The following is a 113,742-nucleotide window of genomic DNA, read 5'->3' as shown; positions in this document are numbered from 1 at the left end:
TGTACAGCTTTTGGTTATACCGGGCCGGGGGGACCATTTTCATCACAGGAAAGAGAATCATTGGCAATAATAGACGATTTGCACAACTTTTAAAAGCCTATATATATGATGCAGGCCGCCCCTGGGAGTGACATAGGCAAATTAAGCTATAGACAAATTAGTGTAGACAAATGTGCACTTGAGGCTTAATTTTCTACTGTTGCAAAACCTTTTGTCTCTCATGTTTCCGAGGGCTGCTGCTGCATGAGATCAGCTCGGAGGTTTGGTTGAGGATGGGGATGCTTGGAAACTCGGAAAGTAAGTTGGAAAAATGCTCAAAGTTATACGAGAAACCACGTTAAATTCTCACATGAAAATGGAGACTTGATTCTGCCTTTGAATCACTTTTTTGACTTCTTGCTTTTCTCTATACAAACCGCTCCAGTCCAGACCAGACCAGAGTCATGCAAATATTTCTAGGAAGATGTTCGGTTAAAGCAAAGGCCCATTTCTTGATAGATGGGGAAAGATAAATCCATAGCCCACTTCTTCAATGGGCTGGGAACCCAAATTCCTTTATTTAAAATTTAAATTACCAAAGGGATTTTTAAATGGTTAAAAGACCTATGTAGTTTCTGTACTCTTTAATTTTATTCAATTTAATCTCTATACTCAAAATCGAAGTAATTTAATTTTTTGATTGTGAGAATTGCGTCAATTTAGTCCTTCCTCTTAACGGCATCCAATTTTATTTTAAAAAGATAACATAATCATTGACATCAGCATTGACGTGTCACTTTTTAATTACGTGGTGTTGAGATAATGACGTGACATGTCACGTGACAGATCAAAATTTTTTTTAAAAAAAAATTCTGTCACATCATAGGGACTAAAGTGAACAAAAATATATAGTACAGGGACTAAATTGAATAAAATTGAAATGTTAAAAGACTAAATTAAAAAAATATTTAAAAAATACAAATATTCAAGTAGATTATTAATATGTTTATTAATAAGTCAAATATTTAAGTGCAAAAGATTTATGGCATTAATATATATATATATATATATTTTTTTCTTACTTGATTATTTGATTTTAGAATATGTAAATTAATTTATCATTTTTACAAAAATTAAGTTTGAATTCTCCTTCTATAAAAAAAATTTAAAAAAATTTCATACTTGAACTCAAATTTAGATGAATAACTTGTATTATGTTAAAATAAAATAATATAAAATGACTAAATATGTTGATTTGGTTACAACTTTCACAATTTACAAATACACATTCTTTTAAAATTATTCAACTCTTACCCAATTTATCTTTTATTTAAATTTGTTCAAATTAGCAAAATATATTGATTTAGTTACAACTTTCACAATTTACAAATACACATTCTTTTGAAATTATTCAACTCTTACCCAATTTACCTAATGATAAAATATTTTTTGCTGAATTTAGTTGTACCATATATGAATCGTAAGGATAGCTTTCATGTTGTATTTACATTAACCTACTACATAGATTTTCCAAGACTTTAGTTGTTTTAAATAAAAATATTAGTTTAGTTTGAGATTTTTTGAGATATGCTAAGGGTTTTAAATTTAGCAGATTGAGGTTTTAGAATTTGTTGGTAATGCATACGTTTCTTTTACATTTTTGGGAATACAATTTAAATTTATGTATAGAATGATAAACCATCTTCTTGATACTTATATGAGGGTGGTTTGGAGCAGAATAAGCTGTGTCACTAGGATGGAAGTTTTGGTTGGTCTGCACTGGTATTTGAAGTAATATGTGAAAATCACTACATTACTCACCCATTGTTTGGTTAGAAGTTAAATTACTTGTAAAAGACAAAGAAATCAATTCTCATTAAGGATGCACAAGTATTTGATGCATTTAATATTGCTTAAAAAAAATTTAATGCTGCTTTAAGATTTGTTCAAGTCAAACAAGCTCAAGTAAATTGGGACACAAGGAGCAGTTTAGTAAGGCCATAGTGGTGCCATATTGACCCTTTTTAGTTTAAGACGTTGGAGATTCCACATATCATGTTATGGTTTAGAATTGTGAGTAGTAATTTATTTTTTCCATTGTTATTATGTTTTTGTTAGCTCAATGGTTTATTTTCATACAAATCTTGTTTCCACTTATTTATTCAATTGTTTATTCCTCACTACCTTTTATAATATTTAAACAATTTATCATTCTATTTACCACATTATTTCTATGTTGTTCTGATGTGTGCTTAACCATGCAGTGATACATTTGATGTGAATACTCCTCTGATGGATGATCTAGAGTACATCTCCTCATTGGGTGCAACAATCTTTAGTGGAATGCAGAGTGGTGATGTCTATGCCATGTGGCTAATGCAAGTCAAAAGATTTTATCTCATTAACTTTAGTATCCAAACTGATGAAGGTTCTTTTTTTCAGGATGCTTACATATTCACTAACACTTAAATAGATCCAGTTTGTGCATCTTGATTCTGTTAATATTCTTAGCTAAAGTTAGGATGCATATGTACTATGTCATTGGTCCATGTATTTGATCTCTTCATACAGTTCATTATCTTTTCTTCTGATACTTTAAAGGATCCAAATTTATTCAATAGGGATGGCCGTTTTCATATGATCCATTCTGGAGGCCTCCAAAAATGAAGGTTATCTATAGTTATTTTTCCTTGTATGTTAGTCATTGCTTTTTCGATCTCAAAATACATCAACTTTTTAACTTATATGCCGATTTGGTATTTGTATACAATTCAAAGTATCTACAAGTTGTTCCAAACTTGATAAGCTTTTAATGGATGAAGTTTGAGCACTTGATGCAAATCATAAAATTTTCTTTCAATTTTGATTGCCATAACTAAAAGTTTAAAGCATGGTGTGAAACATTAGTCTGAAGAGAGACAACTGGGAGGGGCCCTAAAGTGTGCTGTCATTTACTTTATTTAGTTATGTTTCAATCACATATGTGATAATTAAGTAAATAATGAAAACATATGTTTGGCCTTAGTAAATGCTTAAGCTCACTACCATAGCATTTTGACTAGCTTCCGAGGTTTAATATATGTCAACAAATTTACAATTCTTTCCAACCATTATTGAAATTAGCAATAAGTACTAAACTTTTTCAAAAAGCACATTCAAGATTTTCCTTTCAGATGAAAAGATTAGGGCAATTAGTTTTCCATGAAGTTTATCCTGATATATGATATTATTGTCTAGAATTAGATTCTAGATATGATTGTTGTTTTATAGTATGAAATTATAGATTTTGTATGCATATGTTTATTCAGATCAAATCATATTTGTGCTTATATGCACAAAAGATACGAGATTGTTCAAACATTGTTATGCATTATAGGATTTTCTTTTTTCTTATATTTTGAAGAAAAAAAAATGAATATTTTGTTCATTGATAAGCAGTAACTATGGTTTTCTTAGGCACTTCTGCATTCTGTTCCCTTGGGGAAGCTAGTTGTCCTTGATTTGTTTACTGAAGTGAAACCCATCTGGATTACTTAAGAGTAGTTCTATGGTGTTCTTTACATTTAGAAAGTTATTGTTCCATTACTTCTTTCTTTTTTTGAGTTATATAAGCAAAAACTAACATGTTGAGTGCACAAGTTTCTATCAATAATTTTGATCCTTATAAGGCAGGAAACTTATCCTTAGTTTTATGAATATAGGTACAACATATACGTTATGTTTTAAGGTTTAATAACTCTTGGAGAATAGTATTTCTATATGGTTAATATTCTTGGAGACTAAACTGAAATGAGGTGGGTCAAATAGGTTCAACAGCTGAGCTAACTTCAAGTCTTAGATGCTCATAAGGTTATGAATGATAATGTTTTCTTCCATCACTTAGATAGTAAGATGTCCTAATGTTCTGTCTTTTAGATTTCTAAGGTTGCCTCTTAGTTTCTCGATAGGTGAAAATGCTTGAGATAATCCTCTTATTCATAATGTGTATTAATCATTGAATAAATCTTTATGGACTAGTTTAAGATGCTTTTAGTCCTTAAACCACCCTCACCCCCCATAAAAAATTAATAAGAAAATTAACCTTAAATAATTATCATTAAATATCTATACGAAATTAAATTTTCAAGACTAAAGGTAATGGCATTCTTCTGTTGAGGTTTTTAAGAAACCAATGATATATCATATTGTTGCATGCAAAATTTCTAACTTGTAAACTTCAAGACCAGCAATAATGGAAGCATGGAACTTGTTCTCAATTATTTCTTAGTTGATTTGCTGGCACCCTGCTTTACAGGTGCATGCTACACAACTTTGCAGAGAACATAGAGATGTATGGAATTTTGGATGCAATAGCTTTTAGGCCTATATATTGAAGCTGTAACAAGTGAAAACTCAACAATGGTAAGTTATATTACAGATTTCTACTTCCAAAATATCATCAAATGGTTGTTGAATGTCATAAGATTTTGTTGTCACACAACATTCTCTCTCTCCCCTTCACCCTTTATGTCATCATGTGTGAATGTGTGTATAAGTATTACATTATGCAAATAAGCTTTCTTGGAACTGACTGCTTCTGATGTGATTATTTCTTGTAAATAATCATACTTTGTAATAAGTATTACAATATGTAAATAAGTTTACTTTTACTTTTTGTCCTCATGTTATAGTAGTTAGCTTGGTTACTAAGTTAGTGAGTTAGTTAGTAGTTATTACTTACTCAACTCTTACAAACTACTATATATAAAATCTGCTTGTAGTTACTTCAAGATTTATGGAATATAACAAGATTCCTCTTCATCACTCATTTCTCTCTCGTTAATGCTTCGATAAAACTGCTTGACTATCAGAGTTTCAATAGGTAATTGAAGAAAAAGATTAACAACATTTCATTTTCTCATATTCTTTAACTCTTCTAATAGCATCTTTATTTTCTCATTTTACTTTGCAGAAACACAATATCACTTTTTATCCAATATCATGGCAAAAAAGAAGAAGAGCAAGCCAAAAAAAATCTTTTTCTGTAATATCTGTGAAAACATTATTGAAAATTTGAATGGCTTCAACGCTCATATCAAGGATTGGCATAAGAAATCTGTGTTATGCAATAAATGCAACATGATTTTTACATCAAAAGTGGATCAAAAGATCCGCTCTGACGCTAAAGAATGTTATGATTACTTGAAAAGAATTGAGGTACGACACTAATGTGCTTGTTTTTCAGTCAATGTACTTGTTTTCAGTATGATGTTAGTGTGTTTCTAATTACAGTTACTAAGTCCGGATGAAATCAAGATTGAAGACCTAGAGTCCCTGCTAGATGAGGTGGGAGAAAAATGAAATCAAGATACATTTGACTTTCTAGTTCTAACATCTAAATCCCTCGAATTTTTTTTTTCTCAAATACTTCATAGCATGATCTCTTGCTTTATATCGTATTGAATAAAATTAAGGTATTTTGCAGTTTAATTAGTTTGTGATAATTTATTGGGTTCATATATATGGACAATCATGGATGTTGGTAGTTATTGCGGTTATGGGGTTCATTAGGGCTTGTTTTTATGTTTTGGGTCAAATTGATTCCAAGTACATACATATATGCATTAATTTGTGGATTCTGGAATAAATATGCATGCTTGGTTTTGCAATAGAATGAAAAAGTAAGGATGTAGGTGTTGTTATTATTGTGTGATAGATTCTATGGGTTGAAAGGTTGGTGCTCTCCTACGGGTGTAAGTTTTGAACCTTTATTTGGAAAGTTAGTTTGCACCTTAGTGTAGCTTTTGGTTGCAGGTTATTTTGGAAAATATTGTAACAAGAACACCATTATAATCTATCCAAGTCCTTAACTTAATATTACCCATACTAAACACAAGCCTCTCCTTTTGCTTAAATAAGCCACCTCATTGGTTCTTTTTTGGCCAAATGAGCTTTTTTTGTTTTCTTTTCTTTTTTTTTTTCAGCTAAGATATAAGTCACATAAATAATTTGCATAAAGCAGCAATATTTACAAGCACTACATAGTGTCTATTGTAGAAGGTTCTTTTAGTTAGGGAGAGAAGACGTGTTGCAATGAGTCAATTGGGATGCGTTAGAGGTAGCAGAGAGGAAGACTAGAGCAGTCCTTGAAACGTAAGTGCTTTGGGTGGCAGGTGGTGAGGGATAAGAAAAGGTGGAAGAAGTTACGAAATACAACGAATGGGAAAGGCTGAATAAAAAGACTATTTGGAAGAGTCTAGAGAGAGCTTTTAGGATAATCTCTATTGAGTTTTTAATGATTTCTGATTCGTTTTCCTAACCTCTAAGGCCCTCATATTTATACTTAACAAGAGCACTTCCTTAGGAGTTTATAGGAGAGCACGTTCAATCGTGGGAGAACGTGCTTGTCATGGAAGAGCAATTAAAGAACGGTCTACAGGATATTAAAAGAATAACCATGTAGTTGGGTAGTGGGCATAAGTTTTGGGTAAATGGAGTAGTGGCATTTGATAATGCGCCACGTGTATTCTTAAGGAGTAAGGAAAAAAAAAGTGATAAAGTACCTATACTTCAAGGAAAGGTTAAGATGAAATCTTCTTAACTATCTTCATATCTGAGCCGTCAAAGCCAAACTTTCTAGAACATCCCAAATATGAAGGTAACTCATGAACCCTGCCACTTGTTTTGAGTTATATGTGAGGACTTAAATGGACCATTTCCAAAAATAGTTGAATTCGCTCCACCACCACCTACCGTCCATCTTGGTCATAAGAAATATATTGTTGATTTAAACGGTGATCTTTGTATGATTACTTGTGATGTTCATCAATACGAGTTCACTTATGATAATGGAAGAGTTGAAGATGCTAATTTAACGAAAGGGTTTGAAATTTTCAAACTTGACACGCACACAAAGAATTAGGAAAAAATAGTATCATTGAGTGACCACTCCGTGTTCCTTGAAAATTATTGCACTCCTGTCGTTTTGGCAATTGACCACCCTAGTTGCAAGTCTAATTGCGTTTACTTTACGAATGACGATGATCATTTTTATCCCCAAGCTAGGGCCTCTGATATAGGCACTTACAATTGTGATAATAAGGATGTGGAGTATATCAATGATGATAATGACGAAGTGCCAGATATGCGTTCTCCATTCTCCCCGCCACTTTGGATTATGCTATGCCTTCATTAACAAAACATTTATGAATTATCAGATTGATGAGATTTTATTTCTTTATTTATGTTTTCAGAGCTTTTAGTTCACATTTGTTATCTATCAAATTTCCCAATTTTGTAATCGACCTGTTGATTTAGGAAAAAGTTTCATATTTTGAATTAAAAGAATTTTAAATAAAATTGAAAATTAAACTTAAATCATAAAATTAGTTACGATTTTAATTTCTTGCAGAAAGATAATATTAATTTCATATATAAAAATCATATTTGTAATTTTTCCTTAATTTTTTATTTTTTTTCTAAAATCTACTAATTTAATAAATAAATTTTTAAAATATAAATATATATACTTTTAGATATAAAAATATAGTAAAAATCACATATCCAATATTTATAAAGTTTATAGCAGAATTTTTTAATCATTAATTAAAGTCAAATTTTTTAAAAAAAATGAAAAAAAAGTATTTCTTATTTTTTAAAATTTCAGAATCTAGATAGCCACTTGACCTACTTTGAGCTCTTGTAATTCTTAACGTGAATTATTTCTAGTGATAAAATCAAAACCAATTTAAAGTATTCATATCATACTATAACACCAGATTTTGTTTCGATTAAAAAGAACAAAAAATTATCAAGTTTAGAAAGCCAAAAATTCTAGAAATCATAACAGAAATACCTAGATTTTGAGTTTTCAGTATCAACGAGCCTACTTTGAGGTTTTAAGTCTCTTAATATAGGAAGCCCTTAATTGAGCCATTGATGCCAAATTAAATGTCTCATTTCATACTACAAAAGCCCTCAAAGACAAGATCCAAAATATTACCAGAATATGGAGTTCCGATGATCCAAATTTGGGTTGTCAAAACTGTTGAAAACTAAATTTTCAATTAATTTCAAAAATTCGTATATTCCTAACCACAAAACCAAACAAGATACTACAAAAACCATTGGAAAGATCTTTTTAAGACATTTCCATTGGTACCCATCATACCACCGGAAAGTCACCGGAACAGTGTCATATTTGAAAAAAGTTAAAAAATATAAATAATTTAGGGTTTTTGTGCTCAAGCTATGAAAATACAACGTAAACATACCTTAATCAGCAATCCCTTGAATACTTTTTCCTTTTCTCTGCCTTTCTTCTTCCCTAGTGTTAAGCTCTTATAATTGTCTATCGTTTGAGTCTGATGAAATAAATTGACGTTAACTTTTCTATTTTTTCTTTTAAAAGGTGATAATGTAAAACTAGCGTATTCTTCACTATCTGTTTTTCTTTTTAACTGATATGATCAAATAAATAAACTGACTTTAACCCCTTTATCTTGAATGTAATAAATAAAAAATGACATTAATTAAAACATCTTTATTTACTTAAATACTCTTTTTTATTTTTTAATGAATAAAATACTCAAAATCATAATTATAAATAAATAAAATAATAAAATAATATTTATTTATTTATTTTTATAAAATTATAATTTAATAAATTTATGTATTTTTATAATATATACTTTGCGAGGTTTATTGCAAGTAATTAGAACGAAGAATCAAAGGTGGAAGGGCGGCGACGGCATGGCATGGGCCATGACGACAGCTGAAGCTTCTTGGACAGGACGGTCGGTTGATTATGCGTAAGTGACTAACAGAGGTTTCGGTCAAATTGCCCAACTTCAAAATCCAAATATTCATTTTTTTTTTCTGGATAATTCCAGAAGCTTAGGAAAATACGCACTTCTGTGGTTTTCTTCTCTTCTTCTTTTTATTGAATTGTTTGGGCATATTTAGTACACTTCCCTTCACGCATTTTCTAAATCCAAAATTCCATTCCTCCACTTTCTACAACTATATTTTTTATATTGTGGTTACAATTTTTAAGTTTTACAACTAAATAAAATTAAAATATTTATCATATTAATTTATTAATATTTTAAAATATATCTTATTAGTATGTATTACAATCTTCTAATAATTTTAATGTCAACATTGAATAATTTTTTCAATATTTTAAGTCATATCATTGTATTATATTATAAATAATATAAATGACGAATTTATATTTAGAAATTTGGATTTTAAGTTTTTGAAATGCAAAACCTTTCCACCATATCTCGTATCTCATGGCTATTTTCTTTACAAAATATATGATGTCTATGTTGGTTAGAGAATAAAAAAAATGTTTTATTTCACGAAATTGAAAATTGCCTAATTTGACTTTTTTTAGTGGTGTATTGATGAGTATTAAAGGCACATTTATTTCAAAAAAAAAATCATGATCTTTATATTTAATACTGAATTTAATATCCATAAATTTTATTTTACATTTTAACAAACTTTAACCTCCTAGGATCCTGCTCATCAAAATATTAATGAAGTGATAACCAGGGCACTGCTTTTTTTAATTAAAAAAAAGGGGGAGAGAGAAGACGAAGACGAGGTCATTTTTGTCCTTTGCAAGACGAGAACCTCAATTCCTTGCAAGGCGCAATCACAAGTGTTGAAATCCAAAGGTGGGTCCCATATTCCTTAGTTGGACCAGCATGATTTCGTTAACGCCTACAAAGGAGGCGAGGCGTGGACGATGAAAACCAAACTTTAGTAATCAGGCCAACCATTTCTTACCTCCCTAACTTTCCATCAAATACCCAATCCCTTTCCCTGTCTTCTACTCTTAACGTAATTATTCATCTCCTCCTTCAAGCAATATTTCTGATCCGCTCAAACTGAAAGCCCCCTCCCATCCTTTCTCCAGGGAGAAGGAAAAGCAATGGAAGGAAACAACTCCTCTTACGGTACATCATGGGCCGATCAGTGGGACTACAGCGGCCCAACCCCTGTCAGCACCACTCAGAACAAAAACACGAAGAGCAGCACCGCAAAGTACAAGCAGAAGGTAGGAGAAGGGCTTGGGAAGACCAAAGCGGTGGCTTCGACTGGGGTGAAGAAGGTCAAAGAAGGAACCTCTTTGGGAATTCATTGGATCAAAGAAAAGTACCACAAGACCACCCAGAAACACTAGGAATAGGATTCACTCCTGCACCCCACATACCATGTTACGCTTGACTTGGACTTTAAGCTTCGGTTATTCTCTTTTGGTTTCTATACTATCTTTTGTTATTGTCTTCATATTTTACTCATGATATGAATCACTTGTTTATTGCTTTGTTTTTAATGTAAATAAATGAATATAAAGGCCGCATGGGCTGTTGTAATATTTGAGATCTGAAACTTTGATGTCCATATCTTCTTCTTCGTGCTAGTTGATGAGTTGACCTTGATGTTGGCGTGACAAAACAATTATAGATAGTACTTGGTTTTTTCTAGAATGAATGAAACAGGCAAGAAGAAGTAGCCAACCCAAACCAAACCAATCCAATCCAATTAAGGTTTGGTAGGCATATAGCGGGCGTTTGACAGCTTCTTCTTCTCGTCTATCCCCCCGGTAGGCATAGCGGGCGTCACTCTTTGAAATTTATCGGATGCTCTTTTTGTTTCTCGCTTAAGCCGGCCATGTAATTTGTCGGATGCTCTTTGAAGAATCTCCTCAACCTCATCCTCTTCGATGATTCCATTTCATTTCTTTTATAAACATAAACGCCTGTTTAGGAGGGTAGGATTCCTTTTGCCTCTTTTCTTCCTCCACTTCTCGACTTTCAACTCCATCGCCCCGCCACCGCCATGGACACTCCACTTCCCGCCATTTTTCTCCTCTTCCTTTTCTCGCTCCTATCCTCCACTCACTCCTCCACCATCGGCGTCCAGTACGTTTCCAAACTCCTCGAAATTCAAGACCACGAGAGAGCTCCTCCTTCCCTCCAGGTTGCCGCAGCTCGCGCCGTTCTCCATCGCCTGCTTCCTTCTCACTCTTCCGCCTTTGAATTTCGAATAATTTCTTCTAAGGTAATTTTAAATTTTCTTTCTGTTTTTTTATTTTTTATTTTTTACTGCTCTGTTTGGAGGCATCGGTCATGAATTGAAGGATTAAACTCTCCCGCCCACTCTCTCTCATTAACAGCTTTGTTTTTGGTAGGAGGAATGTGGTGGAGGATCTTGCTTCATTATCAAAAACCATCCTGCTTCACATAAACACGGCGCTCCAGAGATTCTGTAAGTAAAGATTTTTTTTTCATGTCTTCTTCTTCTTATATATAATTCAAATTTTCATAAGGTAAGAGAATTTTTTAGATACGGTAATGGTACCCTATTATAAAGTATCCGTGGGTAGTCGACCCAGTTATATCCGATTAAAGTATCTTATAATCGAGTTTGAGACAAGTTCGGATAATAATTTCACTACTTGTATCGGGTTCGGATACTACCCTTAGATACTCGCAACTCGAACTTGAATATGTTAATATTTGGGTTCCACATATACTTGTCTCGAATCCAATTTCAATACCCATTTACATGTATATATATATATATAATTTAAATAATTAATTTAAAAATGTCCATTTTTGTTGATGTTTAGATATGAACCCATGTAAAGAGTGAAAATAATCAAAACCTTAACTATCTTTACAAACAATTTCTGTTATTAAATATTGACAAATATATTAAAAAATATAGTTACTTAAATTATTAATGTGATGATATTAGTATATTTAAATTAAAAAATTATTAGATTATTAATGATATTTAAATAATATGAATATCATATCATATTACAAAAGAATATAATTACTATTTTATATATATATATATACTTTTAATATAAATATATTTACTTTTTATTTTGTGTTAACATTACAAAAATTATAACTTATAATATATATATTTAAAGAGAGTCTTTGAGATTAAAATAGTTTTAGAATCTAGCTATTTTTTTGACTTTATGTAATTAAAGACAAATACATATAGTTAATTAAATTAATTCATGAAACTATAATTATTAATTAACTTATAATGTTTTAATATATATATACATTATATATATTGAGTTCATTTATAAGAAATATAATTACTATATTATATATACACTAATACTTTTAGTATATATATACTTTAAATATAAATATATTTACTTTTTATTTTATGTTAACATTACATAAATTATACTTATAAAATTATTAATTATAATATATACACCTTTATTTATACAAACTTATAATATACAAACCTTAAGAGAAGTTGAGAAGTTGTGAGATTAGAATAGTTTTGAAATTTAGTTATTTTTTTAAATTTCATATAATTAAGGACAAACTCATATAATTAATTAAATTAATTTATGCAATTATGATTTACTTTATATATATTGGATTCATTTATAAAGAAGATACTTACTATTATATATATTCTAAAATACTTTTAGTGTGTGTGTATATATATATATTTTAAATATAAACATATTTACTTTCTATTTTGTGTTAACATTACAAAAATTATTACTTATAAAATTATTAATTATAATATATATACTTTTGTTTATATAAACTTAATTATCTAAAAATAAGTTATGAGATTAGAAAAGTTTTGAAACTTAGTTATTTTTTTTAATTTCATGTAATTAAGGACAAATCCATATAATTAATTAAATTAATTCATGAAACTATGATTATTAATTCCTTATAATATCTTTTAATATATTTACTTTATATATATTGGGTTTATTTATAAGGAATATTATTATTATATATACACACTAAAATATTTTTAATATATATATACTTTAAATATAAATATATGTACTTTTTATTTCGGGTTAACATTATAAAAATTATAACTTATAAAATTATTTATTATAATATATATATACACATTTTATAGTATATAACTTGTAATATCTTTTAATACAAACACTTTATATTATATATTATATTTATTTATAAAAAATATAATAACTATTATTTAAGTTAATAATTATTAAACAATAAAATAATATTGATTTTTATTCTCAAAAAATAATAATAAGATTTTTGTAATTTAATAATAATAATATATTAAGGGTATAAACCCTAACCACTCTTTTCTTTTCTTTTTTTCTTCTCTTCTTTTCTTCCTCCAGCTAATCGCTCCTTCTTCTTCCCCCAACCAGCCGTTCCTTCCTCTTTTCTTTCCCCAGCTAGCTACTCCTTCCTTCTTCTTTTCTTTATTTATTCCTCACTATTAATTGATAGTTCTTCTTTCATTTCTTATTCTTCTTTCTTTCTTTTTTTTTTCTTCCCCTAGCTAGCCACTCCGATCCTCCATTATTGCCACTCCATTGTTAGTAGCATGAAGAACATTTTAATATTTTTTTTATTTTAATCAAGTTTTTAAACAAGTTAGGGTAATTATAAGATAGTGAAAATGTATTAAGGTTAGAGTTAGGGTAATAATTTTTAAAATTATTTGAGTAATTAATAGGGTTTGGATATTTGATTTTTTATAGGATTAGGGTTCGGTTACCTCGAAATGAACAAAAACCTTACCCGTTGACAACCCTAAGATTTTTTTTACTAATTATAAAATAATTTTTGCTGAATTTAGTTTTTCCATTTATGAATCTTAAGGAAAGTTTTCATGCTGAATTACATTAACCTACTACATAGATTTTGAAGACTTCGGGTGAAGATACGAGTTTAATTTGAGATTTTCTAAGACATGATCAGGGTTCTAAATTTAGCAGATTAAAGTCATAGAATTTATAGGCAATGCATACTTTCTTTTACATTCTTGGGATTACAATTGAAATTTATATAAAAGCATCTGTATTTTTTATGTATAAAATGATAAATCATCTTCTTGATACTTGTATGTGGGCGTTTTTGGCTGGTCTGGAGCAGAATAAGTGGTGTCACTGGGGTTGAAGTTTTGGCTGGCCTACACTGGTACTTGAAGTATTTGTGTGGTTCACATATATCTTGGGAAAAAACAGGCGGTGCACAACTATCTTCAATACCTAAGTTAGGCTCTCTTCCTCGTGTTCAAGATACTGGCATATTGGTTCAAAGACCTATTCCGTGGAATTACTACCAGAATGCTGTTACATCGAGCTGTGAGCTTCTGCTCTGACAATCCCTTCTGTCTCCTAATAAGTTATTCATTCCCCGGGCCACATTTCAAAATTTCACCTAATAAATTTTATATGAACTTCATTTGTTTGCTTTTGGAAGATTCTTTTGCTTGGTGGGATTGGGAAAGATGGGAAAAGGAAATTGATTGGATGGCTCTCCAAGGTATCAATTTACCGTTAGCATTTACTGGGCAAGAAGCTATTTGGCAAAAGGTTTACCAGGTAATTTCCTTTTATAAAGTTTTCGAATTTTGACTAACTTAGCATATTTTTTTCGATTTGCCTTTATCTTTTCACTCTTTCTTGCTTGTGGAGAAAAGCTTGTTACCCTCCACTCAGCAATAACTCTACTCCCATTATGCATGTATGTGATGAAATTTGAAAGTCTTTGGCATTGGTGGGCTGCCACTCAATTAGGCATCTATATTACTTGCTAGTTTGATGCTTTTTTTTCCTTTTATGTTGGCTTCACAAATAATATATGCATCTTGAAAGATGACATAGTTGAGCAAGGCTTATATGCTTGTTACCTACTTTTTCTGAGCTTTCAGTTGAACCTAATTATTGGAGAAAATTGAAAATACTCTTACATTTTCTGGTACTAATACGCTTCTAGTATTATAACAAGTTCTTAGCTACTTGTTATACGATCAACTCTAATTATCCTTTGTCTATTGATATAGTCGTGGTCAGGATAAAAAGTTAAAACAGAATTTTTTTTACGTGCTATTAGTTACAGATTGCTTATAACCTCAGCTCAATATAAATTAATACAGTCATACTTAATATGAAATTCAAAATCAATGTAGTAGTAAATTTGCTATTCGTTAATTTTTTTTGTGCTTGGAAATACTTATACTTGTTAGTTTTATCTCACACCAAATTACATATCAATCTTGATTTATGGTTTTTCTTTTTTATTACCAATCAGAGTTGTTTTACTCTCTGAATATTATTTTAAATTTTCTTTAATGAAATGGGAGTTGGTATCTTTGGTTCATATGTTCAATCTAAGTATTATTTTTGGATAATTGCCAATGTTTCCATAGAGTTATGAATAATGTTCTTAAGTTGGGTGCCTTTAGTTTTCAATATCTCTTACAAACTATTTATCTTAAGCAGAAATTCAATATAAGTAAATCAGATTTGGATGACTTCTTTGGAGGCCCTGCATTTCTCGCTTGGTCACGTATGGGAAATTTACACGGGTGAGTAATTTAGAAAGTTTTAGAAGGGTTCTCTTGGACGTTGGCTTGATTAATTTGGGTTTTATTCAATATGGTAAGTCAAGTATCAAACAATTTTAAGATCATGCTAATGAAAAATGTCTATCATTTCCTTTCAAACCAAGGTTCCTTACTTCCTTTCAATAAGATAACTAGAATAATTGATGTTCTACGTTTACTTAGAGTGTTCTTCTAATGGACGTTATTGTAATAATCCAAGATATACAAATTTTTGGTTGTGATGAGAGTAGTATGACTTTCTATCTGATAAGTGGTACTTAAATCACAGATGGGGTGGACCACTACCACAAAGTTGGTTTAATGGACAATTAACTTTGCAAAAGAAAATTCTTTCCAGAATGTATGAACTTGGAATGACTCCAGGTACTAATTTGCTATTATCGTCCATTATTTTTTCTTAGCAAAAAAAGTTACCATCCATTGTTTTTCATTTTCATTTCATAAATTGCTTTGCAATGTCAATATGTTACTACTTTGGGATACATGCAAAGTAAAGCTTTATCTTAAAAATCTTGTTCTTTTTATCTTAATTGTGATTATTCTTTTCTCTTTTAGTCTTTGAATGAATGAAGAAATCTCGACAAATTTTCTGTAAATTGGAAAAATTACCCTTTCCTTGTATCTTTTGGTGATTGTGGCATGTTGTGCTCTATACTATTAAGTATTGCATATAAGCATATTTACTTGGTTTCATCTGAATTAGGGCAAGCATTACAAAAAGTCATATAGGTATCAAACAAAAAAAACTCACTGATACACTAGATTATAGTCATATGGAAATATTGGTTTTAATTGTTGATACAGGGTAAACTTCTAAGCAAGATATGGCATCACCTTTCAATGATCGAGGAAATTTTTTAAAACATTAATTACTTTATCTATTTTCTTTCCTACTTGATTTACTCATTGTAATTTTTTGTGGATACACTTTGTAGTCCTTCCAGCCTTTTCTGGCAATGTTCCTGCAGCATTAAAAAATATATTCCCATCTGCAAAGATAACACGCTTGGGTAATTGGTAAGCTACATCGCACTGTGAAATGTATAAACGAATTTATTTTTGATGTGTCTAACTTATATTTTCCAGATGCACCCGAGTATTTAGCTCATTGGTATGTACATTATCCCTTTACCTAAAAAGTAGAGTTCGAATCCCCTCTTTCCCAATTATAAAAAAAAAACTTATATTTTCTAGATATCATTAATCCTTAATTTCTCTGACGTATGGTTTGCATGTTGGCAAGAATACTAGCTTTCAAGTGTTTGTGTTATGCGGCTTTCTACTACATCTAATTGAACATAATAATAGGAACTAAGGCTTGTTTATTTCAGTTGAGAATTTTTGCAAAAGTTTACAAAAGATTGGAACCTCATATATATTCATATGAATTGCTCTTCAGGTTTTCTGTTAAAGGCAATCCTAAATGGTGTTGCACTTATCTTCTAGATGCAACTGATCCCTTGTTCATTGAGATTGGGAAAGCTTTTATTAAGGAACAACTAAAAGGTGTGCTCCTTGAATTCCATGGTCTTTTATGTTCATAAGCTTTTTCTCTTCATTATTTTGAACATAAAAGTTATTAGGTGTTAGCTTTCCTTACTACAAAAAATTTATGCAAGTCTTTTAACCTTTTTTCATGTTCGGGCTTACATCTTTGGTCAGAATATGGAAAAACAAGCCACATTTACAACTGGTAAGATTTTATTTTTGTTTGGACTCTCAAATTTCTAAAGATCCATTTTCATTGACTTGTAATTGATAATCTTTGATATAACGATCATTCCATATGTGAAAATCACTAAATTACTCACCAATTGTTTGGTTAGAGAAGTACTTGTTAAAGACAGTATTTAATGATGTTTTAAGATCTGTTCAAGTCAAACAGGCTCAAGTGAATTAAGACTCAGGGAGCAGTTTAATAAGGCCATAGTGGTTCCATATTGGCCTTTTTTAGTTTAAAACATTATAGATTCCGCATAGCCATGTTATGGCTTTAAATTATGAGTAGTAATTAATTTTTTACATTGTTATTATGTTTTTGTTAGCTCAATGAGCTGATTTTTATATCAATCTTATTTCCACTTGTTTATTCAATTGTTTTTACCTCACTACCTTTTATTATATTTAATCAATTTATCATTCTGTTTACCGAATTATTTCTATGTTGTTTTGATGTGTGCTTAACCATGCAGTGATACATTTGATGAGAATACTCCTCCAATGGATGATCCAGAGTACATCACCTCATTAGGTGTAGCAATCTTTAGCGGAATGCAGAGTGGTGATGTCAATGCCATGTGGCTAATGCAGGTCAAAAGATCATATCTCACTAACTTTTGTTTCCAAACTGAGGAACGTTCTTTTATCAGGATGGTTACATATTTATTGACAGTTAAATAGATCTAGTCTGTAAATCTTGATTTTGTTAATATTCTTAACTAAAGTTAGGATGCATATGCACTATGTCATTGCTCTATATATATGATCTTTTCATACAGTTCATAATCTTTTCTTTTAATATTCTAACTTATCCAAATTTATTCCATAGGGGTGGCTGTTTTCATATGATCCATTCTGGAGGCCTCCACAAATGAAGGTTATATCCATAATTTTTTTTCCTTATATGTTAGTCATTGCATTTTCGATCTCAAAATACATCAGCTTTTTAACTTTTATGCCGATTTGATTTTGGTATACAATTCAAAGTATCTGCAACTTGTACCAAACTTGATAAGTTTTCAGTGGATGAAGTTTGAGCACTTGATGCAAACCATGAAATTTTCTTTCAATTTTGAGTGCCATAACTGAAGGTTTAAAGCATGGTGTGAAACATTGGTCTGAAGATAGACAACTGGGAGGGGCTCTAAAGTGTACAGTCATTTACTTTGTTTATTTATGTTTCAGTTGCATATGTGATAATTAAGTGAATAATACAAACATATGTTTGGCCTGAATATATGCTTAAACTCACTATCATAGCATTTTGGTTAGCTTCAGAGATTTAAACTTTAAAGGAACTTGCTTTACTGCTCACCATTAGGTATATTATATGTCAAAAAATTTACAGTTTTTTCCAACCAATTAGTAGTAAACTTCTTCAAAAGCGCATTCAAGATTTTCTTTTCAGATGAAAAGATTAGGGTAATTAACTTTCCATGAAGCTTATCTTGATAGTATGAAATTGTAGATTTTGTATACATGTGTATTCAAATCAAATTATAATTGTGCTTATACGCATAAATTATATGAGCTTGTTCAGATATTGTTATGCATTCTAGCATTTTCTTTTTTCTTATGTTTTGAAGAAAAAAAGAACAAATATTTTGTTCCTTGACAAGCAATAACTATGGTTTTCTCAGGCACTTCTGCATTCTGTTCCTTTAGGGAAGCTGGTTGTTCTTGATTTGTTTGCTGAAGTGAAACCCATCTGGATTACTTCAGAGCAGTTCTATGGTGTTCCTTACATCTGGAAAGTTATTGTTCCATTACTTTTTTCCTTTTTGAGTTTTATAAGTAAAAACTAATGTGTTGATATATGCCTATGTGCACAAGTTTCTATCAAAATTTTTCATCCATATAAGGTAGGAACTTTATCCTTAGTTTTATGAATATAAGTACAACATATACACTGTGTTTTAATGTTAAATAACTCCTAGATAATAGTATTTCTATATGGTTATTATTCTTGGAGACTAAACTGAAATGAGGTGGGTCAAATAGGTTCAATAGCTGAGTTAACTTCAAGGCTTAGATGCTTATAAGGATTATGAATGATAATGTTTTCTTCTATCACTCAGATAGTAAAATGTCATAATGGTCTGTCTTTTAGATTGCTAAGGCTACCTCCTAAATTCTCTATTTGAACATATGAAGATGCTTGAGATGTTCCTTTTATTCATACTGTGTGTATATTAACCATTGAATAAATCCTTATGGACTAGTCTAAGATGCTTTTGGTCCTTCAACCACCCCCTACTGTCCAAAAAAAAATTAATAAGAAAATTAGCGTTAAATATCCATACCGAATTAAATTTTCAAGAGTAAAGGCAATAACATTCTTCTATTAGGGTTTCCAAGAAACCAAGGATATATCATATCGTTGCATACAGAATTTATAACCTGCCAACCTCAAGGCAAGCGAATGGAAGCATGGAACTCATTCTCAATTGTTTCTTATCTGATTTGTTGGCATCTTGCTTTATAGGTGCATGCTACACAACTTTGCAGGGAACATAGAGATGTATGGATATTTGGATGCAATAGCTTCTGGGCCTATTGAAGCTCTAACAAGTGAAAACTCAACAATGGTAAGTTATATTGTAGATTTCTACTTCCAAAATATCATCAAATGGTTGTTAAAATGTTATATAAGATTTTGCCGTCACACTCAATTAGTAGGCAATTGCTATGCAAAAATTGTGCTCATTTAATTATAGCCTGTAGCATTTTCTTTCTCTTTATGTCATCATGCGTGAATGTGTGTATAAGCATAACATTGTCATGTAGATAAGTTTTCTTGGAACTGATCACTAATACTTAACACTTTTACTCATTTGAAATTTATTTGCGATTATTTTCTTCTGATTTTTTTTTACTATGATTTAGATCTTTTTTCTAACACCGTCAATAATTTCTCTTAAGGTTGGCATTGGAATGTCAATGGAAGGTATAGAACAAAATCCAATTGTTTATGATCTCATGTCTGAAATGGCATTTCAACATAAAAAGGTTGATGTCGAGGTAATTTTTAGTTATTGCACAATGCTCTGCATGTTGCATGTGCTATTCACCATTATTATTTTAGTAAAGGTACATGTAAATTGGATTAAAATTTCTAGATTTAAACCTCGAGGTTATGATAATTTTTTCTTCATGTATGAATAGGACAAATAAAGGATTCTGTTGTTTATTATGATTGTTTCTTTGAAAATTTGTTTTTGGCTAAGGAGATAAAAGTAAACAAAAAGCAAGACAAGAAATATTATTAACCCTCAACTTCAGACAGGAGAAGTGGAAAATAATTTTTCTAATTGATATAGAAAGGAAAGCTTGAAAGAGCAGAAAGTGTGGGAGGCATGCATTATCACTTGATATAACCAATTCTATTCTAACCTGTTTTCTTTTAATGAAATACATCTTTCAGGCATGGATTGAACTTTATATAGCAAGGCGATATGGTCAGTCAATTCCTTCAATAAGTGATGCATGGAGCATATTATATCGCACACTTTACAATTGCACTGATGGAGCCTATGTAAGTTCTTAAACTTTTTCTAGTGTTTCTTTCTTTCTTTCTTTCTATTTTTTGGCCGTGTAATATCTTGTAAAATGGTCTTAACATATTTGACCTTTATCCCTCAACTTCCTCAAAGATGCATTAATTTTATCTCATGTGTATGTGGGTGTACTTATATATATGATATAGCTTATATAGCTTTATCAAGGTGAGAATGGTAATGCATCGATTAGTTCCATGAGCATGACTGGTAATTGGGATTATGATAACACATGCACATTAGTCCCTCGACCTTATTAGATTCTTTCTGCCAAGTACCATATGCAGAATGGTTTTAGCTTTACATAATCACAAGCATAAATTTATCATTTTAATTTATATACCATTGATAATTGATAATGTTGGAGCAGGACAAGAATAGGGATGTTATTGTTGCATTTCCAGATGTGAGTCCATCCTTTATTTCATTGCCACGTGAAAGGTATCACCACTATGGGAAACCAACATCTAGAAGAGCCGTACTAAGCGAGAAAACAGATGCTTATGATCAACCTCATCTATGGTATTCAACTTCTGAAGTGATAAGGGCATTGGAACTATTTATTACAAGTGGGGATGCACTATCAGCAAGTAACACTTACAGGTAAATTGTTTGGTTTCAGCACACCTTGCAAACTTATGGTGAACTCTTATGTTTCTTGTTGTGTATTTTGAAACTTGTATCATACACGTACCTTATTGGCCTTAGTTATTCTTTTTTTATTCTGATATACTTTTTCTACATGCCACTCTACTTTCAATGGTCAGGTATGACTTAGTTGACTTGACTAGACAAGCACTAGCAAAATATGCAAATGAGCTATTCTTAGAGATCATTGATGCATATGAGTTAAAAGATGTGAATAGAGTCACCACTCTGAGTCAGAAGTTTTTAGAACTTGTTGAAGATATGGACACTCTTTTAGCATGCCATGATGGGTTTCTTCTGGGACCATGGCTAGAAAGTGCTAAACAACTTGCACAAAATAAAGAAGAAGAAAAACAGGTTAGAAAGCCCTTTAAATTATATATAAGCTATTCAAAATGCAAGGAGATTTTGAGAATTTTGATTGATCTGATTTGAAAATACAGTTTGAGTGGAATGCAAGAACTCAAATAACCATGTGGTTTGACAACACAAAGGAAGAAGCGAGTCTACTTCGCGATTATGGTATTTAATTTGTACATCTTCACAGCTTGAGTCTGGTTCTTATATATCTTTCACCTCAATTTATACTTTCTTCATATGTATATAGTTTCATGGTTATAATGGTGCTATATGAATGCCATCAGGGAACAAGTATTGGAGTGGGGTTGTGGGAGATTATTATGGCCCCCGAGCAACAATATATTTCAAAGTTTTGATAGAAAGCTTGGAAAATGGCGAGGACTTCAAGGTGAAGAAATGGAGGGGGGAGTGGATAAAGCTGACAAACGATTGGCAAACAAGTAGGAAGGTGTATCCAGTGGAAAGTAATGGCAATGCTCTCACCATATCACGGTGGCTATACAACAAGTATTTGAGGCCAGAGTCGTCTTAAAACACACATGCACTCACACTTACTTTCATCGTTGAATAAATTTGCTGCTACGGTATCAAATTAAGATCAAATGAACAATATTTTAATTTCCTCAAGGAAAAGTGTGCTAGAATTGTCTCATCTTATATATGTAATGTAAGCAAAAAATATGTTGTAAATTATATCACTGCTACGTGTTCTCCCACAGTTTATTCTAGCATGAAACTCTTTCATTTCTTATCTTTTCTTTTCATTTTCCTTCAGACATTAAAAAAGCTTATTACAACCTGTCTTTGTTTTTTGGAAAAAAACAAAATGAAAGGAGATTTTTTGTTTTATATATATATTCTTGTATATTTTCTATAGCTTTGACGGCAAGACATAAGATAACAAGTAGTAATGTCACGCCCTAAACCTGAGGCACAACAGACGTTGTACACTTATAAGATATAATTCTACAAATATGCAAAGCTCAAAAACAGATATTTTAACCAACTACCTAAAAGGGTTAAATACATTGATGAAAATAAAATGATTCTCCAAGCTAAGTCTATCAACATTCAAAAAGAACATGATTTCGACAATGTTTAAAAGGAAGTTTCTAATACTATAAACTAAGATGTTAAGAAAAAATCCTAAAGCAAACCAAAACCATATGCTAGCCTATGAAACGTCACTTGCTGAAATTTTTCACATGTTTGACCAAATCACAACTTGAAAAAAATGAAAAAAGCAGTGAGTCCAACAACTGAACAAGTGATTAACATCCCTTCAGTCGAATTAAGCATGCTTAAAACCTTTAAGCCCAAAATTATTTATTCCTATATAAATATCAAAATATAATTTTAGGTAACTTAATTTCGAATAACAAAACTATCTTAGTCCAAAAATTTCAATTAACAGAACAAAATATAAATTTCACAAAATTATAGATTTTGATGGTCTCCTATAACATGCTACAACTACACATAACCCCTATAGCATAGGTTAGAAATAAATCCACAATTAACCACGATGGCACAGGTCATGAATATATCAAAAGCAACCATTGGTTGTATTGAACAGATATCACAAATACCACTATTCTGTAATTAGTGGTACGGTTGGGAGATCGATATCTAATCACAGCTACATGTCGACATGGCCAACATTTAACCCCCATTGGCAAGGTCAGAGCATAGCCATACTAGGAGACAAAACATAAACATATATTTACCAAATTTCATAAAACAGTATATCAACTTCTCAAGCATATCTCATACACATCAAAAACATATTCATTTTAGATTAAATATTTATGTTTATATTCATGAAAACATATATGCATACATTATACAAAGTCATATACAAATTTCAAAATCAAAAATCATATTCCAAAAATCAACATAGAGATCATATTTACTTACATATATTAGCATGCTTATCTGATTTAACAAACCATGGCACAAAATATCATGTACAAGTATGAAAATCACATTGAGGCAAATTTTAATATGCGAAAACACCGAAGGGATTTCAGTCACTTAGCTGATTGTCAAGTTCATTATCAAGCAACAACTCAGAAAATCCTCATAGTAGCCTAATATATCAAGAAAATATGTATACAAAATCAGAATTGAATTTGCAACAAATCTTACAAGCAACTTTCCATTAACCATCTTAAGCACTTAGGGCATGTAGTGACCTCAATTGAAATTTAGCAACATTGTTTATTAATAAGATAATATTTTACTATTATATATATTTTGAATTAAAATAATTTCAAATAAAGTTGAGAATTAAACTTAAATCATAAAATCGGTAACGATTTTAATTTATGATAGAAAGATAATATTAAATTCATATAGAAAAATCATATTTGTAATTTTTCCTTAATTTTTGATATTTTTCTGAAATCTACTAATTTAAGAAATAAATTTTTAATATATATATATATATATATATATATATATATACTTTTAGATATAAAAATACAGTAAAAATCACATATCCAATATTTATAAAGTTTATAGCAGAATTTTGTTAATCATTAATTAAAATCAAATTTTTAAAAAATAAAAAAAAATAGTTTCCTAATTTTTGAAATTTCAGAATCTAGATGGCCGTTTGGCCTAATTTGAGCTCTTGTAACTCTTAACCGAATTGTTTCTAGTGATAAAATCAACACCAGCTTGAAGTATTCATATCATACTATAACAACAAAATTTGTTTTGATTAAAAAGAACATAAAATTCCCAAGTTTCGAAAGCCAAATGTTTAGAAATCATCAGAGAAATACTTAGATTTTTTAGTTTTTAGTATCAACGAATATACTTTGAAGCTTTAATTCTCTTAACACAAGAAGTCTCTAACCCAGCCATTGATGCCAAATTAAACATCTCATTTCATACTACAAACCCTCAAAGAAATGACTCAAAATGTTATTAGAATATGGAGTTCCGATGACCCAAAATTGGGTTATCAAAACTGTTGAAAATTAGGTTTTCAATTAACGTTAAAAATTCGTATCTTCCTAACCATAAAGCCAAACGACATGTTACAAAAACCATTGAAAATATCTTTTCAAGAACTTTTAATTGGTACCCATCATGCCATCGAAAAGTCACTGAAATAGTGCCAAATTTGAATAAAAGTTAAGAAAATACAAATAATTTAAGATTTTTGTGCTGAAACTATGAAAATACAACCTAAACTATGAGACCCCAACCTTTATAGGCTTGTAACTAAGCATAGATGTAATAATATGAGCCAAGGGTAGTTTCATCATTTTATCTAATAAGCTCCCAAAAGAAAGTTTTATGATATTTTAAGGTCTAAATAGGCATAAGATTGCATAAATGACGTGTAATGATGAAAACACGAAGAAAACTAGAAATGACAATAATTTTCACGGTAGGGGTAAAATGGTTATTTTTCACCTCGGATTAAAATTTTAAGTTTTCATGAACCCGAGTATGTCTAGACCTTTATGGATCTTGTCCCGGTGTCAAAGGAGTAAAAAGATTGCACAAAGGGCTGCATGAGAACAAGCTAACTAGTCAAGGGCATTTTCATAATTTTAAGAGAATGGATAAGTTTGGCCTATAAATACTTTCTTCCAGCAGCTTCTTCTCCCATTTTCCAGCAGCTTGTCTTTTTCTTCTTCTTCTCTCTCATGTTTCTTCAAAACCTCCATGGAAGCTTGATATGTAGCTTGCAAAATTCTCTCTCTAGCTCTAGTTTTCATACGTTTGAGCCCTTTTGACTAAAACCTTAATATTCTTTCACTCTCTCACTTCAAAACCCTTGGTAAAGTTTATTTCCATATTTTCTCTCACTAGTTGGGCATTTTAGAGAGAGAAAGAGAGAATTACCTCATTGATTTGAAAGCTATTGGAAGAGAATTCGACTACAAAAGAGCCCTAGGGTAAGTGATGAATTAAGCTTGGTTTTTAGCTATGAATAATGGCTAGTAATTGGGAGTATGAGCTGTTTTATTGTTAAGTATGTTCATTACTTTTTAGTGATTAAGATAGTGAACATAGATAGCCATTTAATGTGGTAATTGAACGCTAGCTAAGAGATAGCTTTTAGGATTCATAGTGTATGAATTGACTTATTGCTTATGCTAATGTGATCCTAGGTTATAATGAAGTCTCATCCTTCCAATTGGATCATTAGGGGAATTAGAGTCAACTAAAGGCTCAACAATAAATCGGTGAGTGGATTGCCTATCAAAATTATTTTGGGAATATGACTGTTTTGTACAAGTGTTTGAATGATTTTGTACAACTTTTCTAAAAAATGAATGCCTTGGGAACAAGCTCTTGAGAAATGATTTATGTTATGATATGTCGTTATTATGGATTTCTATTGTAAAACCTGACCCTATAAACACATGTCATAACATACATGCACTGAGTAGCATGTTATTATGCTAGGAAAGTTCCTAAGAATAGACGAAACCCGGTATTGTACCTAAAGGTACACTTGAGTTGATTTAACCTCAAACTAGTTCAAATAGGAATCGTAGGATGAAATTTAATATTTTATAGTCCCGGAATGACTAAAAATGATTATTCAGAGTTCGAGGGTTCATTTTGGAAAAAATTAAAAATTTTGATATTTAGGGGTAAAATCGTCATTTTGCCACCTAAGATAATAATTTGATCATGGAGTGAAATTTTTTACCAAGATTAACTATTTGGAGTATAATTTAATGATAGGAAGTGAAAAATTTCAATTCCGATAATTTTCTAAACATATTGGCAAAACAATAATTTTGTCGCTCCGGGGTAAAAACCGTAATTTTCACCATCCAAAACTTGTCAAAATTATAGGATTTATTTATTTTTGGTATGAATAACTATGGTATTCTAAGTGGTGAAAAATTGAAGTTTAAAGGACGAAATTTTAAAAACGGGCCAATGTGAAAGTGACATATGACACTTTTTAATAATTTAATATTTTTTAAAGGAAAGTCAACCCATTTAAACCCCACATCAGGTGATGGCCAGCCATAAGGAGAGAACAAGAGAGAAAATAGAGAGGAAAGGAAGAAAAGAGCAAAACCAAAGGAAAACTAGAAAATTCAAAGGGAAAATTACGTTTTTTGTCCGTTTACGCGTCTAACGGTAAGATTTTTTGACTTTAGCTTGATTTCTATCTTTCTTATGGCTTTGTTTCCATTTAGCATGCTTGAGGAGAGAGATCAAAAATTGATACCAAGGGCTGGCCGAATTTCAAGGGGGAGGAATTTGAAATTCTTATGTTTTGATTTTTAGTTAAATTGATAGTTTTAGTTAGTTAAATGTGCATAGAAATCAAATTGGGCAAGAAAGCATGAAATTTTCACAATACCCACCCTTGGCCGAATCTTCAATGATGTACAATGATGATGAACTGATTTTTATTCTATGAGAAATGAAGAGAAAATGATGAAAAATGGTTAAATGTGATAGAAAAACAAAGTGGTAAATTTACCTAGTTAATGTCCCATTTTTGGCCAAATTTTTCAAGGAGAAAAGTGAGCTGATTTTGGTGATTTTAGAAGATTATTGGTTGATATTTAATGGTTAGAAATGTTGGAGAGAAAATGGGACAATTAAGAGCTAAAATAGAGCGCGTTAGCAATTTATCGAGTAAAGTGTCAAAAATAGGTTAATACCGCGTTTAAGCTGTTTTAGGCTATTGCATTTCATACCATGCATTAGTATAGGATTTAAGTCAATTATATAGTGATTTAGCATCAATGTGGTAAATTATGAAATTTTTACAATGTGTCTAGGAGGAGAGCCTTCCGGTAAAGGCAAGGAAGTCATACCCGACGAACAGTGATCAGGGCACCTAGAAAGCATTTAATTTGTACAAACGGTGAGTAAACCTATTATTATTGTAAATTATCTAGAGTTTATTTTTAAATGCTCTTCATGGATTTTATGAAACGAAAATGAGATTAAAATGAGATTTTTGATGTTTTAGAAATAAATGTGACAAGTAAATATATTGTCTTGATTTTCTGAAATAAGAAGCTATTGATTATAAAATTGAGTAATTGGAGGCTGTCAATTGTCTTGAAAAATATATTTTCCTATTAATGGCTTATGATATATGAGTATATGTGGTTATATTTTATAATTGCATTGAAAATTTATGTAAGCTGTCTTTTACTATGCAGGCTGGGTAAATAAATAAAAGCCACGTTATACTATCAAAATTTTATTAAAATTGGTGGGTTTAGTCACTACAGTGACGGGGTTCTGTGGACTGCTTATTAGAGGGGCACGGTAAACCCGGTTATATAGTTACTCCGGTTGTAGAGGCGATGAGGGTAACTCCCGGGGTAGTGTTAGAGCTCACTTCACGTCGAACCCCCACGTAAATGTGTAACTCGACCAACGCCAAGGAGCGACTTGTTTTCAAAACTAACATGTGTTTAACATGTAAATACCTTAACAACCTTGGCAGACTTGGTTAGATGCCTCGGTCAAGGTATCCTCGAGGACTAGTTTTGACTTGAGCCTTATTTTTAATAAAAGTTATAAGCATTAACAACTGTTTTGGTAAATTACAAATATTTTATGGTTTAAGAAATAAATTGAAAACCTTATGAAATGGTTTGTAATTTGTTGTTTAAACTTGCCTCCATGTTACTCGCCTTTAGATATTTATGATAATGTCTGTTTACTCATTGGGGTTGCAAAATCTCACCCACCTCCTTTCTAAATATTTTAAGGCCTGTGGTAGCTTGTAGAAACTTGATTTTGTCGAGGATTCTAATTGACCCCTCTATCACACAGACAGTAGGTTACTATCACCAACACTTGATGTATTTATGGACCACTTGTCATTGTAATTATTATTGTACATTATAACTTTGTAAATTATTGTATGTATGAATTTATTTTACTTCTAAGTTACAAAAGATTTTTACACGTGTTTCTATAAATATTGTATTATATAAAGATGCTATATTTTAATCAATATTTTAAATAGTAATATTTGTCTATAAATCCTTTTAAAATAATTTTGTCTTTTGATTTACTTGAGCTGGAAATGATTGGTAATTGTTTAAAACATAATGTTTAACAACGATTGCTCACAAGAAAGGCAAGAAACTGATACGTAAGCCTTGCGGGGTTTCGATTGATATTTCAGATAATGAGTGTAAATCGAGACGTCGCAACGGTTGTCGTGGGCCCAAGGGAGGTTCCGGGTCGTGACATCTATGCAGCTGCATTATGTTGATATACATATATGTTTGAATATAGTGTTGTGTAATTATATTGACTCGGTTATGTGCGAGTAGGGAGTGCGCATAAGCCGAGGATGACCCGGTTATGTGTGAGTAGGGAGTGCGTATAACCTGGTGATGACCCAGCCATGTGCGAGTAGGGAGTGCGCATAAGCTGGTAATGATGATGATGGGATGGTGTGTATGATGATGATGGGTATATACGTATACATATATACTTATGTAAATATGTGTGTTATAGGAAATTAATGGATAATGGTTTATGGTTGTAATGCATGTGAAACTTGACATGTTAAACCTTGGGAAATTGTTATGTGTTTCATGTTGATTTAGACATTTCAGCAGGGTGGTTTTTGCTTTGGAAGAAGGGTAAATTTTGAATTGGTGCCCTGTTTCTCACTGCAGCAAAAATCATTCCCGCTGCAGAGAGAAACCCTCGGGTTTTGGAGGGGTAAGCTGGCCGAAAACTCACTACAGCGAGGATGCATTTTCGCTGTAGCAAGAATGACACAGTAGCTTCTCGCTGCAGCGAAAAACTTTCTGTTTCTAGGTTACAATTTCGCTGCAGCGAGAAACATTCTGTTTCTGGGTCACAATTTCGCTACAACGAGATTAAATCTTGTTGTAGCGAAAAACCTTCTGTTTTTGTCTTCTATCTTGTCCAATTGCTGTCCTATTTTTCACTTCTTTGCTACCATATTGGAGCATGGACTTCTAACATTAAGGAGTAAATGAGTTAAGTTTAAAATGAGAAGTTTTAGTGAGAAACCCTCGGCCAGTTGAGAAACCCTCGTTCGGCTAATAACTTAATCCCAATGTCGCTGCAGCGAAGATTTGTTGTTGTATTTGACTTGCTTGAGTATCATTGAAGCTTTCATTCTTCAAATGGTTCGTTATGTATGGGTTCATGATTTTCAAATGATTAATCATTTAAGGGCGTGATGATGGGTTTTTAATATGAATGGAACTAAATTGCATTGTTTTGAAACAAGTACATCATGATTTTAAATTCTCCCTTGTTGTTGCTTGTTCCCTTCCTTGTTCACTCACTGTTTTCAACTTCATGTTTTCAGATCACGAGGCAGCCGGTAATTAGAACGAGGTGTCCTTGTAGACTTGTATCCATCTTTTGGTAGGTGTCTCGACATTCAGTAGCTGTACATTCGTCCGAGTCCTCCGCTGGAAGTCGAGTATTATTTTGTTGTGTATAGACGAACCCAATGTCAATTGTTAATATACATGTTGCAAACAATGTATATACACTCGTTTGGTATGTCAGTATAAGATGGCAATGTGTAGTATTATTTTGATTCTAAGTTATGAAATGTGACTTAGCAGTTTATGATGGAATGATAAACATGTCAGATTAATATGTTTGCTTGGGCTTAGTGGATTACGTTCATTGGGTCCATGCGCGGGTTATGACCCGAAATTTGGGTCGTGACATAAACATACCTTAATCAGCAATCCCTTGAATACTTTTTTCTTTTCTCTGTCTTTCTTCTTCTTTAGTGTTAAACTCTTCTGAGTGTCTATAGTTTGAGTTTGATCAAATAAAATGACGTTAACTTTTCTCCCTATTCTTTTAAAGTGTGGTAATGTAAAACTAGCTTAACTTTCACTATCTGTTTTTCCTTTTAATGTGGTAATTGTCTTTAACTTCTCTTTTAACATGATTTAATATGATATGGTTAAATAACTAAATTGACCTTGATCCCTTTATCTTAAACATGATAAATAAAAACAAATATTAATTAAAATTTCTTTGTTTACTTAAATACCCCTACTTCTATTTTTAAATTACTAAAGTACTCAAGTTATAACTGTAAATAAATAAAATAATAAAACAATATCTACTCATTTATTTTTATAAAATTATAGTTTAATAAATTTAAATATTTTTATAATATATATTTTGTGAGGGATGTTATAGGCAATTAGAACGCAGAATTTAAGCTGGAGGGGCGGCGATGGCATGGGCCATGACGACAGCTGAAGCTTCTTGGACAGGGCGGTCGGTTGACTATGCGTGCGTGACTAATAGAGGTTTCGGTCAAATTGCCCAACTCCAAATATTCTTTTTTTTTTTTCATAATTCCAGAAGCTTAAGAAAATACGCGCTTCTGTAGCTTTCTTTTCTTCTTCCTTTTATTGAATTGTTTGGGCATATTTACTACACTGCCCTTCACGCTTTTTCTAAATCCAAAATTTCATTCCTCCGCTTTCTACAACTATTTTTTTTATAGTTGAAGAAGAGGTCATTTTTGTCCTTTGAGAGAGGAGAACCTCAATTCCTTGCAATGAGCAATCACACGTGTTGAAATCCAAAGGTGGGTCCCATATTCCTTAGTTGGACCAACATGATTTCGTTAATGCCTATAAAGGATGCGAGGCGAGGCGTGGACGATGAAAACCAAACTTAGGAATCAGGCCAACCGTTTCTTACCTTTCTTACTTTCCATCAAATACCCAATCCCCTTCCCTTTCTTCTTCTCTTAACGTAATTCTTCATCTCCTCCTTCAAGCAATATTCCTGATCTGCTCAAAACTGAAAACCCCCTCCCATGCTTTCTCCATAAAACAACAGGAAGAAGGAAACGCAATGGAAGGAAACAACTCCTCTTACGGTACATCATGGGCCGATCAGTGGGACTACAGCGACCCAACCCCTGTCAGCACCACTCAGAACAAAAACACGAAGAGCAGCACCGCAAAGTACAAGCAGAAGGTAGGAGAAGGGCTTGGGAAGACCAAAGCGGTGGCTTCAACTGGGGTGAAGAAGGTCAAAGAAGGAACCTCTTTGGGAATTCATTGGATCAAAGAAAAGTACCACAAGACCACCCAGAAACACTAGGAATAGGATTCTCTCCTGCACCCCTCATACCATGTTAAGCTTGAGTTGGACTTTAAGCTTTGGTTATTCTCTTTTGGTTTGTATACTATCTTTTGGTTTTGTCGTCATATTTTACTCATGATATGAATCATTTGTTTATTGCTTTGTTTTTCATGTAAATAAATGAATATAAAGGCCGCATGGGCTGTTGTAATATTTGAGATCTGAAACTTTGATGTCCATATCTTTTTCTTCGTGCTTGTTGATGAGTTGACCTTGAGGCTGGCGTGACAAAACAACTAAAGTACTTGGTTTTTTTTCTAGAATGAATGAAACAGGCAAGAAGAAGAAGCCAACCCAATCCAAGCCAATCTAACCCAATTCCAGTATGAAATGGGTAAGGTTTGGTAGGCATATAGCGGGCGTTTGACAGCTTCTTCTTCTCGTCTACCCACCGCCGCCACCCCCCCCCCCCCCCCGTAGGCATAGCGGGCGTCACTCTATTAACATCTCTAGTCTTAGATTTATAGAGGGTTGGCTACGCTACTCCGCTAAGGGAGCAGTTTTGACTTTGAGATGAGTAGATTAGGCTACGAGTTACCCCTTTGGATATTTAATTACCCTTTATATCTCATTTATGGTATTACTTGTAGGGGGCTGTAAACCACTCCACCTCTTATCTTTGTTGTGTTAAGATTTCATTTGAAATATAAAATATAAATTTCACAAAATTATAGATTTTGATGGTCTCCTATAACATGCTACAACTACACATAACCCCTATAGCATAGGTTAGAAATAAATCCACAATTAACCACGATGGCACAGGTCATGAATATATCAAAAGCAACCATTGGTTGTATTGAACAGATATCACAAATACCACTATTCTGTAATTAGTGGTACGGTTGGGAGATCGATATCTAATCACAGCTACATGTCGACATGGCCAACATTTAACCCCCATTGGCAAGGTCAGAGCATAGCCATACTAGGAGACAAAACAGAAACATATATTTACCAAATTTCATAAAACAGTATATCAACTTCTCAAGCATATCTCATACACATCAAAAACATATTCATTTTAGATTAAATATTTATGTTTATATTCATGAAAACATATATGCATACATTATACAAAGTCATATACAAATTTCAAAATCAAAAATCATATTCCAAAAATCAACATAGAGATCATATTTACTTACATATATTAGCATGCTTATCTGATTTAACAAACCATGGCACAAAATATCATGTACAAGTATGAAAATCACATTGAGGCAAATTTTAATATGCGAAAACACCGAAGGGATTTCAGTCACTTAGCTGATTGTCAAGTTCATTATCAAGCAACAACTCAGAAAATCCTCATAGTAGCCTAATATATCAAGAAAATATATATACAAAATCAGAACTGAATTTGCAACAAATCTTACAAGCAACTTTCCATTAACCATCTTAAGCACTTAGGGCATGTAGTGACCTCAATTGAAATTTAGCAACATTGTTTATTAATAAGATAATATTTTACTATTATATATATTTTGAATTAAAATAATTTCAAATAAAGTTGAGAATTAAACTTAAATCATAAAATCGGTAACGATTTTAATTTATGATAGAAAGATAATATTAAATTCATATAGAAAAATCATATTTGTAATTTTTCCTTAATTTTTGATATTTTTATGAAATCTACTAATTTAAGAAATAAATTTTTAATATATATATATATATATATATATATATATATACTTTTAGATATAAAAATACAGTAAAAATCACATATCCAATATTTATAAAGTTTATAGCAGAATTTTGTTAATCATTAATTAAAATCAAATTTTTAAAAAATAAAAAAAATAGTTTCCTAATTTTTGAAATTTCAGAATCTAGATGGCCGTTTGGCCTAATTTGAGCTCTTGTAACTCTTAACCGAATTGTTTCTAGTGATAAAATCAACACCAGCTTGAAGTATTCATATCATACTATAACAACAAAATTTGTTTTGATTAAAAAGAACATAAAATTCCCAAGTTTCGAAAGCCAAATGTTTAGAAATCATCAGAGAAATACTTAGATTTTTTAGTTTTTAGTATCAACGAATATACTTTGAAGCTTTAATTCTCTTAACACAAGAAGTCTCTAACCCAGCCATTGATGCCAAATTAAACATCTCATTTCATACTACAAACCCTCAAAGAAATGACTCAAAATGTTATTAGAATATGGAGTTCCGATGACCCAAAATTGGGTTATCAAAACTGTTGAAAATTAGGTTTTCAATTAACGTTAAAAATTCGTATCTTCCTAACCATAAAGCCAAACGACATGTTACAAAAACCATTGAAAATATCTTTTCAAGAACTTTTAATTGGTACCCATCATGCCATCGAAAAGTCACTGAAATAGTGCCAAATTTGAATAAAAGTTAAGAAAATACAAATAATTTAAGATTTTTGTGCTGAAACTATGAAAATACAACCTAAACTATGAGACCCCAACCTTTATAGGCTTGTAACTAAGCATAGATGTAATAATATGAGCCAAGGGTAGTTTCATCATTTTATCTAATAAGCTCCCAAAAGAAAGTTTTATGATATTTTAAGGTCTAAATAGGCATAAGATTGCATAAATGACGTGTAATGATGAAAACACGAAGAAAACTAGAAATGACAATAATTTTCACGGTAGGGGTAAAATGGTTATTTTTCACCTCGGATTAAAATTTTAAGTTTTCATGAACCCGAGTATGTCTAGACCTTTATGGATCTTGTCCCGGTGTCAAAGGAGTAAAAAGATTGCACAAAGGGCTGCATGAGAACAAGCTAACTAGTCAAGGGCATTTTCATAATTTTAAGAGAATGGATAAGTTTGGCCTATAACTAGTCAACAAATTTATATTTTAATCATTTGAAAATCATGAATCCATACATAACGAACCATTTGAATAATGAAAGCTTCAATATTATGCAAGCAAGTCAAAGACGACAACGAATCTTCGCTATAGCTACGCTGCAGCGAGAATGAATTTTCGTTGCAGCGACATTGGGATTAAGTTATTAGCCAAATGAGGGTTTCTTAACTGGCCGAGGGTTTCTCACTAAACCTCATCGTTTTTAACTTAACTCATTTAGTCCTTAATGTTGGAAGTCTATGCTCAGATATGGTAGTAAAGAAATGAAAAATAGGGCAGCAATTAGACAAGATAGGAGACAAAAACAAAAAAAATTTCGCTACAACGAGATTCAATCTCGCTGTAGCGAAATTGTAACCCAAAAACAGAATGTTCCTCGCTGCAACGAAATTCAGCTGATGAAATAGAGAGTTTCTCGCTGCAGCGGGATTCCTTTTGGTTGCAGCGAGAAGCTACAGTGACCATCTCGCTGCAGCGAGATTCATTCTCACTGCAGCGAGAACCAGTTCTGGTGAAGGCTCTCAAACCCTAGAGTTTCTCGTTGCAGCGAGATACATGGCACCAATGTAAAATTTCCCTTTCTCCCAAAGAAAACCACCTTGCTTAAATATTCAAAACCAATAAAAAATACATAACAACTTCCCAAAGTTTAACATACCGAATTTCACATACATTACATCCATATACATAACTCACAAATTTCTTATAACACACATGTTTACATATGTATACATAAATACGTGTACCCATCATCATCATGCACACCATCCCATCATCATCATCATCACCAGCTCATGCGCACTCCCTACTCGCACATGGTTGGCTCATCACCGGGTTATGCGCACTCCCTACTCGCACATAACTGGATCATTCTCGGCTTATGCGCACTCCTTACTCGCACATAGCCGAGTCAATGTCATTACACATCAATATATTTAAGTATATATATCAACGCAATTTGGTAGTGCATGAATCAATAATAGTCACATGTCACAACATAAACCATTTCTCAAGAGCTTGTTCCCAAGGTACTCATTTTTAAGAAAATTTGTATAAAATCATTCAAACACTTTGTACAAAACAGTCACATTCCCAAAATAGTTTTGATAGGCAGTCCACTCACCGACTTATTGTTGAGCCTTTAGCTGACTCTATTTCCCCTGTAAACAAGTGTTAACCACATGATGCTTGTATATATTTTGAGTTTGCTGACTAATGAAGCATTTTTCTCTTCATCCGCTTCTCTGTTTTCTTCCTTTCTCTCTATACACAGTCAACACCATTTTTTTTTGCATTTTTTCTTACTTTCATATCAGATTCTACAAAAAAATCCTAGAGCCTTCCATATTGTCTCTAATCCTATTTTCCAGCTCCCTGTATAAGTTTGAGATCAATGATATCCATGTATCTTTCTCCTTTGAGAATTTAATTTCCTAGCATAAACCTCCAGGTTGGCATATATCTTCTTTTCTTTGTTAAATTCAATTGCTTTCTTGGGAGTCAACAAAACGACTCCAAAACTGGAGTCATAACTCTTTTCAGTCAACTGGCATGACTCACATCACTCAATCCCATGTTTACACTTCACCAGGCAGAAACTAAAAGATTTGTATGCACAAGTAGCACACCCAGCCAGCGAAAGAAAGATTCAACTGTGAGTTGCAAATGGGTAATTACCTCATTTGCGATCAATTCCTTTCTTTTTTTCTACAAAAGGATATTAATTTCCGATGCATGCTCCATCAAGTCAAGACCAACACTACCTAATGAAGAAAAGATGATATAGTAGCGATAAGTTTTCGTCATCAAGTGATGGAACTTAATTTCTTAGGAAATCAGTGACTTTTTGAATGCTGCATATATAAATCGTTTATCCCCCCTTTCCTTTCTTTTATAAATTAAGACCCTTCGAAATAGAATTAAAAAAACCAAAGGAATACTAGAAACGAGCTAGCTAGGGACTAGGGAACGGAACTGGGGAACGAGCAGTATTTATCTTTGTAGCCAATGCAGGTATCAACGTGTTTAACCACTTTGAGTTTCTCCTACTCCCATCCCAACATTTTATCTTGATTTAAAAAAAAAAAAAAAAGATAGAAATTTTGCCTATATACTATTTTTTGGTTCAAGACTTAAGTAATGGGACTTGGGCTAAAGGCTAGAAATTAGAAACAGAAGCAGTGACCGGGATAACATTTTCTTCCTCATGGATAAATTAGATAATTCAATTTAATTAATTAAAGAGGGATGGAAAAAAAAAATTGAACTTATCTATATGTAAGTCTATACAAAAATACATGATATAATAATATATAGCAATTCATAAATCATAAGCTAATAATTTAATCAATTTACTTTTCCGTTAATAGTCCCTACTTAACTGTACTATACTTTACATCACCACAGCCATAAAATTCATGATTCCTAGAGTTCTTCGAGGATAAGGAAAGATCCTATTCTACAAGGATTGGGAAAGATCATAAGGTCTTTCTGCTATATAAACCACTGCACTTAAATTCATGATTCCTACGAGGATAAGGAAAGATCGTATTCTACCAGGATTAGGAAAGATCATAAAGTCCCTGCTATATAAAAGAAGATGCCATGCCATAACTCTCGTACACATAAACAAAGAAAACCAAGTTGCTTTTCTTCTCTACTCCATCATGAAAGCAGAATTGTTAGAAAGTTTCGCAAGTTGGAGTAATATTATCGGTGATATTTTAAGATGCATTGTCGACAAGATTCATTCAATTCAAGATCGTGTTCGGATGGGTGTTGTTTGTCGATCTTGGCATGCTTTGCTCAAGGACGAAAAAATCGATTTCCCTATTTGTTTGATGCTTGCTGCAAAAGAGAATAGTGACAGACGGTGTTTTAACATTGATGCAAAAAAAATCATCCTTGAGCTCGATTTGCCAGAGATTCGAGAAAGGAGGTGTTGGGGCACTCCTTTTGGTTGGTTGGTCACTCTTGGTCTTGATGGTGAAATTCGATTGTTTAATCCTTTATCCAGAGCCAGCCTTTCCCTTCCTTCAATGCACACCTTCAATCATATTGCCTGCTATACACCAGAATATTCTCGTTTATATCTTATAGACAAAGTTTTATTATCTTCAAGTCCAACTTCTCCTGATGCTATTATTATGATAATTTGGGGTTTTGGAATGTACGAAGATAAGACCTTAGCCTTTGCAAAGCCCGATGATCAAGAATGGACTCAAATTTTTTGTGACTATGCTTTGGATGATGTCATTTGTTTCAATGGTAATTTCTTTGCCGCATGTGTTGAGGGACGACTTTTTATATGCGAGGACTTAAATAGACCATCTCCAAAAATTGTTGAATTCGCTCCACCACCACCTACCATCCATCGTGGTCATAAGAAATATATTGTTGATTTAAGCGGCGATCTTTGTATGATTACTCGTGATGTTCATCGATACGAGCTCAGTTATGATAATGGAAGAGTTGAAGATGCTAATTTAACGGAGGGGTTTGAGGTTTTCAAACTTGACCTGCACACAAAGAATTGGGAAAAAATATTGTCATTGAATGGCCACTCCGTGTTTCTTGGAAATTGTTGCACGTTCTCTGTTTTGCCAACTGATCACCCTAGTTGCAAGTCTAATTGCATTTACTTTACAGATGACGATAATCGTTTTTATCCCGAAGCTAGTGCCTCTGATATAGGTATCTATAATTGTAACAATAAAGCTGTGGAGTATATCGAGGACGAGGATGACGAAGTGCCGGATCTGCGTTCTCCATTCTCCCCGCCGCTTTGGATTAAGCTATGCCTTCATTAACAAAACATTTATGAATTATCAGATTTTATTTATTTATTTATATTTTCAGAGCTTTTAGTTCACATTTGTTATCTATCAAATTTCTCAATTTTGTGTCAACCTGTTGATTTAGGAAAAAGTTTCCACTTTGATATTTTTTGTTAAATATTAGTGGTGAGTTTAAAAAAATTTCCACTCCCATGTTGTTCTGGCCATTTATTCTCTTGTATATTTCTCGGAAGATGTTTGGTTAAAGCTAAGGCCTATTTCTTGAAAAATAAGGTTTAAGGTTAATGTCACAACCCAAATTCCGGGCCATGACCGGCGCATGGGCCCAATGGACGTAATCCACTAAGCTCAAGCAAGTCTATTAATCTGACATGTTTATCATTCCACCATAAACTGTTAAGTCACATTTCATAACTTAGAATCAAAATAATACTACATATTGTCATCTCATACTGGCATACCAAACAAGTGTATATACACTATCTACAACATGTATCTTAACAATTTACATTAGGTTTGTCTATACACAACAAAATAATACTCGACTTCCAACGAAGAGACTCAGACGAATGTACAGCTACTGAATACCGAGACACCTACCAAAATATGGATACAAGTCTACAAGGACACCTTGTCCTAGTTACCGGCTGCTTTGTGATCTGAAAACATGAAGTTGAAAACGGTGAGTATAAACCCAGTGAGTGAACAAGAAAGGGAACAAGCAACAACAAGGGAGAATTCAAAATCATGATGCATTTGTTTCAAAACAATGCAATTTAGTTCCATTCATATTAAAAACCCCTCATCAAGCCCTTAAATGATTAATCATTTGAAAATCATGAATCCATACATAACTAACCATTTGAATAATGAAAGCTTCAATATTACGCAAGCAAGTCAAAGACGACAACGAATCTTCGCTATAGCTACGCTGCAGCGAGAATGAATTTTCGTTGCAGCGACGTTGGGATTAAGTTATTAGCCAAATGAGGGTTTCTTAACTGGCCGAGGGTTTCTCACTAAACCTCATCGTTTTAAACTTAACTCATTTAGTCCTTAATGTTGGAAGTCTATGCTCATATATGGTAGTAAAGAAATGAAAAATAGGGCAGCAATTAGACAAGATAGGAGACAAAAACAAAAATTTTTTTACTACAACGAGATTCAATCTCGCTGCAGCGAAATTGTAACCCAAAAACAGAATGTTCCTCGCTGCAACGAAATTCAGCTGATGAAATAGAGAGTTTCTCGCTGCAGCGGGATTCCTTTTGGTTGCAGCGAGAAGCTACAGTGACTATCTCGCTGCAGCGAGATTCATTCTCACTGCAGCGAGAACCAGTTCTGGTGTAGGCTCTCAAACCCTAGAGTTTCTCGTTGCAACGAGATACATGGCACCAATGTAAAATTTCCCTTTCTCCCAAAGAAAACCACCTTGCTTAAATATTCAAAACCAATAAAAAATACATAACAACTTCCCAAAGTTTAACATACCGAATTTCACATACATTACATCCATATACATAACTCACAAATTTTTTATAACACACATGTTTACATATGTATACATAAATACGTGTACCCATCATCATCATCATCACCATCCCATCATCATCATCATCACCAGCTCATGCGCACTCCCTACTCGCACATGATTGGCTCATCACCGGGTTATGCGCACTCCCTACTCGCACATAACTGGATCATTCTCGGCTTATGCGCACTCCTTACTCGCACATAGCCGAGTCAATGTCATTACACAACAATATATTCAAGTATATATATCAACGCAATTTGGTAGTGCATGAATCAATAATAGTCACATGTCACAACATAAACCATTTCTCAAGAGCTTGTTCCCAATGTACTCATTTTTAAGAAAAGTTTGTACAAAACAGTCACATTCCCAAAATAGTTTTGATAGGCAGTCCACTCACCGACTTATTGTTGAGCCTTTAGCTGACTCTATTTCCCCTAATGATCCAATTGGAAGGATGGGACTTCATTAGAACCTAGGATCACATTAGCATAAGCAATAGGTCAATTCACACACTATGAACCCTAAAAGCTATATCTTAGCTAGCTTTCAATTGCCACATTAAATGCTATCTATGTTCACTATCTTAATCACTAAAAAGTAATGAACATACTCAACAATAAAACAGTTCATACTCCAAATTACTAGCCATTATTCACAGCTAAAAACCAAACTTAATTCATCACTTACCCTAGGGTTCCTTTGTAGTTGAATTCTCTTCCAATAGCTTCCACACAAATGGCATAATTCTCTCTTTCTCTCTCTATAATGCCCAACTAATGAGAGAAAGTATGAAAATAAGATTTATCAAGGGTTTTGAAGTGAGAGAGTGAAAGAATACAAGAGTTCTACTCAAAAGAGCTCAAAAGTATGAAAACTAGAGCTAGAGAGAGAAAATCATGCAAGCTCCATATCAAGCTTCCATGGAGGTTGGAAGCAACGTGAAAGAGAAGAAGAAGAAGAAGACAAGCTGCTGGAAAATGGGAGAAGAAGCTGCTGGAAGAAAGATATTTATAGCCAATCTTATCCATTCCCTTGAAATTACCAAATTACCCCTCCACAAATTAGCTTATTCTCCTCCAATCTTTTATGCAATGTTTTTGCTCTTTTGACACCGGAACAAGATTCATAATGGTCTAGACATACTCGAGTTCATGAAAACTTAAAATTTTAACTCGGGATGAAAAATGGCCATTTTGCCCCTACCGTGAAAATCATCAAAATTTTGGTTTTCTTTCTATTTTACCCCTAATTTCACCATCCATTTATGCCTTAGGCCTACTTAGGCCATAATATTGTTAAAAATCTTATTTTTATGGGCTTACTAAGAAAATGACGAAATTACCCTTGATTAGGGATATCGCGTATACTTCCTTTTACGAATCTATAAAGGTCAAGGTCTCACAGTTAAGATTTCATTTGAAAAAATAATATCCCTTTTGGAACTCGATTTAATTAAGCTTGATTATAATCGATTTGAGCAAGGGTTTGAATTAGAATTCAAATTCAAAATTTATATAAAAATATTATTAAAAATTTTAAGATTTGATAAAATTCAGATCAAATATTATAAAACTTGAATTCAACTTGATTTGTTATTCAAATAGCTCGAACTCGGCTTGATATTGAGCTAGTTGAGCTTGAGTATTTACCAATCCAAATTCAAGTAGCTTATAAGTAATGTGACTCATTTACATTTTTATTTTATACTATTATCCTCCTCCTTGTTAATATGTTGCTTGCTAAGGATTATCTAATTTAGCCTGTATGATATTTACTATATTTTTGTCACGTGGTACCTAAAATTACATCACCATTCATTCATCAAGATTTTATTCAACACACTTGTCCAAATTACAACTCGCTTTGTCTCCTAAATATATACTGTTTGTAATTTGACTTTTTGATGATAATGAATTTAAAGATTATATTAAAATAAAATTTAAGAAATATTTATATATTTGGAAAAATACTTTATTCAACTTCAAAATAGCAATTAAGAATACTTGGACATAATATGATAATCAAACTGCTGTTCAACTTTTTAATAATGTAAAAGAATTTATTATAAAAGAAAAAGAAAAAGGAAAAAAGGTAATACACACAACTTAGGGGAGGCGCGTAGAGATGATGGTGTATTGCGGGAGCGTGAAATGTAATAGCAATAGTAATATTATAGACGTTATATATGTTATAACGGAATTCAAATTCCCGCTCACCCAATTCCCTATTTCAAATGTTTAAATTCCCATCCCTCCATTTCCCTATCAAAATCCCTCTCTTTCAATCCCCCAAAATTTTGTTTCTCCCCCTCCCCCAGCCCCCGCCAGGCGCCAGCGCCCCCAAATCTCAACCTTCTCCTTCCTTTTAACACGCCCGCCCCCTCCGCCTTCCCTTCCATCTGAGCAAGTTCAAGATGCCGGTGTCTTCTTCTTCTTCTCTTCCCGAGTCTTCCTCCCGGCATTACACCTATAGCCGCAAGCAGAAATCTCTCGGCCTTCTTTGCTCCAAGTAAATCTCAATTCCCTCTCCCTCTCTTTCTAGATCTTCTTTTTCAATTCTGACGTGTGCATTTTTCTTTTTACGCTGCAGTTTCTTAAGCTTGTATAATAGGGAAGACGTTGAATTGATTGGTCTTGACGAAGCCGCCGCAAAATTAGGTTATTATTTGATTTTTTTTCTTTAATGATTTACCTTCCATTGTTTTATTTTCTAGGATCTGAGTTATGTCTTTCTCTTTCGGATTTTGCTGCAGGAGTTGAGAGACGCCGGATCTACGATATTGTCAATGTTTTGGAAAGCGTTGGGGTACATATCTGTTTCTCTTTCTTTTTAAATATGTATATATTTTTTGGTTTATGATTTACGTGTAAAGTTTGATGGATCTTTAGGTTCTTACGAGAAAGGCTAAGAACAAATATACATGGAAAGGTTTTGCGGCAATTCCTAAGGCTTTACAAGATCTAAAGGTTATTTCAAAGTTTTTTCTTCTTTGTTTGTTTGTTTCCTTTAGTTTAAAGGTTGTAATTTGAAGGGAAGGTTGCTGATTTCTTTTGTGGTTTCATGTTATTATGGTAGGAAGAAGGTTTCAGTAGTAATTTCAAAAACTTAGATGCCAACAATAATGCAAAGGTAAGCACAACATATTACTTTAGTTTTCACTTTTCCCTTATTTTTGCCTTGAACAAAAACCCCGCTTATGTTTCTAATGGTTTCAGGTCTCAGATGATGACGACGACGACGAAGATGATGAAGGGTTCTCCAATCCCAACACTGGAAGCCAGACCGAGACTTCAAAACCTACCTCTGTTCTTAAATCTTCCGCGTCGTCCAAAATTGGTAAATTGGGTGTTGATTTACAATAATCAATTTTGTTTTTGTTTTAATTGCCCTGAGATTTTGATGTTTCATTCATGTGCAAAATTGAACTGGTCTGCTCTGACTTGTCATGCAAACCAAGTCACTGTCAATAGGACCATCAGTGCAATTCAATGAAGTATTAATTGTCAGCTTTTGATGACATCTCATGAACTATCTCTGATTTTTTTGCAGATAACCGAAGGGAAAAATCCCTGGGGCTACTTACTCAGAATTTTGTCAAGCTATTTGTCTGCTCTAATGTGAGTAAAAACCTCTTCCTTGTTCCTGCTCTCTGTGAATTGCCATCGGATTACTTTGTTTTGGTTTTCATTTTGGTGTTTCTAAGTAACTTCTTTTTCAGGCTGAGTTGATCTCACTTGACGAAGCAGCCAGGTTGTTGCTTGGGAATGCTCACAACACCTCAATAATGAGAAGTAATAAATCTTAGCTTTTCCCCCTTCATCCTCAATTGAAACATAACCATAACGGATAAACTGATTGACTAATGTGTTGTTCATTTGATGATTCAACAGCAAAAGTAAGGCGGCTGTATGACATTGCCAACGTGTTGTCTTCCATGAATCTTATTGAGAAGGTAAATAGATCATTGGAAAAACTAAAAAAATGAACTCAAAACTCCTTTAACTTAGATATCTGCAGCCTTGAAATTGTTATTGTAACAGTGATAGTGCTATTAAGTTCTTAACGTTGATCTAATTTTTTGCAGACTCATACTGTAGATACCAGGAAACCTGCTTTTAGGTGGTTGGGGCTGAGCGGGAAATCAGACAAAGGATCCGCTGATGCCTTGGTTCTTCACGAGTCAAGAAAAAGAGCGTTTGGAACTGATGTTACAAATATCATTAGCAAGAGGAATAAGGTCGATTCTTCAAATGAGGGGAATGTGAAGCAGTGCATGAAGATGCAAAAGCAAATAAAAGTTGAAAATTTGGTGGCTGTGGCTGATAGAAGGAGTTGGGAGGATTCAAAACAGGGTTCGAAGAGCTACCAATTTGGTCCCTTTGCTCCTGTAAACTTAAGCAGGAGTGGTAACTCTGAGAATAACGTGAAGCGGGTTCATGACTGGGAGAGTCTTGCTTCCACTTACCGTCCTCAATATCACAACCAAGGTAAGGTATAGTTTAATCCTCTATTACACAAATGCGTGCATTTTAACCCATTGCTAATGCGGTAATAAGTTGAGTTTTATATACATCTCCAATAGTGAATGCCAAGGGCTAATTTGTAGCGGTAAAGCAGAAAATGGATAAGGCTTTTCTATGGATATCCTGTTAGATGTGCTCAATTATTGAAGATTGGGAAGGGAATTGTATTTTGTATTGTGTCCGTCCACATGGTAGTTATATTGGGTATGAAAATGAGGTTCTTGGGATGACATGACATGGGTACTTTTTCTCAGTTTCTGTGATATTTTCTCTAGGTAGTTGCACCATCTAGTCGTGTCATCTTGGCCGATTATGCACATGCATAGTTTGGGAGGAATTACTGATGCCTCCTTGTGACATGATAGATATAGCAAGAAAAAAATCTAAAGTAAAAAAAATAATCTGATAATGCAGCTTTAAGGGACCTGTTTTCTCATTACATGGAAGCGTGGAAATCATGGTACACGGAAGTTGCTGGGAAGAAGCCAATACAACAAATTTCCTGATGCGGCAAGCAGAGTAGAGCATTTGGGAACTTAATTCTTTTCCTAATTTTCTCTTTATTTTCTATTTTTACATGTTTTACATAGAAGAGATGAGCTCTTGTTGGATGCAATTTTCTCTTTGCACCGACTTGAGTGGCAGCACTTATCTGTACACAAAGTCACTAAGAGTTGATGCATAGTGGCCTTGACCATCCATTTTCAGTTGATTTTCTTACAAGTCTTTGCGTGGAAATGGGAGTGGTTTTATCGTTGCAAAAACAAGAAAGAATTATTCCACTGGAATCGAAGAGCTGATGAGTGCAATGTGATGTGACATGGAATGAATCAATGCTGCTCTTGTCAGGTGATGACATCATGATGTCGTTAACTTAATCGGATTATCCTAAAATGGCGAAGCATGACGTTGTGTTTGATTATAGTTGTAGCAAGGCAAGATACAAAGCCTTATGCCTCGCAGAATGAATCCAGCATTGACTGACTGGCAAGAGCAAAGGAAATACAAGTGTCCATAAATGCTAACGATTCTGGCATTAACTTTTCGAAAAAGAAACACACATAGATAATACAACCACCCAAATTCCTTTTATTCTGATTTTAAGAGTCAATTTACATATGGAAAAATTACCTTTATGGAATGCTCCGCTTTTCCTGGTTGACAAAATGTAAAAGAGCATCGACCATTGCAATACAATAAGGGGCAGACAGCACAGGATAGGATGGTGGGTAATTGGGATATCATAGAAGGATTTCATCTTGAACACTGACATTGAGTGTCTTGTTCGGAAGGACAATGCTATTGGTGACCACTACTTCATCTTCAACACCCACTGCTTCTCCTGCCACAAATGTGCCAATACCAGATTCAACACTTTTATCTTATCACACTAATGGAAATAATAAAAGACTTGTATCACTCCAAAAAAAAAGTACCAAGAATTGTAATCCCAAGTTTGGCATTATAATCTCCTTCAGCCTGCAACAAGTTGATTCAATTTAGCACACTATGGCAGGTAAGAAAAAGAGACAAAGGTCTTCTTTTTATTTCATCAAGTTGATAAGCTAAGTGGGGATTGACTGACATAAAACATAATAGTATTTCACTCCTTACATTCCTTTATCGAACTTAATACTGTTATCAGACATCACATTTTTTTCATAATTAAGACATCATCAATGAATCAAGGCAACAAATTATGTTGCAAAACTAGCATAAAAATACACATACAACATCCTTTCAGTCATTGACAATATGTCACATAAAAATAACCATAAGTTAAACTTGCCTGAACACGGGACCATTTCCCAATAGAAGACTTCCACCCAACAATCGCATGAGCGACAACAGCATTTTCCTGGAACAGAATAAAAATGCGTCACAAATCGGAACAGTGAAAATGAATGTACATGTGTCAGGCTCAAGGCCTAAAATTTTCACTACTTCCAAAATCTCACTCTGGTCATACCATGATTTCAACACCATCAAGAATGATACAACTGATGAGCCTTACACCAGCTCCTATACGTGCATTAGCTGATATTGAGACATTGGGACCAACCTGTTTCACCATGTCGCAGACTAGTCAATCCCATAGATGATGCAGACAACAGTAAAGAAAGAGAATGATCATATAATGGGACAAAGCAACACCATCTTGTTTCCGAAATGGTATGCCCACATCATGATCAGAAAGTAATAAAAGGATATAATTACCTTAGCACTTGGATGTACTTTTGCCGATGGATGAATATAAACATCACCGATAATGGTGGCACTTTTTGTACCATCCCCACTAGCCAAAAGATTGGGAGAGGTAAACCGAAATTGGGAGAGATACAAACCAGAACATTTTAGGGACATTCTGCAGATATTGACATAGAAAAATTAGGTCTACTAGAAGGGACAAATGATGTTGCTTCATTTTAGCTATGCAATTCACATTTGAGTCTTGGTATTGTTTGATGTTTCAATTTGATTTTTCTCCATTTTCATTATCATTAAAAATGAAAACAAAAACCAGAGGATAGAAACAAAGCAGAGGTGGAAGATATTGAAACAAATAGCACCCCACAACAGTCTGACTTACCCAGGGGTTTTAATTTGTTCCCAGAAATCCATTGTCTCATATGTATACAACTGCTTCTTCCCAGCAAAAGGAGTCAGAATGTCTTGATCCAACCTTACAAAATCTGAGGGAGGACTCCTGATAAAGGGACTCATATCAGGATACATGTTGAGATATACATATGGATTCAGCTAGATCCAAAATGGGGTAATGATAATTGTATCAACAAATAAATGCAACCAAATTCAAATAAACATATTTTAAGTATTTTGCTATACAAATAAATGCCCACAGGAGGTACCACCCAGTATCTAAAACCACAATATGGGTTCAAACAGCCCCAAGAAAATGTGTGAAGGATTCAGTTTTGTTTAGATTTTAACTCCATCCCCAATAAATCAGTGTGCCTATTGCATGTATTTTTACCTATGTAGATGCATTAAAGCCTAGAATCATTTTGATGGCTTTCGAAAAAACTGGGGAAAAAAAATGAAACTTTATTAACGGAGAGCAAATAGTTGCATTATTCTAATCTATTAATTGCACATTGTATGGAAAATGTGAAAAAATATAGCAAGCCATGTAGGATAATTTTTTCAGCTTAGGTTGATATCAAAGGAAATAGAAATGAACATAAACCAAGTGCAAAAGTTACTACTGTGATTAAGACAAAAGAAGAGCAAAATATGTAGAGTGCACCTATTGTTGCTGTGATTCTGTAAAAATAAAGAAAAAGGATAGACATACCTTGTAGCTGACTGGAGGGCTTCAAAGCTGGAGAGACGTCTCAGATTGGCTATAAGTAAATAAAACATGATTCAGATTCAGCATGATGAAGATTAATTATATTTAGATGTAGTAGGAATATGAGCCAAGGCAAAATTTTCTATTTGATCAAGATGTGGAAAGATGGCATAACTTCAAAATGAAAAACAAACTCTATAGCTTGAAGTGATCCCCTAATAATATAACAGGCCGGTGCATTCATTTTGTGTTTTAAATGAGTACAGAGCCACAACAGCTTGGCAACTTGCAATTAAGAACACATATTTCATTTAACAATCTTCTATACCAACCTCTGTCTTTCCGTTGAGAGGAAACACCCTGTATGGCAGTAAAAATGTCTGGGGTAAATACATAGACACCACAATTTATATGGTCACTTACCTGCATTATGGAAAGATATTAGAGCAGAGCATCCCTTAAATCCAAACATTGGAAGAAAAAACAAAAAATGAAAATTTTGGTAAATGTAGTCAAATCTCTGATACTGCACATACGAAAGTTTCAGGTTTCTCCGTATAATGTAACAGTTCTTTGGTGACTGGGTCTGCTACCAACTCCCCAAACTGACTGGCTGACTCAGCTGAAACCTATAAAGAGAAGAATGAGGCCAAACTACACAAGTACATGGTAATACCAATAGATCATGCAATGACAGAAATTTCCTTATGTAAACATCTTGCATTTCAGCTGACCAACCTTGATTACTAGGATGGTCCCCATTCCACCATATCTTTTGTGAGCCTCTGTGCATATCAAGAAAGAAAAAAGGCAGAATTAAGCCTCCTGTAAGACAAATATAAAACTAAAAGCAACAACCTCCCAGTCATTCCATCTGTCTCAACTACATTTTAGTCCTAAAATATTGACACCAGAGACTTAGCAACATAAAGATATCACCAACAAACTCTAATCAGAAAATTAAGATTGATATAACACATGGTCAAACATTGCAAAGAAAATTACCAAGCATTTCTGGCAGTGGAAAACTGCAGCAAACATCACAATTCAGCAAGAAGATATGAGACTGCAACAAGATAAGCACACAACACATCTATATTAGTGTGTGAAAGTGAAGCATGAATGAACAAAAAGTACAAATTAGAATCTGTGTATGTCTGTCCATTTCACTCTACTAAATCACAAGAAAGTGTCAAGACAAAAGGATATGCCTCTATGAAGGAAACAGGTTAAGAAATAAACCGGATTGTCTTCCATGATCAGATCTCTGAAGTTGTAAAGTCCACCAGCTGAACCATGTGGCTTGTCTTCCCTTAAGTATCTAATAGCAGTGTAAAAGTTAAAAAAAGAAGAAGGAAGATTAGCACTAAGATTTAGCAATCATAAAGACATGTCAATCTTCTCATGACCATTGTATATTTAGCTGAGTGCTGAGCACAAAGGCAGGAAGTTACCTGACAGGAACTCTTAGTTCATTAGAGATTGATGAGACATACATTGCAAATTCACGCTCCTCATAGAAACCAACTAGATAGATCTGGGCTAGGTTTGGAATCTACAACAGAGACATTGACCTTAAGCACATACCAGAAGTGTTAAACAAAAAGTGCATTTTTATATTCTATTAGATATAGATCAAACATCGCACCCTTTTACAAGCAGAAATTGGATGATGAGCCATAGGTTGTCCGGCCAAAGGAAATAAAGGCTTTGGAACGTTCAATGACAATGGTCGAAATCGAGTGCCTGCAATATGCAAAATATCAAAGTCATACCACGTCAAACCTTCACATTGAATCGAAAATCCACATCAAATCCAAAGGAAATAATGAAAGCATTTCAATTTTCAGTCCAAAGATAGAAGTTTTCACTAATTTGACTCGAAATTATGAACATTAACCAAAGAAAAAAGGCAGAAGATGTCATTATTCATTCGAACAAACTTCATATCTAAACCAAATAATCCGAACAGAACTATAATGAGCAAGCCATAACATCCAAGTGCATAAACTTCCCCATGAAAAACTTGTCTCTGCACAGTCTTTAGAACATAAAAGGCATACCTTTAGTGGGTCCACCGACCATGATGACAGCAACCACCTTCTCGTCTGAGCTCCCCATCTCGAAATCAACAAAAATCCCAGATCTCCAACACAAAGCGCAATAGGCAAAACGAAATCTTACATAAGAAAGCTAAGAGTAGCCTCTCCGTAAAAGAAGCTAACAAAATGAATTCACATTCTACACATGACCCAGATGTACGATTTGGATAAACATTGAGGCATCCAGTACCAACCAAATGAAGCTCACAGTAGCAGTACGACAATAATTGTGTGTCGCTTGAAAAGTTAGAGAGAGAGAGAGAGGTGAGTGATGTAAAGAGATATAATAATAATAATAATAATAATGTAAAAGAAAGAAAGAAAGAAGGAAATTCTCTTGTGGGGTACAAAAAGAGGAAGGATACTTTGGAAGATACAGTTTTAGTGAGATAAAATGAGTAGAATTTTGGACATGCAAAGACAAGACGGACACCACCGGGTAACGATAAGTGGCTAAAACGAAAAAGAAATAATAAACGGCCAAAGCAAGGAAGTTTCCTTAGGCAGGCTTTAGGTACCTGAAAGTTTTCAGGTACTCAAAACTGTTTGAGTACATATTTCCATGCCTCTGCTGTCCGTCCGTTTCACTGTTATTGCGGGAAGAGATGGGCTTTTGGGGATGGGTTTGGTGGTGGGACTGCTTGCCTTGTTGGCTGCTGGCCCACTCCACTAGGTTGGGATTTGGGACGAATATTCAAACGTAACAAGTATGTATGCAGTTGTTTATGATGAATTTTTGCTCATTTAATTTTAATTTAAGAATAGGCATAGAGAATATATGCACTTATTATTCGAGTAATGTCTACATCCAATTCTATAAATATCCACAACTCCCATCGGTACATGAATTATGCTTGCCGCTATTCGCTATCATATATCTTTGTCAAGAAATAAAAACATACCAGTAGAATAATAAATCTGTATCAAACTCAAACCTACGTGTCCTTCCGTAACACTGTTTTGACCACCAAGTTGGCGGCACCTTAAATCTCTGAGTTGGCTATCTGAAAGTACGAACCAGTCTTTAAATTTGCTTCTAAACTAGGAAAAAACACCAAGTGAGATGGAGCTTTCAATCTCGAGAAAAATATATGCAAGTTTGACAAGTTGTTCCCTCAACCATGCGCTGAACATGCCATGTGACAAACCCACCTCACCTTTTTTGTTTGTTTACAGCCAAAAATCATGGCACTCTGGCTGAGAGAGCAGTGTCCTTATGTAACAACTGCTTCCGACTCATAGCATCCTACGCACCTACGTCCGTAATACTACTTCCACGTACAAGGCTAGCACAAAACCAGTTAATAATGAGTAAGAGCATTTCTCCCTTTCTTTGTTTTGTTTTCAACATAACTCGCAAGCGATTCACACTAACCAAATCATACATACAGAAAGTATTTGTATTTTCCAATTACTATCAATCTTTCCATCTTTTTACCACTATTATTGGTAGACCTGCAATTGCAAACACTAGTATTTGTATTTCCAAGGACAACTTCGTTGCTTAGGAGACTGGTACCACCCCCATGGTTCATCGCACACATACTGTGTCACCTGTTTCACATTCAAGTAATTTTCAAGTCCCCTGCCACAAACATACCCATCTGTCAGTACTACCTCTGACTTTGCTCATTATACAAACGGGAATTAACAACATATAAAATGCCTGGCTTCTCTGTTTTCTTTGACAAACTGGATATGCATCTGATGATTACCGTAAACTATCCAAAAATAAATAAATAAATAGAGATAAAATACCATTCCCCTAGTTCACGCCCAAAGCCACTCCATTTGATGCCTCCGAATGCTGTTTGGAAGAAGCATGGTTGTGAACAATTGATCCACACAGTGCCTGCCTGCACAACCTGCATGAAAGAAGCTAAGGTAAATACTCATTTCATTATTCGCAAAACCAACTGCCATCGTAGGCTGCATCATTGCAATATGCTTCAAACACAAGTCTTACCTTGCTTAAACGATCACACCTTCCCAGATCCTTTGATATCACAGCAGCTCCCAAACCATAACTAAATAATATTACAAAGAAACTATAAGAACTTGGTTGATCAAACTGATAAGCCCTTTTTCTTTTTTTTGGTTGGGCGTGGGGGTAGGTATAAACTTAAAGGTTAGAGAAAGGACTAAACAAATCACTAACTCACACTTCATTGTCATTTTCTAGAGACAAGGATCGACTCATTGGAATTGTATACATAAACTTACTGGGTATCATTTGCCAATTCAATGGCTTCATCTTCTGTGCTAAATGTTTTAACAGAAAGAACAGGTCCAAAAACTTCTTCTCTCCAGATTTGCATAGAGGTTTTTACATCAGTGATGATGGTTGGTTCAATGAAGAATCCTTTCTTTAAATGCTGCCAAACATTTTATGAATAAGAAAAGTGAAGAATTTTGAAAGGAGAATAGTGCCAAGTATTGAGAAGCAGAGAATTATACCTCAGGACGAGCCCCGCCATAGAAAATAGTTGCACCCTCACTCTTAGCAGTAGAGATGAACTTCAATACTTTCTCATACTGCAGCAGATTACTCAAATATTAATATGGATGAGATCTGGCAAATTTGAAACCTTAGATATACCATAATAAGGATCTTTTGAGTTAAACCAGTTGACAGATCAAGGGCTACATTCCCGAGAAAGAAACACATTGCTCCACAGGAAATTTTCTCAATGAACAACCAAATCAAGCCAAATACAAAAATAGATTTGGCATTGGAGAGTAAAATGGAATATAATTGATTTGCTTGAAAACTTGGCATAAGGCAAATGATTTGAATGACCATAGATTATTTAAGTGGGAGGTAAAAATAGTACTAGTTTCGAAATTGAGGCTTTCAAACTCTTACTCAACTCCTAATAATTTCTATGTTATATAGCGCATATACTAAATTCTCCATCTGCAGATAGGTTTCAATTTTGTGCTTTTTTATCCAATCTCTGTCCCCAGCAATGGTATGAAGATCTGTCTTAAACAACCTGTGGAGCTCCTTTCGAGCCCCTCCTCCCAGTCTAACATGAATACATGGTGAAACATACAGTTGAAAGAATTGCTTACCTGCCCTCTACTAACAATGGGGCCAAGCTTGCAACCTTCTTCTAAGGGATCTGAAATTTTGATGTTCTCACTCCATTTCACAAGCCTATCCAGAAATTCCGCTGCAATGCTTTCCTGTGAAACAAATGAAAATATTGACTTTTCATGGAGTTGGAAATATAAAAAAGATAATGAAGAACTAACAATAACATGCTAAATGGTTAATCGAAAAAATCATGGTAGTAGAAGCACGGTGTTCTCTTTCTTGGATTTATGGTTTAAGGCTTTAGTTGAATGCACATCAAATTTAATTTTCTTGCAACTACTGTCCAATACAAGAGGGCTTATGAACTTATGAAGAAGGAGATAGAGAACACTTTTGATGACAGCGCACAGCTTATAGAGATGAAGAGACAGGCTTAAATATAACAATGGAACATGGAGCCATTAAAGAGATTACTTCATACTTATTCACTGCTAGGTTGGGGACAAGCTACTGCACATTAAAGAGCTAGGAAGGGTGGAAGAGTCAATAAGGTTGTGATAGTCGCTGTTTCGATGCCTTTTCAGTTTGTTAGCCGACTTTGGTGAGCTAAAGGCACCAGGTTGTCTGGGCACTGATATCTGCCTTTCTATTAGTTTGGTCTGCTCCTGTAATAGTTTACCCAATGGGTGTTTGGACCTGCTGAATTGAGATTTATACAGGTAGATTTGCCGGATTAAATATCTGCTGAGGTGGATTCAAAGAGTCCTGTTTGGCTGTGTGCTCAGTCTAACCAGTTTATCAGTTTATGAATGGATTGGACCAGTTCCCTCTTGGTTGTGGTCAGTCTGAACCAGATAATATCGAAACACAGTCCTTGGTATGTATCATAACCTCATGCCACATGTAAAATGATAGAAAAAAGAAATTGATAACTCTATAAAGGGCAAGAAACCAATGAGTTCATGCACAATAAGACGGGATGTTGCACTGCAGATCTGGCCATTTGTATAAAAGCAACCATATAAGGTCCATTCAACAGCTAATAAAAGCACAGGCAAGTAAATTAGCAACAGCATAAACATATACTAATTTTCTGCATTGATAGTTCAGATGACCAAAGTCTTATGAACCATTTGTTTCTGCAAAAACAAGTCAAATCATATAAGAAATACTAATAATTCGCATGCTTAAATAGTGATTTTCATGGCACTAACCCTTGTCAATGTCAACATCCTCAAACACAACTACTGGACTTTTTCCACCAAGCTCTAAAGAAACAGGCTGCCACAGAAACCACATAGAAGATTTTATGCACTGGATTATAAAAAAGTTCAATGATGAGATTTTAGAACTTCAACATACCTTGACCATTTGAGAAGCAGCTGTCATTATCTTGACCCCTGTGGCTGTGCTTCCAGTAAATGCAATCTGTTAGCAGCTAACTAATCATTAGCAATTATGTCATGCTAAATGTCTAGTACCTCAAATCCCCCAGTTGTGATTCTGCCAAAAATCATATAAAATTCAAATTTGTAGAAAAAGTTATTGAAGAAAACGATTAAAATCAATTTAACCTTGTCAACATGGGGATGAGATGCCAAAGGTGCACCAGCTTCAGGGCCCAGTCCATTCAGAATGTTGAGGACACCAGCAGGAAGATCAACGTCCCTACACACTTCTGCCAACTCCAAACAGGTCCTGATATGGAAAAGGAAAAATAATGAAAGGCAAAATAAATGAAAGGATCAATATTGGTCCCAAATCCAAAATCAAGCCAATGTTCCCCTAAATATACTATTAAAAATGACAAAGTAACAGGAAAACTGGTGCAGGTAAATAGAGAGCATACACAGATGCCAACTCAGAGGGCTTCAGTATTGCAGCACAACCTGCAGCCAAGGCAGGAGCAACTTTCCATGCAGCCATCAAAAGCGGGTGATTCCTTAAAAACAAAAGAGAAGCAATTCTTAGTTTATTGAATATCAAGGTAAACATTGAAAGCTGATATTACTTTGAACAACAGTCCATGTAATTATTGCAAGCCCTTGAAGGGTCTCAGATCATTGAGGACCACAATTATCATAAGTTACCCTAATAAGAAGCAAATGGAATAGCACTACGCTTAAATGTGCAGCCTCCATGATAGTGTATACTTTAACATTAAGAGGAACAATTTAGAGCACTTATTTACGAACTAGGTCCATCAGAAAGCAATTTAGGAGTTAAAAGGCAAACACATTGATTCACTTGGCTTTGTAATTTATATAACAAATGGAAGTACTTTAGGCAAATCAAACAAGCAAACCCAAGAACAAAACCACGTTATGCACAAATCTCAAAAAAGTATTGGGTGACTGGGAGAAGAGCAACACTCATGGATGATTCCATCAAGAAACAACCGCATGCAGTGTGGCCGAGTAAGCAACAAAAATATTACTTAAACACAAAAAGAAGTGAAAAAACAACAGGAAGAAACTGGAAGTACCATGGGATGATCAAACCAACAACCCCAATGGGTTCCTTGATCACATAGCTCTTAAATGTCTTCATAGGAAGAGAGACTGGAGCCTTTTGCTTGGCATCTAAACTTTCAGCGAGGTCAGCATAGTACTCAAAGCATCCAGCAACATCCTCCTATAAAACACAAAAAAGCAGGTTAAAACCCTACAGAATATGGAAACATAACATCTCCAAAGGTGTTGCAGGCATACCATGTCCCCTTCTGCTTCACCAAGTGGTTTCCCACAATCAATTGTTTCAAGTTTTGCAAGCTCAGATTTCCTCTCTTTTATCTGGATCACCCAAAGAACCCATAAAATAAGAGGTCAAGACATAAAAAAGATCAAATCACTTTCATCGAGAGAACAAGAATGTCAAAACAATCGCAGAATCTAACAAACACACAAGCATTACATTTAAAAGAAAACTCTGACAGGAATTCTGATTAAAAAGAAATGCAACATCTTCATCAGTCAATTCTCAAAACCATCACATCTAAATTTGCTTAATTAATTCCACCTAGCTATTTACTCATATCAGTGTCGCCATTTCTTGCGGTTCACTTGGGTAGTGAATCTAATGAACATGGATTTTTTTCAACAAGCTTGCGTTGCAAGTGTAAGGCCCACAGCATGTTCAGAAGTTTCTTGAAAGCATACATATTGTTTAGTAGGAAGGATAAATCTAAGAAATTAAACAATTTTCATAGGGAAAGAGTGCAATTTACAATTTTTGCAACATTGGCTTCTCGAATAGATAACAAAAGTAAGGTTCCAAAATTGATATCCATTTTTTGGATAAATGAGACTGGCAAAAGCAAATAGCGGTAGCAACTAAGAACCAAAAGGAAGGCTGAATTTGCAAAATTACCTTAGAAGCAATGGCACGCAAATACTTAGCACGGATAGCAGCGGAAGCCAAGGCCCAATCTTTCCCTTCGTTCCGAGAAAGTGCTCTACGAGCGGCTTCCACCGCAACCTCCACATCTTCAGCAGTCGCCGCCGGAATATCACCTGAAAAAAAGAATAGAAGTATCAAACAATGAACAAACCACCATTTTCTATTTTCTATAAAGCTTAAAAGAAATATGGAGTGACTATCTTATATTTAAGGGAAGGAAAAATTTTAATAAACCGATGATTTGTTCGGTAGTAGGATTGATGATAGGGATGCGTTTCTTGAGTAAAGGCTCTCTCCACTCGCCGTCGATGAACAGTTGTCGGCTTGGAATCGGAATAATTGCCATTTTTTGCTCGCTCTTTTCCTTCAGTAGAGTCAACAGTGTACTGATATGCTCTCGTTGCAATGAGTCATCATTGCTCGTGAAGTTGAAAGTGATTTTTTTTTTGCCTTTTTGTATATTGTTTGTTTACTGGCCCTTTTTTTATTTCGATGGCTGATGTAATGTATTCTTTTGTTGCTTCTACTGTACTTGACGTTGTGGACTGAGACTCCCCTCCCCCGCCATATTTTGTGCTAATTCAAAACATTAAAAGATACCGGCGATCAGTGCCGTCGGATCTAGCAACCGGCGCTATAAACCAAAACTCGAGATCTCGGCGTCAAAATAACGCCAGATCTGGCGTCGTTGGTCTCCGATCTAGAGCCTAGCACCAGATCCAGCCACTTTTGGCGCCAGATAGAGCGAATGAATGATTTTTTCTCTTCCTTTCAAAGTTTTCAACCTACCGAGACCACAAAGCATTATCCCACCATCGCTGTGGGAGGTGACGATACAGCCGACAGGAAAATACAAGTTAATCAGCTAAGACAAGAAAATATAATGAACAACAAACTATATGAAAAATAATCCATCTTTTTCCAGTATTCAGTTCAATACATAGTACATAGCAGTCCTCTCAGCTCTCACAATATTATTCCCTCTTCTCCGCTGTTTTAGTGCAAAAGATTTGTTTCAACATCCACGAGGATTCTCACAGCTTTGATGGAGAGCGATACCATCCCCATGGTTCGTCCGAGACATACTGTGTGACTTGCTTCACACTCAGGTAATTCTCCAGACCCCTATGGAAAAAAAAAAAAAAAAAAAAGCAAGCGAAAGGAACCAGCTGCTGTTAGAATCAGTTCCAACAGTCATCCAGGAGAAGTAAAAGCATTTTGTTGATATAAGAAGCATCGATGCAGAGACTTCCATCGAGTCAGAAATGCTTGGCATTTGAAAATTATAATAATATGATACTGCAACACTATAATTTGGATGATCAGAGTAATACCATTCCCCTAGTTCACGCCCGTAACCACTGCGCTTGTTGCCTCCCCATGGAGCTTGACAGAAGCATGGCTGTGAACAATTGATCCAGACTATACCTGCTTGGAGAGCCTGCAAAGCAGGAGAAAAGATAAAAATTTCAATGACAAAGATACAGAGATTTACAACATCAACTAAGGTGCAGAATGGCTCAAAACTTCAAACTACAAGTAACTCCCACCTTACTGACACGATCACATCTTTCCAGGTCATTTGATATCACAGCGGCACCCAAGCCATAACTGGAAATTTAAAAAAATAGTCATCAGCATAATCAGACCAAAACAAGAAAGAGAAGGGAAAGAAATCATTAAACAACCCAAAAGAAATTAGAGACAGTTTATGCAGACAAAATATCAATTTACTGCACTTAAATCAACAAGAAAATTAGGTGACTCACTGGGTGTCATTTGCCAAGTCAAGGGCTTCCTCTTCCGTACTAAACGTTTTAACACAAAGAACAGGTCCAAAAACTTCTTCCCTCCAGATTTGCATGGAAGTTGTCACGTCAGTTATTATAGTTGGTTCAACAAAAAACCCCTTCTTTAAATGCTGCCAAATATTTGTTGAATATATAAGAGAAGGTGACAGGTTTAGAAAGAGATACAGTGAAAACAATGAGAAGCAGTGGATACCTCAGGACGAACTCCACCACACAGAATGGTAGCACCCTCACTCGTAGCAGTTGAGATGAAATTCAATACTTTCTCATACTGTAGCCAATGAAATAAATTTTACTAAGCACAAAATCTTGAAATTTTGAACATGTACGTAGTAGCATGTCTAACAATTGACTCTTTAGTAACATAGGCTGCCAAATGCCCAAATCAACTGAATTTTCAAATTCAATATCTAAGCCTGTCACCTCAATACGTATCGAGAGAACCATAGAGACACTGGAGAACAAACATAACAAGGTGGATTTAACAAAAAGCACTAATGGGAGAACAGGAAGAAGGATAGGGAAGCGGGTTATTTCTGCTGAATTTAACATCTCCTACTGGCCCTGCTCCCCATTTCAAAAGAAGGAAAAAGAAAGAAGGATGGAAAATGATACATAGTTCTCAAACAGCATTATTACCTGCCCTCCACTAACAACAGGGCCGAGCCTGCAACCTTCTTCTAAGGGATCTGAAATCTTAATGTTCTTAGTCCATTTCACAAGCCTGTCCAGAAATTCTTTTGCAATGCTTTCCTGAAATATTGAAATGTACATTTTCATAATGAGAAGAAAGATGGAAACAAGAAGAAAAGGGAAAAGCGACAAGGATAGACTCCTGATTAAAAAAAATTCTGTCTAGTGGATCTATTGTATGAGATTTTTCAGCTGGCAGTGCATTATAACTAAGCGTGCTTAATCTATTGTGAAATACAAGAAGGGTGAAATTTATAGCTCTTCTTCACTGTATCAGGAAGGCAAAATGATATGTGTTCCAAAAGAAATAGTTATGCCAATTTCTAGGACAACATGCCATAAGGAAGCCTTCTAGGTTGATGTGCTTACTCTAGAAAGAGGTTAGTTACACCAGTTTGTATGTGAACTGGATCGGTTCACATCATGCTTGAAACTAAACAAAATTGCATGACTGCATGTGTTTAATAACCTCGTTCTGGATTACTACAAAATTTCCCCTTCCATATATTAAAACCAAAAGAGAAAGTGGAACGATGAACAAGTGTCTGTAAACCCTATAAAGAAAGAGCAAACAATGTGGTTAAGCAACTCACATGTACAATAAGACGGGATGTTGCACTGCAGATCTGTCCATTTGTCCAGAAGACACCAAATGCAGTCCATTCAGCAGCTATTAAGATCACCAAGAATTTCAATGAACAACCTACCGAACTGGAGTATAGTTTTCTAACATGATAGGTCTTAGAAACCAGACATTTATGAACAATTTGTTTCTAACAAACAAGTCCTACTACATGAGGAACATTGACAATACATCAATTAAATTGTAACTCAGATGGCACTAACCCTTGTCAAGGTCAACATCCTCGAAGACAACAATTGGGCTTTTCCCACCAAGCTCTAAAGAAACAGGCTGCCAAAGAAAGTACATAAGATAAAATAATTTTATGCAGATATCCAAGTGACTATGACAACAATAAGAGAACAAAAGGATACTTCTAAGTTTTGAATTATTGAACTTTAATATACCTTGACCATTTGGGCTGCTGCTGCCATTATCTTGCTCCCTGTTGCAGTGCTTCCAGTAAAGGCAATCTGTTTAAAACTAACAATTAGAACTTATGCCACTTTTGATATTTATCTTACAATAACCCAGATCATCAATCATTCCTAATTCAAGTTCATAGAAAAGCTTCAATAAAAAAATGATTAAAGACAACTAAACCTTGTCAACATTGGGATGAGATGCCAAAGGGGCACCAGCTTCAGGGCCCAGTCCAGTCAGAATGTTCAGGACACCAGGAGGAAGACCAACATCCCTACACACTTCAGCCAGCTCCAAACAGGTGCTGGGAAAAAATAAAGAAAATAAAAAGCATAAATCATGAGCAGCATTTTTTGGTCCCAAATATAAAATATAATCAAGCAAACTCAAAATTTCATAAAAATTGACAAATTAACAAATTGCTGTAACTAAGTTGAGAACGTACAGAGATGCCAACTCAGAAGGCTTCAGTATTGCAGCACAACCTGCAGCCAAGGCAGGAGCTACTTTCCATACAGCCATCAATAGTGGATAATTCCTTCAAAACACAAGAAAAACAACAATCCACAAAAGCCATTATTAAAGAGTCCTCAAGCCACCCACTGCACGTGATTCCAATTAATTGATATAAAGCATTATAATATCAAATGCGATAATTAAGCCTTCAAATGATAAGGAATTTTAACTTGCAACTTGGACAACTATTTTGCAATTACCACAACAGGCAAAATATACAGGCCTACTTTCATGTAATCAAGCTGCTCATGTATTTAAAAAAAAAAAACCTAAGTTACACAATGCACACAATAGCTTTGATAAATTGTACAAGCAAACCTTATAATAGGACAATGAGAAGAACATGATCTTTACTCATATTAATAGGAAATGAGAGCATAGCATTGCCAGTGAATGACAATATATAGAAATAGTAAACTCCATTTACACAAAGAACAACAAACCAAAAACAAGAAGCAAATAGTACCATGGAGTAATCAATCCAACAACCCCAATTGGTTCCTTAAGCACATAACTCTTAAATGTACCCATTGGAAGGGAGACAGGAGCCTTTTGCTTTGCATCTAAACCTTCAGCAAGGTCCGCATAGTACTCAAAACATCCAGCAACATCATCCTGGATAAAATGAATAAACAGGTAAGAAAACATGCTAAATGCTGAACCATAGAAGATAGAACCTTCATCAGTGTTGCAAGCACACCATGTCCCATGCTGCTTCATCAAGTGGTTTCCCGCAATCAATTGCTTCAAGCTTTGCTAATTCAGATTTTCTCTCTGTTATCTGAACCATTCATACATACTAAAGTAATCACAATTGGGCCAACAAAGCCAATTCAAAGATGAACATAGAAAAGAAAATTCAGAAAGTGACAGAAATGCTAGGTGTTCAGTTACAAGAAAAAATCTGCACAGAATTCCGATAAGGGAATTAATTTTTTAGTTCTTCATCTGCAAAAGTTATCCTCACCACTTTAGTTTATTTGTATAGGAAAACTTGACTGCATCTGCATATCTCATCGCAATGAAATTGCTAGCCAAACAACATACCATAAAATTTCTCTAGAGCATATATAGTGTTTTATAGCAAGAACATTGACCACAAGTTGTCTGAAGTAGGTAGAAGTACCCAAAATGTAGCACCTTGACCAATGGATAGGAGTGAGCAAATGGGTGGATTGAGTGGTTTGGTCCGCTATACCTAAGGACCAAATAAACCAAACATTTTTAGAAAACCGATCAAACTGACCAAACATAGAATTGGTTTACCCGGTTTGGTTTTAGACCAATGGACTAAAATTTTATCACTTTTTTTTTTTTTACAAATTGTAATATTAAAACTTATAAACTTCATCCATAATTATAAAATATACAAATAATCTAAATATAAAAAAAGAAACATACATTTGTTCCTTCACTCACATAATTATTAAGTGTAGTCATATAAATAAAAATTAATATAAATTATAATAATGCTTATGTATAAATTAAATATGTGTATATATGATATATTACTTTATTACATATATAAAATTAATGACACAATTTATATGTTATAATGTTTTAATTTTTATATCAAAGTTTGATAAATAATAACTAATTATAAACAATATGTTATAAAAACTAAAGTGATAACTAATGAAGTTATTAAGTGTAATCATATAAATAAGATTTATTATAACTTATAATAATGCTTATGTATAAATTACATATATGTATATATAATATATTACTTTATTATACATATATATGAAATTATGATACAACTTACATGTTATAATGTTTTATATCAAAGTTTATATAAATAAAAGCTAATTATAAACAATATGTTATAAAAACTAAGGTGATACCTAATAAAGTTATTAAGTGTAATCATATAAATAAAATTTATTATAAGTTATAAGAATGATTCTATATATATTAAATACATGTATATATAATATATTTATACAATTATATATATATATATATATATATACATAACATTTTATATTACGAAACATTACTAAGGTGTAATAATTATAACACATTAATATGTAAGATATTTACTATCATATATTATAATATTAACATATAAATTATATTATTTAAAATATATAACTTGTAATTTTATATTAATACAGATTTATAAATAAGTAAATATATATAATTAATATTAAATTACTATGATTATGGTTTGTATACGTATGTATAATAAAATAATATATTATTAATTAAGTTTACTATCAATTCTTCTTAATATATATAAAAAATGTTATATATTAATATATAAAAAATTAGTTTGGTTTTTTGAGTGGTTTAGTCTAAAAATTTTAAAATCGAGAATCGATCAAAAAATCAACAAAACCAAACATTTTGGACCAATTGATTCCATAGAGCAATTAGACCGAACTGTTTTGCTCACCCCTACCATTGGATCCGACTAAAATAAACAAAAATAAGCGGACATCCTGTAGCAGGTCATAATTTTTGGCTCAGCACATTGATATGCTAATTCCGAGATATCAGCAGTAGCGCACAGCAAATGTCCTTTTGTCGGGTAACATTTTTAATAAAGTGCATTATTTTGTATGGGGCGTGGCAAAATTTAATGATTCAAGGTCATCAATCGGTTAATAATTGGATTCGGAATAAAAATTATCACTTTTGTAAAAAAATTGAATTGTAACATAAAATTGAACTATATTATACCTTAGCAGCGATGGCACGTAAATACTTGGCACGGACAGCGCCAGAAGCCAAAGCCCAGTCCTTGCCTTTGTTTCTAGAAAGGGCTCTCCGAGCAGCAGCCACGGCAAGGTCCACATCTTCAGCTGTAGCTGCTGGAATATCACCTGAAACGTCAAAGAAATTTAAACATTTCAGAACCTTATCCAAGTGAAGATCCTGATTAAAGCAGTAATCAACAAAATTAAAGAAGCTGGATCGAGGAAAAAGGAAAAAGAATAACCGATGATCTGTTCAGTGGCAGGGTTGATGACAGGGATTCGTTTCTTGAGAAGGGGCTCTCTCCACTCGCCGTCGATGAGTAACTGTCGACTCGGAATTTGGACCGCCATGGTGATCTCAAACTCAAAACTAAAGAAGAAGCCTTTTGAGCAGTGAGGCGTTGGTGCTTTGATAGGAGAGTTGGGTGGCTGTTTTCTAGTACACTGGCTCCGTTATCAATTGGCATTTTATAGACGACAAAATTAATAATTTAATTTTTGTGAAATTACAAGTATGTATAAAATTATTCAAAAAATGTGCAAAAATTAAGATAAAAAAAACGTAAATAGAATTTAGTTATGATAATATTCCCTGAGATGGAGATTTGAAATGCACACCTAAATCCAAAGCCAAATTTCATAGATTTAAAGAAAAGATTGATCACTTCAATTTCCTCCTCCACATTCACGCTTAATTATTATTCTTATTATTATTTTCATAAAGTAGAATATGGAGTCGCGCTTCGGTTTTTTTGGAGTTGAAAAATCGCATGAACAAAAGGGGCCCACACTCCAACCTGCCCATCATGCAATGGGCCCCACGGCATGGCAATCATAAAGGTGGTGTTGTCTTCAGTCCTTCTCTTCCAGGTGGGCTTTGGGCTTGGGCTTTGTTGGAATATTTAATTCTACATTTTCAGTCAACATGCCTTAATAACTTAGGTACAACATTTGCGGTGAGACACATGACAGGCAAACTCAGTGCTACTTCCAGCTACAGGGGCATTTCCTAGTCCTACTTTCCCATTTTGAACAAACACTTTAAACACCTTGAGACCTTTAAAGGAAAGAGGGCAGTTTGAACATTATAATATATATAACAATGTTACAGCTGTTAACTTGGGTCAACTTCACTTCTATTAGCCCAACAGGAGCAGCCATAACTCAGCCACACAAGAGAAACTAGGGATGTCAAGGGATCGAATATCTTATAATTTTAAGATATTTAAATTTTATTTTTATAAAAATTTAATTATCTTAATTTTATTAAATATCTGAATAATTTTAAAAGTTATTACCCTAATCTTAATTTTATTGTATTTTTATTATCCTAAAATTACCTTAATCGATTTAAAAACTCAATTAAATTAAAAAATTATTAAAATTTTTTTCATGAATATCTAATTACTCGAACTCCTATACATACACAATAATTTTTTTTACGTATTTTATAAAGTTAATTACTAATTAAATTAATAAAAATAAAATTATATTCTTTTATAATATGATATGATATTTATATTATTTAAATATAATTAATAATTTAATAATTTTTTATTTATATATTCATATCATCAAATTAGTTACTTAACTAACTTTATTCTAAATATATTATTTTATCAATATACAACAAAAAAACGGCTTAGCCGGATGGTGGAGGCGTGAGTGCTTTCCTGCATGACCTGGATTTGAGTCCTAATGCTGCAATTTTATTCAGGTATTGTAAACGGGTTCGAATTCGGGTAATAAAATTACTACACGAATGCCAGTAGCAAAGCAGAAATTATGCTATTATGCCCCCCAATAACAACTGCCTCATTTCGCACTTCAGGCTCAAGCCTCTATTCATGACAGCATCCTTAAATCCTTGGACAACTTTATACCCTACACTTGACAGCACTACTGATAATGCCACACTAGGCTCATAATACACTGCATTTCATACAACTGAAACCTGCTATTCCTCTCTCTCCAAGTATTACAAAGAAAACCTCTCCACCACCTGCAGTTAATATGAAAAATTTTGAAACCGAAACTTCCAACCACTGCAGGTTGCATGTAAATAAAATGACCAATTGTTTCAAGATAAAAGGTAAGAAAAATTAGAAAACCCACCTCCGGAACACATATCTGCAAGTAAGAAGTTGCTGTATCGAGGACATCAATTCAAAAAGATTATCATCCTCCAATGCAAAAGCTTAGGATTGGTTGATTTGGAAAGTAAATTAAGCTTGCAAATCTTCCCGAAAGTTGAACCAAGAATAACGCACTGTGAGTTAACCATAAAACAGGGCAGGAAAAACATCATAGTTTAACATACTGACCTCATGATGACAAATGTTCAGTTCAAGCATCTCTAGCTGACATTAAAGCTGGTTGAGAAAATTATTTGTACCCTCACGAATTCCTCACCAGCACATACTTCAATAAACATGGCAACATTGCTTAGAAGCAACCTCATATTCTCCCCGCAGCAATTAAATGAAACAAGGTTTGAGTTAAAAGAGTGTAAATTTTACACAACAGAAGGATTTTGTCAAAAAGTGCTACAAGGCAAACGATCAGCCAGCGAGTCTAAATCCTCCAATTCGGTACAGCTATGCACTCAAGAACTGACAGTCACAAAAAGTACCAGATTTCTTCACAATCACTGCATTTTAGAAAGTAAAGAGGCATAATTCCTCAGAAATAGGAATGAGATCGACAGTGTTGATATGACAAAATCAGATACAACAGGCTTCACAATTTAAACTGTCGAGGAAGACGGCCACATCTGCTCTGCAATCTCAAAATCCCCTTTGCAAAACCTTGATTACCTGTCAGCAAAAGTCCATCCAAAACCCGATTGAAAGTTAATCTTCGAGGCATAAATCCTCTATCAACCATCTCAATTAACAACTTCCCAGCCACCACTAAATCATCGGGTTTCTTCCTTACAAACATTGCACCTATCAAAATATTGTACGTATCCAAATTTGGCAAGCAATCACCACAACTCATTTTCTGAAACAACTCCAAACCTTTCTCAATCTCACCAGCATCACAGAAATACCGAATCACGATATTGTATGTCTGCACATTTGGTCCACATTCATCATCCCTCATTTTATCCATAAATTCGATAGCCCTATCCATTTGTTCTTTATGACACAACCCCCTAATCACCACGTTATAAGTAGTTGAATTCGGAACATAACCCTTCCTCAACATCTCCTCAAAAACCAAAATAGCATTCTCCACGCAATCTTTCTTACACAAAACTTGAATCAAAGCATTGTAAGTTGCAACTGAAGGCAACACACCTTCCCTAACCATCTCATCGAAAACTTTTCTAGCCCTCTTAATCTCCCCCGCAACACCAAGTCCATGAACTACAGTAGTATAAGTAACAACGTCAATTTCACACTTTCTCTTCTTCATTTCCAGAAAAAACTTCCAACCCTCCTCAATTTGACCAGCTCTAAAATAGCCTTTTAGCATTATATTATACGTAGTCAAATTTGGAGTCAAACCTTTTTCCACCATCTCCTTTAAAGTCTCAAGAGCCATATTTGTCCTCTTAATCAAGCACCAACCGTTTGCGATTATGTTATAACTAATAACATCGGCTTTAAACTTTCCTCTGAGTACTTTAAAAAAGTTGCATGCTTTCTCAACACGTTTAGCTTTACATAAAACATCAAGAATTGTATTAAAAGAATGCAAATCCTGGAAACAACCATGTTCATGCATTGACAAGAAGATTTTAAGGGCTTTATCGGGTTTTCCAGCGGCGACGTACCTTTCGGCGATGATGGCGAAGGTTTTGGGGGTGGGGTGGAGGCGGAGAGAGCGCATACGGTGGAGGAGGGTGAAGACGGTGGCGTAGTGACGGAGACGGGCAGCGATGTCTATGGCATGGTCGAAGGAGGAAACGGAGTGGATGTAGGTAGGGTGGTTGTGGAGGAGGAGGTGGAAGAATTGGAGGGCTTTGGGGCCGTGGTTCCAGAGCTGCTTGAGGATGGTGTCGACTAAAAGCGGGGTCCAGTTGATGGAGGGGGAGAGGAGGGATTGGGTAAGGGATTTTGGGTTAGTGGAGGTTAGAATAAGGTCGGTGAGGATGGCGGCGGCGGAGGTGGTGTTTTGCGGCTGTGGAGTGGTGGTGCTGAAGGATTTAGGCAGGTGGAGAGCAGTTTTGGAAAGGGGTGGAGTGAGCTTGGAGAGTAAAGAAAACATCTTTTTGGGGCCTTATGCCCTGTGTCAGTGAAGAAGACAGACGCTTTCAAGCAGGAAAAGGAAGTGTTGATGCTCCACTCAAACAGAAATGCAAAACAAATCTTCCTGCCCGCAGGCAGGCAAGCAACAAAGGGGCTCCCAAAGCTAAAATAGTCAAATTACTCATCTTTTTCCTTTTCTTTATTATAGTAATAATAAAAGAAAAAAAGTTTTGTTTTTGTTTTTCTTGGACTTTGTCATTGGGCCATTTCCAAGCCCAGTTAAAAGAAGTTGTATTCTGTTTTCAAAATGCTGGGCGGGGATCGATCAAATCTGTAGCCATTTTATACAAAAGAGTGCGAGGGGGATGTTCAAAGAAGGGCGCCAGCTTCATTATTACTAGCACTTCAATTCAATCCACAAAACTATTTTTCAAAATGAGTTCCAAAGAAAGTTGCAGAAACGAGCTCCGCACTGCCATTCGCCAACTCAGCGATCGTTGCCTTTACTCTGCTTCCAAATGGTAACCCCTAATGAACCCTAAATCCTAACCTCTCTTTGCTATTTCTATGTTTTGACTCTCTCATAAAAAACCCATTTCTCTGAGTGCCATTCTAAGTGTTTATAAGGTGTTAGCAGATCTCAAAAACGCTGCCAAGCTAGTGTTTTGCTTGGCTTCTTGAAGTAGAAATCCAACCTTTTTTTTTATGGGCAATCTAATGCCTTAATTTGGGCTTCAAAGTTTGGCTTTGCTTTGCTTTCAACATGCCTTTTTTATGATAAAGTCATGTTCTTTATTGCTCCGGTTTCTTATTGAGATGCAATCTGTCATCAGAAATTTTATAAAATTTGATTCCTTATAATTACAGAAATTCTACTTGGTATTTTTTCGCGATGAATCTTTGGTTGTTTTTATTTACAGGGCAGCAGAACAGCTCGTGGGAATCGAGCAAGACCCGGCAAAGTTCACACCTTCAAACACAAGATTCCAGCGTGGAAGCTCAAGTATTCGCAGAAGGTTTCGGACCAATGAGATCACTTCAACACCACCCACTGGTGTTGCCTACGTGTCCACTCCGGTGATGGAGGAAGATGAAGTGATACATGGTGACTTCTACCTTCTAGCAAAGTCTTATTGCGATTGCCGAGAGTATAGGAGGGCCGCTCATGTGCTTCGGGATCAAACTGGAAAAAAATCTGTGTTCTTGCGATGTTATGCTCTTTATCTGGTTTGTTCATTTCTCAACTCGTTATCTTGTAATTTGCATCACTTGCTGTTTTCTTATTCCTGGTTTTGATTGTCTAACAAAGAGTGCTGTTGTGCTAGCTATTTTCATGAGTGAGTATTTTTTGTTCCATAAGTTAGTTGACCACCTGCCTCTTTAGAAAACATTAGGGAAAATGAAAGAGGGCCTCAAGCACATATTATAATATGATCTTACTTTATGTGGAAACTTATGGAGGAGAATATTATGAGGTGGTTAATCATTCATCATCAGTGAAGAAGATTGTCCTTGTTACCAAGAACAAAAACTTGAGGTGATGCAAGCTGTTGATTTGGATAGTTACTGTAGCCTTTTTTCCCTCTTTGCTTGGCCTCAATGGAGAATTACTGTTACTCGGTTGAGGGGGAAGGAGAAAATAATAACAATCTTGTATGCCTTTTCCTGCAAAAAAAGTTACACTATAAATATCCTTTTGTTTAACCAATTCTTATTATCTCATTTATGATTTTGTTTCCATTGCTTGGTTAAATTTTTAAAATACTTGAGATGAGCAACTTAGGTGCTTCCCATTTTACTTGATTAGCATATTAAAAACACAGTTTTGATCCATCACAAGTAGTCTATATAAAAATATTGCTGTTTAGTTGTCAGAGTTAGTCCTCATCTAATAACCGCAAATTGCATGAGGAACTTTGAAGAGTGCCAAGTAACTCCATAATGTAGTTTTAGACTGTTTGTAAAATTCCACACCAAACTTAGTAAATCGTACTTGTGGCATTCATCAAACTGCAAATATTAAAGCACCGGTCATTTCATTTAATATATCTTTTCAGTTGATCTAAATTGGCCTAGAGTTTGTGGCTGCTAGAAGCAGGAAACTGCAAAGGGACCTTAATAAAGATGTTGGGAAACTGTAGTTAGGTTTGGTCATTTGTCTGTGCCAATGCTATGTGATTTCTTCAAGCTGTCTTATGTTTCTATACTTTGCTCCTTTTATTGCTTCATGAAGGCTGGAGAGAAGCGAAAAGAAGAGGAAATGATAGAACTTGAAGGGCCCTTAGGTAAGAGTGATACTGTGAACCGTGAATTGGTTTCTCTAGAGAGGGAGTTATCAACTCTTTGCAAGAATAACATGATCGATCCTTTTGGGTTGTACTTGTATGGTCTTGTACTTAAAGAGAAAGGCAATGAAAATCTTGCCCGTAAAGTTCTTGTGGAATCTGTCAATAGTTACCCTTGGAATTGGAGTGCCTGGTCAGAGTTGCAATCATTATGTACTACAGTCGACCTCTTGAACAGCCTCAATCTCAGTAATCACTGGATGAAGGAGTTCTTTCTTGCCAGTGTCTACCAAGAGCTCAGGATGCACAATGAATCGTTAGTAAAATATGAAAATCTACAGGGTAATTTTACATTTAGTAACTACATACAGGCTCAAATTGCTAAAGCTCGGTACAGTCTTAGGGAGTTTGAACAAGTTGAAGTCATATTTGAAGACCTTTTAAGGAATGACCCTTATCGAGTGGAGGACATGGATACATATTCTAATGTGCTATACACAAAGGAATGTTTTTCAGCCTTGAGTTATCTTGCTCACAGGGTAATTATGACTGATAAATACAGGCCTGAATCGTGCTGCATTATTGGGAATTATTACAGTTTAAAAGGGCAGCATGAGAAGTCAGTCATGTATTTTAGGAGGGCACTCAAATTGAACAAAAATTATTTATCTGCTTGGACTTTAATGGGCCATGAGTATGTCGAAATGAAAAACACTCCAGCTGCAGTTGATGCCTACAGACGGGCTGTGGACATAAATCCTCGGGATTATCGAGCCTGGTATGGATTGGGACAAGCGTATGAGATGATGGGCATGCCCCACTATGCTTTGCATTATTTTCGGAAATCTGTTTTCTTTCAGCCCATTGATTCTCGGTTATGGATTGCAATGGCTCAATGCTATGAATCTGAACAACTTCACATGCTTGAAGAAGCCATCAAATGTTATAAAAGGGCAGCAAATTGTAATGACACAGAAGCAATTGCCCTGCATCGGCTAGCAAAGTTACATAGAGAACTTGGTCACCCTGAGGAGGCAGCATTCTACTATAAGAAGGATTTAGAAAGAATGGAAGCTGAAGAGAGAGAAGGACCAAACATAGTTGAAGCTCTGATGTTTCTTGCTACACACTACAAAGCACAGAAGAGATTTGAAGAAGCAGAGGTGTATTGTACCCGTCTTCTGGATTATACTGGCCCAGTGAGTTTCATTGTTATTCTTGCAGCAAATGATTCACAATGCCCCTTTTTTGCAAAATTATCAGATGTTTCAAATGAGTTTCACTTATTTTATTCTTCTCTATGGTTGATTACAGGAGAGAGAAACAGCGAAGAATTTACTTCGAGGAATGAGAATAGCACAATCCAGTTTTCCTTCCATGGATGTTGAGCATTTTCATCCCTGATTTTCTCATTCATTGGGATAGATGCTTGAAATTCTTTTGAAACAGGTATAACTTTCCCTTTGGACTTGGGAAATCAAAGACCAATGAAAACCTTTGGGACATGCCAATTTCAGTTGGCTGGTTCTTGGTCACTATTGCTACGGTTGCTGCATGTTTGTAACTTGGAAAATATCCTCATTGTTGTGTAGTATCATAACAACTTGAAACATGTAGCTAGAAGCCTGTATAAACCTTCTAGAGCTCAAGTAGATGGTACTTTACGAATGTACTCGGGCCTGTAAATCTTATCTGTGGCTTTTATGAACTGTTTGAGTCAGTTGTGTTGAAAGGCAAGCAGCGACCATGAAGCAGTCAAAATTGTTGCTTGTGTTGTCATTTTGAGAACAGGACGTTTGTTCTGTAAGATATTAGGTTTTTTCGGGAATGCAGTTGTTGCCAAAATGTGTTATTTTTGGAGACTGTAGCACAGTGTTTTAAAGGAAATAGATGATCACTATGGTGAGTACTGAGTAGGCAAAACGTGACATGTTTCCACATTGTCAAATTTATTCTACTTTTTGGTTTTGAGTAAGTGAAAGTTCATTAATCCAGGTTCCAGATGCTGCACATCTAATTTTGGGCCTAATGAAAATGATCGCCCTAATCAACTGATAGCATCTTTCCTAAACAAATGACAACGCAGAGCACAACTAATTTTGCTCTGATGGGTGAAGAAAGGAAATAGGAAGTTAGGACAGATACTGTGCAGCCATATATGGCCACTGTCATCACTGCAGCTCTGCAAGCCAACAATACAAATCCTAAAGTGGCAAAATGACCCAAACCCAAAAATTCATCTCAAATAGTTTGAATTCAAACTCAGCAAAATTATCTTAACCCAAAAATCTATCCGAAAAACATTCAAATTCGAATTTGACCAAACCCAAACTGATCAAAAAGTCAAAAGGCATAATTGCTAAATTACCTCCATCCATAATCCGGCTACAGAGGAGGCAATTCCTGCATCATAATTGCCCAATTACACCTTCATCATTCCTAATATCATATCAAGTTCTGGAAACAGGAAATCAAAGCATAAAAATTAAAGAGCAGAACAACTTCAATCCCAAATCATATTGCAAATGAAATAGTCATCCGCATAAGCTGAACTCATACAAGTTTCAGAGTTTATTCCCTTTAAAACCACATCAACTAAGTGTAAAATTAACACAACTTCTGTTATAATCAGCAGACAAAAGGACATCACTTGCTATTGAACATGACTTGGTTTTTTGTATTTTCATTTCCATTTCAACATAAAGCAAAAGCAATGCCAAGCCTCATTTTGGGTCTGTGAAAAAGCTGTTGATGCTGGGCATGATTTCAGGTGCCCTGTTGCGGACATATTTTCTTACAAAATGCTCGGCATATTTTTCTCCCTCAGCGAAGTTATCCAACACCCCAGCAGCCCTGTTCTCCTTGTTTACCCTGATTCAACGCAGACATTACAAAATCAGAAAGAATACATTTCAGCACTTAAATTTATTGTCACCATCTTTCCATCTTGTTTTATTTTTGTTTTGTTTTTCTCAAGTGCACCTCTATAATCTATTAATTTTGTAATAAATTTAAAGAGAAAATAGCACATAACATAATTGGGGTTTTTTTCTTCTTTAGTGATTTATTGTTAAAAAGAAAAAATTACTACTACCATTTACATATTGGAAAAGAACCGGAAAAGTAAGGCTATATTTAGTTGATGCTTTTACTACTCAGATTTTATTATTTGCCTTTCTCTTCTTGAAGAAATGCTATAAAACAAAAGCAAAAGATAGCAAGCAATATCATAATTAATTCAAAACCTGGAAATGCCCCTCACCGTATTAATGAGAAAAAAAAAAAACCATTAACAGTCGTCTAAGCAATTATGCAATGCTTGGAATCACTAAAAGCTAAAATCCGCATGCAACAAGATTTCAAGTTCAACTAATGTCAAATTTCTCATAGGTTGTCAACTCCGCAAATAATAATTTTCTTTTAAAGAAACAAGAAGGAAAAAATACCTTAAGCCCATAATAAAAGTTGTAAGAAATCATCAATATCTTAAAAAATTTAGAGTAACAAGCTGGAGAGAGAGAGACCTGACTTCAGGATTGATACAGATGTTGCGCACCAACTGCAAACCGCAGATCCCCACAGCAACACTAACGGCCGCGAACAGCGGATACACCTGCACCGCACCGTTTATTCATTTCTTATTAATTCATCAGATCTACCAATTTATTTACTCTAAAGTCTAACCTAAATAGATTATGCCCAAAAAAAAAAGAGCCAAACAAAATCAAAGGCGTGGATCTGAGCTTACCTCAGGCCTCAACCATCTGTTTGCCATGGAGCGCGCTGCACGGACGGATCGTAGCGGTAGATAAGCCAAAGAGAGAGGTTTCAAGTTTGATATGGAACAGAAGGCGAAAGGAGAGGAGAATGAGACCAAAAAAAGAAGGCATTTTAATTATCTTGACTCTTTTGACTTACTGGGACATTTTCTTTTTCAATTATTTAAATAATATATAGGGTTGAACCTGATTGGTTACTACAGAGGGCCACCTGTGGGTATCATCCAATCTGTGGATGACGCGTAGGTCATAGTGTGCTTATCCAGGCCCTGACTAGAGCATAGCAGTCGCCTTAGCTCTTGTTATTTTATTTTTAGGCTTTTTATTTTTCGGCTTGTTGTTTCCGAAAAGTAAAACCATGGGCGAATTAGTGAATTACCCGCACAAGGAGAACCGTGTGCTACCTAATATATCAACTCAAAATTGTTCAGCAAAATGGATTCGATCCCGACAAATCAATGGTTTGTTCTATCGATTTTCAGAATTATACTTCAATAGTATATTTTTTGGTACTATTATTATTATTATTATTATTATTATTATTATTATACTAGATGTTACATATTTATTTTTTATGTATTTTTTAAATGTTTCAATTTTGAAAATTATATTAAATTTTTGTTTTTTGTAAGATAGTGGAGAGAATTGATAAACTGATTCAATTTTTGAATTATTTAAAATTTTATCAATTTGAAGATAAAATTCAATTTATTCGATTTTCAAACTTTCGCTGAAACTCCCCGATTCCTGGTCTCTGAAAATGTCTTGACAAAAAAAAAAAAAGAAGAAAAAATTTCTTGGTGAGCCAGACTGTAACCAACTCTCATTTTATGTTCCTGATTTGGTCAACAACGATCGTGCTGGCATTGTGTATAAAAATGGACTCACACAAACACAATCATCAATGATGAACTTGGCTATAATACCCAGCATAACCGTCTCCTTAGTCCTTCACATTAGAGCTAGTTTTACTTGGCAAATGCACGGTCAGCATAATTAGAGCTAGTTCTAGAAACATTCAGCTTCCTAAAAATTAGGAAACGCCACCGTCCTCTACAAATATCAGATGAAGCAAAATGGTTCTACCTCAGGACTTCACCAAGGAAGCTACCACCATTTCTGACTTTATCTTGGCACCTTGCTAATTCTTTTCAAATTACTTGTTTCCACCAAAATTTCCAGCACACCTGATTGGTGAGTTGCTAGAGAAACCCCTAGAGATTCAAAAACTAATTTCCCAAACCCATCTTGTTTTAAACGTTTAAGATTATTTGTGAAACATATCCTTACCACACCAGCAAAGACACAATTTTTGATAAAGAAAAAAAAAGTGAGTCTAATTTTCCAGGATGCTTTTAAAACTCGATTTCTTCCCGAGGATGCTTTTAAAACACAATTTCAGTCAAAGCATGATTTGAAACAACATTTCTAATATTAATGTGGCAAAAAGCATATAGATTTAAGAAATACGCTCAAAACTGGATGAGTTTGGGAAATAATTTTTTATCGCTGTACGAATTTTACCATTGACTCCCCCATTGGCTGCTCCCATGTTAACATCAGAATGATTACCATTTACCAGCAGCTGTCCCTGACAATATCCAGGGTCATTGAGTCAAAGACTGCACATCAGTTTGCCAATCCCTCTATGCCTTACGAACACGATCACGCCATGAACCTGGTTGCTTTGCAAGCACCTAGAATCATGCAAGAATAACTGATCATCTATTTCTCTCATGAATGCATGTGCTTACAATGCAACATGCAAATGCAAATACATACTTGAACAGACAGAGTAGTCTAGAGTTCACTCACCTTCTCACTTAAGAGGCTAATAGCCAGACCATTATCGTTGCTATTTTTTTTATGTTTTTCCTCCTCCGGTTCACTGTCTGCAGTAATGGAAAGAGAAACTGTTGATGCCCCAAAAATGGCCTCATCATGAGCAGCTTTAATTTGCTCCTCCCTTCTTGCCTACATATTCACATGACATCAGCTACACCAGAGCCATCAAACTAATTGTCTCCCTTAAAGCTCAATGGATGGACAAAAAGCAGAACTGGTATGCATGAACATCAAATGGAATTTGAAAGACTGACAATACAAATGAGAGATGCAACACCTTGATGGCAGAAAACCGAAAGCTTTGACCAATATGCTTGACTAGTGCTGCATCGTCTTCAGCAACTGCAAACAAGTAAGCACATCAAGTAAGTTCTATTTTGCTCTGTTCATCTCAGTATTATATGTATTTCAAGCAAAAGGTCACAAAGTTCCCTCATAAAGATAAATTCATATATGCAGTACATATTCAATGACAACCAACTTAAGTTACTAAAATTGCTTCTAAAATACAGTTATGAAGCAATATGATAGATGTTTAACCTTCAATTTCCTCATCATCAAGAGGGGCATCCCTGTCAAACTCAAACCGTTCCCAACCAGGGCCTTTTGCAGGATCCTTTTCAGCTGCATTCAAGATTTAATATTTAATAATGGGGAATGGAGAAAAAAATATCACACACACCTTGAAAGGGAACCTACTTATTTAGCAAGATCATATAGAATCTTACAGCCACTGCCTTTCAGGATTAACATTGTCATGACAGTTCATGGGAACATATTTCATACTAACTGAAACAATGAAGAAATTATAGAAAAAGACTTTATGACTTGCAAAGCTTATAGTTTTAAAACTAGCAAACGTTCTGTGTTTATGAAATTAACAAAGATATGACAGAATCATGCACTAATATGCCAGCCTTTTAGTTGCATAAGCATTATTGCCGAAGAAGAATGTAAACATGCAACAAAATATTCACAAGACCTCTCTAGCAAACTTTAGACAGAGATCGCATCTGTATGTTAAATGCATCAAGACGAATTCAACTTTCTAGTTTAGCAGTTACCAAACTTTCATTTTTAAGATTACACTGACTTCCCATGAAGATAAACAACAGTATGCCACCTCACAACCAAAAGTATAACGCTTAATTGATAGTTTCAAGACATTAACAGCTCAAGAAGAATGGCACATAGCACCATCAAGACCCTTGAAACTAAAAAAATGACAGAATGGAAATCCATATGCAAAATAGGACAAATTACCTGTTTCAGCAAGCTGAAGTTTCATCTTGGCTTTAACTCTTTCAGCTGGTGACTGTTCACAAAAGAAATATGGCTTTTCATCACACCTTAAAGCAAGGCACTTACACACAGACAGATCTAAGCACATAAAGGTCATTGACAAAGTCACTCTTTTAGATAAAGAACCGACAGTTTCATGACTAAAATTAATGTAAGGCATACAGTCTGGACTTAGGATTGTAGACAATTTCCCAATGTCAGGCACATTGAACAAAAAATAGGTTCCTAATTCAAATACAATACAATCATACTCAGGTTCCACTCTAAATTAGTAAATCCTCAAATGTTACTTTTTGTTCTTGTTAATGGCGTACTAATAATAACTTTCGAAATAAATTTCCACGTCTCTTTCATTCAACCATGCTTTCGGTATGCTACACACATCGTGATGAGTTTAATAGACAGTACACAATTGTGGCATGAACTTGAGAAATTGAAGATTAAGCAGTTTAGGGTTCTGATTCTTTAAAAATCAAGTCGCAATAATAAATGTACTAAGCTAGAAGAAATACCTTATACAAGAAAATTAAAAAAAAAAAAGGATAAAACTGAAATGAAGAAATGAGAAATATTCATACCATCTTATCATAGCCCTCAATCAACTGCGAATAATCAACAGCGCCATTTCTTTCCTTCTTCGAATTCCCCACTCTCTCCCCATCCCTCTCTGACCTCCTCCGCTCTCGGGGAGACAAACTCCTGCTCCTCCTCCTCCCAGAACTTCGATCTCGACGCGGCGACCTACTCCTACTCCTCCTCCGATCTCTACGTGGCGACCTACTCCTGCTTCTCCGCCTCCTTCTCTCTCTATCTCTTTCTCTGTATCTCTCTCTACTCCTACTTCTGCTTCTGCTTCGCCGCCTCGAATGCCTATCCTTGCCTCTGTCTCTCTCCCTCTCCCTCTCCCCGCTGCTTATCTCCGAGACCCTAGCTTCTCTTTCCGGCTTCTTCTTTAGCTTATTTTGAATGGATTGAAGTTGAGATTCTTTCTCGAGCTTGGAAGCGGTGGCAGGGCTTGAGGCCCTAACGAAGCTGCTGAGGAAGGACGAAGACGAAGACGAAGAGACAAAAGCTGAGCTTCTTTGCGGAACCGCGTCGTGTTGATCATCGTTGGAGGAGAAGCCGAGGCCTCGTTTGAATCTGGCGGCTCCTTCGCCTTTCCGCGTAAGCTCGTCGTAGTAAGCTACCGCCTTTTCTTCTTCCATTTCTGATTTTGGTTTGCTTTGCAAACTGAATTTTCTGGGGATCGGAATGAGAGCTGAGAAAGAAAGAGCGGAAGATGAAATTTCAATTTTGATGCGATTTCTTCCGCTATCAAACTGAACAAGCCAGCGATGGAGACTGCGACGATGTGGTTGTTTTCTCAGCGGACCTATTATGGATTACATTACAAGGCCCATTAGTTAATAGTATGACTGAGCCCGTTGTGAAGATTTTTTGTGGCATGGCATTGTGCTCCAATTCATTTGGTGATGTAGAAGATAATTTTTTTAATTTTGACTTATTATTATTAATTTTATACAATTTAATTATATAAAAAAATCAGCAAGTCATGCGGACGTGAGACATCACATTATTAATATAAAAAATAAAATCATAAAACTCGAGAAACAATTATCAAGTGCTAAGCATGAGCTTGAGTTAGAACATACATAAATGCTTATATTAGTTTTCACTTTCCCAATTACGACAAAACTTTACTCAAGCAAGTCAATGAAAATTATTTCAATTTGATCATTTGATTCTATTATTATTATTATTAATTGTGGATTTAAATTTAAAAGTTTTAATTCTTAAATCTAAAATTATCCAAAATCCAATATTGTGCATCTTAAAATCGTTCAAAAGTAATATTATTAATTATATATTTTATAGCATGGCATTATGCTCGAATCATAGTTTTGCATTTTTTACATAAAAGTAATACTAATAAACACATGATTATAAAGCGTAGGCTGGATATGTTCATTTTATATTTAGATTAGATACCCATTGATAGCAAAGCATGATTAGGGAACGCCATGATGAATCTTTTTCTATATTATAAAGATTAGATTTTAGTTAATAATTAATACTAACAACTTAATAATATACATTATATAATTGTTAAATTAATATACATATAGTAACGTATGAAAATAAATGATATTTCGAACCATATGAATAAAATGAATTATGGCATAATATCTAAAATTTTTTAAATTATTTTAAAAAATAAAAATAAATTCTTGTATTTTTATTCGAACTAAATAAATTAGTAATTAACTTAATCAAAATATCATTTGTCATTTTATATTACGTGATGTTGATATAACATACTAATATATTATAATTAATAACAATATGATATGTTAATATATTATAATTAATAGTAACATGATATATTAATTAATATAATAATATGATCATATAACATTTTTCATATAAACTGATAAGTGACATTTTGATTAACGATAATTAATCAAATATTATTTATAAATACTTATTTGATTCAAAATAAAAATTTATATATTTAATTAAATGTAATAAAAATAAAAAATATATTTAAATTTCTTTTAATAGTTTAAGAGTTTATTTGGATATTATGTTATTAATTATTATATTCAATAATTATATAATAATATATTATTGATATTTAATCAAATATAATATAATATATTAGTTCATATAAATTTTTTTATTAATATTGTATTGTGTTATACAATACAGATTACGTATCATGCAATGATAACTATATTACATAATATTAAAAGTTAATACATAATCTTTACAAATTTTCTATTTTATTTGATCGGCAATGAAACAGACGTCAAAAAAATTACGTAGGTTGTTCTAGCATGCTATACGAATTGGCAATTTCAAGATTCCCTCCTACTCTTTGAAATGAAAGGACAAGAAAAGCCTCAATTCGTCTCCAATATCTGTCCTCTCATCTGAACCGTTGGATTGGATTCTCAAATCCACACTGCCATCTTTTATCATCATCTCAAAAAGAGAGAAAAAAAAGAAAAAAAGCGATGGAGCGTAAACTCCGAAGCAAATCCAAACCCAAGAGATCGTATCGGATCGGGTAGCTTTCATGATCACATTAGTTTCTTTAGCTGGCAAATTAGAGGTATTTAATAGGATTAAATGAGAGCATTAAAGATCTGACCCATCACGAAAATGGAGGCAAAAGGAAGATTGCGAAAAGAAAAAAAGATCTTTCAACTCTTTTTCTTTTCTTTGGCCCTTTTGCGTTGGGAGATGAGTCACCGTATGATTAATGCAATAGAGAAAAAGATTATGTTGTCTGTGTATAAAACGGTGCGTATAGGTCTTGCGGAAATGACGCGCAAGTACGTGACAGAGGGGGCTGGGAGGCAGGCGGCTTTCTTTCTCCTTTTGACGACGCCGTCGGTTTGGGCTTGGGAGAACTAAAAAAGAATAATGAAAAAAGCATAAATGTAGTGGGTTGACTGAAGATTCACCGTCTTGACCATCGGTCAAGAAGGATTTCTTATTCAACTTGTTTTAAGCTGCATTTATTTTCAGAATAATAATAATAAATTTGACTTGTTTGGATTTCTAACTCTCATTTTTTTATTTATATTTTATTGAGATACATTTATTCAAAACAGTAATCAACCATGCATAATCGAATAGAAAAAGAAAATATGTATTCTTTATCTGTATACGTTTTAGTATAGTTAAAATATAATAAAATTTGATAATTTGATCTATATTTTTTCAATATATCATGTCATAATAATTGAGTAATAAAGATTGAGTAGTATTAATTAAGTTTGAACAAATTTCAAACCGAATTTCAACTATTCAACTCAATTTTGCAAAAAATATGAAATACTAAACATTACTCCATAGTCCATATTTATTTGGTTTGGTTCCTCACTCATTACTTGGAATTTAAAATTTTATTTGAATGTTATGAAACAAATAAAAAATTCTTATTTTTTATTATGATAATATATAATTAGAAAGTTAAGTGATAAATTAAAAGTGAATATTGAAGAGAAAAACAGAAAAGGAAAGATCATTTCATAAACTGGTGGTCAAAGCGATGAGGCGTGAGCATGACAGCAGACCCACGAAGTCACCACTCACCAAGGAACTGTGCTCGTTTCAACTTTCAACCACTGTGTTTCAGAGTCAGAGTCAAAAGAAGAAAACCAAAACCCCTCCCCCCTCAGCCTCAGTTAAAATTAATAAGCAAGACATCCGTTATCCGATTTGTCTCTCTGCCATCATACCCCTCCAATTGGGTTATTTGGGTACGCGGCATTAAATTTCCTTTTTTTTAATTGTTTTTTATTACATGGAGGAGGAGGAGGAGGAGGAGGAGGAGTAACTGTTAATTTGACAGGACAAGGAACAAGTGGGGGATAATGCTCCCCCCTCCCTCTGCTTCAAAGATTTGCAAAGATCTTACGAAATTGGATCCTCAGAATCTTCACCTTTATCTGTCTTTTTAAATACTCTCCTCTCTCTCTCTCTCTCTTTCTTTTTCCCTGCCCTGCCCTGCCCCTTCTTTATTTAAAGCCAAAGCACCACACATTTTCTCCTTCGTGAACCGCCCATATTCTTCTTCTCTTTTTCTATATAAAATCTACATTTCTCCGCAGTGACCAAGTGCCTCAGCATTTTGCTTCTTCTTCTTCCTCCTATCTCCTACTGTTATGGCGACTGCCGCTGCGGTTTTACCTTCTGGTTCACAGGAGTTGCATGTTCTCGCCGTGGATGACAGCCATGTGGATCGTAAGGTTATCGAAAAATTGCTTAAGATATCTTCTTGTAAAGGTACTGATATGTTCAATCCATTTTTTTATGGTTTTTGGATGAAAAGTTGTGGTTTTTAGCTGACGTTGAAGATTGGGTTTGCTTCTTTATTTTGGTGCAGTGACGGCTGTGGAGAGTGGGACAAGAGCTTTACAGTATCTTGGTTTGGATGGAGGAAAAGGGTCTCTGGGGTTCAATGTAAGTAAGTGGTTTTATCTGTTTGGTTGCTGAGCAAATGGTAGAAAAGGAAAAAACAACTTTTTGAGTGTCAGTTTTGTTCAAAGGGAAAACTTTTTATTCTTATCCTCTTATCACAATCGCATTTCTCAGCAACCAGATGAAATGCAACGTTGGTTGTTTTGGCTTTGTTCTGTTCTTAATTTAGGATGGTTTTTTAACGATTGATTTGCTGTTTGATGGCTGTGATTACAGGATTTGAAGGTGAATCTTATAATGACTGACTATTCCATGCCCGGAATGACAGGATATGAGCTCCTCAAGAAGATCAAGGTTAGCCTTGGTTTTTTAAACTAGTTCCTGAAATTTGACGATCATCCTAATCCTAAAAATGGTTTCAAAATTGAGGTGAAAGTTTCGGATATAGTTGTTGACTATGTTTAATTTGATTTGGAACAGCAATCATCGGCTTTCCGAGAAATTCCTGTGGTGATCATGTCCTCTGAGAACATCCTCACTCGTATTGATAGGTATGCTCTTAATTTAATCCCTTTGTCTCTTTTTTTTTTGTTTGCATCATTCAGAATTTGGTCTTGACTGATGTTTATGTTTGGGATTTAAGTGTAAATATTAGTGAAAGAATCTTGTCTTGATATGATTTCTGTGAGCATGATGTTGATTGATTCTGCTGTTTTTCTACTTGCTGACAAATTCACGGTAAGGCCAAATCTGGAGATATATTCTAAATTGGTTACATCCTTATACAAGAAAATCTGGGAAAATTGACGTGCATGCATTTTTTATCCAAATCCTAGTGGGTTGAAAACATTGGACGAAAATTGAGATAAGGAATCTTATGAATCCTATTGAGTTAGCAGCCATTATTGATAGGATTTGTCAAACAGATGAGTCATTATAAGATTAGATTTAGGCAAATCCGCTGATTTTTTGTAATCAGACAAAATTGATAAGATTGTATTCTGTTCTTCGTATGGATTTGTTTGGGGAAGAGACCAACCAAAATCTTGATACCAAGAATAGATCACTTGTCTAGTGGTCATGCCTCGTAATAATGTTCTGATTATTATTCTATGTGGATCTCTGCATGTGATGTCAGGCCCGCACTCGTTTTTCTTTTTATTTTTTAATTTATTTATTTTAAAAATAATATTTTCTTTTAATAAAAGTCATTCAATGCCATTAAAAGTTTATTCACAAATTGGATAAATCTTATTAATGTTTATAAAAAAATTTTAAATGAAAGTCATTTGATGTAATTAAAATTATATCTATATTTATAATAAAAAATATTGAAAATGGCAATTTAAAAGTATAATGAGTAAAAATATTCATTTTCATGGATCTAAAGTTTTTATACATATAGTGTAGATATACATAATCGTTTAAATGGTTGAACATGTCCATGAGAAAACAAAATATCTGGAGGACCTAACTAATGGAAGAGGAAGAATATTGTGAGGGGTGGAGCAGTGGTTAAAAATCATTTCCAGCTTAGATGTGATGTTGACATGAAAGATTAGATGGATTCCTGTGTGGAGTAGGGATTGCCAACTTTGATCACTGCAAGCAAGGCTTCCATCTTATTCCATGAAACTTGGTGGGATTGCTTGAGTGCAATTCCAACATCATCCCCATGAGACTAATAGTAAAACCTGTTGAGGAGTTACACGCCATCAAGATGTAATGATATGGTTTTAACTTTTAATCTGCTTCTTTGCTATCGCATTTGATGTGAATGTGCTCATGCTTGATATTGGTCTGTATGTTTTTCTCATATGTTTTCTATGCAGTATATCATTTTCTTTTATTACACCCTTTGTATAAATGCTGGCACGAAGCAAAACCCTTGGCTAAAACATCTTTTTTTCATGGACAGGTGTTTGGAGGAAGGGGCAGAGGAGTTCCTAGTCAAGCCTGTAAAACTGTCAGATGTAAAACGGTTGAAAGATTTCATAATGAGAGGAGAAACAGAGGAAAATGGTGGGAGTAGAGTCAACAAAAGAAAGTTGGAGGATGATGGTCATCCCCCGTTGTCTTCGTCATCATTATCATCATCATCATCATCAGCATCAGCGCCATCATCTCCATCGTCACCACTATCACCCCCACCTTCGACTTCGACTGTAGCCCCATTTGCTTGTGACCTAGGAACCACAGAACTACCGACATCACTTCTGCATTCTTCCAAGAGGTCTAAATTCTGCAACAGTGACTGATTCCCCTCTAACCCTTTTCTTTTTCGGTTTTTTGTGGTAATTTTTGTGAATTGTTGTCTATATCCTCGTAGTTTCCCCAGTGTGGGGTTTTAGGTGAAGATAACTTTTTTGTATATTGCACTAACACTGCCCTATTTGAAGCTGACAAGAACTAATTAGGACCAGAAACAGAGAAACGTAGAGAGATAGAAGAAAATACAAAAGATATTCCTTTCGGTCTAAGTAGGAAAAGAAACTTCATCAGAATCAATGAAATCCCAAATATTAGAGGCTCATGTGTTTTCACACCGGTCCATGATTATGAAAAATACACAGTATTAGATCAGATGCAAATCCCTTGACAGCATTTGTCAATGCAAAGTTAGTGGTGATTTGTGAATGTGATGATGCTCCGTGCATTGGGTGTTTAAAAGAATTGGATGGTGAATACCGAGCAAGCCTCAACTCAACTGCCACGTCACTGCAAAATGCCGACCAATCTCGGAAGGGTGTCCAAAAATCTGCAAACAAGATTTTAATGAATCCTTGCAGTAGTTGAATGGTTAGGTAGAAATGGCCTCAACTGCATCAATCGCATTCCACCTTCTGTATTTTTAAGGCTACAACACCATTATTTTCACTATCTAATGAGATGATGCTCCATAAAGGCTTCAACTTGTGTAATGAAAACCATAAGTTGGATGATGGTCCCACTCATTTACTTTTGATTTGGATGGTCTGGTGAAGTTAAACTACTACTATGAACTAACGTTAATGTTTTTACAAGTCTTGAAATCAAATTTATTTGTACAAGAAAAGGTTACCAGTTTCCTTACTGATGAAGGATTTGGTGATGATTCAAGGGATTTGAAACTGGTTTTGGAAAAATACGTTGTTCAAGTAATATTCACAGAATGACCCTGTACCAGCTTTGCCTAGCTGAATGCAGAAATCTGATCTCTCTAGGGGGTAATGGTTGGTACATTCAAAACATTTTACCTTAAAAAAATGTACCATTGGGAACAGCTACAATGTTGTTTCCATGTTAATGTCATCTCATCTAACTTTTCACATCAATTTTCCCATTTAATCCTTGGGTTGAGCAGCAGTCTGTGGCAGACGAGAGAACAAAATCCTGAACATTATCCAGGAAATGGTCGCACAAAGATCCCAGACTTAACTATTTGCTTTGTAAATTTACAACTCGGTTGCTATGGGATTTTCTCCCAACCATGTCGAGCCAAATGGCACCTTGGTTCCAATTCCAAGGTTTTGATTGTCAAACACAACTTGGTTTCTAACGTATGAGGGCATTGTGAATCCTTGTTACAATCATAAAATAAATAAATTAATATATATACAAGCTGACAATCACAGAACATAGAAAATAAAATATGTAAAGATCACTCGAGGCAGTGTGCCGGAGTTGCCGTATTTGCCTAGAAGTTGGCCATTGATTGTACAAAAAGAAGAAATTGACACCATATCTCTTGCATCCTCCTAACAACTGTAATTGCACGGTCTCCCTCTCCCAAGGAAAATTATAGCATTTGACAAGGAAAGGAAGCAGTAGAATAAAATGTGCAGGAACCAGAAAGATGATGTTTCTGTCACCTGTCAGGTCTCAAGTTTTCACTTTCCCTCTTCTATTTTTTAGTTGGCATAACTTCATATGCAATGGTAATTGTAAATAAAGATTCAGACAAGGGGTAAAGTGTGAGAATTAGTTTTTTACATAGGAAGGATGACAATGATTGTGGCAGACTATGGAAAATGAGGTATGGCGGCAAAAGTCAAACCCCCTCATCATCCAGGAGTAGTAGCTGACTGTTTTCGTTTAGACCTCAGAGTTACAAATGGCAACTTTGGAAAGAGGGCATTGTAGTCATTTAGAAGAAGAGACAACCGGGGAGTGAAAACAAATCAACCGGTGAGCAACTACCTTCATTGAAACTGTCAGCAAAAGACTACCAGTACACTGGACTGCAGTTACTCGCACCACATTGCCTAAAAGCACCAAAGGAAGAAACCAGATGAGGAAGTTTCCTGCCACTTTTTTACTACCTTCAGCAGCTTCATCTCTAGTTTTCGGTTAGGTTATGATGGTTCAGCCATGGCTTTTGCCATGTGCTATATTCTTCTTCTTGTTTTCCTCCTCCTATGTTGTTGCTCTATCTTCCAGGCATCAACTTTTTCCCCACTTCACCAAAGTTCAGTTTATATCTGAATCTTCACCTCCTCCCACCTCTATGGTTCAAAGCCTGGCAATGCCACCGGCTCTACCATCATCGTCATCATCTTCAAAAGGGAAAGTTGTGAAGATCATTGTTGCCACGGCTGCAACTACTCTATTTATTGCCTTGGTTGTCTTCTTCTTTCTCAAAAAGTTTACAAGATGCTGCCGGAAAGGTAAGTACGAGTCAAGCTTTCGTCGAGAAGCCGTGGTGATTCCTGATGAGTTCAAGAAGTATGGTGGAAAAGTTAAAGGCTTGATCGTTGATGAAAATGGAACAGATGTTCTTTGTATGACAAAACTTGATCGAAAACTTAAGAGCAACTTTCCAAAGGTCATGTTTAATCCTAGCTATGAAGAAGATGAAGAAGAAAAGAGGATAGTTACTACACCAGAGAGATCAAATAAATCAAAACCTCAAGAGGATTTTCTGTTCCTCGGTGTGCCATCTGATGTGATTAATGATCCAAATGAAGAAAAGCCTATTCTCCAGACTCCAACTCTGCTGCCTCCAGTTTCAACAACACTACCACCTACACGTGATTTACATCCAGCTCCTCCTGCTGCGATGATTTCAACGAAGCAAACAACAGCCCCTCCTCCTCCACCACCTTCCATAAAGAAAGCTCCTCCTCCTCCACCACCACCTCCCCCTCATCCTTTGCTAACGCCACCAGCACCACCAAAACTGGCCAAAAAAAATCCTGCGGCGCCACCTCCACCACCGAAAGCAGGGGTTTCTGCTTCAATACTAAAACCCCCAACAGCGCCAAGAGGCACAGCAAGCAACAGGAATGGAGCAAGTACATCGCCAGAGAACTGGAAAGGGGCTGGCTTTGGCCAGCTGAAGCTGAGGCCTCTGCACTGGGATAAGGTTATAGCTAATTCTGATCATTCCATGGTTTGGGATCAGATCAAAGATGGATCTCTGAGGTAATTATATAGTCTTAAAACATATGCACAGTTATTGTTTCTTTTTTTAGAATAATTTCTTTCATCATTCCAACCCATTTCCATATCCATGTCTTCTTACCGATTGTCATACTGTATTCAGATTTGACGATGAGCTAATCGAAACTCTATTCGGATACACTACCTCCAACCGGAAATCACCAGACAACAATAACATATCATCTAATACTTCAGGTAGTTCCAGCAACACCCCTGCAGCTCAGGTTTTCATCCTTGAGCCCCGGAAGTCACAGAACACTGCAATAGTGTTAAAATCTCTTGCGATATCTCGGAAGGAAGTTATTGATGCCCTTCGCGAAGGCCAGGGACTCAGCTCTGAGACCCTCGAGAAACTAACCAAGATTGCTCCAACCCGAGAAGAAGAAGCTAAAATCCTTCAATTCAATGGCAACCTTGTGAGACTTGCAGATGCTGAATCGTTCCTTTATCATGTCCTGAAAGCTGTTCCTTCAGCATTTATACGTATCAATGCAATGCTTTTTAGATCAAATTATGATTCAGAAATTCTGAACCTCAAGGAATACCTGCAAACACTCGAGTTGGCGTGCAAGGAGCTAAGACGCCGAGGACTACTCTTAAAACTCCTGGAGGCTATCCTGAAGGCCGGTAACAGGATGAACGCTGGAACTGCGAGAGGCAATGCACTAGGTTTCAACCTTAGTGCTCTTCAAAAACTTTCAGATGTTAAAAGCACTGATGGAAAGACAACTCTTCTTCACTTTGTTGTGGAACAAGTTGCTCGGGCAGAGGGTAGAAGACATGTGATCAACAGGAACCACAGCCTTGGAAGATCCAATAGTCAGAGAAACAATGGCGATGTAAATCCAGATAACCTGATGCCAGAAGAGAAAGATAGAGAATATATGATGCTAGGTTTACCCGCATTAGGAGCCTTAGGTTCTGAATTCTCCCATGTAAAGACAGCAGCTACCATAGAATACGAAAGTTTCATCAATATATGCTCAAACCTGACAGGCCGTGTTGCAGAAAGTAGGCAACTCGTAACATGCTGTAGTAACAAAGAGCAAACTGGTTTTGTAATGGAAATGAAAGGGTTCTTAGAGGATTGTGAGGAGGAGCTGGAGGTAGTGAGAGAGGAGCAAATAAGGGTTATGGAAATCGTGAAGAGGACAACAGAATATTACCAGGCAGGAGCATCCAAAGAGAGAGGAGCAAATCCACTTCAACTCTTTGTTATTGTTAAAGATTTTCTTGATATGGTTGATGGAGTTCGTGCAGACATTACAAGAAAGCTGCAGCGTACGAATGTGATACACAGCGCAGGATCATCACCACCACCATCACCACCTAGGAGAACTCCCCTTAAATTAATAAATTTCCGTTCACAATTCATGTCAGACATGTCTAGGACCTCTTCTTCCAGTGAATCAGATGATGATTTCTAAAAAGAGTTTGCTACAGCTCTCTGAATTTTATTAATGAAGAAATGAATTGGAGGGTTGGTTCTCATGGAAGAAAAGGAATCTATGAAATTTAACAGATTCCTAAATTTAGTTTCAGAAGTTGATTTGTGTAACGTTGTAAGATAATCTTTTGTCATGAGCAAAGTAGACTTGGAAGTTTATCAACTTTTTTTTTTTGGAAAATTGAGCATTTCATTCATCAACCAGGAGTGAACAATTCCTGTGCAGAGAGCAAGATCAGTCCCTGGTTGTAAATGGCCGTCAAAACCTATAGCAACTTAAAATCCAGGCTTTACAAATAGAACACAGAGCAAGACAGTCCCAACCTTTTCCTATACAAAGAAAAGACCATTGCCCTCAAACAAATCATGACAGCTCCTATACATCAAATCAAACAACAAAATAAAGATCCTGTTTCACCAGAAACCAACATCAAAACACTATCAACACAGCACAAATCATCTCCAAAAAAAGCAGCCATGAAGCTTAAAACTTCAACTCAAAAACCAACCAAATCAAACTGCCAATTCCAGTGCATCCCATCCACACCATAACAAACCAAACCTGCTGTGAAGAGCCAGCATCCTGTTCCAAACTCCCATCCATTCTACTCATAAGACTTTAAACTCATTGTCATGACGACTAACCCCTTGTTTTGCTAACCTGTCAGCAAGGTTATTTTTTTCCCTAAAGATATGAATGACCCTCCACATCCTGATTTCCTTCTTCAGCCGCTCAATTTGAAGGATCCATTTCCTCATTCACCAAGGTGATCCAACAGGTTCATTAATCCAATTAACGCATTAACCAAGTCGCTTCCAATGATCAAAGTATGAGACTGCGCCCATTTCGAAGCAGAAAAAAATAAGAAAGGCCTCCCTAATTGCCATAACTTCAGCTAAGTTGGAATCACCCTCTCCAATGCACTTCAAAAATAAAATTTTAATCTGCCCCTTCTCGTCTCTTAGAGCACCCCCAATGCCAGCCTCCCCAGAACATCCACGAGCAGCTCCATCAGCTTTGAATTTCATCTCACCTTGGCTTGGTTTAGTCCAGCTATCCACAACACTTGGCTTTTCCATTTCCTTTTTCGTGACAGCCCCTGCAATTGGACTTCGGAATGTGTCCAAAATAGAACGAAAATCTTGAGGCCACTTTGCTTTAGTCCAAGAAGCAACCCTTATTTTGCACATATCAAAGACTTGGTCAGCATCCCCAATTGATCCCCTAAAATCCATTTCGTTCCTATGCAGCCATAAGGACCATGAGATGGCATAAAAAGTTTATCAACTATTTAATTTGCCTTTCATGTCAAAGAGCTTGGATCTACCGACGAGCAAACTGAGATAGGGTCAGAAACAGGTTCAGACTGGAATAAAAGATTATGAAAGACTCATCAACTTAATTATTTTTAAAACCAATTTCTGTATTCCAAATTTTAAGCTTTTTGATCTGAATATGACTGGTTAGGAAGACGTAGTAGCCTCTAGTCTTGCAAACACTGGGCCATATCGTCAACTACTCATGAACCACCATTTTTTTACCTCAACGCCCATTAAGAGTTAAGGACATTGAACTCATTGATGATATAATCAATGAATACAGGCACCATTTTTGCATTAATGTTTTTCAGACACCATTGTCAGACATGATAAAAACACGTCCTTGGCAAAGTACCTACAATGTGCCCGTTAGGTCTCGACAAGCAGCTGAGGTTAAATTATGGTGGTTAAATTCATGATGACTTTTAAGTGTTCTTTGCATTCAATTGCTTTGACCGACTGCCAGAACTAGTATAATTCCTTGTCAAAAAATCTACAACGTATTTCCTTTTCCTTTCATTTGGCTGCCTAGTATTGCTAGAGCTTGCTGCAGGGGACTAGAATAGTAGAATGCTCCTGAGATTGCTGGCATGAGCAGACGTGGCGTGATTCGAGTCAATCAGGTTCAGGTCTGGGCCTTCTGCTTCTTGTTTCGGGTCTAATTTTGGGCCTAAGCCCCTGCAACAAGGCAACACCACACCCCGCCCCGCCCCACCGTTTAACTTAGGAAAAGAAATAAAGAAAACAATTTTGCCCAAGAGTGTCACGCGGCTAGAACTTAGGACGCAATCAGGCATAAGCTGGAGAAGGTTAATTGGCATAAGGTTATATAGTGTAAGTAACATATTCATACGCAGGCCATCATTATCATTGCTTGGATGGTTATTCTTGACAGGCTTCCTACTATGCAAAGAATCAGCTCATCGAGTGATTTACTCTGTTAACACAAACTGTGATGACCAGACCAGGGATCAGTTATTCAGCTCTTGTGCCATCACTAAGCTCTAAGCAGATTTGGGAGCCAATTCTTCAACTATGTGGTATTCGTAGGCAAATTGGAGATTGGTCCAGGGAAGGCAGTTGGGTGCAGTAGAGGCTCAAAGGTTGTTAGATTGAAGCTTCAAGGCTTGCAGCAGATTGCCAGGGATGGTATCAACAGGATGCTTATATTAAAAAAATAGTAATAATAAAACAGGGAGATATGCTTGTTTAGTGACTGCTATTTCTAGTTGTAATTACTGATGTTATCAAACTGTTGTGCTGCTGTGAGCAGCTTATTACTATTGTATCAACAGTAGGCTTCCGTACTTGTTTCGGAAGAATACAAAATTGATTTAAAGATTAAATTGTGTAATTTAACTTTACGTATACATTTTAAATATAAGCGATATTGCTATGTACCTAACTTTTGAATTTGGGACTGATTGACCCAGTAATGTGGACATTATCAAGTTGAACTCGTATTATTCACTAGTTTGTTTTAGAAATTTGTTACTCACTAGTTCAACTTGGGGATTTTATATTTAAGTTTTAACTCACTAGTTCAACGTTTTAGTATTTAAGTCTGTAAAAAATTTTAGTTTTAACTCATTAATTAAACAGGTGATAACATTTGACAGTGGAGTGCATCTGATATCGATCCTTTATGCATACATGATACATTTAAAACCTTTTGTCATTTCTGTAGATCCATGATAGTTTTGTACCAAATATGATTGGTATAATATAAAGTATGAAAACCAATATAAGGCTTAAGTATTTACCTGAAAAACAAGATGCTTTCCGCACTGTCAAAAAGCCAGCAATCAAGAAACACTTGTTAAAATCGTAGTCGGCGACTCAGACTAACTCTCTAAAGAACTACATATTCACTATAATGCAATTTATTTATTTATCATAAAGTGAACGGAATCTGAGGATTAGCTCTGCTTTATTCTCCACGTGTGACTTACCAATCATTTTTGCTTTGCTTCCCAGAAAATGCTTGTCAACGACTTCACATACAACGAATACCCTTTGCCCGTTAGCCCCCAAGAATACGTAATCCACAGAAAGGGTCCTTGCCTTTCAGTGGAATCAAAAGCCTATTTCCCTGCACTTTCTCACTCTTAATCTCCTTTCAGCTTAACCTTTACAAGCCAAGGAACAGAAAGCAGAGCTTCCAAAACTTGTAACTTTGCAAATTCTACAAGAAATGGATAGTCTTCCGCTTGGAGAAGAAGTGATACAGAAAGCATGTTCAATTGCCATGGAAGCGCACAATTACCCTGAAGCACCATGCCGTGTAGAAAACTCTCCCAGCTCATCGGATGTTTTCTTCACCTTCCCTGGATCTTGGTCTGTGGCCGATTGGTTTACTCGACTACCTTTTGGGGAAACCAAGGTTGATCCGTCCAAGTTGCTGTCTCCCAAAGGCAAAGATAAAGTTGCTACATCTCTTCGAAGTATTGGCCGTGATGAACTTGCAACTGTTAATGAAGGGTTTTGGAAAAGATTAGAGATGATCTTGGCCAATCCTTCGCTTCAAAGTGAGGTACCAATTGCCATTGACTTGATATTTCTGTAGACATTTTTCACTTTGAATTTATATAGTATTTCTGGCTTCACTTCTCTGCTTCAATGCAACTTGATTACTTTGTTTTTCCAGTTTGGTATTAATTTTTCTGAGATTGTAGGATAGACTCAATTTACTAACTTTTCTAGTTGATCTTACATGATAATGGTGTAAAATTTTGTAAAAATGAGGAGAAAAAAGGAATATCCATGGCTTGATAGATGTATACAAATTTGGATGTTTCTCAGGTAGAAAAAGCTATTGCAGACAAGAAGCAGATAGTTTTCACTGGGCATTCTTCTGCTGGTGCTGTTGCTATTCTAGCAACAGTTTGGTTCTTGGAGAATTACATAAAACCTGAGATAACTCGGATGTCACCTCTGTGTGTAACTTTTGGATCCCCCCTTGTGGCCGATTTCATCTTTAACCATGCTCTTAGACGAGAAAATTGGTCACACTGCTTCATACATTTTGTGATGAGATATGATATTGTCCCTCGGATTTTGCTTGCCCCTTTGTCTTCCATGGAACGAGAGCTAGAGCAGATTCTTTATCTGTTAAACCCAAAGCCATTGTTTCCAAGTCAGGGATCTACTAGAGTAGCATCCCAGTTCTACCAAACTGTGATGAGAAATGCATCAGCTCTTACGAGCCATGCTGCCTGTCAACTAATGGGAAACGCAAATCCTATATTGGAAACAGTAGCAAGCTTTATTGAGCTAAGCCCTTACAGACCCTGCGGAACTTTTGTCTTCTGCACTGGAAATGGGAAGCTGGTTGTTGTAAGAAACGCGGATGCTGTTCTGCAACTACTGTTCTACTCTACTCAGTTGTGCAGCGAGAATGAACTTGAGGAGGTTGCAGAGAGAAGCCTCAACAGCCACTTCGATTATCAAAGTGAGCTTCGAGAAAGATTAAAAATGCAAAATGTTGTTCACTTAGATCATTTGGACGGGCTTCCCCTCTCCTCGAATGGCGCAGCTGCTGAGAATATAGCAACAAGCATGGCCTTAAATGAACTTGGCCTGGTAAGTTCCACTTGTTCGCCTTGTCAACAATTTGTAACATTATCTGATATCCAGTGTCTTGGAATTGCAGAGCACTAGAGCCAGGTTGTGCCTTCGGGCTGCAGGAGAGCAGGAGAAGCAAAAACTAAGTAACCAGCAAAGAATGGATAGGAAGAAGGCAGACATTGAAGCAGGACTTGCAATGCTAGAAGACTACAAGAGCAAATGTGCAGTTTGCCAGGTGGGGTATTATGATGCCTTCAGGAGTTCAAAAGACGAAGACGATTTCAAAGCAAATGTAAAAAGGCTGGAACTAACAGGAATATGGGATGAGATAGTTGAAATGCTGAACAGGTATGAACTCCCTGAAGGATTTGAAAGCCGGAAAGAGTGGGTAGAGCTCTCAACCAGGTACCGTCGTATTGTGGAGCCTTTGGATGTTGCCAACTACTATCGACATGCAAAGAACGAAGACACGGGGCCTTACATGGATAAGGGCAGGCCAAGACGCTACAAATACACCCAAAGATGGCGTGAGCATGCCTTGAGAATGCCTGTTGGATCGAGTGCAGAATCCAGTTTCTGGGCAGAGGTAGAGGAGCTGCAGCTCCATAGAAGAACCCGCCCGGGAGCATTTGAAGAGATCAGGGAAACAATTTTGAACCTTGAAAGAAAATTGAAGGAATGGATTGACGGTGAACACATAAGCAGAGACGTGTTTTTGGAAGGCTCCAGCTTTACCAAATTGTGGAAATCACTCCCTCAACAGCATAAATCAGTCTCTTGTCTCCAGGGGCAAATCAACAGCTAAGCTGTGACTCTCAGAGAGAATGATGTATTTCAGTTTCAATTCATTCTCATGTATTCAGTTTTGATTTTTGTTTCAAGCGTACTAAGAACAACTGGGTTTCATTTTGATGTTACTATGGAAAAACCCGGATTTATCGAATCTAATCGGTTTTGACTTGCCTAAGATTATAATTCGTCCAAATAAAAATCATCACAAACTTAAAACCATCAAGTTAATTTGGTTCAATTTTAATTATAATCACTTTTAATTCTGGCTTTCACGTCAAGGAAAGAAAGAAGAACAGAGGTCGAAAAGGGTTCCATTAGTTCCTCCACCATTTCCTTCGTTTGATGAGAGGAAAATACCTAAAGGAAAGGAAATGATCCAATCCAATTCTCTCAAACTCCTTTTCAATTTAAATTACGTAATCAGCGTATCTATAATTTCACACCAAAAACTCCTTTCTTTCGTTTCAATGGAAGCAAAAAAACAAATTTCCTTCCCTTCCTACCAAACACATATCAATACTACCGTCATTCACACAAAGTTCACAAACACCCCACCCCCATCAAATAAAGCAATGAAACTTTTAGGATTTTTCGTCTAAGCATAAGCCACACAGAAAGGCATGTTAAATATCAATTCAGTAACATCCACGCATGTTGAATAATATAAAACTTCATTCATCGTAAATCATCTTGTTCTTTTGAAATGGCTGGAGCCATCACTTGTACCATAGCTGCTCATCCCCATTTTTCATACCTAAGTTTCCACAACCTTATCTCAAACATATAATTTCCTACTAAATATCAGCAATTGACTGCATAATACGTCGGCATTACCAGGATGTTACTGTTTAATCTTCTCTGCATTTTTATTCCTTTCTCCACGTCAACTAGAGCTCACTTCATAATACCTGTGACGCCCCCTTCATACCATCTCCGTGGGATGAAGGGTAAACATTTGTCCTTGTTGAACTATGAGCGGTGAAGTCCTAGATGATCCCATCCAGTGGACCATTCTTATTCGTCAGTTGACTTACATAGTAAATGCTGTTAAAAAAATAACTTACACAGTAAATGAGCATAATTACGGACGAGCAGCACCTTTGAAAGACACAAGCAATACTCTTCCCGCCTACTGCTGCTCCTGGTAACATCTGCCAAGATCATCGACACTGATAACCTAAAAATAAATTTCAAACTTCATAAAACAAAAAAAGAGTCTGTCTCCAATCTATATTTGCAGGGGAATAGAATTACATTAACAGAAAGGGCAAAGCAAAGCACGAGGAACACCAATAGACCATTGCACCTGCCAGGAGATACAATGATCAGCTGTCACCTGCTCTCTATTTTCTCATCTCTCCGACTTTTATACTCTTTCCATTGACCTTTGGAGCAAGCCCCAACACTAGGGTACTGTTTGATGTTCACATAAGGGGTTGAAATTAGAAATTTCAGGATCTTTCCCGAATTTTTAGTGCATTTAAACACAAGTGACTGCTTAACAATTTTCTGCAAAAAATATTTAAAAATGCACAGACCATATTACCTCCTTATATTAATCAAGTTCCTTTCTGGCATATTTTATTATCATCTAAAATATAACTTTTTTTTTTCTTTGTAAAGAATATAGTTTAAAATAGAATGCCATCACCACTTGTTATTTATTACATTTTCACTAAGTTCAGTTTCTACAGATTTACACCAGGTTTAAAGGAAATAGAATTGGTAGTTAGATTCTTACAAAGATGGGGTGATTTTTACCTGGAAGATGGCTTTGCAAAGGAAGAAGCTGTTGGAAACACTAAACTTTCAGAAAGGCACAAATTTAACTCCGATAAGTGCAATTAGACAGTCCTTAACTTTTATCTAACAATACCCTATTGTTATATAACAACCACTAATATAAAAGGTAAAAAACAATGCAATGAATAAATAAGAGTACTCACTTTCAACTTCAGGAGTCTACTTCCTCTCCACAAGCCAAAGACTTTACAAACATGAACATATCATCATCATCAATAAATCAACTCCAGAAATCAATACTATGACAAGAGTATTTGACACTCAAGCCCTAATTATACAATGAATCACTCAGAAGTACAGCCAATGACACAGAAAAGGTGCAAAAACATACCATTGTTACAAAAGCTTAGTAGTGTATGACGCAAAAGGCAAAGGGAATTATTACACAAATAACATTAGAAAACGTTCACATGTCTATGCACAAGCATTAGCAAACATGACAGCATAGACAAATCAATGTCTGAAAAATCATGTTCAACAAAGACGAACATAAGGCGGATGACAGTTACATTTTAGAAGGGGCAGGAGAAAGGGACATATCCCAAAAAGGACAAAAGAATCATAGGAAGGAGAATTGTTGCAGATATCTCAAATTTAGTCCATAGCCCATTGGTTTAAATTAGCCATTCAGTTACTTAGAGATACTATATGTAAAATTGGAAAAGATTGTCTTCATCTGTATTTGCCCTCTATACAGGTGCTACAGACTAATAAATTAGAATCTTCCAAAGATACTCATAACAAGCCGCCAATGGTTAACATTAAACCATCATTTACATTCTCATTTTAACCTTTGATTATTATCAAATAAGAGTTAAATATGCTTAAATCTCAGACCAAAATAAAATCCTTCACACAAGCCTCTGCGAAATACTCAAGAAATGAGGCTTAAAACTTCCATAAATGGTGTTACAGCTTAGACAGGCATTCAAATTATTTGAAAATTGTCAGCCAAATGCAACCAAAAAATATACTACAAATATAGGATTAACAATTAACCACGAATGTTATCCTTCATCCATTATCCATATTCACGTATCACTTCAAAAAACGAACAAAAGTCATCCCCATATTATGACAAAAAGAAGACACTGATCACAAAAAAGGACACAGGTTCGACAAATAAAAACATTCCAAATATGAAAAATACTCTCAATAAATCAGACCTAGTGCATTTACCATCCAGATAAGCCTTAGCATCACATATAAACAGCATATACCCCAGGCTTAGAAAGAAATCATAGCCATTATATATAATGGCAATTAAAACTCAAGGAATGCATTGTAATTGAAGGAAATGGCCAAACTATTCATTAGCACAAGTAGAAGAGTAATGCAACTACCATGAAAATCAATTGCTCATGACTACTTATTCCAAAAACCATAAGCAAATCAATACATAATTTTAATATGAAAAAAAAACAGAGACGCAAGTAACTTATTTGCAATATTCTTCATGTATTGAATTTCTATACCACCTTATCTATTCACATACCAAGATGAGTCCTCTACATCAGGTCATGCACCACACAGATAAGAACCAACTCAAAGAAACATAGCTCAAATTCCTGGGTGCCAAAAGAGATAATACTATGCTCACATCTAAATCTATTAAACTCAAGAGTCTAAGACTAACAAAACGCAATGAAAGCGTAAAAAAGAAAAGAGTGACTCAACATACATAATTCACGAAAATAGAGACAGCTCCTAAGACCTTGCAATCATGCTACAAGATCGAGCCAACCTAAATGTCATGCTGCCTCCTTGAATACTAGCTTCAGCCTCCATAGGATCATGCTCATATGCCTTCCTGCAACCAGGACAACGCCCATCATCCTCAAGAATCCTCTTGTGGCAGAAAAGACAGAGCCGGAACCCACATAAACAGGGCAAAAAACTTGAGTCCGTGAAATCCAAATCCTCACAGCATATGGGACATGATGATGGTGGCGAAAAGGCACTGCTACGCACCCATGACACCCCTCCCTGACCAAAATGCCTGTCCGTAGCTGGAAAACTTCGCTGCTTAGACAAATTAGGAAGAGTCAGTGGACGAAAAGCATCATCAACCCTCCATGCCCTGCTAGTCCCTGTAGCCATCTGCACCGTTCTCTGACACTCAGGCTTTGAGTTCCTCAAATCTGATCGCGCCCCATTGAAACCTAGCTGGGGATTTGGTTCATGCTCAGGAGTCGATCCAGAACAAAGGTTTTCCCTATTATTCTCGTTCCGCTCCATTTCTTGCTTGTCATCATCAGCAGCCAATGCATCAGCAACGGCCTCCCAATCATCCAAACATCCATCATCCCCTTCTTCTTCCGTGATGCTGCCGGAACAGCACCCGCCACTGCTCGTGCTACCGCTGCTGCTATTGGTGAAACTTGTTCCGGACCCCATTCCTCCCAACAGGAGGCTGCTCGTGGGGCTATTTGAAGGCAAAGACTCCGAATCGCTCTCGTGTTGGACCGATCCATTTTCTCCTCCTCCGTTTGCTTCACCTCTTCTCCTCATCTCTAAATTCTCCAACGAACTGTCCCTTTCACCTCGCGGCGTTCGCTTCGAATCGCCTCCGTTCGTTCCCGCCTTGCAACAAACCTTGTTCTTTACCGCACCTAACCGAAATAAAAATTAAAAAAATAACAACAAACAAAAAAACCCTAATTCAAAACTAAGGAAGACAAATCATTTATTAATATACTTTGCGAAAGCCATTGCTCGCGGCGAGCATCCAGTTTGCACTGCTTCAATTTCGCAGACCTCTGAAATTCCCGCAAAAAAATTAAACAAAAACATCAATAAAACAAAGGAAAATATGAACTAAAAATTCAAAAATCAAAAAGGATAAGAAAAATGGAAAAAATTCGTACTCTCTTCTTTCTGGAGAAATCTTTGCCGTTATGAACTGAAGTGGAAGAAGCGTTGTTGATCGAATCAGAATCCATAGCTCCCAATAAGAAAAGAGAGATTTCTTTCGAAACAATTGGGAGATTAAGAAAACCCTAATTTGGTGGTTTTTTTTTTCGAGTTTTGATTGAGTTTTCTTCGTTTTTTTGAGAGAGAGAAAGGAAACCAGAAAATGGATAACGGAAACTCCTCTGCTCCGCTCACCCTTTCGATTCTACTTGACTCTTCTTGGGTAGCCTCTTGTTTATATAGCATCCATGTGACAAACATACCCCTGACTTTCAACTCCATTTACGGGTAACTCATGGAAAGTGAACCGACTTTTGATGGATAAATAAGGGGTATTTATGAGAAAGGCCACGAGGTTGGAATGGAAAGTGAACCAAAAACGGCGTCGGTTTTAAGTGGTTTGTGTAAAACGATAGTATATGTGTTGGTTTGTGTTTGAGTGCCAAGGTGAAGTCACCAATAAATTTGTGAATATGCTGATTTTTCTTTTTACTTTTGACTTTTCGGGTTGTAGTATTTATTAAGGGTTTCATAAATTAATTAGGATAATTAATGCTTTTTGTATTATCTGTAAAAAAAAAAAAATAGGTAGTATACTAAATGCCATAGAGTTTCTTCTTACCTCAATCATCTAATTGGTTTTTTTCTCTTTTTTAAGTAGTAAAGTTTTATTTTTCTTTGGTGTAAACTATAAACTATATCAAAGTTGAACTTTTCTTTAATCTTTTTCTTGAAGTTTAGATGGTGAACAATTTACGGCTGTTAATGCAAACCTTATAATCGGGTATCTTGTAATAGGTTAGTAAGATTAAAATACTTTATAATTGAGTTTGGTTAAAATTTGAATAGTAAAAAATTTTGGGATTGCAACCCTTTAACACTGTATCTAACCCAATAGATAAGGACAGGTATCATATATTTGAGTTTGAGATGGGTTCATGTTGTAAGTTTATTATCCATTTCGGGTTTAGATAGGGTACATGTATCCCCCTTGGATACCCGAACTCGATTATTCATGTTTATTATGGATGCTTATTTATTTGTTTTTGATTATTTAAGTTGTTAGTTTGAGATATTTGTCAAATAATTAATTGTTTAAATTTTAATTTTAATGTTTGTTTGTTTTCATAAATGTAGTTAATAGTGAATTGTATGGATGTAAATTATGAAATATAATAATTATTTTATACTGGTTTGGGTAATTGGGTACGTTAATAATTTGCTTTATACAATAAGATATTTTAATGGGTCCAAGTAGTTAAAAGGATGGTGGGTAGGGTATTAGGGTTCAAGTTTGGAGTAGGAAATTTCAAAAATATTTAAGTAACTGCAAGTTTGTGTATCCTACTTATTAATCAAGTTCAAATTAAGGTATCTCAAAATTACCAAAAACCTTGCTTGTTGATAACTTTAGTAAAAATACATTCATGTAGGATTCAAGTAGTAGTCTTAAGGTACCTATGTCACAGCCTAAATTTTTGGGCTATGACCGGTGCATGGGCCCAATGGGCATAGCCCACTAAGCTCAAGCAAGCCTATTTATGTGACTCCATTCATCGATTTCATCTTTCGTTCTTACAACCGTATTTCATAATTCTTATCAACAAGTATTTCAATACTTTTCCATCGAAACCATATGTTCACATTTATGATTCAAAATAATGTCATTCGTGCCATCTTGTAGTGGCAACAGTAATCAACATAAACATTTATTACTTAAGATATATATATCTTAACAATTTACATCAAGGTACATATGTTTAACGAAAAGGACTTTAGACTTCCAGCGGAGTGACTATAGTGAAGGTGAAGCTACTAAGATGCCATAATACGTACCAAGAAGACGAGCATATGTGTGAGACTCAAACTAGGTTCCAACTGCCTCCAAATCTGAAAACATGAATTTTAAAAACGTGAGTATAAAGCTCAGTGAACGAACATAAAAAAGGGAACAAGCAATCAATAGGAAGAATTTGGAAATCATGATACACTTGTTTTGAAAACAATGCAATTTAGTTTAATTTCTTTCTTAAACCCCCTTGTTTTGGACATTGATAAGTGGACTCTTAGTATTGCAAAGACCCATGCTCAATCATAAGATAAAGGAGTGAAGAAAATTGTATCAGAACCTGAGCAAGGTAGCAACGTGACAGCATGTTTCTCGCTGCAGCAAAAGGCATTCTCGGTTTGCATGCAGTTCAGTTTTTCAAGCATATCTTTCACTACATGGGTCCAATTGACATGCTTGTTGGGTCATTAGAAAGCTAAAAGGCAAGGCTACGACTTTAGTGTCTACCACTTTGCCCAATTCTGATCGAAAGGTGGTCAAAATCACTGTCAAAGTGACAACACTGCACCACCACCGAGAGTTTATGATAGCAGCGAGAATCCATTTCGCTACAATCAAATTCCTTGTTGCAATGAACACCAATTTGACAATACTTAGCAACTTTCAAAATTCAACATGCAAGATTCACATATGCAAAACCATATACCATACTCATGAACTTTGATTTCATAAACATAAATGTATATATATAAATACATAGATAACACCAATATCAACATAATCACACCCGGTTCATGTACATCCCCCCACATGGTGCACATAGTCGGCGTCATCATGTGCATCCCCCCACATCGTGCACAATCAGTGCCATCGTGTACATCCCCCCACATCGTGCACACGGGCACTATCTCATCCATCTCCCACACCGCCATCATCACCGACATGTGCATCCCCCTACATCGTGCACACATACGATTATAGTCATCATACATAATATCAACTATCATGCACAACATATATATATATCTCATCATAATGAAATGGTGCATGAATTAATAACAACCACATATCACAACATAAAACCATTTAGCAAAAGTTTGTTCCCAAAGCACTTGTTTTAAGATAAAGTTGTATAAAATCATTCAAATATTTTGTACAAAACAGTCACATTTCCAAAATAATTTTGAAATGCAGTTCACTCACCTGACAAAACTAGCACCAACAAGGTCCTAATCCAAGTAGTCCCGAAATACCATTAAAACCTATATTTATCAATAAATCATAACAACCTCAATTAAGTTGTAAATTAAATCTAATAATTCTAATGAATTTACAATAGGCAATCTACTCTCTAACCTAACATTTAACCTAAGTTTCTAGTCTAATTCACAAACCCATTTGGCCAACTACTCCAATTTAATTTTCGTTACTTAGATGAGCTTAGAGGCATGAAGATCAACCAAAAACTTAATTTTTTCAAGAAAAATAATTTGAAGAAATTAAAGAATAAATCTGAAAATATAACCATAAATTCAAAAATTCCAAAAGTTGGAAATATATACCTTTTAACCTTGAAAATGAAGATTTGAAGCCAAAAATCCTAGTGTTGTTGAAAGTAAAGTGGAAATAGAAAATATAAGAAACAAGGAGAGATTTTTCTCTATCTCTCCTAGGGTTTAGATGTGCTGAAAATTGGGGTTAGAAGCTGCAAATTCAGTGCCTAAGAAGTTAGGAGAATGAAGGATTAGGAAAAGAAAAGAAATAAAAAGAAAACAAGGAAAAATCACATGAAAAATTTGATTTTCATGGAGGTGGAATGAAAAATGGCATTGGATGGGTGAGGAAAAAGAAAAAGTTGCTGGAAGCTTGAAGAATCTGTTGAAAATTTGAAAAAGTTGCTAGAAACTTGGATATTTATGCCTTATATTTATCCATTTTCTCACGTAATTACCAAAATACCAGTAACAAGGTCATTTTGTCTTCTTCCTATTCTTTGTGCAATCTTTTAACTTTTTAAACAATGATACAAAATCCATAATAGTCTAGAAATACTCGAGTTCATGAACACGTAAAAATTTAGACCCGAGATGTAAAATGACCATTTTGCCCCTACCATGAAAATTATCATTATTTTTAATTTTCTCATTTATTTACCATCATAAACATCATTTATTCATTCCTTAGGCTTATTTAGACCTTAATAGCATAAAAAACTCACTCGTAGGAGCCTACCATGAGAAATTATGAAGTTACCCCTAGTTCGTATTATCGCGTCTACTTCTAGTTACGTGTTTATAGAGGTCGAGATTTCACAGGTTCACTTTTGAATTACCCTTTTAACTCAGTAATCAACCTTAATTGGCATCCGTAAACTTTATTAGCCACCGTATCAAAATATAGGGTACTACAACCTATTACCTAAATCTGATTATAATTAATAACCTTTAATATTAAATTTTAATTTTTTATAATTGAATGTAATACTTGCTAAACTTCATTAATTGATCTATGATTTTAAAATTTAATTTACTTTTTTATGAACTGAATTTAATTTTCATTAAAAATATACAAAAAAATTGATTTTAAATTAATTATTTAATGGATATAAGTATTTAACAAATAATGTTTAGCATATTTGGATACGGATTCAGATAGTTATTTAAAAATTTAATCGAGAATTTATAAAATTTAAATATCTTATCAAATAATAAGATTCGAGTTAGATACTTAAAAATTAATGATACTTTACCTATTGATATTCTTAAGTTAATATATTCTGCTAGGTGTCTATATTAATATAATATAATTAAATGATATCATTAAATATTTTACAATTTTAAAAAAATATTATTATGCTAGGCATTCTATAATTAATATAGTATTATTAAATAATATCACACAAATTTTTACAATGTTTTGTTTTTTCAAGAAACGAATTAGGATATTTCTATTTTCATAATAGACCGAAGGATTATATAAATAGACAAAGATCATTTATGTTCTGCAACCCAATCATCATAACAAATGGGAGTTTATAGACATTTATTAAGATTAGTTAAATTGTTAATTTTTTTTAAAAAATGTTTTTATTTAATGTATTATTAAGAAGTTTAATATAGTACTTAATTTTTTTTATAAGTATCACTTTAACAAGTGTTTATAAGTGGATCTAGAATTTTCGTTAAGTGGGGACAAATATAGCATAAATATTTACTCATAAACTTTGTTTATTTTTGAAAAAAAAAAATAATAATAAATAACAAAGCATTGGAATAAATTGTTAGTAAATAATGTTAAAAAAATTTTAAGCTAATAACTTTCAACACTTACCAACCAGAAATAAAATTGATATAATATTAAAAAAATTCTCTAAATTATTTAAAAAAATTCAAATAAACTGTAATTTTATGTTATTTTCAATTAAATTCCTGAATTTTTATTTTGGATAAAATAAATTCTAATGACTAATAATGTTGGGTTGGTTTATCATTACTAAAAGATATCACTAATAATTTTATGCATCTGTGCGTTAATATAAAGTTAATGTGTAATGAAAAATGTTACATAATATATCATTATGCCTTATGATCTATTATGATGTATAGAAAAATCTTTATAAATTAACATTTGATAAATTAATAACCTTGATTAAATAATATTTTTAACCAATTTTGATTGAGACCAAGTGGTAAATTAATAATTCATTAAATATATAAAATTAATACATTAGAAAAAACATATAAGTCCTCATTGATTCATAAATTAATAAGTCTTTATACATCAAAATTATATATGTACATGACTCAATTAGAAAATCTTTGTAAAATGTTACTTCAATGTTATTTGTTTATTCTTGAAATTGATGTCTTCTTCGACCTTATCTCTAATTTTTCTTAGAGCATTAGGAAACTCTGGTATAGTGTTCTCGTATTGCAGTAAAAAGTTATGCAATGTCTTTATGCTTTGAGTGTATTTTTGAGAGGCATATTCAAATATAAAACTATGATCTTCATATTCATCTTCTTTATCATTTCTCATGACAGTTTCAATAATTTACTCGTTACGCATAATAATAATTTGTAACTAAGTAAGTAGGTAATATTTGTATAATCATAATACACAATATATATATTAAGCCCAATATTAAAAAAAAATCTTGATAAATTAATTTTTTATTAAATAATACATAAATTAATATATTATTAATTTATTGATTAAATAATATCTTAATTAATTAATAAACTTTTATGATTTTGATATCACGTGATAGAATGATAAGTGATATTTTGATTAAATTAATTATTAATTTTAAAAATTTATTTAATTTAAAATAAAAATATAAGAATTTATTTGAATAAAAATTAAATATAATAAAAAGATTTATTTAAAATTTGTTGAAACATTATCAAAATTTGTTCAACAACTCCTCGTGCTCACGAACAAAAACAAACACACTGATGCCGTTACCAATTTACCATATATATCGTAAAAAAAAACTCAATGACATATAAATTTACGAAAAAAAGAAGCATATAACAAACTAATTTTATATTATAATACATAATTAATGATTTTTATAGTTGAATTGTAGAATTAATTTTTGTTTTTTTTAAATAATTAATTTATTTTTCATTTTTGCGCTATTAAGCAAAGAATCCTCCCTTGTCTCTTCCATATGTAACAAACAAAATTTTCAAAACCCAAAGGACAAAGGTAAGGAAGAAAATGCAGAGGCTTCTTTTTCTGAAGCAAGCCTCATCAAGCTTCTCCAAAGCACTGACGAAAACATCTTCCTTGTCTTCACTTCTCCATTCTTTTCCTTACAAAACCTTCTCTTCCATTGCTAAACCAACCGTCGACAACCAGTTTCTGAACTCTTCATTTTCACACCCATTTCACCACCATTCTTTTCCATGGCGATCACAGCTAAGTCTTACAGGGGAAATTCGAGGGTTTCTCTCGTACCCAGTAGTTGCAAAGCGATTTTGGTTGAATTTCTCAAGTATCCATCTCAAAACTTCTGGCAAAAGTCTCCTGGGTTGCAGAGTTTGGTTTCTTAGACCGCAGATTCCCAGAGGAAGATTTGATTTTGGTCTTCAAACGAGTCGATGGTAATGTGTTTTTTTATTCTTTCAAATTCTTACCTATTTAATTATATAATAGTAGGAGACACTTAGGATCGCGTTCTATACCTCTATTACGAAATTTATGCTACATGCATTTTCGTGGTATATCTCCTTTAAATAATCTCGTAAGATCATTCAAACAACTGTTTTTGTTGTTTATCCTCGTTACTAAGAGCTAATTCTCAACTTGATTCCCTTCTAAAATTAGGATTCTGATCCATAAAAGTTAAGAGTTTTGCTCATTATTGTCTTTCAAGTAATTTTCTCATAGTCAGAAGAATACAGTTCTTTTCTACATGGATCACCTTTTTTGTTTTAAGAAAGAACTTACCAGTTATATGGTAAATTCATAAACAACATAAGGTTCTCATTGTGATAATGGGTTATTGCGAAAGCATAGACATGGTTGAACCAACTTGTTGTAGCATGACTGTGTTTATATGTTCTTATATGTCAATAATCTATCTTCTCTTTGGTTTGCAGGAGATTATGGTTCCAGCGATTGACAGCAAGTGACATGGTTTTGGGCTTGATTATAACTAATGTTGCTGTTTTTTTATTATGGCGGATTGCAGATAGAAAATTTATGATGAATAACTTCATGGTGAGTCCTTAGATAGCTTTTGACCTCCTTGTTAACATAAAATGTCCATGGTAGATTTTTCCTTCTAACTTCCTATTTCTTGCTAGATGTACTCAAGAGTAGAAAATCGAACATTTTTAGGGACGAAAATTGAAGAGATCCCTAATAGTAGTGTCATTGCTAATTTGCTATACAGTGCTTGTAATATATTAATCATATTAAAACAAGTACTTCTTTGTGGAATATATCCTTTTTATAAAAACTAGTATACATTGTCACATGCTCGTGAATACTTGTTTTTATTTACATTTAAATTACTCTTATATATAAAACACAAATGTTTCTAAAGTCTAAAGTTAATTGTCTAGAAATAAAAGACAATTATATATAGAAGACAATTAATGTTTCAATTATATATAGTTGGATTTTTTTTTGAAAATTATATATAATTGGAATTTTGCATATTAATTTATAAATTATTCAATACTATTAGAATTAATAAAAAGATTTTTTAATGAAAATCATTCAAATCAAGCAGAAATATAGTGAATAAATATGACTATTTTTGTCAATTAAAAGTTTTCCAACATCCATATTTTTATATATATTATAGATTATAGATTATATTTAAGCACATTTAGTGATAGCCTTAGGAATGTATTGAGAGCTCATATGGCTCAACTCACATATTCCTAGTAGTTTATCTTGTATTTGCTTTTTTCATTTTCTCCTCCTAACTTATTTGATGTTCTTTGAGCAGGTTTCATTGGACAATTTTAAAAGTGGACGCTTGCATACACTGATCACTTCAGCTTTCAGTCATATTGATATTGAGCATATTATCTCTAACATGATTGGACTTTATTTCTTTGGATCAAATGTATGATTATTGAAATCTTTTATTTGGCTACAGCTTCTTTTCTTACCACATGTCTTACAACTGCTTCTTTTGGACTGTTAATTTATGATTGCAACCTTGTATAGCTAGTTGAGAGAGAGCTCGGCATTGAAACTTTGCATGAGAAACAGCTATCATTTGATTTTTTTTTTCCTTCTTGTATAGAGATGTTGGAGAGTGAAATTATTATTATTATTATTTTTGGCCAAGAGTGAAATTATTTATTCAAGAACTTATAAGTTGACTGGAGATTTGAATCTATTCATAAAACCTGTTTATAGTTGCTAAATTCCAAGACTTCGTATTTTGCTCCACACTTTGTCACATTAATTTGTCCCTGACTATTTTTACGTCTAGTGTTGACTAATGAACGGACTTACTGTTTCTATTGCAATGGAGATTGTCTCTGAAATTCCTTTTGCATTTAACTTGTAAGAGAAAACTTATGTTAAAGAGAATACAATTCCTAAGTACCTAATAAGGTTTCCATCAGCTACCAACCTAATATTTATCATTTCGGATTAAGATGGAGATGTACAAATTGGGAAGTAAGAAAGCTAAATCATGCTTTTATCTTCAACATTGAATCTTACTAGTCATTGCATTTCCACATCTTTAACTAGTTTTTTCCGCTGATTTTTAAATACTTATTCAGTGTAATATTTTGTTAAATTTCATACTTTCAACTTTTTGAGATAAGCATAATGGTGTTCCTATGTTACTCTGGCTGCTTGGTGGATTTAATTACCGAAACAACTACTTCTTGCTACATTTTCCTTTTTGTGTCTGTGTATGCTTTATCTTCATTGCTTGTATTCCTTGTCCTTTTTTTCTCTTTTTCCTTGTTATTCCCCAGGAGCATTTATATTTTAATTGTTTCCCCTTTTTACTTTGCATTGGGCAGATTGGAAGAATCTTTGGACCTGAATATTTGCTGAAGTTGTATCTAGCTGGGGCAATTGGTGGTTCAGTGTTTTACTTGGTGCACCATGCATTTTTGGCATTATCATCAAAGGTACCATTTCGCTGCTAGAAATATCTGAATACCTATTCTGCCACTGTTAGTTACAGGAATGGTTTGTTGTCATATGGCAACAACAAACCCTAAACCTAATTGATTTGGGATACTTCACATTTCATTCTCCCTCATGTTTAGGCTCAATAATATAAACTAATGTGGGGCGACAAACAATGAATAATAACAAATGGGCAACAAACAATATAAGCTCTTTGCATTGATAGCATGTTAAACATCCCACCAAAAATCAATTAGCAATAGGTAGACATGTCCAACTTTTAAATAAGGCCACTACAAATACAAACTTAATCCATTTAAAGAACACCACACAATAGACTCTAATACATGGTTGTGTGCAGGTCTGAGATGAGAAGTCTGTTCTACATGTTACAAAAATAAAACCTTCTAATTTGTTAATTAGCGTACTTGCATGTTAATGCTTATGTAAATGTTCACCTAGAATGACAGAAAATTTCTTCATTTTCTGATGAATCATATATGAATGATTCAGTCGTTTCTCACTCTTAGCCATCTACCACAGGGACATGCCATGTGGATGATGGACCCTTCAAAGACGCCAGGATTGGTATGCTTTTAGCCTTCAGTGCATCAAGCTCTATTCATAAACTTTTTTTTTTTTTTGTCTTTTGTTTTGATGACTGTTACCAAAATAGTAATAGTATCCTTACTTGTTTTCTGCTTTTCTGTATCCGATGAACTACACAATTTTAAGGAATTTTCTCTGATATCCTGCATTTTTAAACTGTTTAAAATGGCATTTGACTTGGGTTTTGATAGTTTACGGTCACATTCTCTTCTAATTTGTTTGCCTGACTAGTCAGTCTTTTGCCATTCACCAAGGAATGTGATGAAAGGTTTTATTCTTTCCACCCACGCCCACACCCACACCCCCACCCCCAGCCCCAGCCTACCCCCTTTTTTTTTTTTCTTTTCAATCACAAGATCTTTGTCTTCCCCATAGCATGTTGCCATCAAAAGCAAAATCCCGAATTTCTTCTGGAGAATCTCGTAATTGTTCCAGAGCAACTAGAAAGAGATTCTTTAACCAGAAAGAATTCAGTTCAGATGTACAGTACTTATCCAGAAGTTTTCGCAACTCAATCATGTACCCCCTTAATACAAGTTTCCCCCTTTTATATGTTATATGTTGGCCAATACTTTAAAATATCTATTCTCTGTGTGGATTGCCTAGGATGGTGTTTTGAAAAGTTCTTCTTGTTTGTTCCAAATGGAGAGCACAAGCAGTGAGAAACTTATATTTAAATCTGTTTAACTGTGCTCTGCTTGTGTCATTTAGGGGGCAAGTGGGGCTGTTAATGCTATTATGCTGCTTGATATATTTCTCAATCCAAAAGCTACTCTTTATTTTGATTTCATCATACCAGTTCCTGCCATGTTACTGGTAAGCATGCTTCTAGTTGATGCTTACAAAGAAATGACTTCGTAGGTTCACAAATCCTTACTAAATTGTTTATATATAATTTTCTTTACAGGGCATCTTTTTAATTGGGAAAGATGTATTGAGGATAATAGAGGTATATTGCTCATCTTTGAGCAGCTATTTTCTATTTACATTGCATTTGAACATGATCTTACATTGATCAGTTCTGAGGCATGGTTCTGGAGGAAAATATATACATATTTGCAAATTCTTTCACATCAACAAAGATTTTACTTCATACAAAAGACATTCTCAAGGGGAAAGAGAAGATAATAAGAAAGGAAAAGGATTATCATCTGCCCATACTAATTTAGATGATATACACGGTCACTGAACATAACTTTACTAATTTTTGAACAGTTTATGGCCTTTAATGCGCTATTTCATAAATTTGAGGGGCACCCATTATTATCTATGCTGGCCTATCAGTAGCTTCAGCTGGATTGGTCCAGCAAGATGTTCCGACTGCATCTTGTGGCAGATAGATCTGTGGACACAACAGCACCAGCTTCCCTCACTTGCAACTAGGCATAAAGGTTTTTAGGACTCCTCCAGATGCTTTTCAAGAACTGCTGCTTAAAGACCTGATTTATATCATGTGGCCTGGAACCATTAGATTGAATTTTGTTGGTGACAACCATCTCTATGACTTTATCTGGGTTACTAGATGTGATTTTTAGACCCTTTATGTATTTATCATTGACAGTTGCCCTCATATTGAGCTACCTCACTTTTACCTTGAATTCATCTTGGACTTGAAAGAGTGTTCTCCCAATGCAACCATAACTGGTGTCATTAACTGTGAAATATTAGCTCCCAATATCACTGAATTAAGGTCTCATATCACCTAACCCACTAATATTTTCTTTTTGTGTTCTAGGGAAATAGCCATATTTCAGGATCAGCTCACTTGGGAGGTGCTGCAGTTGCGGCTATAGCATGGGCTCGACTTAGAAGGGGGCGCTTCTAAATTGAATAGGGACCTGCGAACTACCAATTGCTGATTTTGTTAAATAATTGTGATATTTGTTGCTAGCTACCAATTGCTGAATTTGTTAACTGCTCGTGATAAGCGCTCCAGCATGATTATCTCATTTCTTGTACGAGCTCAAGCATCTTTTGTAGGCCACATGCTCAATCTAGTTGCTTGTCTCTATGTTATAATGGGATGTTGGCTGTTAATGCATAATTCAATTGAATTTTCTTCATCTAGTTTCCTGCGACATAGTGGTGGTGGAAAAAAGAGACTTGTATTTACTTGCAGTGAGACGATGTTGCTTGTGATTGCTGGGTCCATAAAGTTATCATGCGAAATGATTTTATTGTCTTTATTTTCTCTTTTTACTCTGCTTTCAGCCCCGAGGGAACTGCAGATGGTGTGAAAGAGAATTGAGTTTTTGAAACTATGATATTTTGTGTTGAACGTTGCCGCAGGATCAAGGAAATATGTGCTTGATTTGCCCCTATCAAACACACATAATCGAACGAAAACACATTTAAGAGTCAATGTCAGCTAGGGTTAAAGCACATTAAGAGTCACCCCTGCCCAACTACTGTCATTAGATGGAACGCTAAAACCCTGCTGCCCTTTTTTGCCACTAAACCAAAACTCAAAATGGTGGCATCTTCATTGCCATTGCAATTGCATTTAATTCAGAACTGGGATTGGCTGGTGACTGGTGTTCTTAGTTGGAGGAGGGCAAGCAAGGCTTAGGCTCCCTATAAACAAAGAAAAGGAGACTCGGAGCTTTAGACGGGAGGCAGAGGGTGAGGAGAGGAGAGTGATAGGGGCTAAAAGGCCCAACACGGGCTTGGGACTTTAGCCTACTGAAGGCTAAGTAAAGTTAATTGTAATTGTGACGAGAAAGTGTGAATTAAAGAAGAAGGTTTAATAGATTACGTCAATTTTTGGTGGTTTTTTCTTATACTTATAATGAAATTAAAATGGATTATTTATAATTCATCTTAAATTTAAGTGAACTCTAAATTTACTTGACATGCATGTAAAATAAATAATAAAAAAAATCTAATCGTAGACTTACTTGTAGTACGAGTAAAATAAATAATAATTAAGATAACATAACTAAAGAGAGTGTCAGAACACATTTAGTCTAACCCTAGACTCATTTAGCCCTAACAGTATTGCACAGGAAGTCCGACACTGGTAGATAACTCATATGCGCATGATTGTGTCTTGTGCACCAAACCAATTAATTCGCTTCGTTTCATTCAGCTTGTAGTTTTGTGCCCCGTGTGGCTCAATCTTGTTAGCGTCTTGTGTGCACGACAATTCCTATTTGCCGTTGACTCGATTATTATCTAAACTACATTTATCACGGATTTGCGAGGTGTGAAACTCTAACATTACTTAGACTTCAGAGATAATTCTTATTTTTTTTTCCATTTCACTCAACACCATTGGCTCGAAACTCTTTTTCTCTAGTCCTAAGCCATCACCTTTTCATTTTGTTTCATCAATGAAATATCAAATAAAACCAAAGGGGAACAAAAAACAAAGATATTAGAGGCTAACACACAGGGGCAATGGTCCAAAGAATGTTTGCTGTAAGGATATGGCTAATCATCTTGAGTGCAATGCATTGCTCTATTTTCTGACAATTTTCTTCCCCCAGTTCCTCCTGTCATGTGTGTCACAATAGATGCAAAGAAATTGCACGTGGGTTTGGTGGGAAGACAAGATGCAAACTTGAATAGAAATTGAGACTGAGGATTGGTATCGGGGGAATGGACATTTCGGGGTTAAGTTCTCTTTGTTTCAATCATGTGATTATGTGTGTCAAGTAGGACCTTTGTCGCTCAGTCAACTGACATGCACATGAGTCAGTCCCAATGATAACAATAGTGTGTATTATGTGGCTCTATGCTTAGATTTTAGTTAGAAATCTGACAAATACCAGTTAAAAGATCAGTAGAGTCTTGTTTATTTGATTAATCAACTTTGATGAAAGCAAATCCTACAAGAGCCAAGCATTTGTGTATCTTGCACCCGAACATTTGTCTCATTAGTTGGTGCATAATCTTTTTACTTAAAAAGTAAGGTTCGAATCTTTCCTCTCTCAATTATAAAAAAAAAAAAACATGTGTATCTTGGTACTGATAATAATAATAAAAAATAATCATAAACACTTATATACTCTCACCATCATAAACAATATATAGCATCAGAATTGAAACAATGGTGGCTGTCTGAGAGCTTGATTGATGATTTTAAAAGATGGCAAAGAAGAATGATAAAAGAGTGAGGACCTTGAATGGGAAGGTTTAAGGGTTTGGAATTGAAAACTATATATATATATTTATATACCTTGTGAGGTCAAAAAGTAAAAGATAAACGTTTCTTTGACCAGATGGTCCATATATATATAATCCATATGATCAAGTTAATCATGCTTGTTAAAACTATATACATTAACTAGAGAATGATTACCTAAGGGGCCGGCAAACACCAACCTGGAGTGAGCAATAGAAACATGGCAATGCAATGCATGATTTCATTTCACGCTTCCAGGTTCCAGGCACACGCTTGTTATGATATCACTGATTTGTTAGCCTAGCTCCTCAACTTAATTTTCAAAATGATTCCAATTAGTCTACTTAATATTGGCTTGGCTTTGCATTCCCAGCAACATAATATATAGTTGAATTGTCTGGATCCAACCGACGAGGGTGACCTAGCTCGTAGAGCCAAACTAACTGCGCGCAGAAGCACAAGTGCTTTTTGTTTTTCATTCTTAATCTTAAATCTGCATGAACGTTAATGCCTCATTTTCATCCCTTGTCTTCTTGCATGATTATTCTTTAACTTTAACTAAGAATTAATCTCGCAACTTTACTTTTCACCAACTGGCCTGGTAGGTGTGGAGGTTGAGACAAAGTTTTGGGTAGATCTCAGTTCAGCTCAACGATTGTAACATATATGTACCCTATAGGCGACTATAGCTATGTATTTCGTTGGTTTAGTTGAACTTGAAGCATCAACACAATTATGAAAATGTGAATTTTGTCAAGCATGCAAGCAAAGACATATACATATAGTTGAATAATGCTAAGATGATGTTCCTAGATAGCAGTCAAAGCTAATTAAACAAGTATGCCATGCCGTT

The 113,742-nt window shown here is 34.6% G+C and overlaps 17 protein-coding genes across 25 annotated transcripts; 10 read left to right on the top strand and 7 right to left on the bottom strand.

Moving 5' to 3' along the window:
• Positions 1-9,713: 9,713 nt before the first annotated feature.
• LOC148763415 (uncharacterized) lies at positions 9,714-10,348 on the top strand. The gene has a single exon (XM_088804947.1). The coding sequence runs from the start codon at positions 9,902-9,904 to the stop codon at positions 10,151-10,153; it is 252 nt and encodes an 83-aa protein (XP_088661073.1). The 5' UTR covers positions 9,714-9,901; the 3' UTR covers positions 10,154-10,348.
• An 82-nt stretch (positions 10,349-10,430) lies between these two features.
• On the top strand, positions 10,431-22,393 carry LOC18603829 (alpha-N-acetylglucosaminidase-like). Its single transcript, XM_088804946.1, has 19 exons — positions 10,431-11,034; positions 11,165-11,241; positions 13,899-14,110; positions 14,229-14,350; positions 15,251-15,336; positions 15,644-15,738; positions 16,311-16,392; positions 16,775-16,881; positions 17,038-17,068; positions 17,568-17,685; positions 17,924-17,971; positions 18,735-18,845; positions 19,581-19,682; positions 20,017-20,115; positions 20,519-20,629; positions 21,022-21,254; positions 21,419-21,656; positions 21,743-21,821; positions 21,944-22,393. Exons 1-19 carry the CDS (start codon positions 10,813-10,815, stop codon positions 22,189-22,191), a joined length of 2,421 nt encoding a protein of 806 aa, XP_088661072.1. The 5' UTR covers positions 10,431-10,812; the 3' UTR covers positions 22,192-22,393.
• Positions 22,394-31,298: 8,905 nt separating this feature from the next.
• Positions 31,299-31,966, top strand: LOC18603828 (uncharacterized). The gene has a single exon (XM_007036033.3). It carries the CDS (start codon positions 31,506-31,508, stop codon positions 31,755-31,757), a length of 252 nt encoding a protein of 83 aa, XP_007036095.3. The 5' UTR covers positions 31,299-31,505; the 3' UTR covers positions 31,758-31,966.
• A 5,359-nt stretch (positions 31,967-37,325) lies between these two features.
• On the top strand, positions 37,326-38,468 carry LOC18507123 (putative F-box protein At5g55150). The gene has a single exon (XM_007099500.3). It carries the CDS (start codon positions 37,326-37,328, stop codon positions 38,466-38,468), a length of 1,143 nt encoding a protein of 380 aa, XP_007099562.3.
• Positions 38,469-41,959: 3,491 nt separating this feature from the next.
• Positions 41,960-45,223, top strand: DEL1 (DP-E2F-like 1). Of its 2 annotated transcripts, none has more exons than XM_018117634.2 (11): positions 41,960-42,501; positions 42,583-42,650; positions 42,746-42,798; positions 42,882-42,959; positions 43,069-43,122; positions 43,209-43,329; positions 43,543-43,610; positions 43,712-43,784; positions 43,884-43,945; positions 44,078-44,485; positions 44,931-45,223. In XM_018117634.2, exons 1-11 carry the CDS (start codon positions 42,407-42,409, stop codon positions 44,934-44,936), a joined length of 1,086 nt encoding a protein of 361 aa, XP_017973123.2. In that variant the 5' UTR covers positions 41,960-42,406; the 3' UTR covers positions 44,937-45,223. The 2 variants fall into 2 exon arrangements, with proteins under 2 accessions (XP_017973123.2, XP_007036090.3); XM_007036028.3 differs by having other exon boundaries at positions 41,964-42,501; positions 44,078-44,480.
• Positions 45,224-45,525: 302 nt separating this feature from the next.
• LOC18603824 (ADP-glucose pyrophosphorylase family protein) lies at positions 45,526-50,495 on the bottom strand. The gene is made up of 15 exons (XM_007036024.3): positions 49,893-50,495; positions 49,478-49,575; positions 49,284-49,384; positions 49,072-49,150; positions 48,835-48,895; positions 48,568-48,614; positions 48,366-48,458; positions 48,162-48,252; positions 47,833-47,881; positions 47,107-47,223; positions 46,734-46,881; positions 46,486-46,578; positions 46,306-46,374; positions 45,953-45,995; positions 45,526-45,858 (listed from the first exon to the last, which is right to left on the bottom strand). The coding sequence occupies exons 1-15, from the start codon at positions 49,948-49,950 to the stop codon at positions 45,758-45,760; spliced, it is 1,248 nt and encodes a 415-aa protein (XP_007036086.3). The 5' UTR covers positions 49,951-50,495; the 3' UTR covers positions 45,526-45,757.
• A 206-nt stretch (positions 50,496-50,701) lies between these two features.
• On the bottom strand, positions 50,702-57,107 carry LOC18603823 (aminoaldehyde dehydrogenase 2, peroxisomal-like). Of its 4 annotated transcripts, XR_016025286.1 has the most exons (17): positions 56,605-57,107; positions 56,341-56,483; positions 55,683-55,763; positions 55,457-55,605; positions 54,821-54,913; positions 54,546-54,669; positions 54,334-54,399; positions 54,186-54,252; positions 53,934-54,010; positions 53,007-53,120; positions 52,389-52,466; positions 52,155-52,306; positions 51,898-51,958; positions 51,690-51,796; positions 51,370-51,516; positions 51,089-51,217; positions 50,702-50,967 (listed from the first exon to the last, which is right to left on the bottom strand). XR_016025286.1 is itself a non-coding variant. In XM_088804539.1 (16 exons), the coding sequence occupies exons 1-15, from the start codon at positions 56,714-56,716 to the stop codon at positions 51,402-51,404; spliced, it is 1,539 nt and encodes a 512-aa protein (XP_088660665.1). In that variant the 5' UTR covers positions 56,717-57,107; the 3' UTR covers positions 50,702-51,217; positions 51,370-51,401. The 4 variants fall into 4 exon arrangements, 2 of the variants coding, with proteins under 2 accessions (XP_088660665.1, XP_088660664.1); XR_016025285.1 differs by having other exon boundaries at positions 51,089-51,516; XM_088804539.1 differs by having other exon boundaries at positions 50,702-51,217.
• A 144-nt stretch (positions 57,108-57,251) lies between these two features.
• On the bottom strand, positions 57,252-63,589 carry LOC18603822 (aminoaldehyde dehydrogenase 2, peroxisomal). Its single transcript, XM_018117632.2, has 15 exons — positions 63,383-63,589; positions 63,124-63,266; positions 61,136-61,216; positions 60,902-61,050; positions 60,365-60,457; positions 60,100-60,223; positions 59,904-59,969; positions 59,721-59,787; positions 59,468-59,544; positions 58,821-58,934; positions 58,375-58,452; positions 58,140-58,291; positions 57,921-57,981; positions 57,705-57,811; positions 57,252-57,495 (listed from the first exon to the last, which is right to left on the bottom strand). The coding sequence occupies exons 1-15, from the start codon at positions 63,489-63,491 to the stop codon at positions 57,405-57,407; spliced, it is 1,512 nt and encodes a 503-aa protein (XP_017973121.2). The 5' UTR covers positions 63,492-63,589; the 3' UTR covers positions 57,252-57,404.
• Positions 63,590-64,827: 1,238 nt separating this feature from the next.
• On the bottom strand, positions 64,828-67,355 carry OTP43 (Pentatricopeptide repeat (PPR) superfamily protein). 2 transcript variants are annotated; one of them, XM_007036018.3, is made up of 3 exons: positions 65,465-67,355; positions 65,256-65,379; positions 64,828-65,142 (listed from the first exon to the last, which is right to left on the bottom strand). In XM_007036018.3, exon 1 carries the CDS (start codon positions 67,353-67,355, stop codon positions 65,880-65,882), a length of 1,476 nt encoding a protein of 491 aa, XP_007036080.3. In that variant the 3' UTR covers positions 64,828-65,142; positions 65,256-65,379; positions 65,465-65,879. The 2 variants fall into 2 exon arrangements, with proteins under 2 accessions (XP_007036080.3, XP_007036083.3); XM_007036021.3 differs by having other exon boundaries at positions 65,256-67,355.
• A 14-nt stretch (positions 67,356-67,369) lies between these two features.
• Positions 67,370-71,466, top strand: APC8 (anaphase-promoting complex subunit 8). The gene is made up of 4 exons (XM_007036017.3): positions 67,370-67,857; positions 68,257-68,563; positions 69,570-70,820; positions 70,936-71,466. Exons 1-4 carry the CDS (start codon positions 67,370-67,372, stop codon positions 71,023-71,025), a joined length of 2,136 nt encoding a protein of 711 aa, XP_007036079.3. The 3' UTR covers positions 71,026-71,466.
• Positions 71,467-72,106: 640 nt separating this feature from the next.
• LOC18603819 (B12D protein) lies at positions 72,107-73,528 on the bottom strand. The gene is made up of 3 exons (XM_007036016.3): positions 73,370-73,528; positions 73,146-73,234; positions 72,107-72,492 (listed from the first exon to the last, which is right to left on the bottom strand). The coding sequence occupies exons 1-3, from the start codon at positions 73,394-73,396 to the stop codon at positions 72,345-72,347; spliced, it is 264 nt and encodes an 87-aa protein (XP_007036078.1). The 5' UTR covers positions 73,397-73,528; the 3' UTR covers positions 72,107-72,344.
• A 777-nt stretch (positions 73,529-74,305) lies between these two features.
• LOC18603818 (serine/arginine-rich splicing factor) lies at positions 74,306-77,909 on the bottom strand. The gene is made up of 6 exons (XM_007036015.3): positions 77,126-77,909; positions 76,509-76,560; positions 75,786-75,869; positions 75,523-75,587; positions 75,216-75,374; positions 74,306-75,097 (listed from the first exon to the last, which is right to left on the bottom strand). Exons 1-6 carry the CDS (start codon positions 77,750-77,752, stop codon positions 75,047-75,049), a joined length of 1,038 nt encoding a protein of 345 aa, XP_007036077.3. The 5' UTR covers positions 77,753-77,909; the 3' UTR covers positions 74,306-75,046.
• Positions 77,910-80,659: 2,750 nt separating this feature from the next.
• LOC18603816 (two-component response regulator ARR6-like) lies at positions 80,660-84,022 on the top strand. Its single transcript, XM_007036013.3, has 5 exons — positions 80,660-81,344; positions 81,445-81,521; positions 81,756-81,833; positions 81,960-82,030; positions 83,398-84,022. The coding sequence occupies exons 1-5, from the start codon at positions 81,224-81,226 to the stop codon at positions 83,735-83,737; spliced, it is 687 nt and encodes a 228-aa protein (XP_007036075.3). The 5' UTR covers positions 80,660-81,223; the 3' UTR covers positions 83,738-84,022.
• A 1,659-nt stretch (positions 84,023-85,681) lies between these two features.
• On the top strand, positions 85,682-88,510 carry LOC18603815 (formin-like protein 4). Its single transcript, XM_018118328.2, has 2 exons — positions 85,682-86,882; positions 87,004-88,510. The coding sequence occupies exons 1-2, from the start codon at positions 85,816-85,818 to the stop codon at positions 88,325-88,327; spliced, it is 2,391 nt and encodes a 796-aa protein (XP_017973817.2). The 5' UTR covers positions 85,682-85,815; the 3' UTR covers positions 88,328-88,510.
• Positions 88,511-91,616: 3,106 nt separating this feature from the next.
• On the top strand, positions 91,617-94,201 carry LOC18603813 (protein EDS1L-like). Its single transcript, XM_018116644.2, has 3 exons — positions 91,617-92,200; positions 92,470-93,249; positions 93,320-94,201. Exons 1-3 carry the CDS (start codon positions 91,862-91,864, stop codon positions 94,037-94,039), a joined length of 1,839 nt encoding a protein of 612 aa, XP_017972133.2. The 5' UTR covers positions 91,617-91,861; the 3' UTR covers positions 94,040-94,201.
• Positions 94,202-97,267: 3,066 nt separating this feature from the next.
• LOC18603811 (RING/U-box superfamily protein) lies at positions 97,268-98,948 on the bottom strand. Its single transcript, XM_007036006.3, has 3 exons — positions 98,697-98,948; positions 98,528-98,588; positions 97,268-98,441 (listed from the first exon to the last, which is right to left on the bottom strand). Exons 1-3 carry the CDS (start codon positions 98,769-98,771, stop codon positions 97,537-97,539), a joined length of 1,041 nt encoding a protein of 346 aa, XP_007036068.3. The 5' UTR covers positions 98,772-98,948; the 3' UTR covers positions 97,268-97,536.
• A 6,248-nt stretch (positions 98,949-105,196) lies between these two features.
• Positions 105,197-110,949, top strand: RBL12 (RHOMBOID-like protein 12). 4 transcript variants are annotated; one of them, XR_001926863.2, is made up of 9 exons: positions 105,197-105,642; positions 106,141-106,261; positions 107,001-107,120; positions 108,043-108,153; positions 108,698-108,742; positions 109,475-109,579; positions 109,671-109,712; positions 109,979-110,154; positions 110,499-110,949. XR_001926863.2 is itself a non-coding variant. In XM_007036004.3 (8 exons), exons 1-8 carry the CDS (start codon positions 105,257-105,259, stop codon positions 110,586-110,588), a joined length of 1,020 nt encoding a protein of 339 aa, XP_007036066.1. In that variant the 5' UTR covers positions 105,198-105,256; the 3' UTR covers positions 110,589-110,949. The 4 variants fall into 4 exon arrangements, 3 of the variants coding, with proteins under 3 accessions (XP_007036066.1, XP_007036067.1, XP_017972138.1); XM_007036004.3 differs by lacking the exon at positions 109,979-110,154 and having other exon boundaries at positions 105,198-105,642; XM_007036005.3 differs by lacking the exons at positions 107,001-107,120; positions 109,979-110,154 and having other exon boundaries at positions 105,198-105,642.
• Positions 110,950-113,742: the final 2,793 nt, after the last annotated feature.

This window comes from Theobroma cacao, chromosome 3 (genome assembly GCF_053813885.1).
Source record: "Theobroma cacao isolate CCN51 chromosome 3, ASM5381388v1, whole genome shotgun sequence".
Lineage (NCBI taxonomy): Eukaryota > Viridiplantae > Streptophyta > Magnoliopsida > Malvales > Malvaceae > Theobroma > Theobroma cacao.
The sequence above is the reverse complement of the archived record's forward strand: the minus strand, read 5'-3'. Positions and strand labels throughout refer to the sequence as shown.

Bases quoted from the DNA above. Each gene is read 5' to 3' on its own strand.
- LOC148763415 (XM_088804947.1), top strand. From the start codon at position 9,902: ATGGAAGGAAACAACTCCTCTTACGGTACATCATGGGCCGATCAGTGG.
- LOC18603829 (XM_088804946.1), top strand. From the start codon at position 10,813: ATGGACACTCCACTTCCCGCCATTTTTCTCCTCTTCCTTTTCTCGCTC. The intron at 15,739-16,310 runs GTACTAATTTGC...TACACTTTGTAG, and splicing joins TGAACTTGGAATGACTCCAG to TCCTTCCAGCCTTTTCTGGC. The intron at 21,657-21,742 runs GTTAGAAAGCCC...TTGAAAATACAG, and splicing joins ATAAAGAAGAAGAAAAACAG to TTTGAGTGGAATGCAAGAAC.
- LOC18603828 (XM_007036033.3), top strand. From the start codon at position 31,506: ATGGAAGGAAACAACTCCTCTTACGGTACATCATGGGCCGATCAGTGG.
- LOC18507123 (XM_007099500.3), top strand. From the start codon at position 37,326: ATGAAAGCAGAATTGTTAGAAAGTTTCGCAAGTTGGAGTAATATTATC.
- DEL1 (XM_007036028.3), top strand. From the start codon at position 42,407: ATGCCGGTGTCTTCTTCTTCTTCTCTTCCCGAGTCTTCCTCCCGGCAT. The intron at 42,799-42,881 runs GTACATATCTGT...ATGGATCTTTAG, and splicing joins ATGTTTTGGAAAGCGTTGGG to GTTCTTACGAGAAAGGCTAA. The intron at 43,611-43,711 runs GTGAGTAAAAAC...CTTCTTTTTCAG, and splicing joins AGCTATTTGTCTGCTCTAAT to GCTGAGTTGATCTCACTTGA.
- LOC18603824 (XM_007036024.3), bottom strand. From the start codon at position 49,950: ATGGGGAGCTCAGACGAGAAGGTGGTTGCTGTCATCATGGTCGGTGGA. The intron at 47,224-47,832 runs GTATGTCTATCC...TCCCTTTATCAG, and splicing joins GCCCTCCAGTCAGCTACAAG to GAGTCCTCCCTCAGATTTTG. The intron at 45,996-46,305 runs GCAAGTTTAACT...AACTTGTTGCAG, and splicing joins GGAAATGGTCCCGTGTTCAG to GCTGAAGGAGATTATAATGC.
- LOC18603823 (XM_088804538.1), bottom strand. From the start codon at position 56,716: ATGGCAATTATTCCGATTCCAAGCCGACAACTGTTCATCGACGGCGAG. The intron at 55,764-56,340 runs GTAATTTTGCAA...TGGGTGATCCAG, and splicing joins TGCGTGCCATTGCTTCTAAG to ATAAAAGAGAGGAAATCTGA. The intron at 55,606-55,682 runs GTATGCCTGCAA...TGTGTTTTATAG, and splicing joins GTGAAGCAGAAGGGGACATG to GAGGATGTTGCTGGATGCTT.
- LOC18603822 (XM_018117632.2), bottom strand. From the start codon at position 63,491: ATGGCGGTCCAAATTCCGAGTCGACAGTTACTCATCGACGGCGAGTGG. The intron at 57,982-58,139 runs GTGAGTCACCTA...TTAAATTTCCAG, and splicing joins GACTTGGCAAATGACACCCA to TTATGGCTTGGGTGCCGCTG. The intron at 57,496-57,704 runs GTATTACTCTGA...TTTTTTCCATAG, and splicing joins GGGCGTGAACTAGGGGAATG to GGGTCTGGAGAATTACCTGA.
- OTP43 (XM_007036021.3), bottom strand. From the start codon at position 67,355: ATGTTTTCTTTACTCTCCAAGCTCACTCCACCCCTTTCCAAAACTGCT.
- APC8 (XM_007036017.3), top strand. From the start codon at position 67,370: ATGCCCTGTGTCAGTGAAGAAGACAGACGCTTTCAAGCAGGAAAAGGA. The intron at 68,564-69,569 runs GTTTGTTCATTT...TGCTTCATGAAG, and splicing joins GATGTTATGCTCTTTATCTG to GCTGGAGAGAAGCGAAAAGA. The intron at 70,821-70,935 runs GTGAGTTTCATT...GGTTGATTACAG, and splicing joins TTCTGGATTATACTGGCCCA to GAGAGAGAAACAGCGAAGAA.
- LOC18603819 (XM_007036016.3), bottom strand. From the start codon at position 73,396: ATGGCAAACAGATGGTTGAGGCCTGAG. The intron at 73,235-73,369 runs GTAAGCTCAGAT...GGTGCGGTGCAG, and splicing joins ACAGATGGTTGAGGCCTGAG to GTGTATCCGCTGTTCGCGGC. The intron at 72,493-73,145 runs GTCTCTCTCTCT...GCGTTGAATCAG, and splicing joins TGTATCAATCCTGAAGTCAG to GGTAAACAAGGAGAACAGGG.
- LOC18603818 (XM_007036015.3), bottom strand. From the start codon at position 77,752: ATGGAAGAAGAAAAGGCGGTAGCTTACTACGACGAGCTTACGCGGAAA. The intron at 75,588-75,785 runs GTTAAACATCTA...ACTTGTTTGCAG, and splicing joins TGATGATGAGGAAATTGAAG to TTGCTGAAGACGATGCAGCA. The intron at 75,098-75,215 runs GTGAGTGAACTC...GCATGATTCTAG, and splicing joins TTAGCCTCTTAAGTGAGAAG to GTGCTTGCAAAGCAACCAGG.
- LOC18603816 (XM_007036013.3), top strand. From the start codon at position 81,224: ATGGCGACTGCCGCTGCGGTTTTACCTTCTGGTTCACAGGAGTTGCAT. The intron at 81,345-81,444 runs GTACTGATATGT...ATTTTGGTGCAG, and splicing joins TAAGATATCTTCTTGTAAAG to TGACGGCTGTGGAGAGTGGG. The intron at 81,834-81,959 runs GTTAGCCTTGGT...GATTTGGAACAG, and splicing joins AGCTCCTCAAGAAGATCAAG to CAATCATCGGCTTTCCGAGA.
- LOC18603815 (XM_018118328.2), top strand. From the start codon at position 85,816: ATGATGGTTCAGCCATGGCTTTTGCCATGTGCTATATTCTTCTTCTTG. The intron at 86,883-87,003 runs GTAATTATATAG...TACTGTATTCAG, and splicing joins ATCAAAGATGGATCTCTGAG to ATTTGACGATGAGCTAATCG.
- LOC18603813 (XM_018116644.2), top strand. From the start codon at position 91,862: ATGGATAGTCTTCCGCTTGGAGAAGAAGTGATACAGAAAGCATGTTCA. The intron at 92,201-92,469 runs GTACCAATTGCC...GATGTTTCTCAG, and splicing joins ATCCTTCGCTTCAAAGTGAG to GTAGAAAAAGCTATTGCAGA. The intron at 93,250-93,319 runs GTAAGTTCCACT...TTGGAATTGCAG, and splicing joins CCTTAAATGAACTTGGCCTG to AGCACTAGAGCCAGGTTGTG.
- LOC18603811 (XM_007036006.3), bottom strand. From the start codon at position 98,771: ATGGATTCTGATTCGATCAACAACGCTTCTTCCACTTCAGTTCATAAC. The intron at 98,589-98,696 runs GTACGAATTTTT...CGGGAATTTCAG, and splicing joins ATTTCTCCAGAAAGAAGAGA to AGGTCTGCGAAATTGAAGCA. The intron at 98,442-98,527 runs GTATATTAATAA...TATTTCGGTTAG, and splicing joins CGAGCAATGGCTTTCGCAAA to GTGCGGTAAAGAACAAGGTT.
- RBL12 (XM_007036004.3), top strand. From the start codon at position 105,257: ATGCAGAGGCTTCTTTTTCTGAAGCAAGCCTCATCAAGCTTCTCCAAA. The intron at 108,743-109,474 runs GTATGCTTTTAG...TGTGTCATTTAG, and splicing joins CTTCAAAGACGCCAGGATTG to GGGGCAAGTGGGGCTGTTAA. The intron at 109,580-109,670 runs GTAAGCATGCTT...TTTTCTTTACAG, and splicing joins CAGTTCCTGCCATGTTACTG to GGCATCTTTTTAATTGGGAA.